The 138466-nt window shown below is 45.1% G+C and overlaps 2 protein-coding genes across 3 annotated transcripts in view; both read left to right on the top strand.

Annotated features, from left to right (window-relative positions):
* The first annotated feature begins 16891 nt into the window (after window positions 1–16891).
* Window positions 16892–112702, top strand: SRGAP3 (SLIT-ROBO Rho GTPase activating protein 3). Of its 2 annotated transcripts, none has more exons than XM_011961282.1 (19): window positions 16892–16963; window positions 32413–32598; window positions 36956–37084; window positions 38838–39059; window positions 40974–41075; window positions 44063–44260; window positions 49822–49906; window positions 55676–55703; window positions 65609–65639; window positions 66742–66802; window positions 67600–67677; window positions 77581–77715; window positions 79465–79570; window positions 79772–79999; window positions 82884–82963; window positions 98777–98957; window positions 100237–100386; window positions 102450–102777; window positions 107358–112702. In XM_011961282.1, exons 1-19 carry the CDS (start codon window positions 16922–16924, stop codon window positions 107769–107771), a joined length of 2784 nt encoding a protein of 927 aa, XP_011816672.1. In that variant the 5' UTR covers window positions 16892–16921; the 3' UTR covers window positions 107772–112702. The 2 variants fall into 2 exon arrangements, with proteins under 2 accessions (XP_011816672.1, XP_011816671.1); XM_011961281.1 differs by lacking the exon at window positions 65609–65639 and adding an exon at window positions 60966–61068.
* A 19220-nt stretch (window positions 112703–131922) lies between these two features.
* RAD18 (RAD18 E3 ubiquitin protein ligase) overlaps window positions 131923–138466 on the top strand; it is an 84995-nt gene continuing 78451 nt past the window's right edge. Inside the window, exons 1-2 of the mRNA XM_011961280.1 lie at window positions 131923–132063; window positions 136322–136403. Of these exons, the coding sequence (XP_011816670.1) occupies window positions 132013–132063; window positions 136322–136403 (133 nt within the window). The 5' untranslated portion in view covers window positions 131923–132012. The remainder of the gene's footprint in view (window positions 132064–136321; window positions 136404–138466) is intronic.

Raw genomic sequence — 138466 nt, 5'->3', positions numbered from 1 at the left:
TATAAAATAATGTAAAAAATATATACTAATCTATTATATATAATTGATTATAATATATATTAGCTATTATTGGGATGATTATTTGGACTTTGAGAAGAAATTTAATGAGAATGAGATTGGAGATGGGATGAAGGAAGATTTTTTCAGGGCTTACAGGTTAAACAAAGGGTCAGAAATAAGAAAATATGCTCAGGAACCACTCACTGATTAATTCTAAATGATGGTAGTCTTGTCTCTTCTTTTATAACCTCTAATTTCTTTTTCTTGCCTTATTGTCTTGGCTAGGACCTTCATCCAGTACAGTGTGGAGGGAAGTGACACCCTTGATTCTTAAAAGGCATGCTTCTGATTTTTTATCATTTAAGACAAAAACTTTTAGCAAATTAGGAATAAATAGGAACTCCACCTGATAAAAGGTATTATCAAAGCCAACAGCAAGTCACACTTGCTGCTGAAGATAATTCAGCAAGATGGCTGCTTAAAGATTAATATACAAAAGTTAATAATGCTTCTGTGTGCCAGCCACATGCAATTAGAAAATGTCATTTAAATGTATACATTAGAAAACAAGAATAATTGAAAACTGATGCCATTGTGGCTACAAATTAGCTGTATCACAGAAGTTTTGATAAGTGATGCTGTCTTTGTCATTCATATATAAATATTTCATAATTTTCATTATAATTTCTTTGACTACAAATTATTCAGAATTAGGTTTGGGTTTAAAAAACAATTCAAAGGTTTTGTTTTTAAAGGCTTCTTATTTTTAGTTTCTAAATTTATTGGATCATAAGAAAATTAAGACAATAGAGATTTATTTTTGTTTTTTGTGTTTTGTTTTGTTTGTTTATTTTTTGAGATGGGTTTCACTCTGTTGCCCAGGCTGGAGTGCAGTGGTATGATCATAACTCACTGCAGCCTTGAACTCCTGGGCTCAAGAAATCCTCTTGCCTTACCCTCCTGAGTAGCTGGGACTACAGGGGTATGCCACCACATCCTGCAATTTTTTTTTCAGTTTTTGTAGAGACAGACTCTCACTTTGTTGCCCAGGCTGTTTTTGAACTCCTGGCCTCAAGCAATCCTCCCATCTCAGCCTCCCAAAGTGCTGGGATTACAGGCATGAGCCACCACACCTCACAAGGTTATGTGTTTTTTGGTATTTGTTGGAGCATTGGCCTTATCAGCTATCAAGGCTTCCTCTGGAGTAATAGTCAGACATTACTAGAGCAGGGCTAGACCAACTGATCAATTGGACTGAAAAGAGCCCAGAAACAGAGCCCGCCATAAATGGAAACTCAGTCAACGACAGTGGTGCATTACAGATCAGAGGGAAAAGGATGACTACGTAGTACATGGGGCTGATTCAACTGATTGTTTGTCCTTTTCTTATTATTTGTAAGAGCTGATTGTATACATACATATACATATACTTTCCTCATGTGGAAAAATATAAGGCTTTTACCTTAGTTTACAGAAATATATTCTGGAAAGCTTAAGGTGCTAAAGGTAAAAAGCAACACTTCAAGACTTTTGAAAGACAATGTAGATTACATTTAATATTTAAAACCTTGGAATGGGAAACGGCTGCTTAAAGAAAGCATTAAAAAGCACAAACCATAAAAGAAAATATTGATTAATTTCATTATATAAAAAAATCTTCCATACAACAATAAATAAATAGAAAATGTGGCCAAGACAAGGAGAAGATATTTGGCATGCACAGAATCAATAAAAAGTTAATACTAAAATCAGCTCTTACAAATTAATAAGAAAGGGAAAAACAACCCAGTAGATACATAGGTAAGTGGTTCACACCTGTAATCTCAGCACTTCAGGAGGCTGAGGTGGGAGGATTACTTGAGGCCAGGAATTAAACACAAGCCTGGGCAATATAGGGAGACCCCAACTCTACAAACAATAATTTTTTTAAAATTAGCCAAGTGTGGTGGTGTGTACTTGTGGTCTCAGCTACTCAGGAGGCTGAGGTGGGAGGATCTCCTGATCCCAGGAGGTCGAGGCTGCAGTGAGCTATGATTACACTACTGCACTCCAGCCTGCGCAACTGAGCAAGACCCTGCCTAAAAAAAAATTAAAAAGTGAAACTTAAATGGTCAGTGATATAAGAAAAGATGCTCATAATTACTAGTAATCAGGAAAAGGTAAAAGAAAACAAAATGAGATGCAGTCTGACTCCCAGTTGGTAGGTAAAACAATCCTAAGTGCTGGCAAGAATGTGGAGCCTCAGGACCCTCATACATTCCCAGTAAACATGTAAATAAGTCCAGCTCCTTGAGAGAATAATCAGGCAGTATCTAGTAACAGTGCAGGAAGGGGTACAGACCTTTTGACCCGACAATTTTACTTCTAAATATAACCCAAAGATATTCTAGCATATCTGCACACACACAAGACTGTATGAGAATGTTTGCAGCAGTGGTGTTTCCAGTAGAGAAACAGAAATAACCTAAATGTCCATCATTAGGGAAATGGTTAAATAGGCTGTGGGTCGTTGCATCGTGGAATCTTATACAATAGTGAAGATGAGCTAGATCTACAAGTATCAATGTGAATAAAACTTGAAAACTTAATGTTGGGTGTAAAAAGTAAGGTACAGTATGATGTTTTTATAAAATTTGGAACACAGATGAATACTTTATATGGTTCATATGGTTAGACACCTGGCTGAAATAAAGCTATGCAAATGTAGAATGTGTAAGAATACACAGCAGTCTCAGAATTGTAATTGAGGAAGGAGGGAGGAAGGAAGGAGACCAAGAACATTTCCAGTGTATCTATAACATTTTGCTTCCTAAAAATAATTTTGAAGCAGAAATAGCAAAATGTTGTTATCTAATTTGAGTGGTGTGTTCCTGGGTGTTTGTTGTTGTTCTCTCTCCTTTTCTGCATATTTTAGATGTTGGAAGACTGAAATTAAAGATAAAAATAAGGAAAGTGAAGTTGGAGACAGGTCGAGGAAGCCTTTGGGTGTCAGAGTGAGAAGCTGGGGTTTATTTTCTAGACATTAGAGATCCACCAAAGGTTCTTGAATAGAGGGGTGAAATGATCAGAGACAAGTTGAAGGATGATTAATTTGATATGGTATGTTTAATGGCTTTGAAAAGAGATTTTGGATGGACGGTGCATGTTATTATACATATACACTTGTATATATATTAGTGGTGAAAGATAAAGGGGCCTGGATCAGGGAGATTGATACAGGAATGGGAAAGAAGGAAGGAAAGGAAAAATGGATGAATGGATGAGTGGGTTGATGGATGGATGGATGAGTGGATGAGTGGGTTGATGGGTAGATGGATGGATAAAAGGAAGGATGGATGAATGCATGGGTAGGTTGATAGATGGGTGGATGGATAAATGGATCAGTGGGTGAGTATATGGGTGATATGGGTGAATAGGCAAATGGGTGGAGAGGTGGATAGATGGGTGAATACATAGGTAGGGACATTTTTGAAATGCCAGTGCAATCCTCATTTACATCCTGTCCACAAATAATTCAAGTGAAACAGAAGATCAGGTTATAAAATGACAAGGAGGTTAAAGTGATGTCTCAAGTCAGTGATTCAGCAGTAATAAGTGATCGATAATGCTTTGAAACCAACAAATAAGCCTAACAACATCCATAGTCATCTTAAAGATAATGTAGAGTGGGAGAAAGCAGCTCAAAACTGAGCAGCTTCAGGTTTTCATAGATACTGGCTTTTCAGGAAGACAGCCCTGTCACTTCCCAAGACATGCATGCAGGCTCTCATCTTACCCTCAACCATAGCTCCTGATCTGTGAGTGACTCTTAGAGAGAGAGAGAGAAATATATATATATATATATAATGAAACATCGACATCAGGGACACAATCAAGAAAGATTACTCCTGAGTATGTGAGTATGTTCTGGGCCCACGGAGATTCAGCCCAACTTTCCACACCATCCCCAGCTACCTCGGCTTGGAAGCCAGGGTGGGGCAGGATTGAGTAACAGATAACAGGAGATTCTGCAAGATGGCACGGGGCACTGTATGTTATCTGACATTTATGATGATCTAAAGCAGAGCCTTGTAAATATCAATATGCTTTCTATACTAAGGCAGAAGAGTATTCATGTTTTATAATTATTTTTAGAAGTTTAGGGAAAGAAGACCTTAAAGGTGCTTAGAGTGCTAACTTTCCCAATGGAGGCAACTCGGTTGAGAATATCACATTCACTAGCTCTAAGGCCTTGGGCAAATTAGTCACCCTTCCTGAGCCTCTGTGTTCTAATCTTCAAAATAGATTCAACAATCGTGCCTCGCATAAAGGGCTGATCTTAGGCTTACATGAGGTATCGTCTCATAAAGCAGTTAGCATTGTGCCTGGCACATGCCAAGAGATCAAGAAACAATAACTATTATTGTTATTATCCACAATGGTATGTATTATAAGTACATTAGTAGTAATCATACTAAGAATTATTATTAAGTATTACCATTATTAATAATATTTAGTATTATCAGTAGAGATCCAGAAACTCCTACCATGACCATGTCAAGTCACTTTTCATAACCATTCCAAGGTATCCTTGGACTTCCTCAGGCCTGTTATGTAAAGCAGTTCTGAAAGTGAAGCTTTCAGCATAAACAGGGTCCCAAAGCAAGGCTGGGAGTAATTGCAGGGAAAGGAAATGCTGGCCACGGTGCTAGACTCACTGCCTCCGTGCATGCCTGGGCTCCTGGGTGTGCATGAGTGGGGCTCCCCACTGCCAAGAATGTCCAAGTGGTTCCAGGGCCTTCCTGCTTCTTTGCAGTCTGATATCCCAGCCCTGGCAACAGTAGGAAGAGCTAAGGACTCGAACCTGCATTCTTAAAAAATGAGTAGATGACAACATTTGGAGTTCAGCAACAGGAGGCATAAATTAGTGTGGGAAGGGAAGGAGAATAGGGAGGAGTCCAGGAGCAGGGAAAGGAAGAAAATGGGAGGCAGAGGGGAAGAATAAAAGGATTAGGATAGAGGGTGGGCAGGAACCCGGCTAAGGAGGATGTTTGAAAGCAGAGGTTGGCACCTGGATGGAGAGCTGATAGCCCGGTTATTGGCAACCAAAGCCCTGGCTAGGAATGGGAGTGAGCCGTTAGCTGTTGGAGCTGCTGTGTTCGGGGGCTAACCTTCCAGCACAGGCTGGAGAAGGCTGATCCTCTGAGACACGCCTTTTAAACCTTTGCTTTGGAAATAAAAACACAATCGCTTTGGGAGATGGCCTGTGCTTACATACATCATGTATTTAAATAGGGAACATCTGTGGGTCTCAAGTTTTGTGATTTGATGAGAAAACAAGCCAGAGTGTGGAGAAGCAGTGGGTAGGATCTGTCGGCATTTAGGACTGAAAGAGACAAAGGATTTTGTTGTTGTTGTTGTTGAGTTGTGTTTGTTTCCTGTTGTTGGTTTTGAATCCCAGAATTAGGAAAATCATGAAATGTCCCTAAGAGTAACCCAACATGAGAACATCTACTCAAGCAAAGAGTGAGAAAACAGAGACAGGGGCTGTCTGAAGTAGAGTTTGACGAGACAGGAGAAGAGCAGCCCAACACAGATAACTGAGAGTTAACAAAGGCCACCTGTCTTACTCCTGCACTACAATTTTCTAAAAGATTGTTTAGGATGGTCTCATTGGGAGAAATGAAAGGGGTATGTGTGTGTGTATGTGTGTGTGTGAGGTCTTGTTCTTAAAACCCAACATTTTAAGATGGTATTATATTTTAGACATAGAGAGTGACATTAGCTCTGGAAATGACCCATCTTTGAGTTAGTTTGAGGGAGATAGACACATGCCCTTTAAAAACAGAGTTTTTTAGGCCAGGTGTGGTGGCTGATGCCTGTAATCCCAGCACTTCGGGACGCTGAGGCGGGTGGATCACCTGACGTCAGGAGTTCAAGACCAGCCTGGCCAACATGGTGAAAACCCATCTCTACTAAAAAGACAAAAATTAGCTGGGCCTGGTGGTGCATGCCGGTAATCCCAGCTACTTGGGAGGCTGAGGCAGGAGAATCCCTTGAACCCGAGAGATGGAGGTTGCAGTGAGTTGAGATTGCACCGCTGCATTCCAGCCTGGGTCTCAAAGCAAGACTCCATCTCAAAACAACAACAACAAAAGAAATAGAGCTTTTTGAATGTAACTCATAAAGTCCTAGGACCTACTATGAGGTTTTTGAGAGTTTTTCCTAAAAAGCGTGATGATCCCTGCATTGAAAACAAAATCAAATCATACAGGGCAAGATTTTCATGGCAAAGGAATTGATTTAATTCAGAGCTGTGTATGTCAAGAACTTTGTCAGCTGATTTCATCTTGACATGAATTAATGTTTGCTTGATTTTTTTTTTTCAAAGAAATAAGGGTCAGAGGTGACCATCCTTTACTCCTCTCTAGTTTCCTACTGCTCCTGCACAATGATGAGCTCATCCGCAGGCATTTACAGAGTGCCTTTTGTATGCAGGTGTTCGTAATCGGCATTGTGGGAAACTCTCCGAAGCCAGGGTTCTGGTCTTTAGGGAGCGTGTGCTCTAATTGTTGGGAAATTAGTCCTTTTGCAGGAACTCTTTGAAAACTGATGCTTGGAGAAGGGTTTTCAGAAGGCCGTCTCATTCAGTGGTCATTTTGGTATCTACAGACTGACATAAGCATGGATTACGTTAGTATTCTTTCAAATAAGCAAAAATGAAAATGTATGGGATCCTGTAAACTGATGAAGTACAGAGGTGAATCTTGTTTAGGCACCACTAGATCTAGGGACTGAAAGGCTCTGGCTGTCTGCCCTAGTGGGCCTGGTACTGCAGGCAGTGCAAGACTCCTGATGACCCCTTAAGCAACCCCAGGGGAGAGATGATCTGAGAGTGTGGTTATGAGAAAGCTCCCAGGGAAGATTCTTCATTGGCTTAGCCTGGAACACGTGTTTGTCTCTGATCTGATCACTGAAGGCAAGGAGCTGGAGCCTGGTCAGACCCTACCCCTGCCTGATGATCTAGTGTGGCCAGGCAAACAGGAGCCTGTTCCACCTACGTCTCATCTTCTGTTAGCAGAAGAAGGAGGAAGGGAGAAGCAAGACATGGCCCATGGTGGTTTATTCCTAGCAGAGAAGGTGAGCTAAAGAGGATGAGATTTGCTTGTAAGTTGGGGCAAGGCCCAGAGATGCAGATTTCTGCACAGGTGATGAGAAAGTGCATTGGGCAGGTAGGTGATGTCTGGAGGGCAGGGCCTCCTTTGTATTTTCCTTGTGGTGTGGACTCATCTCCATTACAGCCTTGTGATGACTTTTTTTCACTGTGGGTCTGCATCTTGAACTAGGTCCTAAGGAAGCAGATCATAGTAAGTTGCTATAAGTACCAACTTTGGAGTCAGACCAATCAAAAAGCTGAATCTTGTCTCTGCTGCTTTCTAGCTGTGCAACCTTGGGGAAGTTGCTCAGCCCTTCTGAGCCTCCAGCCCCCACCACCCTGCTTATCTGTCAAGTGGGAATAATTATAGCAGTTCCTGTAAATATTTAAATTAGATAATGCATGGGAGTGACTTTGGATAGTATTCAACAATGGAGTCAGGCGCTGTGGCTTATACCTGTAATCCCAGCACTTTGGGAGGCTGAAGCGGGCCAATCACTTGAGCCCAGCCAGGAGTTCGAGACCAGCCTGGGCAACATGGTGAGACCCCATCTCTACAAAATTAAAAATGTTAGCCAGGCATGGTGGCATGTGCCTGTGGTTCTAGCTACAAGCAAAGGCTGAGGTGGGAGGATCACTTGAGCCCAGGAGGTCGAGGCTGCAATGAGCTATGTTTGCACCACTCCACTCCAGCCTGGGTGACAGTAAGACCCTGTCTTAAAAAAAAAAAAAAAAATGCATTTTTTAAAAAACAAAACAAAACAAATGGGAAGTGCTCCATAAATGGTAACTGCTGTTGATAAAACAGTGCTTAAGAGGAGGGATGGTGTCTTATTCAGCTTTTTGTCGTTAGTGCCTAGTTTAGGCTGGTATATACTGGGTAGTCAATAAACACCATGTAAATGGAATCAAAGCTAGTGAAACATGGACCACAGAGGGACAAGAGGCCACCCCTTTCCTGAGAGGCCCCACTAGTGTCTGGTCATAAACTCAAATACCTCTGTGGGCTTACAGAGGACATGGCTGGGTGGAGGGAGAAGCTGGGCACTGTGGTCACCTGGACCAGCAGTAGCACAAACTCAGACCGAAGGGGCCACCATACTTGAAACAGGGGCTTGGCATTGCTGAATCTTCTAGCATTACCAGAGACACTGAAAATCAGGACTCGTGCAGGAAATTTCCTGAGTTTTCAACACTGGGAAAGCGTCCAGATGTTCTGAAAGCACTGAATGGCCAAACAAAACATGTCTGCAGCCAGAGAAGCTGCCACTTGGAAGCCTTGGTCTAAGGCACTATTTCTCAATCGGCTAGGAGAGGGGGAGTTTTATCCCCCAGGGAACATTTGGCAATGTCTGGAGGTAATTTTGGTTGTCACACTGGGGGTTGGGGGTAGGGAATGCTACTGGCATCTCACGGGTGGAGGCCAGGGATGCTCCTAAACATCCTCCTATACACAGGACAGAGAATGCCTGGCCCTAAGGGAGCTGAACTGGCTTTAGCTACGGGCAAAGAGGCAAAGGAACTAGGCAGGGCTGGGGTTCCCTGCACTCATGGTGACTGGCTCCTGAGGTTGGTCAGCCTCATTTTACTGGCTTATTTGAGCATGAAAGACAGGGCTGTGCTCCGTCAACCTGGGGGAGCCACAGCTACCATGGCTGAGCCCTCCTTGGCCCCATGTCACTGTTTTCCACTGTCCACACACTCCCTGTGCATGAAGGAAGCAGCCTGCCACCCCGACCCCTGCAAGCATGAAAGTAATGTGGAAAATGTGGGCAGTGAGAGCGAATACATTATCACTTGGGTTCCTAAGGGCTGGGTGTGGTGTCTGCTGGAGATCACAGGGTTTGGGCTTCCTGTTATGGTGAAAAGTTTCGTTTGAGTTCCTCATTCAGTAGTTTCTGGAACCATAGTTGAGAATATTTCCCTTCCCAATCAACCCCAGCCAAAAATAGAAAGAATGCCTTTGAGTCCTGTGCAATTGAGTATTTACTCTGTGGCCAGCCCAGGGCTTGATGCTGGGGAGTTGGTGAGCAGAGAGGCCTGGGCAGGTTCCGTCTGGTGGCTTACAGTCCTGAGGAAGAGACACAAGAACCCGATCTCCAGCTCCTCCCATTCAACCCACCCTCCAATCACTGGTGTCTTCACCTTCCTGAAGCATAGCCCTGGTCATCTTAAACTTCTGCTCAACAACTCCCAGTGGCTCCCAATCCTGCTCTGAAGGAAGCCTGCACTCTCTCCACCTCTGTGATCTGACCCAACCTCTGTCTCAGGCTTATCTCCTGCTCACCTGTTGCCGATCTTCTCTCTTCATGAACCAGTCTTTTCACCATCCCCAATCTCCATGCCCCCTGCCTAGAAGGCTGTCTCTGGCCATTCATGCAAGCTAAGAAGGCTCTGGAAGTATCCCCTCAATCCTCTTCATCACTTTATCTCACATCACATCATCATTAACTCTTGTATGGCCCTTTCCACTTCCTGCCAAGAATTCCGCTTCCTGCCAAGAATTGTGTTCTTGACTCTACCCCAGCAAACTGGGAGATTCTTAAGGGAAGAGTTGCTAAAAAATTCGATTTTATATTCCCTTCTCTGGGCAACTTCCTAGCCTTGTCCTTGGCATCTCGTGGGTGTTGATTCAGCCTGTACTGCTATTTCCCTGGGACTTCATCTGTACCCCATATGGTGCTAGGTGCTGCCATATGTGTTATCTCTTTTCATGCTCATAGGGACTCCATGAGACCCATGACATCATCTCACTTTTACAGATAAGGAAACTAAGTCTTAGAGGAACTGTCACTTCATTCGTTCATAGATTCATTCAGCAAACACATATATATACACACACATATATATGCATATACATATAATATGTATTTTATATGTATATGTATAGTACGTATGTATATATGTATTGCATATGTAATATACATATATGTATATGTGTATATATGTATACATATATAATATACACATACATATAATATGTATTCATATATGTATATGTATATATATGGGTATATATGTATATATATATGTACACACATATATACATAAATATACACACATATACACACACATATATACACACACATATGTATGGGTTTTTTTTTTTTGAAACAGAATCTCATTCTGTCACCCAGGCTGGAGTGCAGTGGTATGACCTCAGCTCACTGCAACCTCTACCTACCAGGCTTAAATGATCCTCCCACCTCAGCCTCCCTAGTAGCTGGGACCACACGTGTGTGCCACCACACCTGGCTAATTTTTTGTATGGTAGAGACGGGGTTTCACCATGTTACCCAGGCTGGTCTCGAATCCTGGGCTCAGGTCATCTGCCTGCCTCATTCTCTCAAAGTGCTGGGATTACAGGTGTGAGCCACCATGCCCTTCCAAGCAAACATATTTAATGAGCATGTACCATGTGGCAGGCTCTGTTGCATTGCAGAAATGCAGGAATAGAGGAATAAGATATTGCAGATTGGGTCCCCCAGGAAGCAGACCCTAGGACATCTGAATTTAGCTTCTAGGAGGATGATGAAGGAGTGTTCTCAGGATGAGCCACTTGGGAAGGCAGGTGAGGCAGCAGGGTGAGGTTGAGCTGTGATGCAGGCTGCCTTACTAGAAATCCTAGCTAGCCCAGTGGGGAGCTTTTTTAAAACTTTTATTTTCAGTTCAGGAGTACATGTACAGGATGTACAGGTTTGTTACATAGGTAAACGTGTGTCATGGGGGTTTGTTATACCAATTATTTTATCACCTAGGTATTTAGCCTTGTATCCACTAATTATATTTCCTAATCCTCTCCCTCCTCCCACCATCCATCCTCTGATAGGCCCCAGTGTGTGTTGTTCCCTTCTATGTGTCAATGTGTTCTCATTATTTAGCTCCCACTTATAAGTAAGAACATGTGGTATTTGGTTTTCTTTTACTGTGTTAGTTTGCTAAGGATAATGGCTTCCAGCTTCATCCATATTGTGAAGGACATTATCTCATTCTTTTTTATGGCTGCATAGTATTCCATGGTGTATATTGTACCATATTTTCTTTTTCTAATCTATCATTGATGGGTATTTGGGTTGATTCCATGTCTTTGCTATTGTGAGTAGTGCTGCAATGAACATACACATGCATGTGTCTTTATAAAAGAATGATTTATATTCCTTTGGGTAATACCCAGTAATGGGATTGCTGGGTTGAATGGTACTTCTCACTTTAGGTCTTTGAGGAATCGCCACACTGTCTTCCACAATGGTTGAACTAATTTACACTCCCACCAACAGTGTAGAAGCAGGGAGTTCTGAAGATGGAATGACTCCTCAGAGCTGTCTGAGTTGAGACAGCAAGAGGCTGACCTCGATGCCCCACAATGGTCAATCTTTGGGTAAGGGCCACACTCAGAAGGAGGTGTATACTGGTGCCATTTTGTCCTCTGAGGCCATCCCTGTAGGGTGCTCTCAGCTGAGGGCTGTCTACCTGCAGCACTCCCAGCAGATGGAAGATCTGAGCTTTCATTGCCAGAGAGAAAGTCGCTTTGCCCTTATGGGGCTGACATAGAAGCAGGGGAAACAAATGATAAATGAAATGAATGAACAAGTAAACAAACAAGATCATTTACAAGTGCAGAGAAGATGTAACAAGGTGCTCATTTTACAGTCAGGAAAGCTAAGATGCCAAGAAGTTGAACGACTAAAAGCCCTGCCTCCAAAACAGGTCTCTGTGGCACCCAAAGTCATCCCCTCTGCTGCCCAACAGACCTGTGCTAGTCATGTAGAGTTAGCTTGACTCAGAAGTCAAGCTAAGGAGCTGGGGCTTGATTCTACAGACGATGAGGAGGCTTTGGAGGAATAGGATAAGTCCATTTCCAGGAAATTTCACTGGCACAGGCCTGCAGAACAAGAGCTCCAAGAGACAAGAGCTAAGGATTTTGCTAAGAGGTGCCTCTTAACAAAGTGATCTGGATCTACAGTGATGATGTGCTTGCTATGGGAACTGGTGGTGGAAAATAGGACTGAATCCCTTAGGATGCTTTTGGCTGCAAGTAACAGAAAACCCCAGCTGAAAGTGACTTGATCAATAAAGCTACAGAAGTGGAAATTCACTGGGAGGCAGGCTCTGGGTTTTCAGTCCAATCAATTGTCCAGAAGGTCATTAATCCTAAGTCTGCTTCCTCTTTTGGTTCTAAGATGCCTGCTGGTAGCAACTGGGCTGCATGCATTTCTCCGTCCTTCCTTCCTCCCTTGCTTCCCTTCCCTTCCTTCCCTTCCTTCCCTTCCTTCCCTTCCTTCCTTCCTTCCTTCCTTCCTTCCTTCCTTCCCTTCCCTTCCCTTCCCTTCCTTCTTTCCTTCCTTCCTTCTTTCGCCAGCACTCAGTAGAAAAGCTAAAACTTTTCATTTGACCATAGAAGTCTTTCTCTTCCATCCAGTTAAGTCACATACTCACCTCTGGACTAATAACACATACCAGAATCTGCCATGTTGAGTTGAGATAGCCTCCAGCTTCCCTTGAAGAACTCCCCTGGAGGAATGAATTCCTGGGCAAATTCATGGCTCTCTTAGGAAGTAGGAAGGGCAAGAATGGATACTGGGAGGTGGGGGAGGCCAGCTTGCCTGCTATTCCGACAAATAATTGGGCAGTTTGCAGGTAGGACCCAGTAACAGATTGGATTGAGAAGGAGGAATTAAAGTATCAAATAGAATTCCTAGGTATCCAGTGACAAGACCAGGAAGATACTATCCCATTGACCAAAATCGAAGGGATGGGGGAACAGTTCACCTTTGGATAATTTGAGTTTGAGGGGATGAGGGGACATCTAGACCATACTGTTTTGCAGCAGCTAAGGATACAGGTCTTTGAGCTTGGGCTAAAGGTCTCCTGGGCAGGACAGAGCCCAGGAGAAAGGCCTGGGAGATTATGACATGGCTTCTGGTAACCAAGAAGTGGAAGCTGAAGTCAGGAGCATGTGAGGGAGCCAGCTGCAGCAGGGACCAGGAAGGGAAGGCTGGAGGGAATTCTGAAGACAGGACTCTTCCCAGCAGAACTGCCTCTAGGATGGGGTCCTGCCCATATGCACAGTGACAGCACACAAGGATGTTCACTGCGTCAGTGTTTGAGATAATAAGATACTAGAGGCAATGTAAATATCCATCCCTAAGGAGCTGGCTAAATTAATTATGATGTTTCTGGTATATGTAATCCCAAGCAGCTGTGCAAAAAAGGGGATATAAGAGTTACATGATGGAAAAATCTGTCAGAGGTATCGTTCGGTGAGAAAAGCAAGATGCAAAGGGTGTATGATATGCTCCCATTTGTGTTAAGAGAGAACATATGATATGCAAATGTATGCTTGTTTATTCATAGATTATTTCTGCAAAGTATCAGAAGAAATTTTTCATAGCAGTTGCCTCTGGACAAGGAGGAGCTTGGGAGACTTATTCTTTCCATTTTACCTGCTGGCTGTTAGAATTTCTTTAACCATGTGCCTTTATTACCTATGCAAAAAGTTAGATCATAAAAATAAACACATAAGAAATAGGGTCTTGGGTATCGAAGGTGTTGGGGAGTTTGAGGACCATGAGGAGGCCACTGGAGAGTGTCAGAGAATCTGGAGTCAGCAGTGATGGGGAAACATCAGGGGGAGGGGCCACAGGGGAAACTGAGGCACTGATTGTTCACTTGAGAGAATCATGGAGAATAGGAAATGGGGATAGCTAATTGGGTTCATAGAGCACCAGTACAGAAATCACAGGACACTGTTGAAGGTCCCCAGTGAGCTCTGCACAGAAGGTTCTGCATACCCTCTACTGCAGTTTTGCACTGGGTCACCTTTCTTTACCTCTTGAAGCTGGAGGGAGGTCTAAACAGGTCTCTGGAATTGCCTCCAAGGTTTCTGCTGTCTGTTAAGGGGTCTGGCACAAGCAGAGACCACATTCAGAAGGGTGATTCTTGGCAAGCCAGGCCTGGAAGCTGAGAGAAAGGGCTGTGGAGGGTGAGGAGAAGGAGCCTGAGAAGGCATCATTCTGATACTAAGCCTTCATGAGCTACCACTGGGTTCAGAGGCTTCTCACCTCTGCAAGGGTGGGAGGAAGACTGGTCTTTGCTCATCAGCAGCTGGTCCAGCTATGAGGCTGAAGGAGCTGGGAGGGAGAGCAGGAGGCTGCAGCTACTTAGGGAGCCGAGATCATGGCTCCCATTTTCAATACAGAAACTTAACATGATGGTCTGGGGGGCAAGCAGGGAGAGTATCTTGGTACTTTTAGGTGGCTATAATGAAATGCCATATACTGGGTGACTTATAAACAACAGAAATGTATTTCTGACAGTGCTAGAGGCTGGGAAATCTAAGAGCAAGGCACTGACAGATTTGATATCTGGTGAGAGATTGCTTCCTGGTTCATAGAGGGCAACCTCTTGCTGTGTCTTCACATGGTGGAAGGGGCAAGGTAGCTCTCTTGGGTCTCTTTAAGGGCATTGTATTAGTCTGTTCTTACATTGCTGTAAAGGAATACCTGAGGCTGGGTAATTTGTAAAGAAAAGAAGTTTAATTGGCTCACAGTTCTGCAGGCTGTACAGGAAGCATAGCGCAGGCATCTGTTCCTGGTGAGATCTCAGGAAACTCCAATCACGGTAGAAGGTGAAGGTGGAGCACGCATTTCACGTGGCAGGAGTGGGAGCAACAGCGAGAGAGTGGGAGGTGCAGGTGCCACACACTTCAGAATATACCAAGGGGATGGCACTAAGCCATTCATGAGGGATCCACCCCCATGATCCAAACATCTCCCACCAGGCTCTGCCTCCAATGCTGGGAATTCCATTTCAACATAAGATTTGGCAGGGACAGAGGTTCAAACCATATCAGGCACTAATCCCATTCCTGAGGGTTCCACTCTTATGACCTAATCACCTCCCGAAGACATCACCTCCTAATACCATCACATTGGGGGTCAGGATTTCAAAATAGGAATTTTGAGGGGGACACAAACATTCAGATTATAGCAGAGAATATTTACCAAAATCATAATCACAATCATAAATAAAATAACAAAGAATTCTAGACTCTTCAAGTTGCATGGAACCTAGAGATAATTTTCTCATTGTTTTCTGAATTGTGTCCTTAAATATGAAAGCCAATTCTGAATTGTGTCCTTAAATATCATGAAATCCACAGGACTGTGGTCAATGAAACTGCATACTACACCTCCTTCTTAGAAAATCTCCATGCAAGGAAGGACATTAAAGGCACTGAGAAGTCCTGCATTAAGAAAACTTGTCTACCTTTGTTCAACTAGCATTTTTCCCAAATGCATGTAGTCTTAGAAGCTCCTGCCCCACTTTTTTAGCATAGCATATAGCAGTGATCTTCAGACCATGCTTTGGAGAGTATTGTTTTAGTTTAAGCTTTTTATTTGATAGGTGAGGTAGCTAAGGCTCAAAGGGGGAAGTGATTCTCCAAGGCTACACAGCCAGCTGGTAAAACAGTGGAAATGAGAAGCTAGATCTTTTGCCTTGTGCCCCCAAGGCGTTTCTGCCAACCTGTACTGCTCCTGTCCCTCATTGGAACAGACACCTTGACAGTGTGGACCTGCCACTGTGTCAGGATCCAGGCAGTAGTAAGACGAGATTAGGCAGACCAGGGGACCAGCATGGGGAAGGGTCGAGCTGAAATTTGAAGTCAAACTAAGGTTAGGGCATCTGTTGTAACCAGTCCTGGAAAGCTAGGAAGGCTGTGTCCAAGTGGGTGCCAGCTGCTGATTCTCAGTCAAAGAAGACAATCCTTCAGGAAATGTCTTCTGGAGAGTGGTCCCCAACCTTTTTGGCACCAGGGACCAGTTTTGTGGAAGACAATTTTTCCTTGGATCAGGGTGGGGCGATGGTTTGGCATGATTGAAGCACATTACATTTATTGTGTATTTTATTTCCATATTATTGCATTGTAATATATAATGAAATAATTATGCAACTCACTATGTAATGTAGAATCAGTTTGAGCCCTGAGCTTGTTTTCCTGCAACTACATGGTTTCATCTGGGGGTGATAGGAGACAGAGACAGATCATCCTGCATTAGATTTTCATAAGGAGTGTGCAACCTAGATCCCTCACACGCGCGGTTCACAACCGGATTCAAGGACCTATGAGAATCTAACGCCACCACTGATCTGACGAGGTGGAGCTCAGGTGGAAATGCTCTCTTGTCCTCTACTCACCTCCTGCTGTGCAGCCTGGTTCTTAATGGGCCACCGACTGATCTGTGGCCTGAAGGCTGGAGACTCATGTTCTGGAGTACCTGAGATGTTTCCTGGAGGACTTGAGAATTATCGTTTACTCTCAAGAGGAATTGGGATGCCACATCATTGTTTCTCAAAGTGTGTTCTGTGGAACCCCACTCTCTAGCCATTCATGAGGATTGTGCAAGAAGCTCAGACCCCGGTTATACCAGCTTAGGACACATAGAATTAAAGAAAAATTCTGTGGGGCTTCCTCACATCTTTAGTATGCTACTGTCACTGGGAGTCACTGTGATAGGGAAGTGATGTGTAGGGTTCCCCAACTCATATGACCAGGGAATCCCATCTGCAAGGAACCTCTCTCTGTGGGTTTGTTTCGTGGACATAAGTTGAGGAATTTACATGTAGATCAATGATGTTTATGCTGATTTCTGTATCCCTTCCAACCCCACCCGAAACATTCCTGACCTTTCCCTTTTGAAAAGAGATTGGTAAATGTAGCCATCAAACTTCTCCCCTGCTGACATTTGTTCTTCCATATTCCAGAGCAAGGAGATTGGCCTGCAGATGCACGAGGAGCTCCTGAAGGTGACCAATGAGCTCTACACAGTAAGTTCTGCCCAGGCTCACTGCTGTTTGGGGATTGGGTCTTCTGTCTTCATCACCAGAGCTGGAGGGAGGCAAAACAGAGGTCTGGAATGACCCCAGGCCTTTTTTGCTGTGTTTTATGCTGAGTGACAGTGGATCATCATGTCAGGATATAATGACTCACAGCCTCAGCTTCTGATTCTGTACATCTGGGGTAGGGCCTGGGCTTGTCTAGTCTGTCAAAGTTCACGAGAGATTCAAGTGACCTGCAGCTGTGGATGTGTTACCTGCAAGAAGAGAGGGCACAAAGTCAAGGCCATGGGAGTGTGAGTGTGAAGGCTCCTGAAGGCGGGGATGTAGGTTTTGGAGTCAGGCAGCACAGGCTCCAGTGGAGGCCCTTCCTTACCGGCTGCGGGACCATAGGCAGGTGGGCAGTTTGTCTGGGTCTCAGTATTTGCATCTGCAAAATGGAGCACAGCTCCGAGGATCACATGAGGCTATGGGGTGAGCCTGCCTTGCCATCTCCAAGGCATAATTTCAGAACATCACAGTGTGGTCCACGGCTGACCTTGTTACCTGCTTGGAGTCAGTATCTAACTGTGCTTGAGATGAGTTTTAGAATCCAAGAAGGTGAGTGAATAGGGACACAAACACATGAAGCGATGATGCAAGGACTTTCAGACTGTGCTTTGGGGAGCCTACAGCTTCCTCGATAGGAGTGTGGGGACCCCATGGAGAGGTGTGGGGAGTGGGGTGGGTAGACCCAGCAGGTAGAGCTCCAGGCTCCTCAACCCTACCCCAATCAGAACAGTGGAGAATGGTTATGTTTTAAATAGATAGGTGCCTGATACAGCGTTTCATGAAAAGTGTGTTTGTGTGTTGGGGAGAATCTGCTGCTAAAACTGAATTTGAAAATCTCTGGTATGAGGAGAAAGAACAGCAGGCTGTGAGAAGCCCTTTCTGTTCAGTTTTATTATCTTTCTATGTTTATATCCTGTGTGGCCAGCAGGTGGTAAATTCTTCAGAGGCACTGAGAGTCTCTGTGGGAGGGCCTGGACCTCAGGTCAGAAAGCCTGCCTCAGATCCCAGCAAGCTACGGAACTCTAGGCAAGGCATTATTTTTCCTGGACCTCAGTCTCCCAATCAGTAAAATGGGGGTGCGAGTTCTTAGATAAAAGTTGAAACTTTTAATTCTGTGATTCCAAATTAAGGAGCAAAACTTGAGCTGTGGATAGTTTTTACTTGGGTCATTCTTAGGGTAAAGGAAGAATTGCTGCTTGAGAATACATATTGCTTTGCATCAGCTGGTCACTGGGGGGCAGAACAGCCTATTGGGTTAAGGCACAGATTCTGAAGCCAGAGATCTGGGTTCAAATCCAGGTGTTAAGTAGAAATCTAGTACCTGCTTAGTACACATCCTTGTGGGAATTAGAGGAGATCCTATATGTGATGCACGCTCAGAACAAAGAGAAAAGAAGAGCATTCTGTATCAGAAGTTCTGAGCATCACTATCATCATCATCACCATCGCTGGCTCCTTGATGGCTGTGAAGTAGGCTGTTGTACATACTCATGGTGGGGGGAAGGGTGGTGATAGATACTGCAAGCCTGATAACTGAATGGGATTGTCCTGCTTAGAATTCTGCAGCGGATTTGGCTAGACCAGGTGCTCCCCAGTCTAGGTCCTTTTTATGTTCCTCAGGCTCCACTTTGGGTCACTTTCCTCTACAATGTCAAAACAACTTAGCCCCAATGTCCTGCGACACCCCCAGTCATCCCCACCTAGATCTCTAACTTTTGCTGTGACCTCCAGCAGGGCTCCTCTTCTTGGTGCCCTCTATTTACACCAAATACCTTCCCCCTCTGCTACTTTTCCCCTGCAATCCCTGCTGTCTATACCTACCTGTTAGTGTCACGCTCATTTTTCAAACTCAGACCAAACCCTACCACCTTCAGAATGTTGTTACCTCTCGGCTTCAAGTTTCTATGGCAGATGTACCAAAATCTCTTGTATCTTTATTGTCTATATCCCGTCTTCCAACATGTTGGAGTGTGAACTCCCTGGGAGTCAGGTCTTGGCTGAGAAACACTGCATGAAAGGCCCAAAGGCTCCATTTGAACCCAACTGTGTGGCCTTGAGCAAGTCCCTTCACTTGTCAGTTTCACCTGTGACAAACGAGACTGGTCATCTTTCTGTGGTTTGTAGACTGGACAAGGCCAGGTGGTGGTCAGAGATCAGGAGGACAGTGTCATCTCTCTGTGTCCTTCAAGGTCCCAGTGCCCAGCACAGTGGCCTGAATCCAGCAGGTGCTCCATGCACACCTCCCTGTGCTGGCTGCAGGGCAGGATGGCTGGACGGAAATGCCGCTGGTATTGGAGACACAGGCCAGGCAGGATGGCTGAGGCCCCAGCAGCATGAGCCATGCCTTGCCATTTCCACAGCAGCCTGGTGAGGGTCACCAGGAGCTAGTGGAGGAGGAAGGGTCCCCAGCATTCTCCTTTGGCTGCACGTGGAAGAGTGGGATCCTCATGGTGCCAGCACACCCCCCAGGAAGATCATTTGTTGACTACACACAGAGTCTTCAGTAGTTACTGAGAAACTCAGTTAAATTCAAGCATTTGGGGCCACAGGCTGTGGGCCCAGAGCTGCAGTAGGGCACAGTGGGGGATCATGAACATTTCAGAGTCTGCCTCTGTCACAGTCTTGTACATCCTTGGTGCTTCCAGGGTGCTCGTTGAAGCAAAGGAGGGAGGAGGGAGGGATGAAAAACATGAAAGAAACTGGTCTTATTCCTAAGGAGTTTGGAATCTGGGCAGAGAAATTAGAGTAGTGTGTGATCCACCGGGGCCTGTCAGGGGGTGAGGGACTGGGAGAAGGATAGCATTAGGAGAAATACCTAATGTAAATGATGAGTTGATGGGTGTAGCAAACCAACATGGCACATGTATACCTATGTAACAAACCTGAACGTTATGCACATGTGCCCTAGAAATTAAAGTATAATAATAATAATTTTAAAAAAGAGTAGTGTGTGAACTGTTGGTACAACACAAGTCAGAGCCTAGTATGTGCTGGACACATGGGCTCGCAGGGGAAGTACCTCTGGGCTTGGCTGTGTAACTTGCCCATGAGCTCTGTGGGGCTGGACCTTGTTCCCCACAGTGTGCCCAGAGCCCCTGGCCAGCCATGCACACACATAGGAGGAGATGGGTGTGTATTAGTTGAGGGAGATGCACATGTGTGAGAGATGGGTTGAGAGGAGGAGGGAGGGAGGGAGGGAGAACAAGAAGAAAAAAGATTCAGAAAAGTGGGCTACTGTGTTCCAGGGTGAGCTTTGAGCTTGGTGCCTTTGGATGGGTAGGAATTAAAGAAGCAGAGGGAATGAGAGGAAGAGAAAGGGAGTTCTCAACAGGAAAGGCAACATAGGATCACAGCAGTGCACACTGATCACAGACAGACCTGGGTTTGAATTCCTGCTGTACCACTTACCAACTCGGCCAAGTCAATTAACCTCGTTGACTCTCTTTCTCTTTGTTGCCAAACAGGGATGATCCTAACATCTGTAGCCACTTCATGAGTGCTTAGGATGCATCTCACTCTGTATTAGGTATTGTATATATATTATTTAATTAACACTCTTACATTTTTACAGATAAAGAAATGGAGGCACAGAGAAGTGACTTACTTAAAGCCTTTGTATCAGTTATCAGTTGCTGCATAACAAACTACCTCAAAACTCAGTGACTTAGAACAACCACCATTTTCTGTGCTCGTGATTCTGTGGGTCAGTAATTTGGGCAGGGTTCAATTGGGGCCACTCATGTGGTTGCAGTTTTCTGGTCAATTAAAAAAAGAAAAAGAGTCCAAAGTGAGCAAACCCCAATGTGTAAGCACCATCAAACTTCTACTTGTGTCATATTTGCTAATATCCCAATGGCCAAAGCAAGTTACACAGCCAAGCCCAGAGTTCTGGGTTAGAAAAGCAAGCCCCCCTCCCCTTGCAGAGTCACAATGCAAAGGGCCATGCCTGCAGCCATGCCAGTAATGATCACAGTCCTCTTTGCAAACAGTTCACTCCAGCCACCCAGCTGCTGGCGGCACTATGTGTCCCAAATTCATGCTTCATTGCTAGGAATTTCTTTTGAGCACTTTCTAGTTACCATGCCTGGTTATACAAGTCTACAGTCCCCCTCCTCCCTCAGCCCCAGGGTCATTACCACAGTCACTGAGGAATAAATAATGCAGAGAAAGGATTTTCCAGTAAGCTCCACTTTTTCTCTTCTTGAAGTTCTGTAAGGGAGGTGGTGGTGGTCTGTTCAGGGGGTCCTACGGGTGTAATGATGGTGGAGATAAATGCTAAAGGCCACCCATCACTTGCTTTAGAGAAAAGGCTTGTCTCTCTCTGGCGCTAGGAAGGATGCAGAGGAGACTGCAAGGCCGGATATTTTGTTCATTCATTCATTCATTCACTCAACAAGCCTAGTCCTTATCACCCAGTCCTTATCTGCTCAGTCCTTAGCACCTTGAGGCTCCCTCCTCTCTAAAGCATGCTAGCATGGGTGTTTGTGCACACACGTGCACACACACACATTTGCATACATGCACATGCAGTTTGGCATGGACCACACAGTAGCACATATGCACATTCACATGCATGCATGTACATACACATGCATGCAAGCATGCACACACATATATCCCACTCCACTTCTTTTCCCTCGAACTCCTATCAGCCCGACACAATATAGCTTTTGTTCATGTATTGGCCTGGGAGAGAAAAAGGGCAGAGGTGAAGAATGTGGACCAGTATGGCAATCCTTCTAGAAGAGGCAAATCAAAACAAAACAACTCACAAACTATAAACCCTACTATGTTTTCACTATTTGGCTAAAAATGTGTTCATATTTTCAGTATATCTCTAGTTCATGAAATACATGTGTGTCAGTAACTAGTGAACATCCAGCATCCCCCCACCTATCTCTTCCTCTGTGTTCAGTAGCTCTGCTCCAAGCTATGGGGCGGTCTTCCAAGTCCAGGGCTGCAGGAGGGGGCCCAGTGACTTTGTTCTTTGCCATGTGGGGAGGGCCTGAGGAGTGTCCATTCGTACCTAGCAGCAGCTGGTCACAGGTAGACCCTAACTGGAGCCATGAATCACTTTACCTTTTACTTGTTCAAGCCTTGATTGATTGTGTGTGGGCTCAGGGATATGACATCAACTCTGGGCCAACAGGCAAGTTTTGGCAAAGGTGTCTCCCTCCTCATGATTGCCCTGAGACATGGGGGTGGTAGAGAGAGCTCAGACTGGGCGCCCAGGAGCCCAAGTTCTGGTCCCAGCTCCACCCTGGGCTCACTGCTTGTCTTTCTAGGGTGGACATTCAGGTACAGCCCCACAGCTTCATCCTGTGATGGGCCCTCTGTCATTTACTGAATGTATTTCTTTAAGCTGACCTCCCCTCCCTTTTGAAGCTCCCCCAGTGTTAGGTAATTAGTGGAAAGCAGCCCTGTGTGCTGGAAGAGCACAGGTTTTAGAGTCAGCTGGGCCTGACTTGAAGGCCCTGCCACACAAACCCTCTGAGCCCAGTCCCTCCCTGGAACATGGGGTTGCTGCCAGTTCATTTGTCTGGATTATTCTGGGGAGAGTGATTGGCATGGAGTATAGCCCAGTGCCTAGCAAACCTGAGTCCTGAGTCATTGTGTCTTTTATGAAAAAATGAGGCATAAATATTTTTCCTGCATAGTTCGGAATCTTTCTTCTCCATTCCCCATCTCCACTGGGCCAGCCAGAGCCCTAAGAATGTTTTGCTGGAAAACGTGAAACCATCTCCTCCTTCGTTTCCCATCCTCCAGGCCTGCTGTCTGTGGTGCTGGCTCCGTACTTGAACTGGATGACTTTCCTTTTTAAAAAAATTGTTTAATATTTAAATTTAGAAGTAGAAGGTACATACTCTTGTTTAAAAAATAAATAAGACAGTAATTAAACAATAAAAGAAGGTACACAGGAAGAAGCATGTCTCCTGACTCTTCCTGCATCTCCATATAACCTCAGTTACTAGGTTACTAGTGTCCAGTTTCGCCATGTCTTCTTCCAGAGATCCTTTATCCGTCAGTCAGCACACACATTTGGGCATATCCCACACATTCCTGTTTTATGCAAGTGGTGACAACTGTACTTATTATTCTGCATCTTGCTTTGCTTTTGTAGGTATATTTTGGAGATTGTTTCATCTCATGAATAACTAGAGCCTCCAATCATGTACAGTGCTTATTGAAGGCCAGGGGCTGGTCTAAATGCTTTATATGTACTGATCCATTTCATCCTCATCATAACCCTTGGAGGTAGGTGGCATTATGACCTCTTCCGTTCTGCTTAGGACCAGTTCCATCCCTGGATGACACTGTGCACGTACCCAAAAAGTTAGCGAGGCATGTTAGCAGGTACCTATAGTCCCAGCTACCTGGGAGGCTGAGGTGGGAGGATTACCTGAGCCTGGGAGGTAAAGGCTGCAGTGAGCTGTGATTCCACCACTGCACTCCAGCCTGGGGGACAGAGCGAGACCCCATCTTAAAAAAATTAAAATTTATAGTTAAAAAATAAACTATGAACCTGCATTTATTGTGGAAGGAAATGATACTTCACATTAGCAGATGAAACACAGTTTGTTATAAATAGAAGCGTTCTGTTAGTTAAGTGAAAATCAAGCAGTGTTGTGCATTCAAGCTTGTGCCTGCCAGAGTGGCAGGCGAGAAGCTCTGAAGATGTGTGGGGACCGACTGGTTTTTCCTCCTGATGTAATCAGAAGGATCCTCAGAGAGCTGAAAGGGGTTAATAAAAGTAAAGTAAACAGTGCGAGACGGTACACAGAGAGGAGCATGTCTCCTGACTCTTCCTCCATCCCCATATCACCTCGGTTGCTATGTTACTAGTGTCCAGTTTGGCAGTGTTTCCTTCCCATGACACCGAAAGTCACCTTGCTAACACAAGTGGAAACACTGACCCAGTGCCAGATAGTGGGGCTCTGGCACTCGGTTTACGCCGTCTGTGGAATGAAGGTGTGGAGTTTGAGGAATACTGAGGTTCCTGCCAGGCTTTGATCTTCATGCCACTGTGCCCTGGAAGGGAGACCAGGATCCTGGCTCAGACTCAGGGCAAGGCAGCTCTTCGGGGCTGTTACAGCCTGCCAGCCGGGCTGTGTGCACAGAGTCATCCAGGAATGGAACTGGTCCTAAGCAGAACGGAAGAGGTTTCCCTCTAGGAAACCTTACCCTCTCTTTCTGCTGTCCTGCCCAGACACCCATTCACTAAGAATACATATATTGATCATCAGCGTATCCAGACCATGAGATGTGGCTGTACACTATGATGGGTGTCTTAGTGGGGATACGACAATGTGAGGGAACTTGGAAGAGGGGGTGATGAAATCTACTGAGCACCAGGAAGGCTCCAGAGAAGAGATGGTATCTGATCAACAGTCGACAGTTCCTGGGTGCAGAGAGGGGCAGAAGGAGCAGCACTTAGAGTGGTGAGAAGCAGCACCTGGGATGTGGGAGGGAGCCTCTGCCCAGTCAGCACTGCTCCTGTGTCACTGCACTGAGCCTGGCCGGTTGGGATCAGGACTGATATGGGTAGTTGGGGAGGCTCAAAGGGAAGGAAGTCTGCCTTTTAGGATTCATTTAGTGGCAAGGGACTGGAATCTGGTGCAAACTGGCTTAGATAAAAATGACACTCTATTGAATCACATGAACATGTCGCTCAAGTCTAGCTGGATCCAGGGGCTCACACACTGATTTGTCTGTCTCACCAATACAGCATGTACTCTGTGAGACCAGAGACCATCTGTCTTCTATACTGTATTTTGACTGTAGTACATTTGGTATAGTACCTGACACATAAATAAATATTTAATAATTGAAGGTATAGCTGTTCTCCCCACCAATATACTCACTAGATCAAAGGCAGTAGAACTATGCCTCCCCCATCTTACCCCTTTCCCTCCTTCCCTCTCTTCCTACCTTCCTTCCCCACTCTTTCCAATCCATCCATCCATCCATCCATCCATCCATCCATCCATCCATCCATCCTCCATCCATCATCCATCAATCCATCCATCCATCCATTTATCCACCTTTGGGAATCAGTCCCTCTCCCATTTCTGGTTTGTTTTCCTCTACGTGGACTTCATGATCTGGCAGGCTTCTCCCATGTGGTGACAAAGATGGTCCCTAGTACTACAAATTCTCCTCCCATTAGCCTCTCCCCATCCTCCAGTGGAAAGAGAATACTCCCTTCCCAGTGTTTCCAGCGAAGCTCCAGGGTAGCATCTAATGGCCTAGCTGAGCTTCCTATAGTCAGATGAACATAAGTTTATGGATTGGCCAGGCCAGGGTCTCATGGCCACCCCAGGATTGCAGGGTGATGTCAGCTTCCCATGAACCACATGTACTGAGAATAGTGGAGGGGAATTTGGGGGATTTCCTCAAAATAAAATTGGGGGGCTGTTCCCAAAGAAGGAAGACTGGATGAGTCTGGGCAGAGAAAAACAACAGATGTCCACTGAGGGGGAGTCCCTGGGGGAGGATGAGGAAGTGGTTCCATTGGCTGGTGCTGAGACATACCTGGTGTTCCTCCAGCTATCAGCTGCTCCTCAGTCCTGTTTGCCTCCTGCTCCCCTGGGCTAATGCTCACTCTGCTCCCTTTGCCTGGGACACTCCACCCCCACCCCAAGCCCTGCTCACCCATCTAACAGCTACTCTTCCTGCAGTGTTCAGTTTAGATGTCACTTCCTCCAGGAAACCTTCCTATAGTGCCTAGGACTCCCTTCATCATTGCACTTATCACACCGTGTGATCATCACTTGTACAATTGCCTGTATCTCTACTACAGTGTGGATCCTATGAGGGTGGCGACCTGCATGTCTTCCACACTGTAGTTTTGCCTAGCGTAGTACCTGGCACATAATGAACTGCTCAATAAATATTTAATGATTGATGGTACAGCTATCTCCCTACTTCCAGCTATGCTCAGCAGAACAAAGGCAATAGAACTCTACCTCCCTCACTTTACCCTCCCTCCCTGCCTTCTTCTCTTCTTTTCTCCCTTTCATCCACTCTCCCTTCTATCTACCCATCCCTGCATTTATTCACCCACCCACCCATCTGTTCATCTGTCCATCCATCCATCTACCCATCCATTCAGCCATATTCATTGATCCATTGATCTTTTGATCTGTTGATTCAGCCAGTCCAGCCAAAGAGTCTTTCATTCATGCAAATATATATTGATACTTGCTGGGTAACAGGCTCTGCTCTGGTACAGAGAATACTATCATGAACAAGCTCCTGGCCTCAGGACTTTGCTTCTCTTTTCCTTCAAGGACGTCTTGGTCATGCACTGGCCTAGGGTTTCACCCATACACAAATGCTGGAAGCAGAGAGCCACTGTGCCCAGGGACAGCCCTGTCTGCAGGGTGGAAGAAGCACACAGGGACTGCAACATTGAGAAGCTGTTTTCTAACAACTGATCCTTATCCTGCCCCAGGTGTCCCTTTATGGATGCTGTTAACTTCCAGATTCTGTTTGCCTTCTTTTGCATTTAGATGAGGGGCTGAAAGATGGTGCAGATAAAACTTTGCTGTTTTCAGAATCTGAGGATCAGGGAAGAGGCAAAAGGCAATGTGTGCAAAGCAAAAAGCAGTGTGATTACCAGAAGAGACAATGCTTAGCGGGCAGCAGACCCGGCCTGCAGTTCCAGCTCTGCCTGGCTTTTTGTGTGACTTTGGACAGCACTCTTGCTCTTTTCTTTTCTTTTCTTTTCTTTTCTTTTCTTTTCTTTTCTTTTCTTTTCTTTGTTTTCTTTTTGTGATGGAGTCTCGCTGTGTCGCTCAGGCTGGAGTTCAGTGGCACAATCTCGGTTCACTGTAACCTCTGCCTCCCAGGTTCAAGCGATTCTCCTGCCTCAGCCTCCTGAGTAGCTAGGAGTACAGGCGCCCGCCACCACGCCCAGCTAATTTTTGTATTTTTTTAGTAGAGACGGGGTTTCACTATGTTGGCCAGGCTGGTCCCAAACTCCTAACCTCGTGGTCCACCCGTCTTGGTCTCCCAAAGTGCTGGGATTACAAGTGTGAGCCACCGCGCTCAGCTCACTCTTGCTATTTCTGAGCCTCCATTTCCTTAAGTGAGGGGCTAGGACACCAAGAGTTATGGAGGACCTTTTGGCCCTTACATTCTGAGAACACATGCAACTGAACTGGGTCCAAGAATAGTGGTCTTAAGTGACACGTCCCTACGAGGTCCTTCCCTAGACTCCCTGAATAGGGTCTGGAGGGCTGGAAAGTGAACCCATTACCTGGCATCAAGCGGATGGGTACCTCTGAGGGTCCCTTCAGACATCCCCAGTTTGGTGATTTGGCCTCAGCTGAGCTCCTGCATCTGCCTCTGTCCCTTCCCAGCCCCAGACACACTGCTGCTGGCAGTTGGTCACTTGATAATTTGCAGTTGACAGAGCACTTTCCCCATCTACCCCTTTCTGATCTTCACCAGGTGGGCACGGAAAGGACACGCCTCTCCACAGCCACCCAGCAAGTAGTGGGAAGGCTGAGTCTCAAAACCAAGTCTCCCTAATTCCAGTGGGCTGGAGGAGCCTTTCACCCCTGTTTTACAGTTGAGAAAGGGGTACAGGGGAAGCAAAACAACCATGTGTTCAGTCGGCCTAGGCTGTGGGGTCAGCCACCTTGGCTTTGAACCCTGACTCCACTTACCAGCTTTTCACCTAGAGAAACTTACTGACCTATTCTGGGCCATGGTTTTCCTATCTGTAAAGCAGGGATCATAGGTTGCCTATCTCATAGGGGTTTTGTGAGAAGTAAATGAGTTAATATAGGTAAAGTGCATAAAGCAAGGCCTGTCATGTAGTAAGTGCTCAATAGATGCTAGCTGCTATCGTTGTTGTTACTGTCATCACACTGCCTCCCAGGATTGAGGAAAGGACTCATTGAAATGCTCCTTCACTAAAAGGGCTCCTAGAAAGAGGTTTGCAAACTTTGAAGTAATAGATAAGGTTAAATATTATTTAATGCATCCTGGACTGGCAATATTGAGCTAACTGTTCTAATCTATTGAGCTAAGGACCATTCATGCTGCAGCCCATGTATCAGGTAATTAAATAAAAACATCTAGAGGATTCTGGATACAAATAGAATCCTTTCAGAGAAACCTCCAGGTGAACTCTTTGCTGGCAGCTGTCTGTCATAAGTGACCCTGGGCGGTGGAGTTCACTGTTACTCTTGGAATCAGGAATCAAGTAGATCACAGGGAGTTTGGCCCCAGGGTACTTGGGTTATCTTCTCCAAGCATGAGATTTTTGGAATGAAGTTTAGAGGCTATCCTGGGAAGTTTGGCTTTTGGGAGCACAGGAAGAGTACTCTGTGGCTCAAGAAGAGTAGAAAATGATGTAAAGGGAGAGAAAATAAAAAAAAGAAAACTAGGCAAAGGATATGTGCGAATTGAGAACACCCAGCTGGGCTGCTGACCTTGAGTGAGTGGATGGATGCATGGTGATTGGACAGGAAGATCTAGCTGTAAATAGAAAGGCTGTCTTTTCCCCTGAACTACCCAGCGCAGATGACAGATTCGTGGCGAGGCAGGCAGACTCAGAAGCCAAAATAGAAAAAGGAGATGTAGCAGGAATCATTGAACGCAGACAGGGATGGGATCCAGACATGAAAAACACCAGCAATATGGTGCTGAGGCAAAGAAACCAGGGTTGTCTGTGGATGTGGAGGGACATGTCGAAGGGGGAAGGTGGGGTCCTGGAGACAGCTGCAACATGTGTTCCCACCCTTTAGCCACACCTGTTTTATATTATTTTATTTCTTCTTTGCATTCCATCCATTTTTGCTCATTTGTAATCTCCCTAAAACTCCTAGAAACCCCCTTCCTGCTGATTTCATCCTCTCTGTATGCCAGTTCCACCAAGACCGTATCCAAATGACTCAATGGACTCATTTAATTAATTTTTATTTTAAGTTCCAGGATACATGTGCAGGACACGCAGGTTTGTCACACAGGTAAATGTGTGCCATGGTGGTTTGCTGCACCTATCGGCCCATCACCTACATGCATTAGCTATTTATCCTGATGCTCTTCCTGCTGCCGCCGCCCCTGACAGGCCCCAGTGTCCTTTTAACCAAGGCATGAAGATCATCAAAATAGGCACTTGCTTTGATTATCTGCAAGTCTGCAGTCACCCCTTTTGGCCACTAGATGTCGAGAATGCATCAATATGGCACATTTTCTGGTCTGTTGAGTTATTTGGATGTGATCTTGGTGGAACTGGCATACAGAGAGGATGAAATCAGCAAGAAGGGGGTTTTTAGGAGTCTTAGAGAGATTGCAAGTGAGCAAAAATGGATGGAATGCAGAGAAGCAATCTATCCACCAAGACCCACGAAGAAAAATTGACTGCATTTTAAATCCATGTATTGTTTTACAAATTTGGGAGATTTTTAGGATAAAGGAAGAAGGGAGAAACATGGCATAAATATATATATATATATATATATTTTTACATTAGTTAATGTTCTCCAGAGCTTGTAAGCATTTCCAAGTGAGCATGTTTACGGTTCTTAAACCCTGAGCCCAAATCAGGGATGATAATGATGATGATGTTGGTGGTGGTAGCACCTGATAGATACCTCCATGGCTCTTACTATGTGGAAGGTATTGTTCTCAGCACTTTACAGAAACTGACTCATTTAGTGCTCACAAGCAGCCTAGGAAGTAAGTGCGATTATTATCTGTGTTTTACATATGAGGAAGCAGAGGTCAGAGAGGTTGTGTGACTTGTCCAACGTCACACAGCTGGCGAGTGGGAGCATCAGGATTCAACCCAGACACTTGTCCATATTCTTACCTTCTATGATCTGCAATAGATGTTGCCACATTGACTCCTGGGCTGTGGCAAAGGGAACTTTCTGAGCAGTGAATCAGTGCTGTGATTTAGTGATAAAAGTCACAGAGGCTGGGTACAGTGGCTCACACCTGTATTCCTAGCACTTTGGGAGGCCGAGGCAGGTGGATCACCTGAGATCAGGAGCTCAAGACCAGCCTGACAAACATGGTGAAACCCCATCTCTACTAAAATATAAAAATTAGCCAAGTGTGGTGGCGGGCACCTGTAATCTCAGCTACTTGGGAGACTGAGGCAGGAGAATCGCTTGAACCCAGAAGGTGGAGGTTGCAGTGAGCCGAGATCGTGCCACAGTACTCCAACCTGGGCAACAAGAGTGAAACTCTGTCTTTTAAAAAAAAAAAAAAAAAGGCATAGAATTCCTCATTCTAATAAACTCACTTCACAGCACTTCAAATGACAAGGAATAAGATTTTAGGGTTGGCCAGGAATTCATTCTGAGTTCTCCGACTTACAGAGCTTGGTTAGATAGGAATACATTTCATTCCCGGGGGGAAGCCTTTATTCTATTAGCTGTTATAGTAATCCAAACCACAGAAGAGAATGAACAAAGCCCAGGAGCCATGGATTCCAGAAGTTTCTTAGCATAGAAAGATGGTCATACACGTGGCATTGCAAAAGAAAAGTACATTTCTAGTTGAGGGCCAGCAGAAATGCTATTGGTATGGAGCAGCCCAGTCAGTGTTCAAGCTACTAAAAGTATTGATGCCTGCTCAGAAAGTGGTAATGAATTAAAGAAATTCATTAAGGGCTGGGTGTTGTGGTTCACACCTGTAATACCAGCACTTTGGGAGGCTGAGGCAGGAGGATCACGTGAGCCCAGGAGTTCGAGATGAGCTTGGACAACATGGCAAAACTCCATTTCTATTTATGAAAAAATGATACAGACAATCTAGGATGATCTGGTAGAAAAAGTGGTGGATTAAAAGTGAGAGTCCAGATTTCCAGTATGGTTAAATATATGTTTACCATATGACCCTCCATCCCACCCCTGGGTATTTACCTAAGAAAAATGAAAATACATGTCCACACAAAGAAATGTACATAAGCATTCATAGCAGCTTTATTCAAAATAGCTAAAAACTATAAACACCTTGAGTAGCTATGGACATATGACTAAGTAAACAGATTGTGGCATAACCATGCAATGGAATACTTAGCCATAAAAAAGAAGTTCTGATATGTACAGCATCATCAGTGAATATCAGAAAAATTATGCTGAGTAAAAAGAGGGCTGACCCAAAGGAGTTTATATTGTATGATTCCATGGAACTGAATTCTGGAACACACGACAGAAGGTAAACCTATGATTGGGGCTGGGGTGGGGTAAGGTATTGGCTGCAAAGGGGCATGAGGGATCTTTCTGGTGTAGTGGAAGTTCTATATTTTGCTTGTGATCCTGGATATATGGATGTAAAGTTTGGTGTCTCTGCACTGATACTTGGTGATACTTGGCACCTCTGAGCCTCAGTTTCCCTGTTTGTCAAACTGAAAGGTTGTTTAATTAGATGATGTCTAGAATTTCTTCTGGCTCAGAAATTTCCCCTGTAATAACAATATTCATTTTCTATTATGAAAGTAGAGTAGCAAAGTGCCATTTGCTTTATAGGAATTGTTTCCTTTTATTTTTTTTGAGACGGAGTCTTGCTGTGTCGCCCAGGCTGGAGTGCAGTGGCATGATCTCGGCTCATTGCAAGCTCCACCTCCCTGGTTCGCGCCATTCTCCTGCCTCAGCCTCCCGAATAGCCGGAACTACAGGAGCCTGCCACCACGCCTGGCTAATTTTTTGTATTTTGTTTAGTAGAGATGGGGTTTCTTCACGTTAGCCAGGATGGTCTCGATCTCCTGACCTCGTGATCCTCCCGCCTCAGCCTCCCAAAGTGCTGGGATTACAGGAGGAATTGTTTTTATAGGCAAGGATGAATTTATTCCAGAGAGCATTGAATATCTATTGGGTTACTTAATATTACTCATTTTGGGTACAGAGCCATTTACAGCCCATTGTACTTCAGGAAACAGCTGAGAAAATGATTTGTGTGTAAGATGGATGTTCCCCATTCAATTCCTATGGGTATGTGAGGAGGGGCTATCCCTGCGGCACTGGGAGGAGAGGGAGGGATGCCACAGTCACTGCTGGCAGGGCTAGAGAGGATAGCCGAGCAAGGGCTGGGCTTGCCTTGTCACCTCTGACAGTCCCCAGATGCTTGGAGCTATGGTTACCCTTTTAAATTTCCTCTGTATTTGTTTATTTATTTATTTATTATTTTTAAATTTCCTCTTTACTAGCCCATGCCTGGCTCTTAGTTAGGGTTTAATGATGTTGTTGATGATATCCAGTCCTCAGAGAGTCTGTGCAAAAGTAAAGGAAGGCAGGTGCCCAGAGCGTGTTGTGGGACCAGGGCAGCGGCCAACTAGAGTGTAGAACTTGGTGTGGAGCCAGGAGCAACAGGGAGGGCCATGCTGGGTCATAGCTGGGTGCTGATTTCCCCTACTTGTGCGCCTCCAGGTCATGAAAACCTACCACATGTACCATGCAGAGAGCATCAGTGCAGAAAGCAAGCTGAAGGAGGCTGAGAAGCAGGAGGAGAAGCAGTTCAATAAGTCAGGAGACCTCAGCATGAACCTGCTCAGGCATGAGGACCGGCCCCAGCGCCGCAGCTCTGTGAAGAAGATTGAGAAGATGAAGGAGAAGGCGAGTGGGGGCCCTGGGCTGGGAGCGATTGGGGACAGGGCACAAAGGGGAGGGCCATGCTCTTGGCGGATAGCCTTAGCCTTCCCCCTTTTTTCCCCACATCCCAGTGGGGTGGTGGTGGGTACGGGGGATGGGACAATGTAGCCAGTATCTCTTCTTTTGGAGATTGGTATTCTAGTGGAAGCAGGGCCGGACAAGCCCCTGCTAGCACTGGTTAGGCCTGACTTAATGCTCAAGTCAGCAGGCAGATGAGGTGCTCAACTCACAAGTAAGCTGAACTGTGATGAGATTCACACCCAGCAAGCACCTTCTCAGATGACCTGGAATCACCAGGCATTAGCGGGAGTAGGGGCTTGTTCCAGAGGCCAATTTAATGGCCAAGGGTAGGGGCTGGGGGTGAGGTGGGAACTGATTACTAAATGTGTCTCAACAAGAGGAATCAGCACCTGGAAACCTGGTGAAGGGCTCATTCCAAAATTGCCATTGCCAACTCAAAGATGAGAGAGTTAAAATCCTTGTGTATTGATTCTGGAAAAGTCCTTTAGTAGGGTGTGGTGGAAGGAATTCTAGCTTTGGAGTCAGATGGGCTGGGTTTTGAAAATGCCACTTTTATAACACCTCTCTGAGCTGCAGTTTTGAAATCTGACAGGAGTGGCAAATTCGTCTCATCTCTCATGTCAATTCTGATCAATTGCCCAGAGCGCTGGACTGAGAATCGTGAAACCCTATCCAGATTTAGTTAAAAACAGTGCTGTAGGTCTGGCCATGGTGGCTCATGCCTGTAATATCAGCACTTTGGGAGTCCAAGGCGGGAGGATTGTTTGAGCCCAGGAGTTCGAGACCAGCCTGGGTAAAATGGCAAAACTCCATCTCTATGGGAAAAAAAAAAAAAAGGCAAAGAATTTGAATAGACGTTGCTCTTAAAACAACATGTACGAGTGGCCAACAAGTACATGAAAAGACTGTCTGGGCCAGGCATGGTGCTTCACTCCTCTAATCCTAACACTTTGGGAGGCCAAGGTGGGCAGATTGTTTGAGCTCAGGAGTTCGAGACGAGGTTGGGCAATATGGCAGAACCCCATCGCTACAAAAAGTAGAAAAATTAGGCAGGTGTGGTGTCATGTGCCTGTAGTCCCAGCTACTTGGGAGGCTGAAGTAGGAGGATTACCTGAGGGAGGTCGAGGCGGCAGTGAGCCGTGATCACATCACTGCACTCCAGCCTGGGCAACAGAGTGAGACCTTGTCTCAAAAAAAAAAAAAAAAAGGATTGTCTCTATCATTAGTGGTTAAGGAAATGCAAATCAAACTCAATGAAATATCACTTCACACCCACAAGGATAGCTAGAATTAAAAAGGCAGACTAGGGCCGGGCATGGTGGCTCATGCCTGTAGTCCCAGCACTTTGGGAGGCCAAGGCGGGTGGATCACAAGGTCAGGAGATTGAGACCATCCTGGCTAACAAGGTGAAACCCCGTCTCTACTAAAAATACAAAAAATTACCCAGGCGCAGTGGTGGGTGCCTGTAGTCCGAGCTACTCAGGAGGCTGAGGCAGGAGAATGGCGTGAACCCAGAAGGCAGAGCTTGCAGTGAGCCGAGATTGCGCCACCGTACTCCAGCCTGGGTGATAGAGCAAGACTCTGTCAAAAAAAGAAAAAAAAAGGCAGACTATAGGAAGTATTGGTAAGAATGTGGAGAAATTGGAATCTTCACACACTACTAGAGGCAATGTACAATGATTCTATCACTTTGGAAAGCAATCTAAATGTTAAACATAGACTAAGTTACCATGTGACTCAACAATTTTATTCCTAGGTATCCACCCAAGAAAAATAAAAACATATGTCCATTCAAAGACTTGTACATGAATAGCAGTATTATTCATAATAGCCAAAAGATGGAAATGACTCAGATGTTCATCTGCTGATGAATGGTTGAATAAAATAAAATGTGGTATATCCATGTGATGGAATATTATTCAGCCATGAAAAGGAATGAAGTGCTGACACACACTGCAACATGGATGAACCTTGAAAACAGTGTGCTAAATGAAAGAAGTCAGTCATGAAAGGCCACATATTGTACAATTACATTTATGAAATGTCCAGCATAGACAAATCTATAGAAATAGAAAATAGATGATTGGTTTCCAGGGGCTAAGGAAGAGGAAAATGGGGAGTAACTGTGAATAGGTGCAGGGTTTCTTTCTGGGATGATGAAAATATTCTAAAGTTAGATAATGATAATGGTTGTATGACTCTGTGAATATAGTAAAAATAAATAAAAATAAAATAAAATAACCAAGCAGGGAATGATAGGACTACAACATAGGGAGAAACAGAGAGGTAGAGTGAGTGCTGACTGGAAGTCCAGAGGCTGATTTTTAGTTCAGAGTTTTATTTTTAGTTCGATTAGCTACTTGGCTCTTGGGCAAGTCACTTCTCTCCAGTTCTCATTTCCTCATCTATAAAATAGATGAGTTTAACGAAAATACCTTTAACATCCTTCCTAGGTATAACATTTTATGAGTCTATGAAGGGCTAAACATGGTCTCAGGGTCATGGGCATAGTGGGCCACTGGAAATAGGCCAAGAATATCAAAACTCTCTGTGGGGGTCGGGTGCATGGCTGGTGTAGGATGTAACTGCCAGGACCCTGGAGAAAAGTTAGAGATCTCTGAAGATAATTAAAAGGTTGAGAACTCACTGTGGAATAGGAGGGTGTAAGAATGTCGAGGCGAAGGAGGAAAACCATTTATTTACAGAGACCTGACTTTTACGCAGCAATGGGACTCATCAGTCTGAAAGGAGCAGGGGACAGCTCTGCAGCCCGCTTACTCTTTCCTGCTCCATTCCCAGGCTGGCCCAGACAGGAGCAGCTCCCTGGGAGGCATTTGGGTCCCGGCTGAGATGGGCCGCTCTGGCTACCTCACCCCGCCTCTCCCCACCACTCCCATCCAGTCAGCCTCCTCCCTCCTGTCCTCTAGTCACTGAAAATGACTGAATACTTACCTTGTGCAGGGACAGTTCTGGGTGCTCCAGACCTAGCAATGAACAAGGCAGATCAAGTCCCTAACCCCACTTATTTTCTAATGGGAGGTCACTGACAATCAACAAATAAATAAAAGGGTAGGAAAAAGAAAAAAACAATTTCAGGTGGTGGAAGTGCTCATAAAGAAAAGAGTCGGGCAGGGGTGGGCAGAGGGAGTGGGAGAGGTAGATGAGCTTGTTATCGAAGGCCAATCTGGCCTCGAGACCTTGGGCCAAGGCGGAGGGAACCACGAGTCTGAGGGCCTTGAGATAGGAATGAACTTGGCCTCTTAAAGGATGGATCAAGGAGGCTGAGCAAGTGAGGGGGAGCATGGGGGAAGGTGGAGCTTGAGAAGTGGACGGGACCAGGCCATGGAGGGCTTCTCAGGCGTGAGCAGCAGTTTGGTTCGTCACTGGAGGTTGCTGGGTAGGGGTCTTATTGATTGATTGATTGATTGAGACGGAGTCTCCTTCTGTCACTTAGACCTGGAGTGCAGTGGTGCAATCTCCGCTTACTGCAACCTCTGCCTCCTGGGTTCAAGTGATTCTCCTACCCCAGCCTCCCAAGTAGCTGGGACTACAGCTGCAGGCCACCACACCCAGCTAATTTTTGTATTTTTAGTAGAGATAGGGTTTTGCCCTGTTGGCCCGGCTGGTCTTGATCTCCTGACCTCAGGTGATATGCCTGCTTTGGCCTCCCAAAGTGTTGGGATTACAGGCCAGTGCTCCCAGCCAGGGATCTGATTTACACCCTACCCTAGCAAGGACAGTCGGAGGCTGCTACTTATCTAGTGTCCTCATCGGCTGTGCGGGTGCAATGTAAAGGGGGCTGCCTGAGTCCAGGTCCAACCCTTACTCATCTAGCAGTTGGAGGTCTTCCATAGGTATGTCTGTGCAGGGCTTGGGTGGCAGGAAGTTACTATAAAGAAAAAAAAATCACTGGGCCGGGCATGATGGCTCACGCCTGTAATCCCAACCCTTGGGAACCTGAGGTGAGAGGATGGCTTGAGGCCGGGAGTTCCAGACCAGCCTGGGCAACATAGTGAGACCCCACACTCTCTAAAAAACTTTAAAAACAAAAACTAGCCAGGTGTCATGGCATACATCTATAGTCCCAGCTACTCAGGAGGCTGAAGTGGGAGGATTGTTTGAGTCCAGGAGTCAAGGCTCAAGTGAGCTATGATCACACCACTGCACTCCAGCCTGGGTGACACAGCAACACCCTGTCTCTAAAAAAAAATAAAAATTAAAAAAAATAAAAAATAAAAAAAAATCACAAATCCTGTCCTCTTAAACAGCTTTTCTTACGTCTGCTCTTTTCTTCTTCCAGAGGCAGGCCAAGTACTCTGAAAACAAGCTGAAATGCACAAAGGCCCGGAATGACTACTTGCTCAATCTGGCAGCCACCAACGCAGCTATAAGCAAATACTACATCCATGACGTCTCCGATCTGATCGATGTGAGCTCCCTGGGGAGTCTGGGACTGAGCAGGGCCCACATCTGGGCTGGTGCACGTCACTGGCTGAAGGAGGGGCTGGTCTTTGTCTTTAGCTGACATTCTGGGGTAGCCAGGGGTCTTTTGAGCCCTGCTGGAGGGGAGGGGCAGTAAATGTTTGGAAGCAGGAAAATGAGTGTTACCTCATGGTGTCTATTTTCATGAGTGGGACATGGGCCTCTGGTGGCTCCAGTGCAGTGGACTTGGGCAGTCATATATCCAGTGCCAACTTCCCAAGTGCCCTCCTGGACACCAGGTCCTTTGCTGGGTTTGAGGGATTCAGGGGCGAACCATACACAGTTCATGCCTTGGGGGATTTCCCAGTGTGGTAAAGGAGATGTTATTGGTAATATGTTTAGCGCCCCTAGGGCCACTCAGCCAGACACACATACATGCCAAAGAAAGTAGCGAATGAGACAGACTTAATTATGCAGATCAGCTTTGTGTGGGGAGGTTATCTCGGGAGAAATCGGGCAGCTTAAGCAAGTGGAGAATGGAACACTGACTCCCAAGTACCAGCTGTGCAGGACACGCCACAGGGACAAGCAGACTGGGAGAAGGAACACTGTGAGCGGAGGCGCTGGGAAGGGCTTCTTTGTCATCTAAATAGGAGCCAGGACTGTTTCTCTCGTGTCCCCCTTCCTGCACAGATGGGGGAGCTGGCCCTGTCCATGCTTAATAAAGGCTTGGTATTGGTTGATGGGCTCTTTTCCTGGTGTATCCTGTCGGGAAGTCAGAGGGCTCCTGCTTTTCCCATGGCTCCAGAGGGGGACCCATTGTCAGCATTGCAAGGAGAGGGAGCTCCCAAATGGCCCAAGGACAGACCTTCCTCTTTCCTACTTTTCAACTTTCCTTTTTGCCCTTTCAGCCCTTTTATTGATTCGTTTACCATATATTAATGGAGCACCTGCTGTTGTCTGGCACTTGAGGTGCAGGAGCCAGTGGGTTGGCCCTCGGGGAGTGCACCTTACCAAGGATATGTTGATAGATGATTTTAATACCAAGTGGCAGGGGTCACAGTGAGGGAGGTAGAGGGAAATGTGGACCCCTGGAGAAGGGACACCTGACCAACTCTGAGTGGGGAGAACATCAAGGAAGCCTTCCTGGAGGAAGTGACCTCTAAACTGAATTCTGAAAGAAGAGTATTCCAGGCAGAGGGGATGCATGCACACCACCCTAAAGAAGAGAAAGATGGGCTGGGAGCAGTGGCTCATGCTTGTAATCCCAGAACTTTGGGAGGCCAAGGCGGGTGGATCATGAGGTCAGGAGTTCGAGACCAGCCAGGCCAACACAGTGAAACCCCATTTCTTAAAAATACAAACATTAGCTGGGAGTGGTGGTGGGCACCTGTAATCCCAGCTACTAGGGAGGCTGAGGCAGGAGAATTGCTTGAGCTGAGATCACGCCACTGCACTCCAGCCTGGGTGACAGAGCGAGACTCCATCTCAAAAAAAAAAAAAAAAAAAGAAAGAAAGAAAAAAGAGAAAGATGGTGAATATAGGGAGCCTAGTTCTGCTGTTGTGCAAATCTCAACCGCAACTCCCACTGAGGGCCACGGTGCGGTTTGTGCAGTAGGATTCCAAAGTGCCTTGGGGCCTCTGGGATGGAAGATTCAGCTGTGGGAAGGGAGGTAATTGTAAGTCATTGTGGTGGCCGGTGACCACCCCTCCACATCCTGGCTCTCACCTGTAACCTTCTGTTGTTGCCTCTCCCCAAGTGCTGTGATTTGGGCTTTCATGCCAGCCTGGCCCGCACCTTCCGGACCTATCTCTCAGCTGAATACAATCTGGAGACTTCTCGCCACGAGGGACTGGATGTCATCGAGAATGCAGTGGACAACCTGGATTCCCGAAGTGACAAGCACACAGTCATGGACATGTGCAATCAAGTCTTCTGCCCTCCACTCAAGTTCGAGTTCCAGCCCCACATGGGGGATGAGGTAGGCTTCCCCCTGGGGCCCAGACCTGGGGCTGCCTCCCTCTGTTCCCCCATGTGCTCCAGAACATCAGCCCGGGTTGCACATACGGGAAGTTTCTATCCGAGGCCTGGGGTCAAACTCCTGGTTCATGGGCTTCCCCAGCCGAGGAGTTTACCACTAATACCCTAATCTTACTGTCTCAAGTGCCCCCCATGCAGAATTGCAGGACCCTGGCTTCCTTTACAACCCCTCCCAGCTATGTCTAGAAGACTCCAAGGGAGCCCCAGTCTGCACACAGGCTCATGTTCTTCCCCCAGATGCCCAGGTGAGGTCCCTGGGAAGCCTGGGCCTCACTGCAGCCTCACCACAGCCATTCAGGCCAGTGCATTCCACCAGGGCACTCCCTTCCTCCAACACTACAAGCCTTTGATATGCCAGACAATCGAGTTTCCTTCAGTGCTTGTACTGCTCAGATCCTTGTTACATTCTGAAAAAACAAACAAACAAACAAACAAATGAAAAACAAATGGGAAGAAGGCCGTTGTGACTGGCCCCACCACAGCCCTACTAGTTACCCAAGGCTTACAAAATCCCTTATGCAAATAGTTGCCTGAGCTTATCTGTGTCACGGCTTCCTCTGGGCATTGGGGGAACCCACTCCAACAGTGTCCCTGACCCAGCCAGCCCCTGGGTCCCAGCGAGGCTCAGCTGGGCTGTCCGGGGCACCTGCTAGGAGGGGAGGGGCAAGGAGGCATCTGAGAAGGTGGCATTTGCTAGACCCTCTGCATGGCTCTGCCCACTTGCTTCTGCAGGGCTGCACTGCTGTGCCTGCCCCATCCCTCTGCTGTCAGCTCCAACTCTTTCAATCCATCACCTGGACCTGAAAATGCGGGCCTCATGGTGACCACTGGTGACCATAAACTTTGGGTTGCCCAGTCAGTGGCAAATAACTAATACTGTCCAGAGAGCCCTACTGTCCCTTGTGATCCTAGCTGTGTTCCTGGAAGGGGTGAGGTGCACATGCCTGCCAGCAGCCTAACCCACAGGTAATACTAGAGTCCCACATGAGAGGTGGAGGGCGGTGGCTCACGTCTGTAATCTCAGCACTTTGGGAGGCCGAGGCAGGTGGATCACTTGAAGTCAGCAGTTCAAGACCAGCCTGGCCAACATGGTGAAACCCTGTCTCTGTTAAAAAAAAAAAAAAAAAAATTAGCTGGGCATGGTGGCAGGTGCCTGTAGTCTCAGCTACTTGGGGGGCTGAGGCAGGAGAATCGCTTGAACCTGGGAGGTGGAGGTTGCAGTGAGCTGCGATAGCGCCGCTGCATTCCAGCCTGGGTGACAGAGTGAGATCCTGTCTCAAACAAACAAAAAAAAAGGCGGAGGGAGAACAGCATTTCTCAGGTGCTTCCCCTCCTCCAGCCCTCACCCAGTCAAGTGCTGGGGGATGAAGAGCTATGAGCTGTGAGAGTGCATTGTCTCACAGCTGCCCTGCTGCAGCATCATTCTGTGGCACAGTGGGAGTGTGCCCTGATTGTTTCCCATTCAGGTTTTTTCCCATTGGCTTCTCTTAGGTGGTTGCTTTCTTGCCACAACTTCTTGCCTTGAAATTCACCAATTAATTTTGCTTAGTAAGATTATGTTAAGGCTCTTTGTAAACCTTCACTTGCTTCCCAAATGTAGATCATGACTGAAAGGCCACACCTGGCAATGGCAAGAGGGCAGACTTTGAGTAGGAAGGCCCTGGTTCTCATCTGGCATTGGTTGCCACGGCCACGTATGAGCTCTGTGACCTTGGGTAGGCCACTCAACCTTTCGGAGCCTGTTTCCTGGACTGTGATTGGGATGTTAATGGTAGCACCCCCACTCCTCCGCCCTAGCTCCACACAGGTGAGGAGGGCACAGGGCAACCACAGATGGTGGCTGTTATTCCTGCAGGTGTGCCAGGTCAGCGCTCAGCAGCCCGTCCAGACAGAACTGCTCATGCGGTATCACCAGCTGCAGTCCAGACTGGCCACCCTCAAGATAGAGAATGAGGAGGTGAGTGAGCCCCTCTGCCCTATAAGGGATTTCCTTTGGGAGGCCTGGCTTGTCCCAAGGAGTCCACTTGTGCCACGGAATGCATAAGAAATGATAGTTCCACTTATAAGATGGAATAGTACACAATCATTAAAACCACACACACTAAGAATCATTAATAGCCTGGGGGAACGCTTATAAGATGTTAAATTGAAGAAAAACAAAAGGCAGGAGGCTGAGGCAAAAGAATTGCTTGAACCTGGGAGGCAGAGGTTACAGTGAGCTGAGATCATGCCACTGCACTCCAGCCTGGAAGACAGAGTGAGGCTCCATCTCAAAACAAACAAACAAACAAAACACAAAAGGAAATAGGACTGTATGTTCAGTATTGCCATAACTGCAGTAAACTAAAGCACGTGTATATTTCTAGGCATAGAAAAAAGACTGGAGGGAAATGCTTAAATGTTATTAGTTGCTATGTTTGCGTTGTGGGGTCATAGGTGCTTTCTGTTTACTTCTTTGTGCTTTCTTCTATTTTCTGCAATGAATTTCTGTTTTATCATTAGAAATAACAGTAGGTATTTTAAATTACACAATGAAATAAACAACCCAGGGCACACTAAATGTGACATGGATTCTGAGCTCCAGGGAGCGGATCAGTCTTACCAGGCCCAACCTCCCTCCCCTGCAGCTGTGGGGCATAGGATTCTCAGCAAGTGGGTACAGATTGAAATACCAGTGCAGTGGCTCTATTCTGTGGACTGAAGAGGCCAGATGGGAAACATCCTTTTCCAACCTGGACTCTTCCTCCAAGGAGGATGTCAACAAACTGGAGGCCCCTGGAGAAAGGACACCAGGATGGAGGGAGTGACACTCGAGGTCATGGGCAGGTTTATTTTTGAAAGTGCAGTCACGGTGGGGAGGTGGGAAGACACAGTCCTGATCTTCAAATCTCAAGAGTGCTATCCTGGGCAGAGAGGGCAACTTTGCTTTTCAGCTCCACAAAGGACATATCTAGGACAAATGTGAGACAGATTGGAGCTCAGGATGATAGCAAATCAGTGCAGTCCCCGGGGGGAGGTTGTATGGAGACAAATTATATATTTGTTTGTCAAACCTGGAAAGAGACAGGAGATGAACAGAGTGTTTTCTTTATTTATTTATGCCCTATATCTTCCCTCAAAGGATTTTAAATTGTTTACACGAAATAGCATATGGATCATAATGTTAATGGAATTTAAATTGGAAATCAGGGCCAAAGAAAGGAGAATGAAGCCAGTGTTCCTCTGTATGAGCTGCTAACGGGCTTGAATAGACTTAATTTTGAACCTGAGCTTCCTGTCATGCTGCATTAGAAAGAAGAATTGATTCATGTATTCATTCAACAATATTTATTCAAATATTTATAGAGCACATATTGTGTACCAAACATTGTTCTAGATAGAGAATAAAGCGAGTGAACACAACACAACATAGCACCTCCTCTCCGGGAGGGAATATTCTAGTGAGAAAAGACAGATAAAACTGTTGACAAAGAGAGTCAAACTCTGTAAAATACTTGAAGAGATTTATTCTGAGCTTAATATGAGTGACCAGTGGCCTGTAACATAGCCCTCAGGAGATACTGAAAACATGTACCCAAGGTGGTTGGGCCACAACTTGATTGTATACATTTTAGGGAGATGTAAGGCATCAATCAATACCTGTAAGATGTCCTTGGTTTGATCTGGAAAGGTGGGACAACTGGAAGCAGGGGCTTTCAGGTCATAGGCAGATTCAAAGATTTTCTGATTGGCGATTGGTTGAAATAGTTAAGTTATTGTCTAAAGAAAGGAATGTCAGGGTTAAGGTAAGGGGTTATGCAGACCAAGGTTTTATCATAGAGATGAAGCCTCCAGGTAGTAGGCTTCAGAGGATAGACTGTAAACGTTTCTATCAGACTTAAAGAGTCTGTTTTAACAGTAATTCCAAAAAGGAGGAGGGTATAATGAGGTAGGTTTGCTGCCCCCTTCCCATCATGGCCTGAACTAGTTTTTCAGGTTAACATTGGAATGCCCTTGACCGAGAGGAGAGGTCCATTCAGATGGTTGGGGGCTTAGAATTTTATTTTTCATTTACAAAACACAAAAACAAGCCAAGAAATGAATGAGCTTGGAAAATATTAGACAGTAATAGGCACTGAGTGAAGATATCGGGGGGGCCTGATGTCACCAGGAGGTGACGTTTAAGCTGAGGTCTGAGTGACAAGAAATAGACTTTGAGTGACAATAATTTTATAACAAACATTGGAGGCAGTTTTTCCAGGTACTATTTTTGGAACCAGCCTCCAAAGCAAAGAATCTGCCCTTCAGGCACAGTTCAGCAAAGGGGTGCTGTAGGGTCAGGGCCCGTGGACCCTGCTCATGCAGGCTTCTGGTGGTCCCATGAAATTCCAGAAGAAAAACTGGAGTCCTAACTGAACAATGTGTGCCTCAGCAGCTGTCTTCCTGGAGTTTTCCTTTTCTCAGCTGGGCTTTTGATAGGAGTCCAATAGCAGATACCTGGAGAGTTTGTTCACGAAGAATGGCTGCCCACCATTGTCAGCTTTGTCTCTACCCTTCTCTGAATGAAGAGAACTAAAGCATGTCTAATGTTGTCTTTACTCAACTGACCACCTTGCATTGGAGGAGCTGGTTTGGAGTTATATAATTAGGCCAAGAGAAGCAAACCTAGAAACCTGGGTTCCTCATTTGTTGCAACATTCCTCAAGGTTCTCTCTGGCAGGAGCCATACAATAAAATGTCTTTAAATTGGGCAACCTGGCTTCTCATCCCAGCCAGCTGTGTGATTTTGGGCTGGCGACTAATTTGTGTTTTCCACATTAATACAGTGAGAAGGATTATTTTTGTTCTGCCTATATCCTAGGGATTTTATATGGAAGAAGTAAAGCGACAGTTGGGAAAGGGACTTTAAGGGTCAACAGCAGTATGAAAATACAAGATTTTTGTCAATCTGCTATGTTTCTCCAGGTTAGGAAAACCCTGGATGCCACCATGCAGACATTACAGGACATGCTGACTGTGGAGGACTTTGATGTCTCCGATGCCTTCCAACACAGTCGATCAACAGAGTCTGTCAAGTCGGCTGCCTCTGAGACCTACATGAGCAAGATCAACATTGCCAAGAGGAGAGCCAACCAGCAGGAAACAGAAATGTTTTATTTTACAGTAAGTGGCATCCTGGGCCCGGAACCACAGTGTCTGCCAACCCACTGGCAGTGACTTTTCAGGAGCAACCCAAGCTACTGAGAACCAGAGAAACCACATAGGTCAACTGGACCTGAGACTCCACCACCATGCTTTTAAAATTAAGTTGCCTGGCTTGGTTTTCTGAAATGCAGAAAGTGAATTCCCAATGGGTAGCACTGGCATTGATCTTGGGTGATGATTATTGACATTTTCTTGCTCTAGAAAAAAACCGAGACAGTTTTATTCAGTGGGGTGATAAGAAAATGGCTAACAGAGTCAGGTGCAAGTCCCAAGGAACAACCCTAAAATTATGTATATAGATTATCATGTTGAATTGTCTTAAATTTAGGTGTGAGCTTTGGGAAAAAATGCCCTAAAGAATCCAAGCAAATTGCTCTTTAGTTGCTTGTGCTTCATGTAAAATCCCATGTTAATTATCTTCCATTTGGACAGGGACTGGGAGGAGCAAGGAGACAGGGACTGGGGCTTTAGTTCAACATGTGTTTACTGAGCATAGAATGTTAGGTTTGTAAGGGACCTTAAATCTTCCATGGGATGCTTGAGTCTGTTCAGCCACATCCCTGCCCAGGAGCCATCCTAACTCTGCCTGATAGCTCCCAAGATTAAAAGCTCCCTTTTCCCCCAAACAGCCCTTTTGTTTGCATTGTGCCTGGCTTTTAGTATTATCATGTTTTCCTTTATCTTTGCTATCTTCAAAAATCTACCTCACTGGGATTTCTTGGTTCTCTTCTCTGGGACCACCCAGAGTGGAGGCTAATTCTACATGACAGTATTTCACATGGTTGCAGGGAACTGGGATTTCATTTCTCCAGGCTAAATGTATCTGATTCTTTCAGTCCTGCCTTGTAAACTTTTGTTTTGAGTAGCCTCAGTATCCTAGTGACTCTCTCCTGAACATGTTCCATGTGCTGATGCCTCTTCTAAGGCGAGACTCCAAGCAGTGGTCTGCCCAACACAGAATTGAGCAAAATTGGCTGGGCGTGGTGGCTCACGCCTGTAATCCCAGCTCTTTGGGAAGGCCAAGACGGGCAGATTGCCTGAGCTCAGGAGTTCGAGACCAGCCTGGGCAACATGGTGAAAAGCCGTCTCTACTAAAATACAAAAAATTAGCTGGATGTGGTAGTGTGCGCCTGTAGTCCCAGCTACTCGGGAGGCTGAAGCAGGAGAATTGCTTGAACCTGGGAAGCGGAGTTTGCAGTGAGCCGAGATTGTGCCACTGCCTCCAGCCTGGGAAACAGAGTGAGACTCTGTCTCAAAAAAAAAAAAAAAAAAAAAAAGAGCAAAATGTTCACCCCTTCTATACCAGGTACTATGCTCCTATTCATACGTTCTAAGATCATATTCTTTTATTATTATTTTAAGGCTAAGTTAATATCAGTTATAGCTCTCTTCCCTGCATGCTGCCATTAACAAGGCCTCACTCTTCCTAAGGCTTTGTAGGGGATGTCTTGGGCAGGTCTTCTGTTTATCACCAGTTAGTTTTCCTCTTGATGAATTCAATTCATGGTTTTAGTCAACATCCTGATCCAGTTACTCAGCATACATGCTCTCTCCTCAAACCTGTGTTACCTGCAGATTCAGTGAGCGTGGCTTCCAAAGTTTAATCAATTTAAAGACTAATGGATATACCAAAGCCAAGGCCAAAGACAGAGGTGTTAAAAATATGCAACTAGGGCCAGGCACCATGGCTCATGCCTATAATCCTAGCACTTTGGGAGGCCAAGGTAGGAGGATCCCTTTAGCTCAGGAGTTTGAGACCAGCTTGGGCAACATGGACGACTCCATTTCTACAAAGAAAAAAAAAAAAAAAGGCTAGACATGGTCCATATCTGTGGTCCCAGCTACTCAGGAGGGTGAGGTGGAAGGATTGCTTGAGGCTGGGAGGTTGAGACTGCGGTGAACTGTGATTGCACCACTGCACTCCAGGCTGGGTGACAGAGGGAGGCTGTGTCAAAAAAAAAAAAAAAAGAAAAGAAAAGAAAAGAAAAAAGAAAAGCAATAAGGCTAATATCGATTGAACTGTAGTCATTTAACCCATCACAAACCCACCCACTTCTAACCAAGCTCCATCTTTGTCAAATCCCTGGTCGAAAACCAGTAGTCGACACACACTGCATTTTCTCCAACACCCTTTGACCCTGTCAAGGAAGAAAACAAAGCAGAGCTTAGCGAAGCAGCCCACGCTGATTGCTGGCATTCGCCACTTCCATAGGGCCTACTGTGTTCACAAAGAGAATTTATGGTTACAACATGCACATGAATATTAATTCACTTTCGCAGTAGAAGCAAAGAAATCTGGGGAACAGAATTCAAGAAGCGGGTTCAGCCTACTCGAAGTTAGGAGGATTCTCCAGTATCTATGACTAAGGGTCATAAGATGTTATAGTTTATTCTTAATATTTAGTTTGTTAGCGTGGTTTCCTAGTATACCTTCTCATGACTCATTATTTTAGGTCTTTTTAAGGACATCATAATCCTTTAAATACAAACATCAATACAATTTGATGGCATTCTTTATTTTGTGGACATTCGTTATTCTTCAGATGGTTGAAGCTTAAATGAGGCGGACAGAGATGGGTTACAAAGCCCCAGGCTGTAATTTGCACTAACCAGTGGATGACCTGCCAAGGCATGTGTTATGTGTTTGGGACTAGATGTTCAACTTCTTGGGGCAGTGAGACACAGTGAACAGAATATCAGCTTACCCCTCAGCTCTGCTTTTTTGGGGAATTCTTGGATAGGAGATAAAATGAGAGGACATTATTGCTGAAAGCATCTATAGAGAGCCTCTCAGACAGTAGTTACCAAACTGAAGTATGCATTTGAACCATCTGGGAAGCTTGTTAAAAATGTAGGTTCTCAGCCAGGCATGGTGGCTCATGCCTGTAATCCCAACACTTTGGGAACCGAGGTGGGTAGATCACTTGAGCTTGTGAGCTCGCGACCAGCCTGGACAACATGGCAAAACCCCATCTCTACAAGAAATACAAAAATTAGCTGGCCATGGTGGTGTGTGGCTGTAGTCTCAGCTACTTGGGAGGCTGAGGTCCCAGCTACTTAGACTGCTGTGTGCCTGTAGTCCCAGCTACTTGGGAAGATGGCTTGAGCCTGCGAGGCAGAGGTTGCGATGAGCCAAGATTGTGCCACTGCACTGCAGCCTGGGCAATAGAGCCAGACCTTATCTTAAAAAAAAAAAAAAAAAGTAGGTTCTCAGACCACCACTCTCCCAAGATGGGCACTTGGAATTGTGAACACTTCTGGGCCTCACTGGTTCCTCCTTCAGTGTCAAATGAGGGGTTAGACTCAAGGTATTCTTGAACAGGAATCTGCGCGTTGACAGTCTCCTCAGCTGGTTACGAGCCCCTGGCCCTCTGCCCCACACTTGGAGAAACACTGAGTCTACTCTGAGTTCACACTGGGGAGGACATGGAGGCCCAGAAATGATCAATAATCTGCCGAGGTCACCCAGTGAGTGACCACAGCTCTGAGCTTCTGTTTCCTTCTGGGTAGAACAGACCTGATGATGCTTTTCCCATTTACCGTCCAAGATTGTGATGAGGCTTAAACATACGTATGTGAAAACTGTCAGGTGCTCTGCGGATACAAAGGGGAGTGACTCTTAATGGCCACTAGGCCAGGTCCTGGGAGCCTAGGACCATGGAAAAGGAGAGAGGACACCACAACCTCCCACCAGCCCGTTCATTCCAGAGCATCAAGGTGGTCCAGCATGAGGTGACCCCAGTCTTATTTGTGTATATGTCAGCCCTCACCCCAATGGGTCTTTCTCCCATGGCTGTCAATGGGAAGGTGGTGATGTTAGAGGCCCTCCTCTACAGTTGACTTGGGGGTGTCTGAGCCTCTGCAACTCACTTTTCTCTGCCCCTTTTTTTAGTGTGCTGGCTGGGACAATAGAGTGGGTTTCTCTTTGAGAAACTAGCAGGTAGATTTGGGGCAGTCACATCTACTTCCTTGACTTTGTTCTCAGAGCTCTTGCAATTATCGTGCCCCTTGCTTACAAAACTCCTTCCTGCAGGTCCCCATGTGGCCCCCTTTCCACCTCCTTCAGACCTTGGCTCAAATGTCCACTTTGCAGTGAGGTCTTCCTGGACTTCCAATCCACTGTTCACACTTTATTTTATTTATTTATTTATTTATTTTTTATATTTTGTGGAGATGGGGTCTTACTCTGTTGCTCAGAATGGAGTGCAATGACATGAACATAGCTCACTGCAGCCTCAACCTCCTGGGCTCAAGTGATTCTCTCACCTTGGCCTCCTGAGTAGCTGGCACTACAGTACACGCCCCTAGGCCTAGCTAGTTTTTTAAACTTATTTTTTTAGAGACTGGGTCTTGCTATGTTGCCCAGGCTGGTCTTGAACTTCTGGCCTCCAGCAATCCTCTCACCTCAGCCTCCTGAGGAGCTGGAATTACAGGTGTGAGTCACCATGCTCAGCTCTGATTTCTTTTTATCCATAGCATTCACCACCACCTGACCGAGTGGTATTTTACTTATCTTTTTTGTTCATTTATTGTCTCCCTCCCCACTCCACCACATAAGCTTCAAGAGGGCAGGGATCTAGTGAAATTTCTCAGCACCTACTCTAAGCCAGTCACAGCTTTAGGCACTGGGGAGCCGGAGATGAGCTGGGTGTGGAGCCCACCCTCCAGCAGCTGGCCATGCAGCAGAGGCATGCCCAGTGGGGCTCTGGGACTGTACAGGTAGGGGAAGCTGGTACCCGTGTAGAGGTGGCTGAGGCCCAAGCTGAGTTCAGGCAGGTAGGTGTGTTTCTGTCCTGGCCTGTTCTCTGTCCTTCAGTACTGCTGTAAGGTGCACTGCACTGGGGCCAGGGCCCTGAACTAGGAAGCAGGTTGGGGCTGGGTGTGGCCCACAGCTGACTTTCCATGGGACCTTGGACAAATCACTTCCTGGTGCAAGCTTCATTTTTCTCATCTGTAAAAGAAGAAAATCCTATCACCTACTGCACTTTGGGTTATTTTAATGGGAAAGCCTCTCAGGGGCCTGCAAGCCCTTCCTCCTTCAAAGCAGGGCCAGATGAAAGGAAGACTTGATCCCAGGCTCCTCTGACAGATCCGATAAAGCTCTCTGGCCTCAGCTGCGCGTGGCCCCTGGGATGGTTCCCATTTTTATTGCTCTTGACACATAAGCACAGTGGAGCTTTGATGACGAAAGAGGCCCTTTGCTTTGTCTCCTTGTGGCCTTTACCTGACAAAGGCAGCTTTCACTGCTCCCATTCTCCCCCGGCTTGCTTTGTGTTCCTAACCCCTGACCTGAAAGGCCTGGAGCCCTCCAAGGCCTGGCCACGGCATGGCAGCGCTGAGGATCTAGATGGAGGAAAGCAAAGACGCAGATGCAGAGGCCTCTCTGTTCCCTGCACTGGGGTCCCTGTGGGTGACATGATCTCTCTTCGGCTTCCCTGTCCCAGAGGTCAGTTGCAGAGGCATATATCCCATTACTCGGCCTTGCAATCTATAACTTCTTTGTGCCTTGTGTCTTACAGAAATTTAAAGAATATGTGAACGGCAGTAACCTCATCACCAAGCTGCAGGCCAAGCACGATTTACTCAAGCAGACCCTGGGCGAAGGTGAGTGAGGTGGCGGAGGCCCTCTGGGAGGTGCTCTGTTCCCCACTGGGTTTCGCTGTGTCCCCCGGACGTGTTGAGCTGCTTAAGCTTTAGACAGCAGGCATCTGGCAGAATGAACCTGGACTGACCAGGACTGGGCAGGCTGGGAAAATCACCTTGGTACAGATGCCTTGGGGATCCAATCTGGCTATAGAAAATAAAGGGCATGACTTGCTTTTTGATTAATAGAAAGAAAAAATAAATAAAAAAAAGAAAAAGAAAATAGAGGGCAACCACAAGTCTTAGTTTAGGTTGGCAGGGACAGTCCAAGGCAATCTGATAGAGGGGCACCCATCAGGTAGGGAATGGGAATCCAGGGCCTCAGAGGCCGGCACTGACATTTTTCAGCAGACGCTGTTTGCAAGGGATACTACTGGAGTGTCTGGCCAGGATTCTAGGTCCAGAGAAGGAAAATCCATACATGTAAGTCACGGTTTGGCCCTTGAGGGACCTGATGACCAGGCTTAAAGCCACTCAATGCCTTCCAGTGGCAGTTGGAATAAAATCCCAGCTGCTGTCATGGCACGTGAGGCCTTATAGCACTTAGCTTCTGCCTGCTTCCCTGACCTCATTGGTCATTCTCCCTTTCCTTACTGTGCTGTAGCCACACTGAGCAAATTTCTGCCCTTCAGGACTCACCAAGCTTGTTCCTGCCCCAGGGCCTTTGCATCTGCATGGGTAACCACCACTGAAATCAGGGGACAGAGCTTTTCAGTTACACTAAAAAATTCCCTTGTGCTCCTTTGCAGTCAGCCCCCAATGCTCTACTCTGATCTGATTTCTGTCCCTGCAGATTAGTTTTGTGTGTTCTAGGTAGTAAGAGCGGGGAAACTTTGGGTGCTGATGGAAATAAATGTTCCAATCCATATCCTGATTTGAGTTACATGGGGGTAGACATTTGTTAAAAACTCATTGACTAGGGGATAGGAGTGGGGAAGACTTAGTTGCAGTGAGCTTTTTCTTCATTCTTTCCCTCTAAATTTTACCCATCCTGACATTTCAGTATCCGGCCAGGGATAAAGGGGGTGTGGAGGAGTGTGGATACCAAAAAGGGAAGAAAAACAGTGAGAATGGAGGAGAAAGGGAGAAAGTCCAAGAGTGGAGCTCAAGGTGTGGGTGCCATGGGGTCAGCTTCTAAGACTAGCATTAAAGAGGAGGGCTGGTATTTATAGGCACAGGTCAGGGGGCTGTTCCTCATGAGCCAGGTAACAAAAAGGAGAACCATATGAGTTGGTGGCTACTTGCAGTTTTGAAATTAGATGCTGAATTTGGAAAACTAATCTTCTTTTAAAAAATAAGATCCTGGGTCTGGTGCAGTGGACTGCCCACGCCTTCTTGGCGCAGAAGCACGGTGGAGCTTTAACGAATAAAGAGGCCCTTTGCTTTGTCTTCCCGTGGGCCTTACCTGACAAAGGCAGCTTTCATTGCTGCCATTCTCCTGGGGCTTGCTTTATGTTCCCAACTCAAATGATGATGATGATGATGATGATGGTGATAATTACGGTCATCATCATCATCATCATCATCATTATCACCATACTTAGTTTTGGTTGGCATAACTCCTGGTCCATTTGGTCCTCCAAGTTTATTTAGCCTTCAACTACACCTTGCTCTAAGATTGCTCTACCAGTACCTCTTCTGAGTTTTGAGCTGATTAGCAATAAAAAAAAAAAAACTCCCAGAAAATGTGTTTCAAAAGTAGAGGGGCAGCTAAGAAAAAGCCATCTGGAAGAATCTCTGTAATCCTGTGTTTCAGTAAGCTGGCTATGGAAAGGCTCACTGTGCTTCCTTTGACAGCTGGATGGTTCTTGATAGACTGGTCAGTTCTAGAGATTTTTTTTTTTTTTGAAGTAAATGTTCTATTTTAAAACAGTTTTAGAGCTACAGAAAAGTTGGGAAGATAGTATAAAGTTTTCATATACTCCATATCTAGTTTCATATACTCCACATCTAGTTAATATTTATTAACATTTTACATTAGTATACTATATTTGTCAGCATTAATGAATACTGACACATGTTATTAACTGAAGTTAATAAATTACTGCATTACTGAAAAAGATGGAACCTGAATAAATTGAGACCAAATCTCCAGTCATTTTTATATAGCCACTACACGATAAAGATACATATAGATTCTCAGGGCACTGGGTGAAAGGGGAGAATTTGCACTGACCTAAATGATAAATTGGAAATTGCCCACTGGGTGAAGGAAGAAGGGAAAAAATTCAGCAGGCCAAAGAGAGCTCAGAATCTTAGCGAATTCATCGTTCTGAGTGTCAACTGGTGATTCACCTTTTCCTGAGCGTTTTGGTTCTTCTATTTAGTAGAATTCTCTTCTAAGAGTAGGGTAGTGTTACAGCTGCCTCAGTGGCCTTTTTATGCCATATGAAGGCTATTTCGTAGTATCATGTCTAGTGCCTCAGTTTCTCTAAAGTACAGTAGCCCTCTTTTATGTGTGGTTTTGCTTTCCATGGTTTCAGTTGCTTGTGGTTAACTGTAGCCTGAAAATATGAAATGGAAAATTCCCGAAACAAACAATTCATAAGTTTTAAATTTCTCGCTGTTCTGAGTAGCGTGATGAAATCTTATGCCATCGTGCTCCATCTTTGCCAGGATGTGACTCCTCCCTTTGTCCTGCACATCCACTCTGGATACAGTACCCACCCACTGGCCACTTAGTAGCTGCCTTGGTTATCAGATTGAAAAAACAGAGGGCATGTGGGATTTGGTACTATCCACAGTTTCAGGCAACCACTGGGGGTCTTGGAACATATTCCCCACAGATAAGTGGGGACTGCTGTACTCTTTTGATAGGATAGCTCAAGAAAACTACACATTAGATGAAACCCAAGGTCTTTGGGGTCAGCTTTACTTAGAAGCAGATTTGAGAACATGATTGACCCTAGACATACAAGTCAAAAAGCTTCCAGGTGCTTGGCAAATGGCATTCCCTGTTACAAAGGATGTCACTGGCACTTCTTGGGAGCAAGAGCACACACCTTGGGAGCAAGAGCACACGCTATGCCATTTTATTGGCCAGAGAATTCTCAGTTTATCATCATCTCTGAGTCTTAGACTTACAACCTTTTTATTGCTCTAGGGTGTGAGTATTCTGTAAGCTCCAGGGTTTACACTCAAGATGCAGTTGGTTTTTCAATTTCTGAAAGCCCCTCAAGCATGAGTGAACAGTGTGCTGCCCATAAAAGGGAAGGAGCATAACCTTTTCAGGCCAAGATTTAATCGCCCATCACAGAGCAAAATGGCCACCAGGCCCAGGCCATCTGACTTTCTAGAAAATGACTGAACCACCAACTATAAAATATATTTTTAAAATCCCAACAGGTCTCAGAAGGTAAAGGATGGGCATTTTTTGATTCCCCATATTTATGAGATATTGAGTCACCCTATTTCTAAAGATGTTGATTGTGGGATTCTTGAGAGCAGGAATGTGAGTCTGAAGCTGATCGACAACATATGAGATTCTGTGCCAGAGAAAAGTCTGTCTTGAGTGTGTTCTGACATTCCACTCCACATCCTAAAACCTTTGATTTCTACCTGCCCCCATCTGTTCATTCATCTATCCAAGAGCACAGGCATTTTGTTTGGCCAGGCCTGGGGAGATAGTGGTACACAAGAAAGATAAGGTTCCTGCCCTCATGGAAAAGAGAGACCTCGAATGGTAAACAAACTACTAAGAAAGTGTGATAGTTGAGCTGGGTGTGGTGATGGCACTGTAGTCCCAGCTACTTAGGAGGCTGAGGCAGGAGAATCACTTGAGGCTAGGCAGTGGAGGCTGTAGTGAGCCAAGATCACGCCACTGCATTCCAGCCTGGGTGACAGAGTAAGTCTCTGTCTCTTAAAAAAAAGAGAGGGTGGGGATTATAATTGTGTTAAGTGCCATGAATGAAAACTTTGGGCTGAGATACAGAACAATCATATATGTGTCAGGGAGAGATGGGGGGACCTGATTTAGATAGGGTGATCAGAGAGGGTTCCTAGGGGAGTTGCTGTTTCGGCTGAAACTAAAGGATGAGAAGGTGTCAGCCAAGTGAAAAACCAGGGTAAGAGTTTCTGGGGAAGAGGGGACAACACTTGCAAATGCGGGAAATGTGGTGAGTTAGAAGAATTGAGAGAAGGGTATTGTAACTAGACCATGTGGAGTACATAGAAGAGTGGACAGTTTGGGAACCCAGAGAAGGAGGGATCTTTTCCTGGGGATGGAAATGTTTTCAAATTGAATTCTGGTGAGGGTTGCATAACTTTGAATAGTCACTAAAAATCGCTGAATGATACACTCCAAATGGGTGAATTTTATGATATATAAATTATACCTCAATTATGCTATTTTTATAAAAGATGGCAGTGCATCTGAGTTTGGAATTCTAGGGGAGGGTAAGATCTAGACATAGAGTAGGGAGTCCTCGGTAAGCACGTGCGGTCACTTAGAAAGGATGTGTAGAAGAGGAAAGCAGCCCTGGGTCTGTGTCCTGATGGTACTCTAACATTTCGAGGTTTGAGGTTGGGCAGAATGAGGAGGAGACAGAAAGAGAAACTGAGGAACCTGTAGAGCAGGAAGAACACCTGGAAAGTGTGGAGTCATGAAAGTGAAGAGGAGAGAGCTTTGTAAGAAGGGAGTGGTGAACTGAGTAGAATGGTGCAGAGGTCAGGTACAATAAGGGCAGAGAAGACCATTGGATTCAGCCTGAAGGAGATCCTTTTTGACCTTAAGTGTTGACCTTGACAAGAGCAGTCTCAGCCCAGGGATGAGGACAGAAGCCTAGCTGCAAAAGGGTGAGGAGAGAATAGGAGGGGAGGAAGCAGTAGTGCCTCCAGACAGCTCCTTCAGGGAATTTTGCTAAAAACAAGAGCAGAGAAATGAGGATGTAGCTGGAAAGAGAAATGGGGTCAACAGAAGGGTTAAAAGCTAGGTCGTGCGTATCCAGAACACATAGATATGCTGCTGGAAATGGTCCAGAAGAGAGGAGATTGGTGATGCTAGGGAGAGGGGAGATACCTGCAGAAACTGAGGCCCCCAGAAGGGCAGAGGGGATGGAACCAGGGCATAAGGAGAAGGTCTGGGCTTTGTCTGGCAAGTAGGTGGGAGGGCCTAATGGAGGCACACAGATGGAGAACCCATATTACTTGATTTTCTTTTCCAATGAAGGAAATGAGAAGATCTTCAGCTGGGAATGAAGGTGGAGGCAGGGTAGCAGGGTGGAGGAGCACCAGCCTTATGGCTGGTATCCTTCAGTGCCAGGCATATGACAGGGGCTCAGTCAGTCTTTGTTGCCATTAAACATTGCAGGAGTTTTCGAACTTTGGGAGGCATAGAAGTGATCACCAGGGGTGGTTGTTAACCTGCAGATTTCTGGGTTTTTATCTCAGAGATTCTGATTCAGAAGACCCATGAGAGAGCCAAGAAATCTGCATCTTTAACCAGACCCCCAGATGTTTCTGATGCAAGTAGCCAGAGGGCTGTAGTTTGAGAATCACTGAACATGTCTGTGAATAATAACGTGTGTGTGAACACAGCCCTACAAATAGGAGGCTTTTAATAAAGAATTAATAAGACGCAGTTCTTTTCAACAGACCATATCTTAGGCATAATTAGATTTCATATTTCATAAATAATTAAGACTCATTGTGTTTTGTTTTTAGAAAAAGACGAAAGTTCTTTGGTTTAAAAAGAAAAGGCAATTAAACATTAATGTATACTTTTCTTTGCAGGGGAAAGAGCAGAATGCGGCACCACCAGGTGAGAGTGGGAGAGTCGTGTTTTCTTTCATCTGCTGCCCGAGGTGGGAGTGGGATGGGGCTGGGGAGGCACTGCTGGGAGCTGGAGAAGCAGGGATGGCTTCTTCACCAATGTCCCCATGGGCTGCTGTGGGTGTGCCTAGGTGAGGCACAGTTGCTGCTTTGCTTCTTCTAGCATTAGACTGACAAAGCCATGCCCCTCCAGGCTGGCGATGGAAGGGGCGCTTTGGGGGCTGCTGTGTGGCAGCAGGGCACCCTCCCTTTGCACTGGCCATCGGGTGAGACAGTATTGTCTACTCAGAGTGGCTGAGGGCAGCCTGTAGGAGCCAGAGGCTGTGGGGTGGCTGTTGACCTCTCTTCCCACCTGCTATACCATGCTGAGCAAACTGCCCAGCCTTACTGCGAGGACCAGCCTGGGGTCCCCATGTACTAAGGCTTTGGGTCAGGCTCAGATTGCGTGCAGCTGGGCACGCGCATGCGCATAGATGTGCACAGACTCTCCCGCTGTCCACACCCTGGCTTGGACCTCACGGGCACTTGGATGGGCTGACGGAAAGTAACACACGAGCAACTTCTGCTTTCTCTTCAGCTCGTTCAACATTCCCTTTTGCGCTTTTCCCTGAGCAGACCAGAGCCAGTGAACACTTTCCACTCAGCAGCTGATAGCTGAGGGGCTGACTTGACTTCCCTTTCAGAAAGCTTAGATTCATAAGTGGCTCTGTCACTGGCCAGGTTGTTTGCTTAGAGCCTATTTCATTTCTGCGTTCCCAGTAAGAGATATTCCACTGCCTACCTGGAATTCAGCCAGTGGCCCAGAGGCCAGCACTTTTCCATCACCTGGCAGTAGAGCGCTACTTTTTGCCTCACTTTCTGGGCCCGAGGACCTGAGGGCATTCTTTTCTTTCCCACAAATGCTTCCCAGTGGCCCCAAATCCCGAGAAACCATCATGTTTGGCAAGAGCAAAGATGAACTCCCAACTCTCTCCTGCGCCTTGGGAAGGGAGTGGGGCAAAGTCTTGGAAAACTCTAGGATTTTCAGTTTCCTGGGCTCAGGATAGGGAGACCGAGGGCTCGACAGAAGTTCAGCGCGTACAGCTGTTCCTCTGGGCTCCGGCAATTTGGAAGCATCAGGACGATTCACACCAGGCGAGGCCCTTCCAGCACATGGGGCGGCAGATGTGCAGGGTCACTTTCGAAGAATCTTTTACAAACCTATAATAATATTTTTTTTTTTTCCTGGCAAGAGAATGTTGTCATAGTCTCAAAACAACAGAAGCTGAATTTTACACCAAATTCTGCAAATAGTGAAACAGATGGGGGATGAATTGAGCTGTCCCTCACTTCCTCCTAATTCCTAGAACTCATGCAGAGAAGTTTGTTCCAGCAGAGTGTGGGAGAGGAGATCTGTAATCAAACCCTTGGCCAGGTCTCAGGGTCGTCCCTCAGCGGAAAGTTGAGGGTTTGTTTTTTTTCGTTTTGTGTTTTAAATAGAGCCCTCTGAAGTCTTCCACACCCTCCTTGACCTAGGGCCTGGGAAATCCAAGCTGAGTTGATCAGACCTCCCACTTAGACACCCTGCATTCAGCTGCAGACATAGCCCTGTGTACTCTGGTTCCTGGTCAAGGTCAAAGTGAACTAAAGTCTTTGTTAGTAAACTAAAAGTCTTCCCTTACCTCCAAAATCATTATCTAACTTGTGGAAATTGTTGCTAACAACGTCTCTGTCCTGTGACTCTCTCTGTATCTTCCATGAACTCCCACATGAGGTGGATATCATTTTTGGATGGTTATTTGAGCAGGATCTCCTCAGCCAAGTTGCTGTTGACCTTGTATAGAGGAACTGGTTTTGCATATGGGCTAGAGTATGTTATATTTTTCTCACACTTCAGAACCTTATCTTAGAATAGACCAAATTCGTAAAAACCCTGTAATTCAGGATGGCCAGATGTGATAATGCACTTAAATTTAAAAGTGTATTGTAAATGTCGAAGCAAGATGCAAATATAAGATTTGATTATTGTGATTCAAATGATGTCTGGCTCCCCTTACCCACGTTGACATACCCTCCTGGTCTGGATTAGAGATGAAATCACTCGAGATCTTGTTCAAGCAGATGCAACACAGTACACAGCCCATGCATAGCCTCCAAGGGCCCGACTGGCATTGCACTACAGCATTGCCACCATTTGGGATGTTGACCTCCAAGTCTATTAGGTTATCTAGGGGAATTTTTCATCACATCCCTTTAGTTGCAGGATAATTTTGAGGCAATTTCCTGTGTTGCCAACGTGTGTTAATTTTCATCTTGATTAAAAGGCAGAAAGGGGACATTGGTCTCTGGTTTCTCTTTCTTCCTCTCTGTGGCTTTCTCTGTTCCTGTTTTCCCTGCCTCTCTTTCTTTCTTTCTTTCCTTTTTGCCCTGCATCTGAGCAGCAGAAGAGATGGAAGGCTTAGGCTGCCCCACTTTCCTTGGCCGGGCTGCCCCCCTGCTCCCCACTTTGTGCCCCACCCAGCACTTCAGTAAGTCAATATAGATTTGATATTGTGCAAAGTTGGGATAGCTACGTTTCCTTGTCAGAGATTCCAGACAGTGCACAGAACACCACACAAAGAAAGAAATCCCCATGTGATTCACGCAGTCCTTTGCTTTCTGGATTGGGCAGGAAAAATGGAAAAACGTATCTTATTTTCCCTTTATTCCACTTTGTAAAATTTAAGAAAAAACAAAAAACACTTAGGACTTTCTTTTAAGGAAACCTTGCAGTTGGGCACCATAGGTTTTTTGATATTGAGTGTCCAACACTGCTTTAAGAGTCTCTGCTCTTCCTGGCCATGAGAATTTAACAGATAATTTAATGTTACTTCTGGATGTTCTATGATATGTTCTATGATAAAATCACTTTCATACTCACACTAGAGCCTTGAGAGTAGGAAGAGCTGAATTTTACCACCAGCCTCAATCACATTTTGTTTGTGTGATCTTAGGCAATTTTCTTCATCTTTTGTGGGCTCATTGACTTTGTATGTAAAGTGAATTGAATATGTTTTCCCAACCTCACAGGGTTGTTGTGAGGTTATCATGCAATGTGATAAGGAAATGATCTGGGAATGTTCAAAAACAAACCAAACACTATGAAAACAGGGTGACAATGTTGCTATCATCAAGTTATTTCTAATCCCCAAACTTAAAACCTTTGGCCTTGTGTCGCATTTTTGACACTCTCTTTTGCCTTTGGTATTTGAAAATTTAAGAGCAGATCTTGTAAGAAATCCCACCCCCGCATACATACATCCTCAAAAAAATAAGTAATTTTTGAAAAAGAAATGACATGGACTTAGCTAACCAAATTGACATAGATCCAAGATGGGCTGGAAATAATCTTGCCTGTTGTTTCTTTTCAAAATTTTGATCTGTGCTGTTATTTTGTTTCCGTTGTTTGGATGGCATGATATTTGGATTCACCTGGTTTTTGCCTATGCATGTACTGGAGCTAGCAGCATTTGCTCAATACTCAAACACCTAGGAGAAGTTGGTTAGAGGTCCCTGGGGATGGCTGGCCTACTGAAGGAGACAGGTACAACAAGCCCAGTCAGCAGAGGCAGCATGAATCTCATTTATCCTGATTGGCTGCATAGTCCAGAGGATTTCTTGCCCACTCACAGAAATCAATGAAGACTTGGGGGACCAGGTCTTTGCTTGTCCTGTGTGGACATTATCTGTGCCTGGCTGAGTCCCCACTTGTTGCTACCCAAATTTTGAACCAAGCCATTTGAAAATGAACTGCCTCTCTTGGTTAGGCGCCCTCTTCCTAACCTTAAAAAGCCCTTTGCCCCAGAAGGCTGGCACCATTGAGTCAGGCCAACTTGTGTGGTGAAATGAGCAAATAAGCCAACACAGGTATATGCATGGTGAGCAATTCTGGAAACAGGTCCAGTGTTTGTGGCCGTTTCACTGGTGAACTGTGGTATGGTTACCCCTCCCTGTGGCCAAGAGTGGAGCATACTTTAGGAATGGAAATCCTAAAGTAAAGCAAGACACTTTCAACCTGATCCCATAGCAAAGGTGACTGGGGTAGATGAGTCCTTGGTTGGAAATAAAAAAGTGCCCTAAGGCTCCATGATGGTGGTCTGGTAGGAAAAACCCTGAACTTGGAGCCAAAGAGTCCTGGGTTTGGGGTCCAGCTCTGTCAGTTCTCCTTCACAGGAGGCTTCAGTTTCTGCCTCCGTAAAATGGGGCCACATATACAGGGTTGAGGTGGCATTAAGTATAATAATGGATTTGAAAGTGGTTTAATTGAAAATGTTCTTGAGGCTGGGTACAGAGGCTCACGCCTGTAATCCTAGCACTTTGGGAGGCCAAGGCGGGCAGATCATGAGGTCAGGAGTTCAAGACCAGCCTGGCCAACATGGTGAAACCCTGTCTCTACTAAAGATACAAAAAATTAGCTGGGCGTGGTGGTGCATGCCTGTAATCCCAGCTACTTGGGAGACTGAGGCAGGAGAATCGCTTGAACCTGGGAGGCAGAGGTTGCAGTGAGCTGAGATCATGCCATTGCACCCCAGCCTGGGTGACAAGGCAAGACTCCGTCTCAAAGGAAAAGAAAAAAAAGAAAGTGTACTTGACTAAAGAACAGGATATTACCATCATCCTGGGGTCACCCAGGGACCCCAAAGAAGTTGCAGCCTCCCTCATGGTATCAGTTTCTTCATCTCTGAAATGAGAATAGTAATTGCCCAGCTCTTAGATCAATGAAATAAAGATTAGTCAAGTGCATTTGAAATGCCAAGAGGCATTAGGAAGATCAGTGCCCTGGTACATTGGGAGTTGAGACTTGGTGATAAATTTAAGCCAAAATAATGAAAATTAACCCTCACAATCATTTTTGAAAGTCTCTTGCTTTCTCAGGCTACAGATTACATCTCTCTCCCCTGATTCCCCCTCCATCTGGTCAGCTTTGCAGGATGGCAGCCTCTGATTGGAGTTTCAATGGTTTCTTGCACATGTCCTATTTTCCCCCTAAGATTTAGAATGCATTTGCGTCATGTAAGAGTTGCTCCTGCTTGGCATCGTGGGTAAATTAAGATCTCCTAAAACATCCAAAGGCCTTCAGATGGAACATTGGAAACCAATGTCTTGGCGGGGGGTCAGGGGCTTCCATTTACATTTTGTGTTCCCCTTTAGTCGTGGGTTGTAAGAGCATCTTTCCCAGTTGTATGTTTATGTTGGTTGCTTTCTTGATTTCTTTTGTTCCGTTTTCCCCTAGGCCCCCCTGTCTTCCCCCTAAACCACAGAAAATGAGGAGACCTAGGCCTCTCTCAGTGTATAGCCATAAACTCTTTAACGGCAGTATGGAAGCATTCATTAAGGTACTTGCTGGGGAGCCATAGAGTCCGCGAATGCACCCAATGTAATGGCAGCCTCTGTCCTCCCGCCTCCCTGCCAGCAGACAGCCCTGTCTTTGGCCAGGCCCTGTGGAGCTAGTTCCTCGCTGCAGCCTACTCTTAGCTTCAGCAAGGACTTTTCACGGGAGCTGCTGTAGCCTCTAACTGGTTGCTCCTAAGTGCCCTGCGCAATTCTCAGCCCTGTGGGGTAGGGATCAGATCATGATAGAACCCAGGGAAGTCCAAGAGGGGTGAAATACCAGCACAGCGGGCCCAGCCAGCCACGCTTCATTGCTTCAGCAACTGCAGTCCTAACACCTGAGGGACAGTCAGAGAAACCCCATTTCCTCACTTCACACCCACGTCTCCCAGGAGAAGCTGGATTGAAAGCAACACAGAGGAAATCCCTGTGGGTATCAGTGTGTTTTTATACACGTGAATTTTTTTTAGTTGCATATATACCAGCAAAGGAAACACATACGATTTTTATGAGAGAAAATCCTCCCACCTGATTTGCTTCCCATTAGGTGGTTTGGGAGAAGGGAGAAAAGTTGAGGTTGCCCCTTTTGAATTCTAGGTTAACCCTTTGTATCTTAAACTAAGTAGTTCAGCTAGGAGAGTTTCTCTTTTCTTTTCTCTTTGGTGTAAAGGATATGAGATTAAGTCATATCAGATATAATGACTCAAGGGAAATTAAGATGATGGAGAAGCGAAGAGCAGCAGCTGGGGAGATACTTGAGGAAGGGGAGAAGCACTCTTAACATTACTTAGAGGAAGCGGGGAAGTCCCTGCAACTGATTTGAGAGCCCACTACCTTCTAATGAAGACACTGTCTGCAGAGAAGATGATAGATATCAATCAGGAGAAAAAGCAAAGGCCCTTGGCCTTTGCCAATGATTTGGGATTTATGGAGGCTGCCCGTGCTCCGGCTCTCTACTCATGATCCTCAGACAGGGTCCAGCACAAGACTTGCAGGACAGCAAGAGACTGGATATGGGTTTGGCCTTAGGCAGGGGAGGGGGTAAGCAGGACCAGCCTGGGTCTCAGGACTGTCTCTCCCTGTGGGCTGAGTTCTGGGGAAGGGAGAGTAGGGAAAAGGGAAAGTGGGAGACCAGGGCCCAAGTTGGGACTGCCCAGGGGTGAGGAATGTCAAGGGCTGCTGTAGGATGCCTAAGAAGACCAAAGCGTAGAGGATTCCCAAAAGGAGGGGCCCATGGGTGTATCAGGAAGGAAGATCAGGAGGTGACCCAGAGGGAGTGGTTTACTGGGTCATGGGAGGGTGGGGCTGTGCCAAAGGAATCTTCTGTCTCCATCCTTCCTCCTCTCTCCCCCAAGACTTTCTTCTTTCACCCTTGCCCATAAAAGAGCCATGGTCCATGGCCGAGAGGGCACTAGTTACTCTCCCTTCCCTCAAGGAGCCAGTAGTGGAGCTTGGGAAATTTTAAACACAAAAGGCAGAAAGTGGAAGGTGATCTAGGATAAGCAACTTGTGAGTTATCCCCACATAAACAAGTTTAGGATAGGTGCAGTGGCTCACACTTGTAATCCTAGAACTTTGGGAGGCTGAGGTAGGACGGCTTGAGCCTGGGAGGTCAAGGCTGCAGTGAGCTACAGTTGTGCCACTACACTCCAGCCTCAGTGACAGAGCAAGACCCTGTCTCGAAAATAAACAACAACAAAAAAAGAATTCAGAGCAAAAAGAGCTATGAGCTCAAGCACAGTAGGCTTCTGGAGGGGCTTTGAAGGAAAGGTGGGAATGCAGAGGAGAATAAAAGGACAAAAGGAATTATTGAAAGGAAGAACAGAAGAAATGAAGGCTCAGAGACAGGGACATCCTCAGTTTGCTTAGGTCTTTGGAAATGGGTGATCAGTCAGGATACTTGGAAGTATCTTATCTGACAGTATTTGACAAGCAGTTGTTCTGTTAAGTATTTTTGTAATAGAGAGGTCCTATATGTAAGATGTGACTATAAAGTAATCTGATTTTATTCCTTCTGACCAACACATCATAACCTAGTCAACCACATGAGCGTTTGCCCCTTTGAGGTAGTCATCTTGGGAAGCCACCTTCTTATCTGAATGTGTCGGCATTGCTGCAGCTGCTTTGGTCAATCTTCTTTAGAGCCTGGAGCATGGCCTTTACCAGTGGGGCCAAGACTATGTATTCAAATGGACACCTTGTCTTTGGAATAGAAAGCTCCGTTTGAAGCTGAGCTTTGCAATGCCATTGGAGGTGCAAAATGGCAAGAGGAATATGCTACAGTGGGGCTGTTCCACTGGCTCTGAAAAGAACACCCCAGCAGCGACAGCCCAGAGCACTTGAGCAGTGGCAGCACTGTTGGAATAAGTGCATCACCTCCTAAGCAGAAAAGTTGGAGGAATAATACTCATTTGACTGGGAAAAAAGGTGTGTTTGCTAAATACTATTTCATTCATTCATTCATTCATTCATTCATTCATTCATTCATTCATTCATTCATTCATTTATTTATTGAGGCAGTCTCGTTGTGTCGCCCAGGCTGGAGTACAGTGGCACAATCATGGCTCACTGCAGCCTTGACTTCTTGGGCTCAAGTGATCCTCCCACCTCAGCCTCCCGAGTAGCTGCGGCTACATGCATGCACCACCATGCTTGGCTAATTAAAACATTTTTTTTTTTTTTTTGTAGTGACAGGATCTTACTATGTTGCCCAGGCTTGTCTTGAACTCCTGGGCCCAAGGGATCCTTCTGGCTTGGCCTCCCAAAGTTCTGGGATTATAGGCATGCGCCACTGCGCCTGGCCTTACTATTGCATTGCTTTATAGTCGCACTGTACTCATCACATACCATCAGCGCAGTTCCACAAACTCATACTGTGCACCTACTACGAGCTAGGTGGTCGATGTTTTACAGCACAGTTCTGCTGTGAAAGGTTATTAACTTTCAGAGAATGAAAAGGCAGTATAATGTATTCAATCCTTCAACTATTGAGAATGGATTTTAATTTTCTGTTATAATTCACATGCCATCTGAAAGAACATTGAACTAAGAGTCCCCAGCTTTGAAAAACCACACCTGTGAAAAGGTTTTTAATAAAATAACATCACTGGGACTTCACAATTATAATGGCTTAGAGGGACAAGGAAGCATCCCTGGGGTTAATAATCATAAGTAAATGTTGCTGCAGTTTGATTTCTACATTTCTCGGACCCTACCTGAATAAACAAAAGCCTTTCAAAATCCTTGATGTTTTTTCCTCCTCCTCTCAGACAAAAGGAGAACTCATTTTTGTAAGAGCCAGTTTTGAAGCCCAGGAGGTTCACCTCTGGGACAAGGGGAGAATCCTTATCTTGTTTCTGTAAAATAAGCATGATAATTACCTACTTTATGATCCTTTGTGAGGAGGATTAAATGAGCCAATATATGTTATGTTTCTAGAGCACTGGATGGCACATAGTAAGCACTATGTATTACCTATGATTATTAGCATTAATTTTAGCATATTGCTCATAGAGCCTGTTTGACCAGGCTGTTCACTCAGTTCTGGGATTCTGGTAGATTTAGTCAGCATGTCAAGTAGCAGACAGTTCCAGTTGTTGAGATACTGAGAACTGGACAGATGACACTAACTAGAAAGCACACATCCTCCAGGAGCCTGGATGGGACAAGTGCTCACCCCAGAGACAGACCTGCTGCACAGTGGAAAGAGCTGACGGCACTCCCCTGAAAATGGGCATTATCAGTGGCTTTTAGTGAAAGTAAAGGCTCCCATTCTCCCCCAAGCTCATGAAGGCATTCTGACTCAACTTCCCTTCCTCCTCCAAGCCTTTCTCAGCTTTTGTATTCCTTAGTGCCAGTGTAAGGGTCAAGAGGGGAGGAAGGAGAGCAAAGTCAAGTGGATACCCAAGAAAAGCAACTGAGGGTGTATGGCAGGGAAACATGGGAAGCTGTTGGGCCTTTATCTCTAGGATTCTATCAGGTGGAATCCTATGGGCCTCTATCCAAAGGGTACCTTGTAGACATGATCTTGTTAGAACTGAACTTTTTACCAACAGTGAGGGTTCTTGAGCTGAATTCCAGGACATTGTTCCAGTAGACATAAAGGTGTATTTCTCTCCTTTTTGTGGGCAGCTAGACATACCTTATGGGGTCATAGGTAGGCTTTTGTCCATGGGTGCATAAACAGTCCCTTTTGTTGAAGAGAAGCTAGGTACAGGGACGGGAATGGGTCCAGTCCACACAGTTGCTGCTGTTTCACAAGGACTGAAAGAGGCCCCCATGTCAACTGGTGTCTGGGAGGGCAGCTAAGGCAGCCACATGGGAAGGCTGGCTGGGCGGCTTCCAGAAGTCCCATGAGGCTCCCAGGCTCAGGGGTGACCCTCCCCACAGGCCGGCTATTTGACAGGCTCCCCAGGACCTTGGCTGGCTGCCATTGCATTTCGGCGTTCACGAACTCTGAAGGATCTGCTTACTCTAACTGATCTTATTCCTGCATAATCTTTTCTTTTTCTCCTGCTCTGCTGCCTGTTTATTTTTTGTTATCAGAGGAAGAAGAAATGCTCGAACCAGGAACCAGGTATTTACTAGAAAGGCCCGTTAGCCCCATTCACCGCGATGGAAACTGTCTTTAGTGCTGACTTCCAGAACAGAGCCCACCTTGCCTGTTGCTGATGGGTCCATATTCTTGTCCTGTCCCTGGGCACAGTCAATCAAGGAAAGAATTCACAGGTGGGGTGTGGAGGAGCCAAGAACGTATCCAAATCCATACTGTCTTCACAAGAGCATATTACATGTGCCTCATTGTTTACTTACCTTGTGAGAAGGCTAGGCCTTTGATTTGGCCCCTTTTAAAGAAAGTTTAAAAGAATTTGATGCTCTTTAAGTGGCCTGGAATAACAGAGAGGCCAACCAATAATGGAATCCAAAAGAAAATGTCTCCCCTCGCCATAATCGTTTGTGGCTGTAGACCAGTCTAGGAAGATGTCATTGAAAATACATTCACATCCCAGGTGCCTGTGTTGAGAATTGCATCTTTTTCAGCCTTTTAGAGTAAGGTTGGCCCCTAGATCGCCAATGGCTGACATCAGCTGCCTCTAGAACTTTTCCCTGTGACATGTTTATTGTTAAATGCAGTATGCATCTGGGTGTTTAGTTGTGATTTCATGAGTAGAACTGGTCTTCCCTTCTTAGAGCTCAAAATTTCCACTGGGGGCCAGCCTTGCTTCTCCCGTGGTGTGCCCTTAATTCTGACATCAGGTAAATAGGATGAGGACTTGATTCTTGAGCACTGAGAAAATAGTGTTGAGTTGGGACAAAGTGGAGGGGGAGGCAGAGAACTCTTCAAGGCCAGACTCCAGCAGCCTCAATGAGGTGATTGATTCCCTCTCCATTGCCCAAGTGGGCCTGCCAGGCCTCCTGAGCCCAGGTTCCTTTCCAGTTGGATAAGAAGACAGAGCATTTCTTTAAAATGATCATAGCTATGCCTTTTTGTGCACACAGCTGAAGACTCTCTATTGTGACTGTCTGTGGAGACTTTAGGATTAGCAGTTCCTTGCTTGTTTTCCTACTAATCTGATGGTACTAATATTCTGGCTTGAGTCTGTAATCTGTGTTTGCAGTGTCTTTTTCCTGTGATGGTTGTCAGGTCCCATAAAACTCACGATTTTTCTTTTCTCAAGGATTCAGGACAAGCTATACCACTTGTAGTTGAGAGCTGCATCCGTTACATCAATTTATATGGTAAGCTGGATCTTGGGCCAGTGTTTTCAGCAATATGCAGAACAGGTGCTAGGCTGTTCTGATAGGAAATGAGATTCTAATTTGTCCTGGAAGACTTCCCATCACAGCTCTGCTTTTGAGGGGGAAAGTACTGCACACAGCAGCTGCTCCTCTGAGTGCTGCTTTTGAGTGTGTTGGGGGATGGAGATCATGGTGAGAGGATCCAAGAACTAGGAAAACCGGAGAGTAGAAAGGGCATGGACAAGAGAACTCAAACCTACAGCTCTGTGCTTTGAGCACTGAATGGAGTTTGCCAATAAATCAGCTAATACTACTAGATTATAAGCTCCATGAAGGTATTAGGTTGATGCCAACGTAATTGTGGCTTTTGCCATTACTTTTGAATGGGCAAAACTGCAATTACTTTTGCGCCAACCTAATAATGGTGTCTGGGATTTGTTAATTTAACCTCTCCCAAGTCCCGGCCAGAATGTACTCTAGAGTCTAGCTCTTCTTGAAGGCAGAACATGTCTGTGTACAGGGAAGGAAAGGTATTGATACAGAACTTCTTGTGGCCTTTTCCTTTAAGCTCAAACAGAAGATCACAGATTATGAAGCAGATGTGTCCAAGGATTGTGGCCAGCTGTACTTCACCGTGAAAGCCATTTTTGGAGACATTCATAGGGAATGACTCTGTTATAAAGAATCGGGGGAAGAAAGGGACAAGCAATGGGCAGAGTCACTGGTATTCCCAGTGATCTAATGAACTCAAGGTCTCATGGATTTACTACTTCTTTTTCTGTATGTTTCTTTTTTAGGACTCCAGCAGCAGGGGATCTTCAGAGTGCCAGGATCTCAGGTGGAAGTCAATGACATCAAAAATTCCTTTGAGAGAGGTGGGTGCAGAGTGACCATCTTAAGCTTGTGTGTTAAGCTTGTGGCCAGGGGAAGCCAGGGTGATGTTCACATGTGTCTCAGAGCCAGTGGTGTGCAGAAGCTGGCCTGCAGTGGTTTGCAGGAGCTGATTGTGCATATCTCTTTCCAACTTCACATTCGGTGACTTTGTCCTGGTATGGACAAGCATACCAAAGGACAAGCTTGTTCCTTTGGAACAAGCATGGCTGGAATGTTTACACCACAGAAATTGGCAAACACTAAGTTCTAATTGTTTCCTGCCAAAGAGCTAACTGTTTAACATTCACCTACCACCAGCACCAGCACCAGCACCGCTACCAGTACTACAATTACTGCTACTACTGCTATTACTACTATTACTGCTTATGGGTGACTCTTCAGTGGGCTGCACAGTGGTTGCTGGGAAGGGGTGCCTTGTAAAGAGCTCTGGAATATTTACGTGAATCTGTAAAGGATGCTACATTTTAGAATTGGAAGAACATAGAAAACACTGAGTGACTTTTAGAATATCCTAATTTTTAATTTTTTATGCAGTGTTTTTGGCAAGCCACACATTGGGAGGAAGAGATTATATACGCCTTCCACCCCTGGAGAGATGACCTAGTTCCCATTTTGATTTGAGCAAGGATATGAAACTTATTAGAAGTGAGGTGGACCACTAGACCAGGACACATGTGATATATTTGGTGTAGCCTCTCTGGTCTTCAGAATCCCTGATAGGAACAGATGGCCAGTGACAGTGTCCAAGCCAAGTAAGGACTCACTGGGTCAGGAAATGCTCAATTCTTCTTACACCTCTGCCTTTGAATATTTAGTGCTTATCTCACTGCTACACTGAAATGGAAAATCCATGCATTTTCATTTGAGGAAATATTTTCAATCCTGCTCCCTGATTCTAGAACAAAACCTAGCATTAGCAAGTCCATAACCTCATCCCAGGGGAGGAAAGAAGAGTTGGAATATCGGTATCCCACGTAATATATCTGCCTGCAGTTTTCCAGTATTTGAAAAGGTCATGTCTCCACAGTCCACCCCTTCTCAACTCTGATTTACTGCCTTCTCTGAGTGGTTCTGGCACTGAGGACCCCAATCCCATACCCCTTTACTAGCAGTACATCACATCCCGAAAGGTATGGTTTACCCCTGTTGGCTGTGCTCTGAGCAGGCCTCTCTGTGTGCTTCCACCCATAGAATTCTTCCTACTTATTACCTAGCTCCCCTCCCACCCCAAAGGAGCTGCCTGTTGGGCAAATTATCTGCCTCCCAGTCATCTCCATTCCATCCTGCCATGGAGGAAGCATTCTGCAGCCCCAAGCAGTACTGCTATGGCCCCCAGGCACAGACCCTCTGTGGATGTAGGCACTCTGGCTTGGAACCATCTGGAGACAATGAGATTTGTCTGCATGTCATGCTCAGTGGCCTTCTAGGGTCTAGGGGAGCTTCATTTCTGGAGCTTACTCGAGAATCTTGGGTGCTTAGAACCAGGGAGCCCCAGGACCCCCTTGCTCCAAGCTCCTACTCAGCCATGTATTCATTCACTCAACAAGCATGCACTGAGCCCTATACCATATAAGGTAATGGACTAGGACCTGGAAATGCAATATGAACAAAACACAGTCACTACTAGTAGGGGAGCCAGTTTAGTCAACAGCCAGTATAATCAGTGCAATGATGGAGTAGGCACTGGGGAGCGTAGGAGCCCCTAGCCCAGCCTGGATGGAGTGGAGAGGAATAGCGAAGCCAGGGAAGGCTTCCTTGGGAAAAATGCCTAAACTGAGGCTTGAAGAGTAAGAGCCAGGGGAAGCAGGGGCAAAGAAAGGGCATTCCAAACCAAGGGAACAGCATGTGCAAAAGCCAGGAAGCAAGAGGCCTCTCCCATCCGCGTCCATGTTGCAAGTATCATTTGTCATTGCTCTGAGCCTCTCTTGGCAGCACTGGACAGTCCAATCCATAATGTTGCTTCTTAGTTTTCCCCAACTTCTTACACTCCTGCTGGCCCTGTGTTCATTTATAATGAACAGAACCATAGTCTGGAATCTTTGCTGGTTCCCTCCTCCTGGGCTCATCCCATTATACAGAATGCCTTGTCACCCTGCCTTGAATCTCATGGGCAAACTCACTGCATGGTGCCTCCAGCCTGGCAACCACTTTGCCTGGCATTTCCCTGCCTCTCCATATTCTGTAGATAACCTTGTTGCCACAGGCAACCCTACCCTTTCCCTATCCCAGTAGCACTGCTTTTTTCCTTCTTGAATGTGATTTTCTAAGGTCAGCACCTCCTGTCACTTGCTTTGGTGCTTTGCAGGGTTGATGTGCAATTTAAAAGAATTCTCTGCTCCTAACAAGCCTTGGATTGCCTCGGGCAGAGCCCAGCTGGGCAGAGAACACCTAAACTAAATCTCAGCTGCAAAAAATATTTTCTCCTTTTTCTTTCCCTCACGAATGCAGTTGGCCTTACTCCCTCTCCCCATCGTTCCAAAACGAATCTCATTCTCTCGCCAGCCTGGTCCTTCTGGTCCACCTGAGTCGACAATGAAGCATGCTTTCTTCTAAAAGAATCGTTCTAGTATGTCTTTTTTATAAAAATCCTTTCCTGGATTTTCTGGGCTGGCCAGTGCCAGATTTCTCACTTATTCTTTTCTGTTCCTTGACATTCACCAAGCATATGCCCTGGGTTTGGCTCCTCACCTGGCTGACGCTCAGGGCCGCCTCCTCCCACCCCTCCCCAGACTAGGGTCTTCCCTCTTCCTGGCCCTCAGCCTGCTTATCTCCATGTTTCCCTGGCGACAGGGTGGCCCAAACCTGGGCCCAGCTCAATGTTTCTCTTCTCGCCCACTCTTCACATCCCACATGGTTTAACTCGTGACTAAATTTCCTCTCCAAACCAGTATGCCATGTTTTTCCTTTCTTCCTGTATTTTATTTATTTATTTGAGATGGAGTCTCCCTCTGTCACCAGGCTCGGCTCACTGCAACCTCCGCTTCCCAGGTTCAAGTGATTCTCTTGCCTCAGCCTCCTGAGTAGCTGGGACTACAGGCGTGTGCCCCCTCGCCTGGCTAATTTTTTATATTTTTAGTAGAGACACGGTTTCACCATGTTGGCCAGGATGGTCTCCATCTCCTGACCTCGTGATCTACCAGTCTCAGCCTCCCAAAGTGCTGAGATTACAGGCATGAGCCATTGCGCCCGGCCAATTTATTTATTTTTTGAGACAGGGTCTCTGCCTCCCCCAGTTCAGGTGATCCTCCCACCTCAGCACCCTTCCACCCCACCAAGTAGCTGGGATTACAGGTGTGTGCCACCATGCCTGGCACATTTTTGTATTTTTTGTAGAGATGGGCTTTCGCCATTGAACGCCTGGGCTCAAAGCGATGCACCGAACTGAACTCAACCTCCAGAATTGCTGAGCCACTGCCCCCAGCCTTTTCATTTTATTTTTAAAATTTAAATCCTCTAATCCCTGCAGGGTGCCCATTCTTCACCAGTTGTTAAATGGGTCTTGTTCTTCCTTGGCTCTGTTTTTCCCTTCCCGGGGCAGAGGTCTTCCCAAAGTTTCTTGCTTAAGGCTGTTGAAAGGAGAATGGTTTTCTTTTCCTTAAGCTCCTGAAAAGTGATAACATGTTGGAAATCCATTCCTGGCTTATTATTCCTAAATCTACTTTTTTTTTTCCTTCTCATATGAGTCAACCAGAGTTTTAGTTGAAATTCTTTTTGTTGTTGTCGTCAGTAAATCTTAAATTCCCTGCTCAAGTTTTGAGCTCTCCCTATAAATCTTCTGGCAAAATGAAGGAGAGAAAAAAAAACACACATCATGAAAAGGCAAGAATTAGCTGCTGAGCTGTGGAGTGAGCTGTGGTTTGCTCTTGTCTCCCAGAGGGTCCCCCACAAACCTCTCTGGGTGCCCTCTTTGTATGCACAGATGGGAGTGCTGAGGTCTCTCCTTATGTGGAGGGGTGCCTTGCCAAGGAGGCAGTGGCTCTCTCCTCTGTGCAGATCTACGCAGGGTTTGGATGTGGGACTAAAGCCATGCCGTATAGGCTCTGGCACACTCTTGACTCTGGATCTGCCCCTTCTGAGATCTGGGTCCTGCCTCGAGAAGAGGGATGGAACCAGGAGATGCTGGGCGGGGTTGTCATGTCGAGGGCCTTGAGGACCTGTGGCCAGAGAAAACTGCCCTCGTGAGAGAGACTGACTCCAGGCTTCCAGCAGCAGGTCTGACAGAGCCTTTAAGCACACACTGTGTGCTCAGTCTCTGCCCTGGGCGCAGCCCTGTCTTAAAGCCTTTGGCAACGCCCAGGTGATCTGAATAAAAGTAAGCTCCAGGCAGAGCAATTCAGTAACAATGCCACCTCCCCAGGACATTAGCTAGCCAAGTGTGAACATGTCTTTCCTTCAGATTTGCCTGGAATGTTAGCTCTAATTCTCCTCTTGGAGAAAGCCGTCATTCACAGGAACCATCCAGCTCATCTCCAGCTCTGGAATTCCATTCTCAGAGCCAAAACTGACTAGCTTGTAGAGAGCCAAAGTCCTGGGCTAGTTGCAAAGAATGTTTGGGCAGCTCAATTTATGGACTGAGGGCCTTGCAGGAGGAATGACAAGAACTAATGGCGTATGTATGTGTATGTATGCATATGCAAAGTCAATATGCCAATCATGCTTAACAACAGGAGCTAGTAGTACTAGGCAATATTGAGGAAAATATCCATGTGTTTTTGAATTATGAGACCACAGAAATGATGTGTGGAGCTAATAGGGAAACAGTTTAATATGGTACGGTTTTTGAATTCCTTAGGCTGCCACAGGGATAGAGAGGGAGGCTAAGGAGGTGAGACTTGGACATCCCCCACCCCAGTTCAACTAAGACAGCTTTGTTCTGTAAGTTGGGGTTTCATAGGAACTTCTTTACTGAGAAAAAAAAGGTTGAGATTTTACTGTAAAGGATGAAAGGAAGGAAAGTAGGTAAATATATACCTACCTACATAAGCAGGCATACATACAGATAGATCCAAAAATCACAGGTTGAAGAAAGTATATCAGGGATTATGAGACCTTGGAGCTGCCAGTATCTGTTGTTGACTTTGTGATTGTGGGCACATTGCTTCATCTGCCAGGGCCTCAGCTCTCCCAGAGGAGAGAACGGTGGTATTGGAACCATGTCTCCCTTAGTGACATGCAATGCTGTTGTAAGGGTTAGGAGAGTTCGTATGTACAAATGTTCTTCTCACTTGAGAAGTGCTGTGTGAATACAGGCAATTTTTTGGTGTGTTTATTTTCTCTCTTCCTTCCCTACAAGGAAGTCTTATGGAGGCAGCATTCTCACCTCCTCCAGTGGGAACATTTGAGAGACTGACCTATCCAACACCAGTATCTGGGCCACCATGCATGGTTGTTCACCCTGGACACTGCACAAGGCTGCCCAGCCAAGAGAACAGATGAGAACTGAACTCTGGCTCATGCTCTGTACACTGCAAGCCCTGGTGCAGGAAGGCAGGGGGACCATTCTCTAATTCATACTGAAGCATGTTGGGGCTAGGGAGGCTCTGGCAGTGACATGTATTCACTTCCCACGGAAGCAGAGTAAAGAGATCCAAGGACGAGTTTCCAGTTCTGCTTTTCATTGCTTGCCAGCCCTGGAAGTGCTCTTAGCTGTTCAGGAGGAGGAGCATCCATTGTGCGGATGTCTCTGAACATCTCAGGAAAGCAGCAGAAGGCTCCCTGCTGCCTTTCACCACCCCTATGGAAATTCACAGTGGTGAACCTGCCTAGCAGCTCTGATTAAATTGAAAAGTGCTCCCTGAAATACCATTTGCCCTTGTCCAATTGGCAAAAATTCCAAACACTGACAATATGCCAGGGGCAGGGTTGTGGAAAACAACATTCTTGAGATGGTGTTGTTGGTAGGAATATAAAATGGCGTAGCCCCATTGAAGAATTTGACCCTGTCTGATAAAACTGTGTATATGTCTACCCTATGACGCAGCCATTCCACTTCTGGGAACTGATCCCAGAGATCTGCCTCCATGCATACAAAAACACAAGAATATTCACTGTGGCAATATTTATAATAACCAAATAGTGGAAAGAAGTGAAATGTTGACCCGTAAGAGATTGATTGCATAAATTATGGTCTATCCATGAAGTAAGAGTACTTTGCAGCCTTTAAAAAAAATAAATAGGCCGGGCGCGGTGGCTCACGCCTGTAATCCCAGCACTTTGGGAAGCCGAGACGGGCGGATCACGAGGTCAGGAGATCGAGACCATCCTGACTAACACGGTGAAACCCTGTCTCTACTAAAAATACAAAAATTAGCCGGGCGCGGTGGCGGGCACCTGTAGTCCCAGCTACACGGGAGGCTGAGGCAGGAGAATGGCGTAAACCCGGGAGGTGGAGCTTGCAGTGAGTGGAGATCGTGCCACTGCACTCCAGCCTGGGCAACAGAGCGTCATTCATAAATAAATAAATAAATAAATAAATAAATAAATAAATAAATAAATAAATGAATGAATGAATGAATGAATGAATGAATGAATGAATGAATGAATGAATGAATGAATGAATAAATATCTCCGCGAACTAATGTGGAGGGATTTCCAGGATTTCTTGTTAGGTGAAGAAAGAAGTTTATTTAGAAGTATACTACATTCTTCTATGTAAGAAATAAGAGGATATTAAAAATAGGCCTATGTATTTGCTTACACAGCAGGACAAACCAGAAACTAATGAAAATGGTTAAATATAAGGTGTGGAGGACAGAAGGATAAGGATAGGGCTTCTCTGAGTGCAACTTTTGACTTTTGGACCCTATAAATGCTTTGTGCATTCAAAACTGTAAATTTAAAAAAAGGATTTCTAAAAGAAATTTAATACCTAAAATAGAAAACCAAGTATGCCACCTATCAAATTGGTAACTACAGAGAATAACTTTTGAACATGTACTCCGATCATACATTTTTAAGAGCTTTATTGAATTACATACCATAAGGCTCACCCATTTTTTAAAGTACACATTTCATGCAAATCAAAACCATAAACATCATCTCACCCCAATTAAAATGGCTGTTATGAAAAAGGCAAACAATAACAGATGCTGACAAGGATGCAGGCAAAAGGGAACTCTTATATACTGTGGGTGGGAATGTAAATTAATACAGCCACTATGGAAAGCAGCATGGAAATTTCTCAAAAAACTAAAAATAGAACTACCATACCATTCAGCAATCCCACTACTGGGTATTTATCTAAAGGAGAATAAATCAATGTATCAAAAGGATACCTGCACTCCCATGTTTACTGCAGCACTATTCACAACAGCAAAGATACAGAAGCAACCTACGGGTCCACCAATACACAAATGGAAAAGGAAAATGTGGTGTATAATATATAGTGGAATACCATCCAGCCACAAAGAAGAATGAAATCATGTCATTTGCAGCAACATGTATGGAACTGGAGGACATTATGTCAAGTGAAATAAGCCAGGCTCAGAAAGAAGATTACTGCATGTTCTCACTCTTGTGTGGGAGCTAGAACACTTTATCTCATAGACACAGAGGATAGAATGATAGGTGCCAGATACCTGGAAGGGTGGGTGAGTGGGAGTGGAGAATGAAGAGAGGTTGGTTAGTGGGTACAGACATACAATTAGATAGAAGAAATAAGTTCTCAGGTTTGATAGTAGAATAGGGTGATGATACTTAGCAACACTATTTTGTGTATTTCAAAGTAACTAGAAGAGAGGACTTGAAATGATACCAACATATAGAAATGACAGATATTCAAGATGATGGATACCTCAAATACCCTGACTTGATCATTACACATTATGCATCTAACAGTTGCATGTACCCCAGAAATATTTAAAATGTTATATATCAATAAAATAAAAAAATACATTTCAGTGGTTTCTGTTATATTTACAGAGTTATGCAATCATCATTATAATGTTACTTCAGAACTTTTTCATCCTCCCCAAAAGGAACCTTGTACCCATTTGCAAGTCCCTCCCAATATCCTCCATACCCTGGCCACCAGCCCTAGGCAACCACTGATCTACTTTCTGTCTTCTGACCATATATCTCTTTAGTGGAATACACTTTGAAGATAAAAATACTAACCAATAACATAAACAAAAGCCCTGGAAAGAAATCTCAAGTTGTGTGTAGCAGGTTTATTGTTAGTAGTAATATTGCTATTAAAACTGTTACACCGTTGATTGTGTATTATAGGATAAGGCAGATGAATATATTTATTACTAATATTATTCAGAACCAAGATTTTTATGGTAAGAAAAAAGAGGTACAAATACAAAATAAGTGAAGGTAATGAAAACCTTATTTTATGAATAAGAAACATCAGTGTGAACTCATGAAAAAAAAATTCTAATTCTATCCACTGAAAGGATCTGGAAGCTCTTTATGACTCTTCTGTAGCAATGAGCACACCTAATACCTAGATCTTGGTATCTCGATATAAGACACCATATTTGTTTGCTACAAAAAGCAAACAGAGCCTGCAGGAGAAATGTTTGATTCAACATCTGGATCAAGGAAAGTAAAAAGTAATTGGGGATTTTTTTTTTTTTTTTTTTGGTCCAGAAAGCAAGGAAGTGCTCAATGGAGGTCATATTAAAAGGACACAAGAAAGTGTACTCTATGGCCAAATTTGGGACAATTTAAGTATTCTAAAAAATAGTGATGGTAATGGATAACCACAATTCAGTTAAAAGTTACAAAAACAAGTTCGTAGAAATGTTAATAAAGGGGTGAGGGTAGGGGACATGAAGACAGCTCTTCTTTACAAAAGAATGCCTGCTGATACATGGAGAAGAAATGACAGAATTAGAAAATCACCATTTTGCAATCCCCAGTGGAACAATTGATTTGGGCAAAAGTCATCACTGGATGCTAAAACCACTGGGTGAAACATATTGGGCACTACATGCACACGGTCGTCTCAAAGCATCATCATGACACTCTGAGTACCATTTCACAGATCATACTTATTACAAAGTGGGAGACGATACCTTCATAATGTAGAGATCTGGAAGCCAACACCTTGACCCAGTGATCAAGGTTGCCATCACCAGCAGCAGGACAGCCTGACGTATGTGCCTTCTAATGGGATGCATTAAGGTGTCCATAACATCACCCATGTAGTGTTCTTGCCAAAAATATTTAATTGGAATCTAATAATGAGAAAACAGACAAATCCAGAGTGTGAGGCATTCTACAAGACAACTGGCCAGGGCTCTTCAGAAAGAGCCGATATTATAAAAAACAAACTAGCAAACAAAAATATCAGGGCGTATTCTACATTTAAAGGACTCAAGAAAAATAACCACCAAATGAATTGTGTGAATGTTGATTAGATCTTGGCTTTTGAAAAAAATTCTGTAAAAGACACCATGGCACAACTGGGGATGTCTGAATGTGGGCTGTATACGAGATGTTCTTTTTGAATGGTTAATTTTCTTAGGTGTAATAACGTGGTTATGTAGGAGAATATCCTTATTCTTAGGAGAAGTTTGTTGAAGTAGTTAGCAGTGGTGTGTTTTGATGTCTACAAAATAATCTCAAATAGTGGAGCAACAATAAATATAAATACAGAAAGAACAAGAAATCAAATATGGCAAGACGAGTGTAAGAAAAGGTGATGGGTGTTCATTATTTTATTTTTACAACTCTTCTATAGATTTAAACATTTTCAAATAAGTTGCAGGGAGAACTTTAAACTTGCTGAAGTGGGGGGCCTCATATGTGGGGGAGACTTTTCCCATCTGCCTTTCCTGTGGTTCAGCCTGGGCCAGGTCATCTCTTCTGCCATCTGCACGTTCTCTGAGTCCTTCCCAAGCTGAAACATCATCTCGTCTCTTGTTTCCACTCAGGTGAAGACCCCCTTGTGGACGATCAAAATGAACGAGATATCAATTCAGTCGCTGGTGTTTTAAAACTGTATTTCCGAGGACTGGAAAACCCACTCTTTCCTAAGGAAAGGTTTCAAGATTTGATATCTACTATTAGTAAGTATTTCCCAGGTGAAATGATCAGTTCTTTGCCAAATCATTGTTGGAGTAGAGCTACAGGCTCATTGCTGTGCTAGGCATAGAGGAGGGATGTTATGAAAGAAGAAGTGTGACCTGCATCCTCTTAGAACTGAAAGCAGAAATAAGAAGAGGGTTTATAATGAAAGGGCTAATGGGCATGTCATACCCCCTGGATAGAGAAGGAGCTCAGGGGAGAACCAGAGGAAGACTTGGTTTCGCAGATCAGAGCCAAGAGAGAGAGTGCTGGGAGCAGAGTGTTCCAGGAGGAATGGGCACAGGGGATCCTGAGAAGGGCTAGGGACATAGACCCAGTGGGACCAGCAGGAGGGTGTCCCAGCCTGCGCCTGGCGCAAGAGGTTGGAAGGGGAAAATGGAGCAAGAGGGGGAAGACCTTGAATGCCTTGCAAACATTCCAGAGCTTTGGGTGATGGGGAGCCGTGGAAGGTCTAGAGGTCAGGTCAGCAGCATGACCAGCAAGGGAAATGGTGAAAGTAAGTTGACTGGGGATTTTCTCTGACATTGCTAGTTAGTTGAGAGAAACTGTTATGTTTCTGTGGATAAAATCAGGAGGAACCCAGTCTAGGGGGCTGATGTCATGGTACCTTGACTCTGAAATACCCAAATCCAAAGAAACCTTTTGGAAATTTTTTTAAAAAATAAGCTTTCAACTTTAGAATATTAGAATTTTAGTCATTGAGAATAAACTTTTAAATTTGATTCACAGAAATGTTGCCCCACACCCAGTTTCATTTGGGGTATTTCTCACAGTACTCTGAGAGATATTTGCAGTCAGTAAAGTGTCCCAGGAGATGATAAGAGAAGAGGGAGGTTTGAGCTCTCTTTTATGGTGTGTGTAAAAGACCCTTCTGTTCCCCATTCCCTCCACACTATTTCCTGCTCATCCTTCCAGACCTTCATACTGCAAGCTCTATTCTAGACTGCAGAGGTCTGACCCTGTCTGAGCCCTGTATCAGTTGCTCAGCCAGTGTTTCCAGAACCCCCAAAAATCCTGTTCCTGTGCAGGGCCCTGAGCAAATTTCAGGTCCAGGATGTCCTGGAAACAGGGGTCAGAGATGAGATCCCAAGCATCTGCCAGACTTTGGCTGATAGGTAGTTTGAGAAGTGGTGATTTATTCAATGTTCATTTCCTGAGCAGCTACTATGTGTCAGGCCTGTGCTGCAGCTGGTGTTTGTAAAGAGTTTAATAAAACATGGTCCCTGCCTGTGTCTGTCAAGACTCACAGGTAGCAGAAACCCAGCTTGAACCTGCTTACTTCATAAAAGGGAATGCACTGTTCCGGTACCTGGAAAGCTTGGGTCCAGCTGGACTCAGACCTTCACACGGCATCAGCAGATATATGCCCCCTCCATTTCTATGCCAGCTTCACTCTTAGGTGGGATCCTCCTCTCAGGGGCCCCCACTGTGCTCCAGGCTTCCCTCTATCCAGGTCCAAGAGGGCACCTCCCTGTGGGATTCTCACAACCGAAGTCCCAAGAGTTGACTCTGATTGGTTCTTGATTAGGCCACACCTCCAGCCCCTCCCTGTAGCCAGGGAGATGGATGCTCTGATTGGCCAGGCCAGGATCACCTATGATCCTCGGAATCAAGAGTAGAGCTGTCTTCCCCCATCCACGTGGACTGATATACGAGATGTGGCAAGCGAACGTTTGCTGCTTTGCTCTCTGAGGATGAAAGGCATGCTGAAAGGCCCCTTTATGTTACAGAACTGGAGAACCCAGCTGAGAGGGTGCACCAGATCCAACAAATCCTCGTCACCCTTCCCCGCGTGGTCATCGTGGTCATGAGATACCTCTTCGCTTTCCTTAACCAGTGAGTGTCTGGCCAAGGGGCCCCTTTTTGACTCAGGCCTGGCCTCCTTTGGGAGGGGGTATCTTGAGGCTTTTGCAGATGCTATTTTTAAAGGAGAACATGGAACCCTCCTGGATTTGTATAGAGTCCCCCAAAAGAAAAAAAACATAGGGGAAGGACTTGCCTTTCCCAGATGACTTGTGGGTAACTCCTCTCTCCTAGCCTCTCCCAGTATAGCGACGAGAACATGATGGATCCCTACAACCTGGCCATCTGCTTCGGGCCTACCCTCATGCATATCCCTGATGGGCAGGACCCTGTGTCCTGCCAGGCACACATCAATGAAGTCATCAAAACCATCATCATCCATCATGAAGCCATCTTCCCCAGCCCCCGGGAGCTAGAGGGACCTGTGTATGAAAAATGCATGGCTGGAGGGGAAGAATATTGGTAAGATGCCATTCCTCTTAATATTATTATTATTATCATCATCATTGTTATTTCCATTGAACAGGAACAATAAGAAACGCTTCAGTTTTCTTACTGCTTGATAGTCAGTGCTTCCATATACATTTTCTCATCTGAGCTTCACAGCAGTCTTACATGAGAGATAGGTACATCAGTTAGGATTCTCTTGGTTACAAGGGACAGACATAGAACTCAAATTGCCTTAAGCCAAATGGAACTTTATTGGTTTACGTAAGTAAAACGTCTGGGGGTATATCTTCAGGTATAGCTTGATCCAGGGGCTCAACTACTCTTAGCCCTGCTTTATTCTGTGTTGGCTTCATTCCTGGACGGCCATTTCCTTGGTGGTTGCAAGCAGGCAACCAGCAACTCAAGATCTGTAACTCACTCTCTTAGTATCTTCAGTAGAAAATACCCTTTCCTTCCCAAATGTTCCAACACACACTCAATAACTGTTTCATTGCTGAGGTTTGGGCCTGGTGAAGTGATCACCTTTGTAAGGAGATACAATGCTTTAACTGGCCATGTGAGTCACAAGCCCAACTCAGGAAGCAGGGGAGTGAATAGTCCCCACCTCAACTTCATGAACTGAGTATGACACTTACCACCCTTGTTTCCTCTCACTAGGAGTTCTCTTTTCCAGACAAAGTGAGCTCAGTTTCTTTGCGTGTTCAACACCATGTCAACAATCACTAATTGGGGACCTCTGTGTGCCTGGTGTACCTGGTACTACACTAGGTCTTAGGAGAAATATTTTAGAAGCTTTTCAAAGTCAGGGCTTTAAAAGCTTCCCCAGGCTAAGACCTTAAAATGTCAAGACAGGAAAAATGTTTAAATGTGGTAAAGACAGGAAATTCAGGACACTAAATGACAGAGACCAAAACGTTTTTACTATTTCTTTATTTCCAATTCAGGAGAGCACACAGCTATATATTTAGGTATTACCCACACTGCCTTCAGCCAGGTGCCTACAGGGGAGTTTGTTTTTTGATTGTCAAACATTCCTGGACTTTTGAATTGCCTTAGTACTGTGAGCATATTTGGGCAGCTGCTTCAAAGAAGGAAGGTGTTCCAGCTTTTGTGTTTCCTTCCCACATGCCTCCCTGCATAGAAATACTGGGTCATAGTCATGTCTAATCACAGCTCTCGAATCTCGTTTGAGGCACTAGGGAGCAAATCCATCCCTGTTCTGTAACAGAAACATTAAACAGCTGGCAAGCATAATTTCTGGACAAAGAGACTTGTCACACAGTTTTTGCAACCATTACCAGTTCTCTTTTCTTGCTGCAATATATATAATTAGTGTTCTGGGAAGGGACCCACAGATCTTCATGTACTTATCAAAGAACAATATACAATAACCACACTTTTCTTAATCCTATTTGTTTCCCACAAGACTGTAAAACTATTAATTACATGGTAATTTTGGAGTTTTCACAACCAAAAAGGAGACTTGGCTGAGGGTCTCAGCACAGTAGACAACATTCATTCATTCAACAAATGGTTACCAAGCATCTGTTGTGGGCTGGATTCTGTGCTGGGAGTCAGAGATGTAACCAAACAAGATTGACCCCTGGTGCAGGAGCTCTGATGGAATACGAAACAAACGGCTCCAGAAGTGGGGCTCCCTGAGCCAGTCTAGGAAAATCAGGAAGGACTTCCTCAGGGAAGTACAGACTGAGCTGAGACTGCAGAGTGAACTGGAGCCAGCCCAGTGAGGAGTGGACAAAGACCTGGAGCATTCAGTAGAATGAAAAGTAGTTCAGTGTGACCACAGCATAGCATGTGTGACAGGGGAATGGTGAAGGATGAGGCTCCTCAGGTTGGATAGAGTCAGGCTATGAAAAATCTTGGAAGCCACTGAGTTTGGTCTTGATTCAGGTGGCAGTGGAGAATTTTTCTTAATAAAGTACATATTCCTTCAAATGGCATTGCAAATGTCGCCTTTGAGAAGCCTTCCCTGTCTACTCTTTATAGGTTCTCTCTGCTGTTCTTGTCTCTGCCCATTTATTTCCTACCTAACACTACATAACATAACTTGCAACTGTCTTATTTAATGGCATATTGACTTCAGTGTTTTTCTTGCCCCTCTCCCTACAGTGTAAGCAACATGAGGCCAGGGACCTTGTCCGCCTTATCTATCATTGCATCCCTTCCACCAGCACACTGTCTGGCATATTATAACTCACTCAATGGCTCTATAAAAAAAAAAACTGGCTGATTATGTGAATTAACCCTTGCCTCAAGAAGCTTATAATCTAGTAGGGGGGTAGTAGCTGGTGAAATTATACCAGCACATTAACAACTAAATCTGATGGACTGAATTACTCAGCCACCATGCCCATCATGGTTGCCAGTCTACTCTCACTGCCTGCATCAACTGGGGCTTTTGCATGCAGAAAGGCAGGGCAGCCCTCTTTGGCTTCATCTTACCTCCCGGGATATGTCACCTCAGCTATAAGACAGGAGAGTCAGGCCAGATGAAATAACTCATAGTACTTCAAAGGGTTCTTTTTGTTCTGGCCTGTGGTCCTTCCAATGATAAATGCTGGGGTTTTACCACTGCCCTCTGGATCTTACAGAACATGTAAGCATTGACAGTCTTCACCAAGAAGACAGCTCAGCAAATTCCAGGGCTAGGAGGGCACTGGGGGAGATATTTGGGAAGCTTCACAAGGAGGAGGCTAGGAGTAGTTTTCTGATTAAGAATCTCCCAGGAGTGGTCAGATGGAAAAGACAGGATGGTATAGTCCTGCATCTGAGCTGCAGGAGGGACCAGAGGCCAACTGGACTGGCATGAGAGGCTGAAGATGCTGTGAGGGTAGATAACCCCCACAGTGAGTCCCCTTCCCATGTTTCCTTGCAGTGACAGCCCACACAGCGAGCCAGGGACCATCGATGAAGTTGACCATGACAATGGCACTGAACCTCATACCAGCGATGAAGGTGAGTGAGGGGGATCCTGGGCACAAGGGATTCTTCCTGGGGCCTCTCACACTGACTTATGTCAGCCCAGCCACAGGGCTGGCCCACATAGACCTCTTCAGCTTTCCAAGTCAGCCATCTGTCCTTCAGAATAGATGAAGACCCAGAAAAACCTTCATGGCGTGCCCCAAGTCCTGGCATGGGCCTGACACAGAGAGATCCTCATAGGCTCACGCTGTGTGCACCACACCCCACACCTAGCCCACCTCATTCCTTAATGTGTCCTGCCTGGTCCAGGGACAAATCCTAAGTGACACGAGTTTCCTAAGTAGAAAGCAAGCTCTGTTCCTCCATCCTTCCCCTGTCAGGGTCTACTCTGTGCCAAGCCTGTGCTGGGACTTGGGCACAGGAATGAACAAGATGTCGGTCCTCAAAGAACTCCCAGTCTGTCACCAGATCTTGACAGGTTGGAAGTAGCTTCTCATGGTGCAAAGCGATAATGCCAGATTACAGGCGTGTCTGGTGCATTGGGCACCCTGGAGATGAAATCAAAGGGTGATGATCCTGGGAAGTGTGTGGTGAGAGAGAGAGAGAAAAAAGGCCAGTCAAGACCTTTCTCCAGATTCCTCCACCCTTTCCAGATAAGGAGAAGAGAGTCGGACTAGTCTCTAGGGAAACTGGACTGCATAGACAAGCAATCTGAACCACACGCCAACTTATCCATCAGGCAGAGTAGGCACAGTGCCAAGGGACCATGGTACTTGTAGAGGTCCACTAAAATGTTTTAATTTATTTTAAAATCAGAAAAAAATGAACACAATATCCAGTCTGGATTATATTTGTCTTTATACTAATGCAGTTGTAAAATATGATTGTTAACTATTTTTTTGAATGGAGGAAGGAACCCATGCAGACAAAAGTGCCTAGGACCCTTGAAAGTTAGAATACGGCCCAGGATGCACCAAGCACCTGGGATAGTTTTCCTTTTTAAACGTCATGGCTTAGCAGTTCTCTTACTTGTCCTTTGTGTTTCTCTTGTGGGACTGGGTCATGTTGGCTACCACATTTGTCAGGAGAGCGGGGCAGGCACTCAGGTGACAGTTCTGGGAACTGACAAAAGAGAGAAGACTGATAGATGGGTTTTCACATTCTAGTAGGACTATTTCAGTTGCTATTGACAGAACCCCCAACTCAAATCAACTTAAGCTTAAAAGGGAATAAGTTCCTATACCTGAAAAGTCCCAGAGTTGACATGGCTTCAGGCACAGCTGGATCCAGGAGCAAGGGTGATTTTTGTCAGCACTTTGTCTGTCTTCTTGTTCTGCTTCCCTCTGTGCTGGTTTCATTCTCATGCAGGATCTTCCTGTGCAGTGGTCTCTGGCAATTCCGACTTTCACCATCATCTTACTCAGAGTCTCAATGGAAAAGAGCTTCTTTTCTATAATGGTTCCAAGAGAGGTCCTGGGGTGGAGTCTCATTGGACTGCCTTGAGTCATGCACCCAGGCATGATCCAGTCCCCGTGGCCTGAGAGGGAGCTAATGAGTCAGACCCGGGTCACAGGTACAGAAAAGCAAATCCAGATATCACGTTCAGCTTGATCAGACTCCTGAGAGGCTAAAGTCATCCTAGACTGAGGAACGTGTCCTGCAGAGGCTTTGTTTGGAGATGTGAAGGCTGCCACCTTCTGCTTATTCCTGGTGATTTGCTTTTCTCTTTCCTCCTTTTTTTCTTCTGCCGACCACCTCCAGTTCTCGCCCTCCCTCTATCCCTTTTAACAGCCCCCACCCCATCCTCTCCATCTGTTGCTCTTTTTATTTCTGGATCTCTTTCTGTCCGTCTCTTTATCTCTCCCTCTAGCTTGCTCTGTTTCTATCTCTCTCCTACTCCTGACATTTCCTCTCCTTTGTCTTGACCAAAGCACCTGCCTTCCTGGGGGCTGAGGTCCCTGTCAGTCCCTTTGCTGGTTTTTCCACAGTTCCTTGGGCTGATGGGCAGAAGGCTGCTCTGGACACCAGGACTGAAGATGAGGAGGGACAGAGAGAATAGGTCTTGCTGGGTCCGCAAAGAAGCAGTCATGGGACTCACCCAGTGGGGCTTCAGCCCCATAAGAACCACCCCCCAGAAAGTGCTATCTCCCCCTTCTCAGGGTAAAGGTTCACAGTGGCTCCCAGAATGCATGAGTCAGAGCTTTGGGTCCCCCTCCCAGAAGATCCTTCTTCCCTTTTTTCTTTGTGAGGCTGCTGGTTTCTGGGAATGACAAAGGCAGAAAAAATCATCCTGGAAGGGAAGAAGCCACAGGCTGGGAGAGCCAGTTTCATGTTCCCTGAAGGCTCTCGAAGTATCCTGTGTGTATTAGTGGGGGGTGTTGAATCAGGGCACTCTTTGGTGGAAAATCAATTGCATTTTCTAAATGTTACATTCATGCTGTCCCTGGCCAAACAGTGGCAGAATAGTGAGCTGCAGAGACAGTCAAGGGGTCACCGTGCTCAGAAAAGAGAGACCTGGAATTGAAGCACAGAGGGAGTCCTTATGGTCATGTAATCTGAGGCAAGCCACATCACCTCTGGCCTCTATTTCCTTATGTATAAGATGGGAATGACAGCACCAAGCAAATTATGGCATGGGTTGAAATGTGGGTTAATATGTGAAGGAGCCTAGCAAAGTGCCTGGGACAGGGAGGTAGATGAGAAACATCAATGGACTCTGTGTCAAACAGATATCCTTCCTAATCCTGATAGAGAAACTGAGTCCTGGAGAATTCTCTTGACATAACTGGCATTGGCAGTTATCGGTCATCGGCAACCTAAACCTCCTGATTTGTCTACCTATTTCCTCTTAGACATTTCATTTAGGGGATCATCAATATCTGTCTTCTTTTCTCTTGACAGCACCCTGTATGAATGGAACCCAGCAGGCCTCAAAGGTCAAATCAGGCAGAGAACCATGAGTCCAGGTCTTTATCGTACATGAATCAGCCAATGAATGCCAAATTGGAGGAACAATTTAGTTGTTTGGGTATCTGTTGCCTTTCTTATCTCAAAGATTCTGTACCAGCTGGGCGTGGTGGCTCACACCTATAACCCCAACACTTTGGGAGGTTGAGGTGGTCAGATGGCTTGAGCCCAGGAATTCTAGACCAGCCTGGGCAACATGGTGAAACTCCGTCTCTGAAAAAAAAAAAAAAAAAACCAAAAAACAAAAATTAGCCAGGCGTAGTGGCATATGCCTGTGGTCCCAGCAACTCAGAAGGCTGAAGTGGAAGAATTGCTTGAGCAATTGAGGTTGAGGATGCAGTGAGCCATGATCATGCCACTGCACTCCAGCCTGCGTGACAGAATGAGGCCCCGCCTCAAAAAAAAAAAAAAAAAAAAGATTCTATACCTAACTGACACCTGTTCTCCTGTCTTGAGTCTGATAAGTCTGGAAATTCCACAGTGCTTTCTCTTTGGTCTCCAAGATTTATATAAAGAAACTATGGTTAGGCCAAGAATCCTTGACTAAATGAAAAAATGAAGGCAGCCTGTCACTAACAACTTTATTAATTGGAAGCTAAATGAGAAACAAGATTGTTAGATTATAAAATCACTAAAATCAGTGACAGAGGCATGTTTTATGGGTAATATGTCCATATTCAATTATAATTGTGCCACCATTCTCTTACTGATATTTTCCTGACATTTTTGAGGTTACCTTTGACTCCTCCCGCTGTTGGTCTGTTTACAATTTCGTATAAATGGTGTTGTACAGAATAGAGTTGTTTGACTCTGTCCTCTTTCACTCTGCATAATATTCTGAGATTCATCCATGTCGTGAGTATTCAGGTGAGGTTTTTGATGGTATTAAAATGGGATTAGTCCATTTATGTACAAGCACCCCAGTTCTCCTGGAACCTGGAATCATAGCCACTCCTTTTCCTTTCCTTTTCTTTTCTTCTTTTTCTTTTTCTTTTTTTTTTTTTTTTTTGAGACAGAGTCTTGCTCTGTCGCCAGACTGTAGTAAAGTGGTGCAATCTTGGCTCACTGCAGCCTCCGACTCCCTGGTTCAAATGATTCTCCTGCCTCAGCCTCCTGAGTAGCTGGGATTAGAGGCATGCACCACCATGCCCAGCTAATTTTTGTATTTTTTAGTAGAGACGGGGTTTCACCATGTTGGCCAGGCTGGTCTCAATCTCCTGACCTCGTGATCTGCTTGCCTCAGCCTCCCAAAGTGCTGGGATTACAGGCATAAGCCACCGTGCCCAGCCCACTCCTTTTCATAAGAAATTAAGAACAATAGAAAAAAAGAACAGCGGCCAATGTCTTATACTTGGTGTATGTTCCTACTCACTAGTAATAAACATGGTAAACTGGCTCAAGGCATTTGGCTCAGGCCTTATACCTAAGAAGGACCCTGCCTTCTTTTTAAAACCACTTTATTGAGTTATAGATCACACACCACACAATTTACCCTTTTAAAGTGTACAACTGAGTGATTTTTTTGTATATTCACAGATATGTGCAACCATCACCATGGTCAATTTGAGAACATTTTCATCATCTTGAAAAGAAGCTTTGTACCCTTTAGCTATCACTCCTTACACCCTCCCATCCCTGCCCCCACATTTCTCCCAGCCCTCGTCAATGCACCTGTAAATCTACCCACTGTCTCTATGGATTTGTCTATTCTGGACATTTTATATAAATGGAATTATATAATATGTGGCTTTTCTCTTAGCACACAGTTTTCTAGGTTCAGCCATGCTGTAGCATGAATCAGTACTTAATTTTTGATGGCTGAATAATATTCCATCATATGAAAATGCCAGACTTTGTTTATCCATTTGTCAATTGATGGACATTTGGGTTATTTCTACTTTCAGCTATTATGAATGATACTGCTGTAAACATGTGTGTGCAAGTTTTTGTACAGACAGAAGTTTTCATTTCTCTTGAGTATATACCCAAGAGTGGAATTGCTGGGTCATATACTAACTCTATGTCAGTCATTTAAGGAAATGCCAGACTGTTTTCCAAAATGACCACATCGTTTTGCAATATCATCAGCAGTGTATGAGAGTCCCAATTTATCCATATCCTTGTCAGCACTTGTTATTATCTGACTTTTTGATTCTTGCCATCCTAGTGGATGTGAAGTGGTATCTTACTGAGGTTTGGATTTGAATTTCTCTGATGACTGATAATGTTCATCATCTTTTCATGTGCTTTTTGGTCACTTGTATATTTTTCTTCAGATCCTTTGCCCATTTTAAAATTTGGTTATTTGCCTTTTTATTATTGAGTTATAACAGTTCTTTGTATATTCTAGATCTAAGTCCCTTATCAGATATACAATTTCCAAATATTTTCTCCCATTCTGTGGCTTGCCTTTTTATTGGTGATACCCTTTGAAGCACAAAAGTATTTAATTTTGATTGAGTTCCATTCATCTATTTTTTCTTTTGTTGCGCATGCTTTTGGTGTTATATCTAAGAGGCCTTTGCCAAATCCAAGTTCATGAAGATGTATTCCTGTATTTTCTTTTAAGAGTTTTAGAGTTTTAGGTCTTACATTTAGGTCTTTGATCTATTTTGAGTTAATTTTGGTATAAGGTAATGGTCAAACTTTATTCTTTTGTATGTGGCTCTCCAGTTGTCCCAGTACTATTAGTTAAAAAAAATTATTCTTTTCCACATTGAATGGTCTTAGCACCCTTGTAAAAAAAAGTCCTTTGACTATAGGTGTATGGGTTTATTTTTGGACTTGCAATGCTGTTCCACTGACCTGTATGTCTATCTCTGTGTCGGTACTATACTGTCTTCATTGCTGTTGCTTTGTAGTAAGCTTTGAAATTGGGATGTTTAAGTCCTCCAACTTTGTCCTTCGTTTTCAGGATTGTTTTGGCTATTATGGGTTTCTTGTGATTACATATGAAATTTAGAATCAGCTTGTCAATTTCTACAGAGAAGTTAGCCAGGATTCTGATAGGGATTGTGTTAAATCTGTTGGTCAGTTGGGAATATCACCCTCTTAGTAGTGTTAAGTCTTCTGATCCATAAACACAGGATGTTTTGCCAGTTATTTAGATGTTTAATTTTTTTTAACAATGATTTGTAGTCGCCAGAGTGGCAACTACAGAGTGCCTTTTATCCTTTTATCTTGAAAGGATATTAGATTTTGTCAGTGCTTTATTTCTCTGTATTTTATTCTTTTTTATGCTAATGTAAGTGAAATTGTTTTCTCAATTTCACTTTTGAATTGTTCACTATGAGTGTATGGAAATGTAATTGATTTTAATATATTGCTCTTGTATCCTGCAACCTTGCTGAACTTATTCATCAAGTCAAATAGTTTTTAGTGATTTCCTTATGATTTCTTAATATATAAGATGATATTGTCTGTGAATAGATATATTTTTACTTCTTTTCCAATTTGAATACCTTTTATTTCTTTTTCTTGCCCAATTGGCCCAGCTAGAATCTCTAGTACAACATTGAAGTGATGAGAGTGGACATCCTTCTCTAACTCCTGATCTTATGGAGAAAGCATCCAGTATTTCACCATTAAGTATGATGTTAGCTGTGGGTTTTTCTTAGATGCCATTTGTCAGGTTGAGGAAGTTCCCTTCTATTCCTAATTTGTTGAGTGTTTTATCTTGAAAGAATATTAGATTTTGTCAGTGCTTTTTCTTCATCTGTTAAGATGATTGTGTGATTTTTGTTTTTTTATTTTACCGATAAGATGCATTACATTAATTAATGATTTTTAGATGTTAAACCAATTGGGCAGTCCTGGGATAAATTCCACTTGTGCATGGAGCATAGTTCTTTTTATGCTACTGCATTTAGCTTGCTAGTGATTTTTTTTTCTTTTTTTTTTTTTTTTGAGATGGAATCTTACTGTGTCAACCAGGCTGAAGTGCAGTGGCACAATCTTGGCTCACTGCAACCTCTGCCTCCTGGGTTCAAGTAATTCTCCTGCCTCAACCTCCCTAGTAACTGGGATTACAGTGCCCGATACCACACCAGGCTAATTTTTTGTATTTTTGGTAGAGACAGGATTTTGCCATATTGCAGGCTGATCTCAAACTACTGACCTCAAGTTATCTGCCCAGGTCTGCCTCCCAAAGTGCTGAGATTACAGGCATGAGCCACCATGCCTGGCCAGGTTTGCTAGCATTTTGTGGAGGAAATTTGCATCCATATTCATAAGAAATACTGGTCTGTAGTTTTCTTGTGATATCTTTGTCTGGTTTTGGTATCAGGGTAATACTTGCCTGGTGAAATTAGTTGAGCAGTATTCCTTTCTCTTCTAGTTTTTGGAAGACTTTATAAGGAATTATTATTAATTCTTTTTCAAATGTTTGGTAGAATTCAATAATGTAGCCATCTGGGCCTGGGCATTTATTTGTGGGTAGTTTTTGGATGATTGATTCAATCTCTTGTTATAAGTATATTCATATTTTTATTTCTTCTTAAGTCAGTTTCAATAGTTTGTTTCTTTCTATGAACTGATTAATTTCATCTAAGGTATCCAACTTGTTGGCATGTAATTGTTCATAGTATTTCTTTATGATCCTTTTTTTCCTGTAAAATAATGGTAGTAATGTCCCCTCTTTCATGTCTGATTTAATAATTTGAGTCCTCTTTCTTGTTTTCTTGGTTTATTTAACTAATGGCTTGTCAATTTCATTGATCTTGTCAAAGAACCAGCTTTTGGTTTTATGATTTTCTCTATTGTTCTTCTTCTGTTCTCTATTTTATTAATTTCTACTCTAATCTTTATTATTTCCTCCGTTCTGCTAGCTTTGGGTTTAGTTTGCACTTTTTTTCTGCAGTGTTTTAAGGTGGAAGTTTAGGTTATTGATTTGAGGTTCATTTGTTTGTTTTTCCTAATATAGGCATTTACAGTCATACATTTCCTTCTAAGCACTGCTTTAGCTGCATCCCATAAGTTTTGGTATGTTGTATCTTCATTTTCATTCATCTCAAAGATTTCTCTTTTGATATTTTTTTCTTCAACCATTAGTTATTTAGGAGTATGCTGTACAATTTTTGCCTATTTGTCAGCTTCCCACTTTTTTTCCTGCTATTGATTCCTACTTTAGAAGAAACTTCTTCTGTAGAAGAAATCAATAATTTTATCCTACTGTGGTAGAAGAACACATTTTGTATTATTTGTATCATTTTCAATTATTGATGTTTGTTTTATGGACTAGCATAGGGCATACCCAAGAGAATGTTCCATGTGCAATTAAAAAGAATGTATAGTCTCTTGCTGAGTGGTGTGTTCTGTAGATGCCTGTTAGGTCTATTTGGTTTATAGTGTTGTTTAAGTCTTCTGTTTCCTCTTTTTTCTTCTGTCTAGTTATTCTTTCCATTATTGAGAGTGGAGTATTGAAATCTCTAACAATTATTTTCGGTTGTCTATTTCTTTCTTTGTTTTTGTCCATTTTTGCTTCATGTATTTTGCTGCTCTTTTATTAGGTACATTTTGTTTATAATTCTTTATATCTTGATAGACCAAAATTTTTATCATTATGAAATGCTGCTGTTTATCTCTAGCAATATTTTTAGTTTTAAAGTCTATTTTATCAATATTAGTATAGTCATTCTAGCTTTCCTGTGGTTCCAGTCTGCATAATATATTTTTCCATCCTTTCACTTTCACTCTAATTGTATCTTTGAATCTAAAGTGTGTCTTTTGTAGACAGCATACAGTTAAATTATGTTATTTTATCCAGTCTGATAATCTCTGCATTTTAATTGGATTATTTAATCCATTCACATTTAATATTATCACTTATATAGTTGGATTTATATCTGCCATTTTACTTTTTGTTTTCTATGTGTCTCATATCTTTTTTGTTCCTCTGTTCCTTCTTTACTGATTTCTTTTGCATATTTTCTAATATAGCATTTAGTGAATATTTTCTAAGATAGCATTTAAACTTCTTTAATGATGTTTTCACTATATTTTAGAGTTATTTTTAACAGTTTTATTTAATTTTTGATGGACAGATAATTGGACATATTTATTGGATGCAATGTGATATTGCAATACATGCATACATTGTGTAATGATTAAATTCAAGTAAGCAGTATATTCATCATGTTATAAATATATTGTTTCTTTGTGGTGTGAACATTCAAAAATCTTCTCTATTCCAGCTATTTTGAAACATACAATACATTATTGTTAACTATAGTCAACCTACTGTAAAATAGAACACCAGAACTTATTTATCCTAACTAACTCTAACATTGGACCTGTTGAGCAATCGCTCCCCATATACCCTCCCCTTCTTTCCTAGCCTCTGACAACCAGTATTCTGCTCTTACTATTTTTGAGTTAGTTTTTAGTAGCTTCTCTAAGGTTTACCATATACATCTTATTTGAATGAGCTTCTATTTATACTAGCTTAATTTCAGTGATATATGGAAATGTTACTCTGTGGGATGACAGTGGTTTTGATAGGGTTCTCCTTCCCTGAGATGGCAGTGGTTTTGGTAGAAGTCTCTTTCCCTGATCCTTTCTGGCTGTTAATCTCCACTAATTGCTGGATGGTTGCTATTCTTTCAACAGTAAGTACCCTTGGTCCTAAATTGCTCTACAAATTAATGCAGTCAAATTCTGTACCCATTATAGGGATAGTTTCTGAAGTCAGTGTTTGATATTTGTTCTGATCCCAGGAATACTTCTCCTGGCTGTCTTATTCCCTGGTTCTCCTCTGCTAACTATCTGGCTTATAGTCTAGCTTCTATATTCATTAAATTCATGAACCATCACTGGATTGCCCTTCAACACAGCCTCCACTGTTCTTGAGAGTGCTCTTCGGCTTGAACTTCTCCAAGCTCTGTTGCAACTGAAGGCAATTCCTTTGGGACAAGATTAGGAGCTTTCTGTTTTATGGGATACTTCTCCCCCATGGGAAAATCTGAGCCAGGACTCTGAGACTGGGGATGGAGACAATGGCATCTTCTGAGTGATGTCCCCACTGAGTGCTTTGTGGAAGGGCAGCCAGAGATCCTCTTAACTTACTTCTCCTGCCGTGCAACCACCACCTCACAAGCTGGGGCAAGATTGATAGAACACCCACATTTTCAGTGGTGCCATGCCCAAAGTACAGCCACCATTCCATGAGTAGGGGTTGTGTGGAAGAATGAAGTCCTGGTCTCTCCACTCCACTCACCTGGGACTTAGCCTCAGCAACAGGTAGTGGGAGCAGGATGAGAATCACTGAGCTCCTGCTCCTTCCAGGAAGAAAGCCCTGTGACTGGAAGGTGGTAAAGGGAGAGGAAGCCCTGTGTTCTTGACTGCAGTCATCTGGATTGGAGCCTCCGTCTCCCCAAGCTTGGAGCAGGAGTAGAGGGAGGGAGCAGTCTTGGTTCAAATACCAGAGATTTTCACCTTTCTCACTAAGTTTTTATAGATTTTCCTGAATAGATGTTTCTTCATTTGCTTTTTGCCCTTAGGACCATTTCCAGGGGCTTGAAATGTTTTTTTTTCCTTTTACATTTTATATTTCTTCTTGAGTTTCCCTGGGGAGCTCTTCATGCCATCATCCCAGAGGTCGGTCTCACTCCTTTCCTTTTAAATTAAATCTAAACCTCAGTATCAGCTGGTGCCACCGCCAAATGCAAAGAAAGAACCCAAGGTCATGAGTGAGAAGGGGAGAAAAGAGGGACCCTGTAAACAGGCCCTGGCTTCTGTCATTACTCTCATCACAAGGAGGATGAGGGAGAAGAGAAGGTACACCCACATTCTCTGCCTTTTATACAGTGACTTGGCCTCTAGTAAACTGGTTGCATGAGATTAGTGTTCTCACTTCTGGGGATGAAGTAAGGGGTGGGGTGGGCAGAGGGACATGAAGTTGTATTGAGAGGAATGGAGCCATCCCCTCTTTCATGCAGGCAGGACTCATGACCTGTAACAGAGTTCTCTGGAATGGCATGGCTAGAGAGAGGAATTTGAGCTTCCTATTGAGTGATGGGTAGAGAAGGATAAATGTCTAACCTTCAGATTCTGAAATGAAAGCAAAGTTTCAACATGTCTTTTCATCTCCAGAAAAGCCCATGTCTAGCCCATGCTAGTCCAGAGGCTGGACCAGTGTAGCAGCCTCTGAAGCACTGCTGCCTCCAGCTTCTCCCCTCCACTCCTTCCACTGCTCTGCTTTGCCACTGGAGTGATTTTCTAAAGTGTGATTCCAGCCAGGCCCCTACTGAGACATCTCAACCTCTCCTCTAGCTCAGGGGCTGGGCTGTTCATCTCTTCCCTCACTGTAGAGCCCACAGGCATTTTACCTGGTACAATTAGCCTCTCAATACACAAGAGTTGAATTGCATCAAACATAGAGCATTGCATATCTATATAGTCACATTTACACTATACAGAAGCAAAGACCTTGTGGCAGGAATAAGCTTAGCACAGTTCAGAAACATCTAGAAGCCTCTATTAATGATGTCTGGGACTTGAGCTCAGATGTTAGCTCATCACTGTATCTACTGGTGTGACCCAATCCTAGGCCCATCATTCAACCCAGCTCCAGTTCCCTCATCTATGAAATGAGGGTAGTGCCTCAAATGTTGTTATGGGATTAAATGTGATAATGTAAGTAGAACACCTGGTACCAGTAAAAGCTGAATTTGTTCATGTAAGCAATAAATACATATTTGGTGCCTGTTTGTCCCAGGGTCTGTTCTAGAAGTCAGAATATAGTAGGTAAGAAAAGAAAATCTGTCCTAATGGTACCCACACTTTAGTAGGAAAGATTGATAGTAAAGTTTCAAAATTATATGTGTGTACACATATGTATATGTGTATATATACATACTATATATATACACACACACACCCACACCACAAACATAAATACACACATCATACACACACACATAAATTTCAGGTTGTGATAAGTGCCATGAAGAGAAATAAAGCAAGAGAAGGTGTTAAAAAGTGATTTGGCAGTTGGGACTCCTGTAGTTGGGAGTGGCTGGGAAAGGCCTTGGTAAGGCAATGACATTTGAGTACAGACCTGAATGAAATAAGCAAGTGGCACATAGCATTAATAAATATTTGTTGAGTGTGAATGAATGCAAAGATCGGGGAGAAAGACATCCCAGGGAGAAGCAATAGGAAGTACAAAGGTCCTGTAACAGGAAGACACTTGTCATGTTTTAAAAGCATCAAGAAGGCTCTGTAGCTGGGGGTGGTGGCTCAGGCCTGTAATCCCAGCACTTTGGGAGGCCACGGCAGGAGGATCACTCGAGTCCAGAAGTTCGAGACCAGCCTGGGCAACATAGTGAGACCCCCAATTGCTACAGAAACTTAAAAAATTAGCTGGGCATGATGGCATGTGCCTGCGGTCCCAGCTACTCAGGGGGCTGAGGTGGAAGAATTGCTTGATATCAGGAGGTTCAGGCTGCACTGAGTCGTGATTGCACCACTGCACTCCAGGTGACAGAGTGAGAACCTGTCTCAAACAAACAAACAAACAAACAAACAACTCTATGAATATTTATGCTGAAGTGTTTAGAGATAAAGTATACTGATGTTTATAACTTAATTTAAAAATCATTAAAAAATAAGATGGATAGATAGAGGGGTGGATAGATATATGATAAATCTAGCATTGTGGAATTTCACTGTGTTCCATGCATGTTCACTGTGAAATGCTTTCAATTGTACTTTGTGTTTGAAAAATGTCATACTGGGATGTTGGAGGAAAACTATCAAGAAGGTTAGTGAGGCAAGAGCAGATTGAGCTAGTGAAGGAGAGAGAGACAGAGAAGATGAGGTCTCAGAGGTCTCTGTGACCGAGAGATCCTGGAGGGCCTTATGAGCAGTGGGAAGACACTGGGGTTTTGTTCCAGGATCCATGAGAAGCCTTCTGAGGATTTTGAACCAGGGGAGTTTTATATCTGATTGTATGATTGTAAAGGACCCTCTGGGCTGCTGTGGGGAGAAGTGGCTCTACCTAAGCAAATATGGAAGTGAAGAGGGTGTCATGGGAGGTGGAGAGCCATGGTCAGATCCAGGGGACAGTCTGAAGGAGTCGCTAATGGATGAGGTGTGCAGAGCCATGCCAGGGCATTGACCTGGGTGAGCAGGTAGACAGTGGTTCTGTTTCCTGAGATGGGGAAGATGAGGGAATGAAGTAAGTTTGGGTAACAGAGTGTGGGAGAGTGATGAGGGGGAGAAACATACTCTGTTTCAGGCATGAGAAGCCCAAATAACAGACTTAGTAATAATCAATGGTAGCTGTTATTACTGTTTCCACCACACACACTTTTGTAACGATGTCTGCAAACACACGTGCTTTCTCTGAGGTGGAAGTTCAGCCCTGTTCCTCCTGTTTTCTTTCCCTCACATTTTCTGTTCCCCTTGCTGCCTCACTCTTTCAACTTCAGGCTGCTGTCCAGTGACTGCTGGAGGCTCTGGTGATGGTAAAGGCAGAAACAAGGAACCGGAGGCAGCCCATCTATGTCCCTCTGAGTATCAGAAAACCTCTGCTTAGGTCAGCACCTTTCTTAGTTTGGGGAATCTGGGTCAGAGGAAGTCCCTGGGTGAACCCAGGAGCACACAGCTGTCTGGGCTCAGCTCCTGCCCTTTTAAATCCTGCGGCCTTTCTGACTCTTGTAACGAGGCAGGCAGACAGGCTAGCAGGCAGTTCCAGCACATGACTGGATGTGAGATTCAAAGATGCTGCAGAGAGAAGGACCAAGATCTCTGTCTGTTTTACTGAGAATGTGACTCTGAGTCAAGATCTGAGTTAATTTGACCCATTTAGTGGTGCTGTCATTTCCCCACCTCCTTCCCTCCTTCCTTCTCTCCCATCACCTTGGTTAGAATAGCATTTAAAGACATTTGTCAAGTAGCCAGCTGGGGAAGCTGACTTGACTGTTTGAGGCCTGCTCCCTGTAGAAGGCTGCCTCAGTCACTAAGAGCTAAATACATCCCAAAGCCACTGCATCTCATGGGGCCACAAGCATGGTCTTCTCGAGCCAGTTGCTTTCAGAGGGGAGCCCTGGTGCATGTGTGTGGTGGGGAGTGATGCAGAGTGAATAAGGGAGTTTCCTCCTGCTGCCCTTTGATTTTCCATGCTATCCGTGGCCCTTAGAAGTGCACCAGCCTCTGGTAACAACATGTGCATAACTCTTATAGAGTACTATGTGCCAGACACTGTTGCAAGCACTTCATATATATTAACTCACTTAATCCTTCTAATAACTCTGTAAGATAGGTTCTATTTATTACCATTTCCATTTAACAGATGAGGAAACTGAGGCATAGAAAGAAAAACTAGGTATCCCAAGGTCACACAACTAAAAAGTGATAAAGCCAAATATTCTGAGCTTAACTATGTGATGGACAGGTGGATGAACAGATCAATGAACACAAGATTGTCCGCAGTGAATGGAGCAGATAGAGAGCCCCAAGAAAGCTCAGCATGGGGAAGCTATCTGCAGGCTAGAGAGAGAGGGGGGTTGCTTTTGTTACTCTTTTGCTCTATTAAAATAAAAAAAGTAAGAATTATAATGTTAAACATCTTTGTGCTTACTTTAAAATATTAAAACATTAATACCTATACAAAATCAGTTTTCTACCACGTATGGACACTTCTTAGGGTAGAAACTATAAAACAGGTGGAATGAACTGTAGGCACAATCCCCTGCTCCCCAAAAAGTCTCTTCCCCAAATATCACTAGCTGTATGGTCCTTAAACCATACAGTTTAAACCACTTAAACTCTCTGCAGTTTAACATCTTCTTCTCTGGACCCATCCCATAGGCCAAATCCATTAATAATTATAATCACAGTCATGACAGCTGCTGTCAACTGAATACCTGATGAATATCTGTACTAAGCTATGTGCTTTTATACAAGAACTTTTGTGTGTTTGTTTTGAGACAGGGTCTCACTCTGTTACCCAAGCTGGAGTTCAGCGGCCTGATCATGGCTCACTGCATCCTCAACCTACCAGGCTCAAGTGATCTTCCTGCCTCGGGCCCTAGGGTAGCTGGCATCACAGGCACATGCTACCATGCCCAGCTAATTAAAACAAATTTTTTTTTGGAGATGAGGTCTCACTATATTGCCCAGGCTGGTCTCAAACTCCTGGACTCAAGCAATCCTTGTGCCCCAGCCTCCCAAAGTGTTGGGCTTATAAGCATGAGCCACCATGCCCAGCCTCTCTTCCTCTTATAAAGACACCAGCCCTAGGATTATGACCCCACCATTATAACCTCATTAACTTTAATCACCTCATTTACATTAATTAAAACCTCTATCTTAAATACAGTCACATTGAGGGTGAGGTCTTCAACATACAGATTTGAGAGAGACACAATTCAGTCCTTAACAATGAACTTTGAAGAGTCTGGGTACCCTTAAAAATCCAGTATCGGATTTTGCACAGATGATAGTCTGCATACATGATGTGGCCTCTCAAAAGATTAAAAAATACTAAAAGTATTATAAATGACAAAGAGGAAAAGGGCTCATGGAAAAGTAGAAATATTAATAGAACTTGTGTTAAAGGGTAGAAAAAAAGAAAATTCTACAATATTAATGAGCATTAAAAAGTAGAGAACAAGAAGGGCAGTGGAAAAGGAGGATGTATCAGCATCCTCTTTACATTTTGAGAGGTTTGATGGTTTGCCTGAGGTCACAGGATGGAGGGTGGATCTGAGTCTAGGACCCCAGGACCCTGAGCCCCAGCCCACCAGGCGTTCTGTCCATGTTCTCACCAGCTGTGTGGTCTGTCCTTCCCCAGAGAAGCCAGGGCCATCTGAGTGAGGCTCCTGAGCTGCCGCTTTGCTGACCTCAGATACGCTCTTTCCCTTGCTTTCCTTCCAGAAGTGGAGCAGATCGAGGCTATTGCCAAGTTTGACTACATGGGGCGGTCCCCGCGTGAGCTATCTTTCAAGAAGGGGGCCTCGCTGCTCCTGTACCACCGTGCCTCGGAGGACTGGTGGGAGGGCCGGCACAACGGCGTGGATGGACTCATCCCCCATCAGTACATAGTTGTACAGGACATGTGAGTGGAGTCGAGACTTCTGTGAAGAATGCTGAAATAGATTAGTGATGTCTGGAATGGGCACCGTAAGGGAGTGCTAGCTTGTATGCCAGCGATTTGCTCTCCTTGGTATCATGCGCTTGGTCTTCTGTAAGAATGGGTAATATCTAACTTCTCTTTAAATGGTGGTCCACTTATCAGACATCCAAATTCCTCCTTCTGAGCACACAGAAACAGTGTTGGGTACCCCTGGCCTACATCCTGATGCAGCTGACAGCCCCCAAGGGGGTCCCATCACCCTGAATCAGTATCCAGGGGATCCTGCCTTGTGCCTCTACCTCCTAGGCCTCCCCTGCCTACCGTTCTACGCTCCAGAGGTAGCTCTCTTAGGGGATGGGCAGAAACATGCCCTTGTTTCTGATTAATAGGGTACTGTTTTTTAAGTAATTTCAGGGGTTAATAAAAAAGAGCCCTGAATCCCAAATGCCTAGTCCTACCACAAAAAGTCTGCACTTTCCATTCCTTTGAAAGCCATGGAAGCTTCCAGTGCACACATTCCTTGGGAGCTCTGGTCAGGCTCGGCAGAACAGATTTACCATACATGCAGCCACCAAGCTGAGCCTCAAGGGAAGAGGATCAAAAGCCCACATTGTGATGGGAGAGAGGAGGTCTCAGCCAGAGAAAAGGCCAGGGCCAAGCAGACTGCCAGAGGAATGCCATAGTGGAAGGCCCTTGGCAGCCTTCCAATGCCCCCAGACCTCTGAGATCAGGGACAAGTCACCACGGCAGAGGGCCATGGAAGGAGGCCAGCAGGGCACCCCTACAAGCTTCTGAGCCACCTCACAGTGGCCCAAGCCCTGGGTGGGGAGGTGAGGGGCAGAGGCAGCTTCTTCCTTCCTTGCTTAGCCAGAAACTATTTCTCATGGAGTCACACAGAGACTCAGCACTCAGCCCTCGGTGCTCAGCCTGCAGACTCCATCCCCCCATTTCTCCAACACACGCTGCAACATTTAGCTTGTCCTAGCCTGGAGTTGCCCGGGAATGAACAAGCTAGAAGAGAAAAAAGGAGGAGGTAGGTGTGGGACAGAAGAGGGTCCCAGCTGCGGAAACTGACCAGGAGTGTTGCAATGGGCATGCATGGTGGGAAGGCACCCAGTGGGCAGTGGCCTAGCAAACACTGTGGGCACAATGTAACCATAAGTTGTGTTAATTCAGCCCCTCAGACACGTATCAGGGAGCCCTGTATATGCTGGGTTCTCTGGGGGAAGGCGCCTCCAATTCATGTCTGTCTTCTCCCCAGGGATGATGCCTTCTCCGACAGCCTGAGCCAGAAGGCTGACAGCGAGGCCAGCAGTGGGCCACTGCTGGATGACAAGGCCTCCTCCAAAAATGACCTCCAGTCCCCCACGGAGCACATCTCGGATTACGGCTTTGGGGGGGTGATGGGCCGGTAGGATATGCGGATTCATTTTTTCCCTGCTAGTGTCAAGCCTGTTCATGTCTGATTTGGGAGATGCACAAGAGCAAAGAGGAGAGAAGGAGCCTACTGCAGCCCCCTGTTCCCCACAAGATACGATGGGCACACTGGACAGGCTGGCTGGCATTGGCCCAAGGCGGCCAGGTATAAAACAGTCCAGCCTGTATTGCAGGGAGGAGGAGGAAAGACATGTGTTGGGAACTCAGTGCTTTTTCGTTTAAAATAATAATAATGTGTGAGAGAGATACAAATTGGCAAGTATTTTTCCTACCTCTCTCTAGTTCCTGCACCTCCTTCCAGCTTTCTGTTGTAGAACTGAGTTGTTATATTTAAAAATGTAAAGCTCATATATTCCCTGAAATGCACTACATAAACAGAAAACTCACACCTACTCATGTGTTGAAGGAAATTGACACTCAACTCCACCCACTTATTTGGAGGGAGCAGTATTACCAATTTCTTCGCTCCCTATGTGTGGGCCAGGCTGTGTCATGTGACCTTTCTACCAGGCAAGGAGCTGTGCATGTCATTCTGAAGAACAGGTATAATCCAAAGTATATGGTTATTTTTAAAAAATTAATGAGGAAATAAGAAGAAAGGAAAAGCAAAACTGACAGTTTCTCACTGCCTTTTTAGTCGCCGTCTCAAAATGTCATATTCTGCGTTTTTTCCAGTGGAGGGGTCATGTGATCAACCCACACACGTGGGTATTTGCAAATAGGCCCCCCAAAAAATCAGTCACAGTGGGAACACACAATTTATGAACTTATTTCAGTAAAAATCCTGATGCCTCTTTTCTGCAAATTCCGTTCAGTTCAGCAGATAGCTCAGGGCACTATGGTAGAATTGGGAAGGGCAGGGAAGTGGAAGGCTGGGGTAGGTAGACAAAGAAGTTATGGTCCCCTGACTTCTAGGAGGACCATATCTTCTGCCTCTCTTTTCCTTTCCCTCGTCCCTCCCTCACCTCCTTCATTCTTGTTCTTTCTTTCTAAATACTGCTTCCTCTCCAATACCTGTGCTTTGGTTCTGCTGGGGCACCCACAAGCACTGCTTAGCTCAGCTGGTGGCACTAGGATCTGAATCACTGCTGGTCCCTAGTCATAATCCATTCCCAACACACGGTCCCTCTCCCTCTCCCCTCACCACTTCTAGCCGTTCAGACTCTTGGTGACCTCTGTAGGATGTAGCAACATCTCCTGTGTAGAGAACCTCTTATCTTCAAGGTGCTTTCAAACCCACTTGAAGCAAAGGTAAAGGGTAGGCAAAAGATCTTACTCAGACCCACTTAACAGATTAATAAAGTGGGCTAGAGAGAGGACACAGGAAAGCGTGCGGCAGACACAGGGCAATAACTCACCCTCCTGAAACACACCCTAATCCCCTTTTCACTGCATCAGAGCCTCCCTGAAGTGGGAAAGATAGCCAAATGCACAAAAGGGCTGTCCAGCCATGCAGTGTTTACTTTTGAATGACTAGTTTTCAAAGATACACAAAAGCCTCATAGAAGGAGCCCTCTTCTGGAGAGATTGGGGGTTGGGTGGCAACGTTAGAGCGTCTTCAGTTCCCACGGGACCCCTCCTGTGCTTGCAGGGTGCTGGTAACTTTGGTACAGTCAAGCCTCAAAGCTTCAGACCAATTAGAAGCCCCTCAGAATCATGGAAATGTCTGAAGTTTTTCAGAGGGTATCATGAGCCCAACTAACCATCACTAAAGCGTTTCCAGGGTTGGAATCCTGTAGGCCTTGACTTAGCATGTAGACCAGATGCATTTTGCGGTTGGCAGCACAGCTGTCTGTGGCCTGGAAGCACCGTGCTCCAGATGCTTTTGTGTTTGCACATTAGACCTCCCCCTGTTGCTGAGCTGTGTGCTGAGCCAGGTCTTTCATTGTGGAATTATGGGGTCTAGCTGAATGAGGCTTTACTGTACCCTCTCCTTAGACTAGCGTGTAGTGTGTGGCATGGGGTTGACTCACCCATTCTGAGACTTGCCAGGCTTGACCTCTACCCCATGCCCCTCGTCCCCTGGCTCCTTTGCAGAGTGCGGTTGCGATCTGACGGAGCGGCCATCCCCAGACGCCGAAGCGGGGGCGACACACACAGCCCGCCCCGGGGCCTGGGCCCCAGCATAGACACGCCACCCCGGGCCGCTGCCTGCCCCAGCAGCCCCCACAAAATCCCCCTCACCCGGGGGAGGATCGAGAGCCCTGAGAAGCGGAGGATGGCGACGTTCGGGAGCGCTGGCAGCATCAACTACCCTGACAAGAAGGCGCTCTCCGAAGGGCACTCGATGAGGTCGACCTGCGGTTCCACCAGGCACAGCAGCCTAGGGGACCACAAGTCCCTGGAGGCCGAGGCCCTGGCAGAAGTAAGGGCCAGCGGGAAGGCAGGCTGGGCAGCCAAATGCCCCAGAGGGCAGCGGGTGGGAATCCGTGGAGCAGAGAGCCACCTTGGCCTTTATGCCAGGCTCATGGCTAAGCCAGAGAACAGGAGAGTGAGTGGCTTCCCTGTCCCTTGCTGGGCTTCCCACGGGAATGGAGACTGGTTGGGAGCAGCCACTGCTGGGTTTCCTATAGAGGCTGAACACCCCCGGTGTCCAGGGCTGGAGAGGGCATTGGCCAGATTATGGGGCCGGGGTAATGGAAGGTCACTACACAAAGTGATATGATTCAGTTTTTCACTCATTCATTCACTCATTCATTCATTTCTCTCTTCATTCATCTATTCATTGACAAATATTGATTGAGCATCTCTCATGTGGCCGTCACCATGCTAGCCACCAACAGTACAGTGAAGACCTAAAATGGACTCAGGTGCTACCCACATGGAGCTTACAGTTTAAAGAAGAAAGAGACATCAGCAAATACACACACATAGTTGTGAAATAGTTTTTTGATTGGGTGCCTTTAAGGAGTGGTCCAAAGTATTTTGAGAGCCTAAAATGTGAGGATTGCACCTAGGCAGAGAGAGACTTCTCTGGGGAGGACTTGACCTGAGACCCAAAGGGTGGGCAGAACTAAATAGCTGAAGCTGCAAGAGAAGAATGTTCCAGGTTCTTCTCCAGTACTTAGAGGGTTGACTTTTGTTTGTTTGTTTTGTATTTGGATGAAACAATCTATATGATTTTTACATTTGCCAAATGAATAGAACTGTGATTTGTTTAACAATTTGCATAGCTGGTTTCATGTGTTTTTTGACAGTTCTATCATATTTTGAGAAGTTTCCACTTTTTTGTCTCTGGAATTTGGTGTGGGGGCCCATTTATGTACCCTCTCCCTAGTGTTCTCTCCCACGTAAGGTAACAGAGACAATCAGAACCTTCTGGTCTGTGAGAATTTTACTATGGAGAGTGGCCTTTGAATCCCTGTTCAAAAGGAGAAGGAGGAAGGGCGGGGAGCCATGAGCTGTGTTCTAGAGGAGGCCAGGCAGGGTTCCCAGGGAATACCCAACACAGAAACAGCACACCTAGCAATGAGTACTCCTGTTCACACCAGCAGGCTCTAGTTTGGCCCCACGCCCATTCCCAGGGGTCCCTGAAGATCAGTGCCTTCCAAGGAGGCATGCCAGCTGCTGGTCCCCCCATACTTTAGAAAACATGACCCTAGCACCCACCATCATCTGGAAACTGTACCAGTCTAGTTCTACCAGTCTAGAAAGTTCTACCAGTTATGATAGAGGATGGCCTGAGGCCTGCCCCAGGGCCCTTTACATTTATAAAGAATCAAATGCAGTCTAGAAAACTGTTTCTAAAAATAGCTGTCACAGCAGAGTAGTTCCACAGGATGCTAGGGAGTGGGTAGGGAATACATGTTCTGTGGTCAGCAAGGTTTGGGGAACGCTGCACTGACAAAGTTGAGTGGCTTCTCTCTGAGACTTCTTATAAAACCTTTCAAGCCGGAGCCCCCAGCCCCCGGGCCATGGATGGATCTGTGGCCTGTTAGGAACCAGGCTGCACAGCAGGAAGTGAGCAGCGGGAGCCATTATTGCGTGAGCTCTACCTCCTGTCAGATCAGTGGGGGCATTAAATCCTCATAGGCTGTGAACTGTATTATGAACTGCGCATGTGAGGGATTTAGGTAGTGCTCTCCTTAGGAGAATCTAATGCCTGATCTGACATGGAACAGTTTCATCCTGAAACCATCCTCCTGACCCCCGTCCGTGGAAAAATTGTCTTCCACATAAACGGTGCCTGGTGCCATAAAGATTGGGGACTGCTGCCTTAAAAGATATGCGTTGTGAATCTCCAATAAAGAAAACAGGGCATGCCCCATATCCCAGACTTCTTTGACCTTCATTCATGGAGCATTTTGCAAGACCTGCCCGTAAAATGTACTTGGGGATTGCTGCATGTGTTCTCAGTTTGCAGATGGATCTGCAGCCGCTCTAGTTTGACAGCTGCCATCCAAGACCCCTTTTCACTAATAGAGGTCAAATAGGGAATTGTGGTAAACGGTATGTAAATAGCCCACTGACACTGGAGAGCTTCCAGCCTCAGCACTGGCTCTGATGAGCCCTTGGCTTTGCAGGCTGCAAAAGGGAGTGGCAGCTGAAGAACCCCAAGTAGTAGGTCGAGTGACCCAAATTTCTCTGGTCTCAAAATATCCCTTATGATTTAGATGTGAACCCACTTAAAAAGACTCTTTGTGGAACTTGCAACATGACCATCCAAAGTGGGAAGATCGAATTGGGGAGGAGATGAAAAGCAATCGTGGTCCCCACTCTGTCCCCCAGGGCCTCTCTGCCGCTCACCTCTGGAGACTCACAGCATCACCTCTCAGACTAATGCAAGGCTGCAGCCTAAACAACTCGGCTGATCTTTCTCTGAGCTTTCTGTCTTTCCGCTCACTCTGCTGGGGTAGAGTGGTGGTGGGGGTAGTGGTGATGGTGGTAGAGGGGCAAAAATTACATTTTATTTATTAAAGTTTCACCTTGCAGCTCATGCTGGACTAGAGCAAATAGAGAGTAGTGAGGTCAACAGGGGGTTTCCTTCAAGCAGAGTGGTTGATGATTGGGCAACTCGGCTCCAGGAAAGCGGGCTGTGTCACTGCAGGGCTGGCACATAGCAGAGAGGGGGAGGGGTCTGCCTTCCCTCCCTTCCTGCAGAAAATTGCCCCCAAAGCGCCTCCTTTCGAATAAGGCACAAACGACCCTTTCTTAAAGTTGCCGGTGTTCTGGGGCAAGTGATGAAATATCCTGGAGAAACATACAAGCTAATATTAGCCATTAGCCGGACATCCATAGTCCCTAACAAAAAGGATAGGCTGTGACAATGAGGGGAGTAAGAGCTCGGGACCCTGACCCCAGCCAGATTGAAGCCTGCCATGAGGCCTAGGGCAGGCAGGAAGCCACCTGCAGACAGGGGAAAGAGAATGTAAAAGACCAGGGTAGAGAAAGGGGCCCGCCCCAGCATCTCCAGGCTCCATCCCCACCATCTGTTTCACCAGACTCATACTTTTTATTTTTTTTTAGGATGTGCAATAAAGCAAGCCTGTCTTAATAGTCATCATTCCTCCATGAGGTTATGCACAGCACCTACCAGTGGTGGCTTAGGCAGTATCCCTCACGGTGCCCTCGATCGCTAAGCCAGTTGGGATCTGGCCCAGCTGAGCCCGAGCAGCTCCTCTCACGTCTGTGGGATGCGGAGGCATCCCTGTCAACAGTCATGGGAACCCGTGGGGCTCTTGGGCTAGAAGGGTTTTGAAAACCACCGTCTGGCAGTTTACAAAGCTTCATCACATCCATTATCTCACCCCATCTTCACAGTAAATGTGTGGGATTGTAATAGATGAACAAAATATGGTGCAGAGTGATCGATATTTGCTCAGGGTCACACGGTCAGCAACTGGCCACAGAGTCTTTTTACTCAAAAGTCCGGGGCCCTGTGGCCTGTCCAAGGGCTCTTGGGTTAAATGCTGCCTACCAGCTACAGCACCACCTTGGGCAAGAGGGGACGGGAGCTGAGGGAAGCTGCCCTGGGGCATGGCGAGCCCAGGCTGCCCTGGGTGGTGGGGAGCTCTCTCTCTTTGAGTACTTCAGAGTGCTGTCCTCCTGATGAGCTTTCAGATATTATAACATCCTCGGGAATTATGTAGGCAGAAGATTTTTCTTGCCTGTTAAAATTTCCACTTTTTAAAAAACAAAATTTTCTGATTATAATACAGAGAAGAGAGTAGCAGTCCCTCTATTCTGGGATGGGCACTGTGAACATTCTGATACATAATCTCCAAGAAATTTTTCTGTGACCAAGGATTTTTTTAAAAAAATACTAAAAGTACTGAACTGCCTGGGTTCAGACTTGGGCTATACTGCTAATGAGCTGTGTGACCTTGGGCAAGTTACTTAACCAGTCTGAGCTTCCGTTTCCTCACGTGTGACATGAGCATAAAGGTAGTTCCTACCTTAGAAGTGTGAAGATTAAATGAATTATTAGGGGACAGGGTTTGGATTGGTGCTTAGTGTTAGCTATTATTGCTACTGTTATTGTCATTAGTATTTTTGAGTGCTTACTCTGTGCCAGGGGTCACACCAGGCTCTTCACAGGGACTGCATCATTTAATGCACTCATCAACTCCCTGAGGTCCATATTATAATGATGTGCCATTTACAAATGAGGATTCTGGAGGCTCAGAGGGTGAGGGAACTTGCATAAGGTCACATAGCAAGGAAGTGGTAGAGCCAGGATTTGAATCCGTGTCTGACTCCAGAGCCTGCCCTCTTTGTCAGTAGTCTGACCTGCCCTTACTAAATCTATTTCGTGTGAAAGGCAGCATGCAGGGGATATCCACATTGGTTCTCCCATGTGGTTATAAGACATCCTGAGGACTTAATCTCCATCCCTGCCACGAGGCTTCTGGGGAACCTCCCTAAGAAGGGAAGCTGCTTAGCAGACAGGAAGGACGTGACTCCAGGTCTCCAGACTCTGCTGACCCCAGCTCTCTCTGTCCCCAGGACATCGAGAAGACCATGAGCACGGCTCTGCACGAGTTGCGGGAACTCGAGAGGCAGAACACGGTCAAGCAGGCGCCAGATGTGGTGCTGGACACCCTGGAGCCCCTGAAGAACCCGCCAGGCCCCATCAGCTCGGAGCCCGCCAGTCCCCTTCACACCATCGTCATCCGCGACCCCGATGCCGCCATGCGCCGCAGCAGCAGCTCCTCCACCGAGATGATGACCACCTTCAAGCCAGCCCTGTCCGCCCGCCTGGCTGGCGCCCAGCTCCGCCCGCCCCCCATGCGGCCCGTGCGGCCAGTGGTCCAGCACCGGTCCAGCAGCAGCAGCAGCTCGGGCGTGGGCAGCCCGGCCGTGACGCCCACCGAGAAGATGTTCCCCAACAGCTCAGCGGACAAGTCGGGCACCATGTGACCTGTAGGATGGGCCGCACCGCCATGGCCCACTGTGGCTCGCCACGGCCCAGGGTGGCCTTGGTGGCTTCCATGTGCTTCCCAGTGACCCTGGCCTTGGAGGGCAGAGGTCAGTCTGGGAGGGCGTGTCTGTGCAGAGCTGAGGCCCAGGCGCTGGCTGCACCTCACGTCCAGCCATGGGAATCCCACAGACCTCTCGCGTGTCAGCAGACGCCCAGAGGAGTGCTGGAGCTGGAGCAGCCCCAGCCACAGCATTTCCTAACATCGAGGCAAAATACCACATGGCTTCTCCCGCATATCGTCACTGGAAACTTCCTCTCTCGACATTCTCTCTACATACGTGTATGTGTGTGTATATCGACGTGTGCATATATACACATGTATATGTATGTATGTGTCTGTAGGTGTGTGTGTATATATTTATGCATCTATATACATATGCTAGATCTGGACACACACATACTAAGTGTATATAGTATCTCCTTTTTCTTTTTATGAAACTTAGATTTACCTCAGACCCATGCCACCAAACATCTCCCGCCGAGTTATTTGGTGGGATTTGCAGGGACTTTTCTGGGAGAACTTAGAGGCCCATAGTAACTGCGAATGAAGCAATATACCACTAACCTGCAGAAAAACACAAACAAAAACAGACTCCCACTGTCTCCAGAAGTCGTGGCCTTCCAGAACAGTCTGCCCCTCAAGGAAGGGTGAGGCAGGCAGTACCCCCAAGCAGGCTGCTCCCAGAGGTGGGGAACCCTTCATAGGAAACCCCCACCCCCGTCCACCCCAGAGACCCTGCCCTTCCACCCGGAGGCCAAAGGCCAACGGTACTCCCGAAGGCATGGGAGAGAGTTGGCGAGAAGACCCCTGACTACCACATCCTTGTGTTTGTGTGTAGAGGCAGGGGATGGTGAGAACCTAGCCCCGTCATAGCACAGTATTACATGTGGTTGGGAAAAAGGGAAAAATAAAAATACAGTGGTGTGGAATACTTCAAAACCTAGAAACGCTGTAGGAATAAATCTGTGGTAACTATAGAGGTTTAACTTATATCATTTTCAAACTATTTAATTTTTTCTTTTCCTGGTTCTACTAATTATACTGTGTCAGATTTGGAACTAAACAGGCAAGGAGACTTTGAGTCACATCGTTTTCATTTTAAATCAGGCTGTGCCGCACTGTGGCTGGTGCCGTCTTGCATGAAACGCATGAGCCGTGAGCGCCCAGTTCAGACTGGGGCCAGGGAGGGGCAGTCCTTGACACTTTCTGTCCTAGAGGACACTGTCGGTTAAGTTAATACAAGTGACATAGCTTCCCTTCCCTCCCTCTTCACTCACTCCCTCCAGAACATTTAGTGTAGATGAAAATGTGGTGATAGAAATGGGTGCATGATCTTCGTGTGTAACAGCAAGGCCTTTGCCTTTTGGCCAAGTAAAGCCCTTCCGGGTCACTCTCCTTTGATTTCATTTTACCTCCTCTTCTGATCACTTGCAGAGATGAGCTGTTTCTGGATAATGGCACACAGGCAAATCTGTGTGCCCTGTGGGCCACTGTTACTTACCCTCTCCTGCCAGACCCAGGGGCTTTTCCCTACTCTTCCCAAGCTTCCTCTCTCTCGAGGCCAATGAAGTTTGAAGTCAAACGGCCCAGAGTCTGAGTCCCAGCCCCGAGCACTTAGGAGCCTTGTAACTTAGGGTTTGTTACTCCACCTCATTGAGCCTGGCTTTTCTGCTCCATAAAATAGGGTAATAAAGGTCAAACAGCAGTGAGCAAGCTGTGTACACTGGAAAACATTGAATCAATACAATGCTTTTGTGATTGTCATTAGTAAGGTAAGTCTTAGATCAGAACTCTTCAGCCCTTCTGTTTGAAACCTCCAAATGGTATTTCAGAAGTGAGCAGTGGAATTTTCCTGCCATCTTAATAAAAGCCCTGGATTCCATCATTAACATTTCAGCCCATTGGATTAAGTGGTGCCTTCTCCTCTGGTCCCCCACAAAAAGGTAAATTTACACACCCAAAGGGAGGGACCTAGTTAAGTCACTGGCACCTAGATGTGTTAGGAGGGTAAAGCCACTCTACCTTGTCTGAAGGACTGGACTTGACACCCCACAATGGAAGGGAGCATCAGGAAAGGAACAGAAAAAGGATCTCAGGGAGAGGCCGGTGTCAAACTTGACCTCCCTTGTTTGGCCTAGAATGAACCCTTCTCTTTAGCTCCTGGATATGAGAGGCCATCTGCCTTGGAGCACAGAAAGATGTTGTCATTTTATAGCTTAAGAGAGTAAGGCCTTGGGCTATGCTGTGACCTGCCCAAAATTTGACACTGGTTAAGAGCAGAGGCTGCGTCAGGCTCTTAAAGTCATGTGTTTGCATGCTGGATGCTATACTGTCCAGCCAGGACACAAGACTTCTGATTTCTACCCTCAAGATACTCCCAGATCCTAAATCCAGTAGCCTCCTGGGCAAAATACAGCAATCTCTGCCACAACTACCAGATTAAAAGCAACAATCAGAGTAGAAAAATCTGTTGCCTGATATACATAACACCAATCAGACCACGTGGATTTTTCTCTGAATTGACTGATTTTGTTTTTCTCTTACTGAAAATGGACCTGCCTTTCACTGAATTTTCTGAGGGCAGAGTCTTAGCTGTTTTAAGCACCTATTTTTTTTTCCATTGGGAAATGGCCGATGAGTTCACATTTAGGGATGTACACACGCAGATGGCAGACGTCTCCTCACTCATCCAGCCCCAAATCTGAGCCTTGACGCAGGCCAAGTGGAAAAATACTTCCCCGCCCCCCTCCCCTGTTCCCGCTTCCTCATCTGGCACTATGCATGTCTCACTCACCCTCCACAGCACTCAGTGCCATCAACGTTCCCTGAACATTGGCTTTCTCTTTCTGACTCCTGCCTGTTTTAGTCCACTATATATTGCTGTATTTGCTTAAATGCTGGAAAGTAACTGTTAAAATGTGAAATTGTAATTTTTAAAAAGGCTACAATTAAATTTTAGCCAATGCCACTCACCAAATCTTTGCACCTAGTAGATAGATCAATGTAAAAACAAATACCTAACTGTACAGTGAGTGTGGGGGAAATGTAGTAACCTAGTTAGTAGTCTTCAATATAACCAACTGTACAAGGGGAAGTGGTGTTTACCTACTTGTTCATCACCATTATTGAAAGCCGTACTGATCAGTTAGTTGACAACGGGCATTTTTTGTTTCTTTGCTTCATGGAATGATTTCTTTTCTTAACCTTTGACTTATCCTGAGGTCAAGCCTTTTGTCTTTATGTATAACCGATGTTCAATCTATTTTAGGAATGAACCAGCAAGTTGTTCATTTAAAACTGACCAAAGACAATTAATTCCTGGTCTAGTTTCCTGGGCCTTGTGGCTCAGTTGCCGCTAAAGAGTTTTCTGGATAAAATTGAGAACAAGCTGTGCTTCCTACCCCACTCTCCCCCTCCCCTTTTATTCCCTTTTCCTCTTAAAGAGCTGCTCTGAGCTGTGGGATTCTATGAAAAATTCTTGCCTTTCCTTGTTTCAGTGCTAACGATTTCTCACCTTGAAGCGCCTTTTGAACCCCGGACAGAGTGCACAATTGGAGGGAATTGCGAGCTTGGGAATTAGACTTTGGAGTCTTTTCTCTGAAGTTACCAGGCCAGGGGTCAGGAGAGAGATGGATTCCCAAGGGATGAAAGGTTTCCATTCAATGAAGAAATCGGAGTGGGAAGAGACACAGGGAAATTGAGCCATATTTTGGCTATCGGCTGGAACCAGCAGTTCAGAGATCTGCCTTATAAACACTTAAAACTGGTTTGTGGTACACAAAGAGGAGCCAGTGTGGGAAGGGGCCTTTATGTGGGGCTTTCTTCTCTGTTGGAGTCCCTTGGAGTGCCTTGTTGGGTATATTTCTTTGTCATTCAGGAGGCACGAATGTGGAGGACTTCTCGTGACCTGGTCGTGATATGGCACTCAGTGCATGTACACAGCTAATGGAAAAACATGAGGACTCGGGTAATGATTCTTCCTCTCAGTCTTTCTATTCCTAACTTTTCACACATCCAGATGGTTCCACACTAGAGCAAATGCCTCATTCTCCTAAGACACCCAGAAAGAAGAGTGGCTGGCTCACAACCATGGGGTTGGCCCCTGCTGGGCTGGGAGTGGGGGTGGTGGCTGGGAGGAAAGGCAGAAAGGGGTGAGCCGAGATGTTGCCTAGCTGATTTTCTGCTGTGCAGAGCTAACGCTGACATTTCATGTCAACTTCCCCGGTTCTCTGGGGTCTCCTCTCCTCTGAGCAGCCACATAGAGCATTCCCCACATATCCAAAGCTGCCCAGGGGAGCTGAGAGAAGGGACTTTGCTGTCAGGTCCAAGCCCTTCTGACCTCCCTGAGATTGATCTGCCAGTGTCCCACTGTCCCTCTGGGACTGGCCACATGGCCATTGCTGCCCCTTGTTGACACCTCCTTTCTGTGTGAACTGTTCCCGGCAAATAACAAAGCTGTTCCTTGAACCAGAACAACCAGAGTGCACTTTTCCTTCCTTAGACGGAAGTCGATCCTGGCTAGGGTTTCTGCCCAGGCCCTTGTTCCCGGCAGTGTGACTGTTTACACGGTTTGGCAATAGGTTTGATTCTGATTGCTTCAGAGTGGCTGGTCTATTTCGTTTCCTTTGGTTTCCTTCCTCCCCAAATTGTGACAGGAAAAACAAACCAAAAGCCCCCTAGGAAATTGCTGGTTGCCTGTCCCCACGTGACGATAAATGTTGCCCTCTTCTGGATATCGTTTCTCTACCTTACGACCAAACGCCCGTCCTATAGAGTGTCTGATTGGATCCTCTGTCACGTATTCTGATGGTGCCTGCTGGTTTGACGTGGAGCTATCCTGTGAAATAAAACAGCTTAACTTTTCTCAAACATGCTCCAGTGGTTTTTGAAAGGGCGAGGTGGCACATCAGGGGTGGAGAGGTCCTGGGGGGACTCCCCATCCTCCAGTCCACGCTGTCTGCCTGCTTCCCCTAGGAACCACCTTTGAAATGTCCATTAGCTCAGATCCAACAAGGTAAAGGTAAGGTTATAAGGAGGACCACTTCCACTGTAGAGCTAACTGAAGAAGGTAACTAACTGTAGGATGATTCCTGGGAAAAGAGGGTTTGGAAATGTCAAAGCAAAGGCAAGTTGGGAGTAGTAGCTGTCATCTGCAGAAAGTGTCTTCAAAAGTTTAAGATAAATTATCAGAGGCCACTGGGTACTGATGCATCAAGGCACATGCAACATTTTGATGTTCATTGTCTACAAATGTCATACAACCTCTTGGACTTTTGTTTTTTACCTGTGTGTGTTTGTGAACTGTTGACCACTTATTTCTGTCCCAGCCACTATATTAAACCCTTTACCCATATTTTCTCATTTAATTCTCAATACACCATTGAAGGTAAGTATCATTATTATACTCTGTCCTGCAGATGAGGAAACTGAGGCTCTGAGAGGCTAAACAGCTTGCCCAAGGTTAGGCTGGAAAATGGAGAAGCCAGAATTTGAATTCAGTCTGCCTAACTCCAAAGCCATGCTCCTTATAAGTTTGTCATACTGCCTCTGATTTGAGCATTGTACTCATTACAGCAGGATTAGGGGCAGGATTTCATGATGAAGGTACCTTGCTGCTTGTTGCAGTCAAGGAATACTTCAGGGCCTTTGCATCCTGCCAAGACTTTGCATCAGGAAAGAATACAAGTTGCCCAAAGGAGATTGTGGGGCTGCCCATGAAAAATGATAAACGGTGATGGCTTTCAGTCTCTCTTTGTGATGAAACCTCTGCTGGGTCTTCATGGAAGGGTCTCTTTGCAGCCTCAGTGACTCATTCCCACCAAAAACATTCATCACTCAGTGATGGTCTCTTGCTAATTCCAGACTCCTCTGCTATGAAAATGTCTTAGTCTATTTTCTGTTGCTGTAACAGAATAGAACAGACTGGGTAATTCATAAAGAGAAACAGCTTATTTGGCTCACGGTTCTGGAGGCTGGGAAGTCCAAGAACATGACACTAGCATCTGGCTAGGGTCATCTCATGATGGAAGGCAGAAGGGCAAAAGAGACAGTGTAAGGGGCAGACTCTTTTATAACCTTCTCTCATGATAACAATCCTACTCCCATGGCAATGACATTAATTGATTCATGAAGGTGGAACCCTCATGAACCAGTCACCTCGTATTAGGTGCCCTCTCCCAAGACTATTGCATTGGGTATTAAGTTTCCAACACATAAATTCGGGGGACACATTCAAACCACTAACCTTCTAAGAGGCTAAACTTTGTATGTGTTCCATAATCTGTGTACTTGCTCATAGCAACAGTACACATTTGAAAGCTTCAAATCAGGAACCTTTCATTCATTCAACAAGCATGTATGAAGCACCTTTTCATGCAACTTGCCTCCAAGTTAGCTGCTGGGGACACAGAATGATGAGCCCCAGTTCCTTTCCTCAAGTTGCATACAGTCTAATTGCACAAAATGATCACTCTAGAATTCTAAGATTGACTTTGACTCATTGATTAATAGAACAGTGTCTCTAACCCACAGAAGCACAAAGGGCAGATTTTAGCTGCTTGACTATTTTGTCAGCCACAAAGCATAGACCATTGCTGGATCATCCATTTTCTGGGCACATCTGTTTAGGAATTTTTTGTTTGCAAATGACAAACTATTCAACCCAAACAGCCCTAAGTAAAAGAGAATTTATTGGCTCACATGGATGGAAACTCCAGGCTAGAAATGGCTTCAAACCCAGGATGATGTGAGGATGTGAGTGTTGTCTCCAGGGTGCAGTTCTCTTCTTTCGGGTTGGCTCTACTTAGCTCTCTGGGTTGACTTTATGCTCAGACAGCTTGTCTGTTATTTTGTGGTTGCCCAGTGGCTGCTGAAGCTTCTGCTATCTGCACCTCCTCAGCTTCAGTAGTCTTGGGTCTGATTTTCACTGATCAGAATTAAGCCACAGGTTTATCCCAAAAGCAGACCAAGGGGATGGAATAGACAAATGGCCTAAGCAACCTGTGTTTTCAAGGGTGGTGTCAGTCCCACCAAGAGTTTGCATCAGGGAAGAATACAAGTTGCCCAAAGGAGATTGTGGGGCTTCCCATGAAAAATAACAAGTGGCGATGGTTTTCAGTCTCTCAGTTTTAGAGTGGTTAGCTATGCAGCAAGAGCTAACTGATACACTAGAAAAATGCTCATGCAAATATGCTAGAATTTTGTCCTTGTCCATGGACTCTACGTTAACTTCACAATAATAAAGTTAATATCCATCAAATGCATTCTGTATGTTGGCACATTGCCAAGCACTTCACATGCCTTGCCTCATTGAATTCTTACAAACAACTTGTGGGGGTAGATTCTGCTAGCACCCCTGTTAATAAATGAGAAGACTGACCCTCAGGAAGTTTAAAATGCAGGGACTTCAAGTGCTTTCAGGCCAGCAAGGATTCCGTGACCCCCAAATGCCTAGCTGCAGGGAGGTCTGGTTGCCTTGACAACCACCTTAGAAGTAAGGTCTATCCCAGCTTCTCTCAGGAACCTATGATAACTCTGTTACTCATCTGTTTCTTTTAAACCCTAACATTGAGAATACTTATTATCGATTCCTTGCATTAGTGCCACATGTGTCTTTACTGTTGTTGAGAACACTTTCTATTTTCCCATTTTTCTACTCCAACTCCCCCAAGAACATAGAGATTTATATTAGGTGGGATGTTCATTTTACGGATGGGGAAACTGAGGAACAGAGGAGATCCAGGGCTTGCCCCAAGTCCCAGGATCACAATGAGGGATATAAAGGGTCTCTGGCTTTCCTGGACCCTGACCCATGCTCCCTAGACCCCAGCCACTCTCCCTCCACCCACCCCAAGCATCTCCCACTCCCGTGCTTCATGCTTGCTGGGTGATTTGGATGAGCTTCAATCATGGGTATAAGTGCAAAGGCTCTGGATTCAGACAGATCTGAGTGTGGATCCCAACACTGACTTCTATCAGCTGGTTGACCTTAGCAAGTGACAAAACCTCCTGGAGCCTCCATTTCCTCAGGAACACAGCGCTAAGAAGGCTCTGCTCCACAGAGTTGTTTGCGGTCTGGAGTGGATGATCTACATAACATCCCTGGACCATCCAGGCACTCAGCAAAGGCTGCTGTGTTCATCCATGATTGCTTCTGCTCCTTAAGGAGTTTCTGCTTCTGCTCCTTAAGGAGTTTCTGCTTCATCTCCGTGCTCTGCAGTCAGGAAGAGCAGGTTGTTGGGCATCTGATGAGTGACTGAACCAAAGGCGTTCCAAGGAAAAAGCTTGAGTGGGATTCTGCCATTCATTGGCTACCAGATTTGGGGAATGTCTCTTCCCCTGTCTGGGCCTCAGTATCCTCATCTGTAAAACAAGGGGGTTGGGGAAGCTGATCTTGATTATTTCCTCCAGCTCTGAGGGCTCACTTAGTGCCTTGGCAGAAGCACACAAGGGGGAGGGCAGCCAGCCCCATCACACCCCCTCTGCTTTCTAAAGGGAGCTCCCTTGATGGCCATGTTTGATATTGTGCTACCCCACCCCCCGACTCCACTGGATTGAGCCAAGAATGGCAGCTGATGCAACAGCAGTTGATGGTAGATTGGTTAGTCACCATGGCCCTTGGCAAAGCTGGACCTGCAGATGACCTTTCTTGGGAAGCTTGACCCAGAAGTAACAAATGACAGGCCCTGTAAGCAGGAGGAGCAGAAGATGAGAGGCCACAATGACGAGGAGGTCAGAGGCAGAGAGGTGGCCCTTCTGCACCACAGGGAGGCTGAAGTCACTAGGGATGAGACTCTGTGAGCACAATGACAAAGCCAATGGGCGAAGCCAGTGGCGGAGATCACAGGCTCTGAGAACAAAGCCACCCAGTTCCCAGAGAGAGCTGGAAGCCACAGCTGAGTACCTGCCCCAGTGCCTGTTTCTCACTGCGAGACCTTACATTCAACTCTCCTTACTTGATGTGACTTGAGTGGGATTTCTGCTTCTTGCAATTAAAAGGAAAAAGGGGCTCACTCCTGTAATCCCAGCAGTTTGGGAGGTTGAGGCAGGGGGATTGTTTGAGGTCAGGAGTTCGAGACCAGCCTGGCCAACATGGAGAAACCCCAACTCTACAAAAAATAGAAAACTTGGCCAGGTGTGGTGGTGCATGCCTGTAGTCCCAGCTACTTAGGAGACTGAGGCCGGAGAATCACTTGAACCCAGTGGGTGGAGGTTGCAATGAGCTGAGATTGTGCCACCTCATTCCAGTCTGGGCAACAGAGTGAGACTCTGTCTAAAAAAAAAAAAAAAGGAAAAAGTAGACAGAACGATAATAGCCAACCTATTTGAGCACTTACTCTGTTCTAAGCCCTTTCACATATAAAGGCCAACTCATTAGTCCTCTCAACCACCCTTTAAAGCAGGTACTAATGTTATTCCAGCTTAACCTACGAGGAAATAGTACAGAGAGGTTAAGTAACTTGCCATAGGAGACACTACCTAGGCATCATGGAGCTGGGATTCAGAACTAGGCAGTCTCACTCTGGAGCTGGGTTTTCATTCTCTCTCTTAGGCCTGAGGGTGAGGCAGGGCACTGGGTGTGATCTGAAACAGAGAGCTCCACCGAACTGGGAGTGTTTGACCCAAGATACCTCACCCAGAGGGAGTTTGTGCGCCCTTGGCATGGGGGGTGTTGTGGTGGGGTAGGTGGTCATCGGCTGCACACACAGCCCCCAAAGAAGGAGCAAGGATGGATGCAGCGTTTCACCAGGCCATCCTGCCCCAGGTTGCAGCCAAGGGTCAGGTCCTGCCTCTAACACAAGGGAGCATTTTATGTTGGGAAATTCCCTAGAGAGAGAGGTGTGTGGGGTTTGGGGAAAGGCCTCCTAGGGACAGCCTGCCAGACAATTGCCTCCACCCCTAAGCAGGGAAGTCTAGAAAGGACCCCTCAGTGCAAGTAGCAAGTCATGGCCTTGGAGTAGCCTGAAGAGGAGCTTTAGCAGTGGAGGGTTGTGGAGAAGGATGGGGGTGAGGTGGGAGTAAGAGACCCCCCCAGGACTCCCCAACCCCCCCACACCTCACATCCTCCTCAACACGCCCCCACCACTGCCCCCCTGGAAGCAGCAGAAGTGGCAGTTTTCTTGTGGACAGTGAGCAGAGGTTTGTGTTTAAATAAAGGGATGCTAAGGAGAGGCAGAGAGAGGACAAGAACTTTCCAGGGCTTTTCAGCCACCCCAGAAAGCAGGTCAGCCTCACACTGGAGGCCTGGGGCCGGCTCCATACTGGACCCCAGGCTGGGATTTGTGGGGTGGCTAAAAAGGCCTGGGACCTTCCTCTGACACCCAGAGAACCTAGTATCAGGTCTCGCAAGCACTCCTCACTGCCTCAGAGACATCTCCCCTGACCTCCTTGCTTAAAGCAGTCACCATCAGGTTAATATGTTTTATTTTCTTCGTTGTCCTTATCATCACTGGAATTGATTCATTTCCTTATGTGTAGTCTGTCTCCCCCAACCCAGAATGTAAGCTCCAGAAAATCTGGGGTTTTGTCTATCTTGTCTATACCATCTCGAGATGGTAGTAGGGTGTCTAGCACATAGTAGGTATTCAATAATTATTTATGGATGAAATGAATATTCAACCACACCTAGGGTGCAAGTGCCATTTCTGAGTGAGGTGGGCTTGGTAGCTAAACAAAGTCACATCTTTGGAGGCCATTCCCACATTTAACAAACAGTTCTTGAAACCTACTGTGTACCAAGTGTTGTTCTGGGTACTGGGGATGCAGTCTTGAACCAAGCAGACCAAGATCCCAGTGGAGTTTAGGCCAAATGCTGGAGACAGACAATGACAACCACAAAGCCAGAAATACTCAGGGCATGGGGAGGAAGAATACTGGAATCTGCTTTAGACCGAGAGGTTGGGATGGCCTCTCTGAGGAGGGGAGTTTAAACTGGCAAAAGCCTGAGAAGGAACCCACCATGCCAAGGGGTGACCAAGCAGGCACCTGATGAGAAAGAGATTGGCACAGGAGAAGAATGGAGAAGGCCATGTGGCTGGAGCTGAGTGGGTAAGAGATGTGAGAACGGCTGTCTAGAAGAACACAGACAGGGCCTTTTGAGTCATGGTGACCATTTTGAAGTTATCCTAAGAACACTGAGAAGCCCTTGGAAGCTTGCAGTAGGGGCATTACTTGATTCTACTTATTATTGTTAAAAAATTAATGGCTGGGTGTGGTGGCTCATGCTTATAAATCCCAGCACTTTGAGAGACCAAGTCAGGAAGATCTCTTGAGGCCAGGAGTTTGAGACCAGCCTGGTCAACAGAATGAGAAATTATCCCTACTAAAAAAATAAAAACAAAAAATTAGCTAGGTGTGGCAGTGCGTGCCTGTAGTCCCAGCTACTTAGGAGGCAGAGGCAGGAAGATCACTTGAGCCCTGGAATTTAAGGCTACAGCGAGCCAGTATTGTGCCACTGCTGTCCAGTCTGGGTGACAGAGTGAGACCTTGTCTAAAAATAATAATAATACTAGTAATTCATCATCTCTGGTTCTGGACCACAGCCACTTTTTAACAATGGAGGACTTGGCTGATAATTGAGGATTAAAGTGCTGCAGGGGGCCACAATGCTATGTCATGAATCCCAGATTACAGTGAACCTGCTTCTCTTTATCTGAGGACTGATGCAAGAGGAAGAATATTAATATTATTATTATTATTTATTTATTTTTTTATTTTTTTGAGATGAAATCTAACTTTGTCACCCAGGCTAGAGTGCAGTGGCGCAGTCTCGGCTCACTGCAACCTCTGCCTCCTGGGCCCAAGCAAGTCTCCTGTCCCAGCCTCCCAAGTAGCTGGGATTACAGACCATCATCCCCACGCCCAGCTAATTGTTTGTGTTTTTAGTAGAGACAAGTTTTCACCATGTTGGCCAGGCTGGTCTCGAACTCCTGACCTCAAGTGATCCGCCCGCCTTGGCCTCCCAAAGTGCTGGGATTACAGGCGTGAGTCAACGGGCCCAGCCAGGAGGAAGTATTATTATTAGTGTTTCTGAGCCTTGAGTACCCCCATTCAGTGTTGTTTCCAGCTCTGCTTCCATTCTCCATCCAGACATCCACACATAGTCCATCTGACCCTCTGAGAGATTGATTCAAATTCTTCCCAATATGGAGATCAATGGCCCCTGCATGCCACAGAGCTGCAGACCTCCCTTCACAGGCAACTCACAGAGTCCTGTGATCCGTGGAACAAGATTTTCCTTCTTCATTTGTCAGTTATTGTAACTGAACATAGACTGGTGCTTAGAGGAGTTTAATCTTCTGATAAACAGCATGGCTGTTTTTGCTTTATACCATGCTGTCGAGAAATGTATTAAGGATTTGCTTGGTTACCAGTGACAACAACCCAACTTAGCCTGGTTTGTATCACAAGGCATGCTTTTTGCCCCATCTGTACGAAAAGTACAGAGATAAAAATGGATTCAGGCAGGCTGGGCCCAAGTATTCCAAGGATGTCAACAGGATTGGGTCTCTCCACTTCTCAGCCCTGCATTCCTCCACACTGCACTCTCAGGCTGACTCTTTTCAAGTGATGGCAAAGACGGCAAACAGCAGTTCTAGGCTTGCGTCCTAGCATTTAGCTACACCTGTAGAAAAAATTCTCTCTCTTTCCCAGTGAATGAGTCAGAGTCCCAGGATTGCCTCTGATTGGCCTAGCTTGAGTCACATGCTTATCATGAACCAATCACTGAGTGGAGGGTGGGTCTTACTGTCATTGACCAGATCTGGTTACTTGCCCAGTCTTGAGCCAGATTTGGGATCAGCCTTGCCTGACCGCATGGTTGAGAGTAGGGTAAGGGCTGTTTCCCAAAAGGAATAGATGAGTTCTATTATTGGAAGAATGATGCTAGGGCCAGGTGTGGTGGCTCACTCCTGTAATCCCAGCACTTTGGGAGGTCAGGGAGAGAGGTTCACTTGAGGGTAGGAGTTTGAGACCAGCCTGGGTAACATACTGAGATTCTGTCACTACACACACACACACACACACACACACACACACACACACAATGAGGCAGGCATGGTGGCGTGAGCCTATAATTCCTGCTACTTGGGAGACTGAGGTAGGAGGATCTCACTTGAGCCCAGGAGTTTGAGGCTGCACTGAGCCGTGATCACACCACCGCCCTCTAGTCTGGGCAGCACAGTGAGATCCTGCCTCGAAAGAAAGAAAGAAAGAAAGAAAGAAAGAAAGAAAGAGAAAGAAAGAAAGAAGATGCTGGGCAGGCAAAGCCCAGAGAGCTTATCAAGAGCTCCAGTCTCCAGAGGACATTCTTGAGAAACACATTCATAGCACAGTGTTGGACATTCTCACATCCCTTCCCCAGGTCCACAGGGCCCTGTTGACTGCAGGATGACACCCCTGTCTCCAGGTAAATGCTTCGTCTTTCCACAGCACCCATCCCCAAAAAGGAGTACAGCCACCCTGGTGGATATGAAGGAGAACTCCAAGGCCAGGCTGCCTGGGTTTAAATCCCGGCTTCCTTCCTTTTCAGCTGAAAGACCTTAGGAAAGTTAGCACTTCAGTTGTCTCGTTTCTAAAGTAAGGACACTAACAGTCCTGCCTTTAGGCTTGCTGTTGGGCAAGAGAAATCTGCATCTGACACAGAGAAACCCTCAATAAATGTAGCTGCTATAGTTGTGATCTTGCCTTTTGGAAAGTCTTGATTCCAGTGCCCCAGTCCCAAAGCTGCATTCACCATTTTCTCCATATAGACAGGTAAATGTGTTCATTTTGAGCACTTACTGTCTGCTAGGCACTGTTTTAAGCAATTTTTCGTAGACGGTCTCATTCTCTTGCAACAGACAGCTATAAGATAAAAACTATTATTAGTCCTGTGAGGTTCAGAGAGGTAAAGTAACTTGCCCAAGATCACAGTAGGTAAGTGGTAAACCCCAATGCATGCAGAGCAGCTCACACGAGTGGTCAGCTCCCTCCATTCCCCACATTAATTTCTTTGTGTCCAACATGCCTGGCCTAGGTCTCCATTCCAGTGATGCCAAACATAGAGACACCTGTGTTTCTTGTAGACCCAGCAGGACGGAGGTTCCTGGTCACCATCCCTTCCTTGGCCTCCAGATACAGACATAATATATGTGGCTGCAGGAGCCCAGATCGGGTGAATTCGACATTTTGACTCCTATAGGCCCAGCACAGGACCCTGCACATAGTGCTTACTAAATGATGGGTTAGAAGAAAAGATGAGAAGTAAATAAATTATGCATGAGTGGGGTGATGGCCTATCTGCATTTCCCTCTCAAAGCGTGAGCCCGCATCCAGCCTGATACTCTGCTGCCCTCATGTGGTCATTTGTAAGATGGCAGGCAGGGTAAGCAACCTCTGATTTTTGTAATGAAAAATTTCAAATTTACAGAATACAGAGAATAGCACAGTTAAACCATTATGTCTATCATCCAGTTTTTAAAATTATTCACATTTTTACGAGTTTGCCTTACCTCTTTTTCTGAATTTCAAAAAAATCACTAACACCATGACCTTTTACCCTGAAACTTGTATGTCTCTAAAAATGACATTTTCCTGCATAATGACAATCCCATGACCACACCGAATAAAACTAATGACAATTTCTCAATAAAATATGTTACTTAATCCATATTCAATTTTCTTTGATTGTTCCAAAAATGTCTTTTAAACGTTGCTTTGTTCAAATCATCATCCCGTCTAATGAGTATTGTCTCTTCATTTTTCTAGAGTGTGCCCCGTCACGAACGACTGAGCTTGTTTTCTGGTGAAATGCTCCACAATCAGCATTTGCCTGACTGCTTCCTTGAGTTGTCAATTCACAGGTTGCTGTCCTCCCCTGGATGTTTTCTATTTTATTCTTTTTTTTTTTTTCAGACGGAGTGATGGAGTCTCACTCCCTCGCCCAGGCTGGAGTGCAGTGGACCAATCTTGGCGCACTGCAAGCTTCGCCTCCTGGGTTCATGCCATTCTCCTGCCTCAGCCTCCTGAGTAGCTGGGACTACAGGCGTCCGCCACTAGGCCTGGCTAATTTTTTGTGTTTTTAGTAGAGATGGGGTTTCACTGTGTTAGCCAGGATGGTCTCGATCTCCTGATCCAGTGATCCATCCGCCTCAGCCTCCCAAAGTGCTGGGATTATAGGCGTGAGTTACCGTGCCCGGACGATTTTATTCTATTTATTTTTTTGAGATAGGGTGTCATTCCATCGCCCAGGCTGGAGTGCGGTGGTGCAATCACGGCTCACTGCAACCTTGCCTTTCCGGACTTAGGTGATTTTCCCACCTCAGCCTCCTGAGTAGCCAGGACTACAGGTGTGCACCACCATGACTGATTAATTTTTTTGTGTGTGTATATATATATGTGTGTGTGCATATATATATATATATATATTTTTTTTTTTTTTTTTTTGTAGAGACTGAGGTGGGGCTGAGTCTCACGATGTTGCCCAGGCTGGTCTCAAACTCCTGGGATCAAATTTGGCCTCCCAAAGTGCTGGGAATACAGGTGTGAGCCACCACGCCTGATCCTACTCTGTGTGTCTTTTAAACGGTAAGTTGGATCTAAACCTTTGATTAGATTAAGTTTCACTAGTTTTGGAGAGTACACTTCCTAGGTGACGTGCACTTCATGTCACATCACATCAGGAGGTGCCCACTGCTTGGTGCCCACTTTTAGGAACAAAAATCTTGATGAATAAGTTCAGTTGGGTTCATCCTCATCTTTCTCTGTGAGTAACAAGTGAATTTGTTGGCCTGATAATTTGGGGACCTGATACATATCCAGTTCCCCAAGAACCACTCTCATAATTGTTTTATCACCCATTGGTGATCATTACCTGAAACAATAATATTTCATTAGAATCTGCAAAATGGTGAGTTTCTAATTTTATCATTCCTTCTATATGTTTTGCTATTAATAGAATACTTATCCACAAGAGCTAGTATTTCTCTAAACATAGCTCATTCTGTAAAGGAGGAATAAATACTTAATTCTTTTGTATTATTTATCCACTTTCAGAGTAAGAAGCTGATACAATGACAATCCCCAATGGCAGTAAATGAAGGCTTTCCTTTGTTTTGCTGAGATTAATTATAACTTTCTGGATGTAGAAATATCCAGTGCATTTCAATCCATTGCAATTGAGGTTCTTTTTATTGCTTAAGTACATAGTAGCAAGTTCAAGCTGCCTCTTACATCCACTGGTTTTCAACTCCTTTACTGGGGCACAATAAGATATTCTAGGCTCATCTTGTACCTGCCCTGCCCCAGACCTAAAATGAAACATTTCTCCAAGAAACACTAATTCCTTTTAGTGGGGATGGTATTTAGAGACCACACTCCACACACAGCAAGTGGGAGAGCTGAGATTTGGACCCAGGCAGTCTGACTTCAGAGTTGGTGCTCTTAACCTTTGTACCCTCTGGTTAACATATTTATTAGTGATGATAACAGTAATAATTACAACTATAATTCCCACTGCTATACGCAGCCATTCTCCATGTGACAGGTACTCTGCTAGGTGCTTTCCAGCCTTTTTAAAAGACCTCATCCTTATAACAGCCCTCTAAGTTAGTCATTATTATTTCAGTCTTACAGAAGAAGAAAATAAGGCTCAGAGAAATGAGTGTCTTATCCGAGACCAGATGGTAAGTGACAGAGCATGGACTCAGATTTCTGTCTGTGTGACTCTAAATCATGTTCCCTTCGTTGCTGTAAACTGTATCAATTGGTGACAATTCTGTCTCCTTTCAATGGTTCTTTGCTTGGCTCCCTGAGCCCTGGCACTCCTATGTCCCAGGGCTCCAGGCTCAGGCATGTGTTTGGTGTCTTTCTGGGTAACTCACCCAGAGAACATTTTCTTTGGGTCCTCACTACATTCATGATGTCTTTCCAGGTCACTCATGGCTGTGCTAGGGCACAGAGGAGCTGGGATGAGAAAGGCTGGTTCTGTCTCCTCCAGGAGCCCATGGTTTAGTGAGGGAGACTAGACAGGTGCAATTAGTGTGTTTGTGCTGTAATATAAGAGGTGTAACCTGCTTTCATTCCCCCAGAGGAGCAGTCAGCTCTCCTATGGGGCTCTAGGAAACCAAATAAACTTTAACAACTGAAAAACTGGGGCTGTCCAGACACCATGACGGATGGTGGGAGAGATTTTCTGGCACAAGACCCAGCTACACACCTTTCAAATAGTTGCAGGTTGGTGACTGCCTTTTTGTAAGGAAGAGTGGCTAGGAGCCTATGGAGGCAGGAGGAGTTGCATGGGCCAGCCCCTGGCACTCGTAATCAGAATTATGCACCAGAATGGAAGCAGAGCAGAGACAGGCACAGGGGTCTAACAGAGCAGGAGAGGATGCTGGGAGTTGGCTATGGGGAAGATGAAAGACCAGCAGGATGGGGCTCCAGCCACTCTGTATCGGGGGTTCCTGAGCCAGGCTCCAGCAAGTGGAAGACTCCTGTATAGGGTCTCTGTGGTTTTTAATCACTACATCAGTAAGCCATTGCTACGGAACAACCCAAGCCCAGACTTAGAGGCTTAAAAGAATAAACATCTATTATTTACCGTGATCCCGTGGGTATGTTGAGCAGTTTTCTGGTGAGCGTTGGCTGAGCTGTTCTCTGCAGTAAGCAGATGCTTTGGCTGGGGCTGGATAGTCTAGGATGAGCTCACTCCTATATTGTAGGTGGCTTGATGTTGGCTGGGGTGACAAGGATGACTTGGCCCTCTCTCTCTGATCACCCAGGAGGATCACAAGCTGGGGCTTATTCCCATGGTGGCTATTAGTGCACAAGCCTCTGTTTGGGTCACCTTTGTTAACGTCCTGTTGGCCAAAGCAAATCACAAGATCAACCCCAGATTCGAAGAGTGGAGCCACAGACCCACCTGTTGCTGGAAGGAGTCCTGCGCAAACAAAGTGTGGATAGGCAGGGGAAGAATTTACAAGCATTTTTGCAATCTGCTTACTTGCAGGCACCCATTTCCTCTTTTTCTGTATGTCATACCCTGTTGTTCGTTTAGGGCATCACTCCCACTCCCAAACTCATACTTAGATAATCTGAGGCACAGCAATTGGTTCAAGGATGGGCATGTGACCCAATTCTGGCCAATGAGACTTGGTCCTGGTACTTTCGCTGAGAACTGTTGGGAATGAGGTCCGTCCTTTCTACCAAGGCAGCTGTGCTAATAGAATATAGGCCTGGAGCTTCTGGAGCCATGTTGGCCTCTCATGGGGTGAGCCTGCATGAACATTAAGCCGACAATGAGAGAAGAAGATATAAGGCATTAAGAAAGAGTGATTGTGACCGGGCACGGTGGCTCACACCTGTAATCCCAGCACTTTGGAAGGCTGAGGCGGGGAGATCACGAGGTCAGAAGTTCAAGACCAGCCTGACCAATATGGTGAAACCCTGTCTCTACTAAAAATACAAAAATTAGCTGGGGGCACACCTGTAGTCCCAGTTACTAGGGAGACTGAGGCGGGAGAATTGCTTGAACCCTGGGGTGGGTGGAGGTTGTAGTGAGCTGAGATCGCACCACTGCACTCCAGCATGGGCAACATAGTGGGACTCTGTCTCAAATAAAAAAAAAAAAAAAGAGTGATTGAGAGGGAAGAAGAGAGATCACCAGGATTAAGCCTCAGGACTTTCCAGTTACATGAGCTAACACACTGCCTTTCTTGCTTACGCCGTTTTGAGTTGGCTTTCTAATTCAGCACTTTGAACTAAAAAGCTCTAATACAGTTCCCTCCCTTAAAAGTTCTTCCTCTCTGATCTCAAAGCTCTTCTCATCTGCAGACCTGGACTTGGACTGGGCATTCCGCTGTCTAATATACTTGTCACCTCTGCCTGGGCATATAGTAGGTGCTCAGTGAACACTTGTTTGAAGGATCAATAGGAAGGGTTGGGACTCCTACTAAGAAGAGGCTTTGGTGACAGACAGGTAGCTGGCCTCAGTGAGAAGCTCCCAGAGGTGATGGTGGTCTAACAGGCAGGTGGAGGGGGTAATGGGCACAGTCTGTAAGTGTAAACAAGACCTAGCTGTCCCAGGGCTGGGAGGGAGAGAATAAGGCAGGATCCATGTCTGGGAGGAATCAAGTAGGGGCCTGGTCACAGGGACACAGCAAAGCCTGCTTCTTAGAACTGGGGTCCACAGTAAGCGTGAGGTCCATAGCACTTTTACCTCCTCCGGACTGTGCCACCCAGGTTCAGCCCCTGTTACCTTCTTCTACTGTACACTTTCCACTCCGATCCTTTCTTCACCCAGCAGCTAGAATGACCTTTGGAAAATGTAAATTACACCTCTGCCTAAAGCCTCTCAGGGCTTCCCCCCTGTGCTTATAGCATCGTAATATTAATGACAGCTGACACACAGGGCTTAGTAGTTGCCAGGCACCGTTCTAGGCATTATACTTACAATAACTCCTTTAATTATCACAACATCCCTACAAGGCAAATACTAATATTATCCTCACTCTACAGATGAGAAAATTGAGGCACAGAGAGGTCAACAACTTGCCCAAGTTAACACAGATTAAAATGTGAACTTTTTACTAAGGCATGGAACTCTCCACTTCTGGGGTCTTTGGGTCTTTGCATGGCTGCCTCTCTCTTATCAGTTAGGTCTCTGCACATACGTCACTTCCTCAGAGGGAGCCTCCCGGATCATCCAATTTATAGGTGTCCCCTCCTCTGTCTATTTCATCATCCTCTTTTATTGTTTTTACATCAGTTACTGTTTTATGCAATTATCTTACTCATTTTCTTACAAACTCTCTTTTTTTGTCCTGGTTCCATGCTCGCCCCCAGGCTGCCAGCTCCTGGAGAGCAGAGACCATATCTGTCTTATTCACCTCTGTATTCTAGCACCTGGCACAAGTGGGGAATGGCTCAATAAACATTTGTTAAAATGAATGGAGGAAGGGAGAGATGGAGGCAGGGAGGAAGGAAGAAAAAAATAAGGAAGGAAGGAAGGACAGAAGGAAGGAAGGAAGGAAGGAAGGGGAGAGAAGGAGCTCCTTTAATATCCCCTTTCTCATAACTAGAATGAGGAAGATGGGGCCTAGAGGAAGAGAGAGTGCTGGGCAGAGAGGAATAGGATGAAGAGAACCTGGAAAGGAGCTCAGGGGCCACAAGACATCCCCAGGTTAATCCAGGGCAGGTCCCACACTCAGTTGGGAGAATGCTTCCCTAATTAGGGTTGCCAGATTTGGCAAATAAAAATACAGGATGCCCAGTTAAATATTTGAATTTCAGCTAAACAAGAAATAATTGGTTAATATGTTGTGTGCAGTATTTGGGACAGATTTACACTAAAATGTTGTGTGCTGTTCATCTGCAATTCAAATTTACTGGGCAACTTGCATTTTATCGGGCCATCCTATTCTGGCTCCTCACTGTGTGCTGTGTGCCACTGAAGATTCCACTAAACACTAGCCTGCTTTTACTCTACATGGAACATTTTGTTTTTAGTCCTGAATAAGGAAGTACAATCTCTTTATTGATCTAACAGAAGGAGAAAGTCCGTACAAACAGCAGCTTGTTAAGAGGAGAATGGCTCCCAGGGTTAGATAAACACCCAAGACAAATATCTTTTCCTGAGCTCAAAGTGAGCTTGTGTTCTTGAACTTTCCTTCCTGGGCTCAGAGGTGGGCTTGATGAGATCTATCTCCCTGGGTGCTGCTGAAGATGGCAGGAAGAGAAATGCTCAGCCTGGGAGGAAAGGATTTATGGGAACGTGGGCTTAATGGCTGATTCATCCATTCATTCAGCCTCACCCAGCAGCTATTGGCAGACACTCAGAGATGAATGGCACCGGGTTCTGTCCTGGAGGCTCTCCATAAATAGAGAAATGAATTTTGGCCCCAGGACCAACAAGTACTGCCTTCTTCCAAATCTGTCTCCATGGTTGAATGCAAAGAGTACATTTTTTTCCCTGTCTTTTCTCTCTCTCCCTTTCTCCTTCCCCATTCTTTCTCTTTTTTCTCATCTCCTCTCTCTTCCTCTCTCACTTTCCCAGCCATTTGTCACCTTAAACCTAATTACCTTGTCCAACTAGTACTGTGAAAAAAAAAATTACTGGGGCCACCGACCTGGTCTTAGATGCTTTTCCCTTGTCTCTCCAAGACCCCACTTCCCCAGCATCCAGAACTATCCAACATTTTCCAGTTCAGCCTGGCATTTATTTGCATGCCGTTCTATGATTGGCTGATACAAAGCGGGGGGCGGGGGTGGGCACCGTAAACCTCCATTCCTCATCTTCCTGTTGGGAGTCCCACTAGGTCCAACAACCTTAGATTCTTAGACCTGGCTCTGCCCCTTGACTTGGTTTGCTTAACTGTTTCTCAAAAAAAAAAAAAAAAAAAAAAAAAAAAAATCAATGGGTGATTTTTTCTGGCTTGAGGTTAAAAGACCTAGGTTCAGTCCTGGACAATGCCACACACAAACTGTGGTTTATATGAGTCCCCTTGCCTCTCTGAGACTCAGTTCTCATGATGAAGGCCTTATGAAAATATTCTGTAGTGGTTAATATGGACTCTCGAGCCGGACTGCCTGAGTTCAAATATTTCATCTTCCACTACCAACAGGGTGCCCTGTGAATAAGTCAAATAAGTACATACGTGTAAAAAACTTAGAACGGCGCTTTGCATAACAAGGTCCTAATAAATGTCAGCTATTATTGTAGTGGCTATTAAAGTCCTTTCTCTAAATGCTATTAGTATTAATATGATTGCTCAGCAAGTATTTGGGCGCAAGCTGGGAAAAGTCAATTTACTACAGCTTTGGCTCAGAGGCCAGAGGGTTCGTATGAAGAGAGCTCAGAGGAGTGAAGTCTTAAGCTCTCTGAACCTCAGTGTCCTCATCTGTAAGATGGCAATAACAATCTAATCTCTGCCTGTTTCCCAGGAAAGCTCAAGTGCCTGGCCCATTGTAAGCATTCAGAAAATATTTGTGAAATGAAGTAGTGCATGGACCACGAGGGGCGACAATGACATGGCAAGCTGCAGGGTTCTGCCCTGAGCCACATCTGTGCTACTTGCTGCCTGTAAGACTTGATGCAACAGGGCCCTACAGAAGGCAGTTGGTGAATGCTCAGTTGAACAGACAGGCTGAGTGGCGTGCTAATTAATGCTTCACATTTGGAAATAGGCACTCTTATAATCTCTTGGTGAAAGTGCAAATGTATCAGTGTAGCCTTACTGGAGGACCATTTAGTGCTACCTATCACAGAGAGCACACAAATTGACCTATCAGTTCCATTTGTAGAAAATAATCCCTAGATATCTTGACTCAAGCGTGCCAAGACTTATAGACATAGCATGTTCACTGCAGCTCTTTGCAATAGCAAAAACAACTGGAAACAACCTAAATGCCCCTTAATACAGAACTACACAAATAAATTGTAGTACATCCATATTATGGTCTATGTAGCATTAGAAGGAATGAGATAAATTTATATATACAAACATGTAGAGGTCTCAAGAGGTATGGTGGTATGGTTAAGTAAACAAACAAAACCCTCAAGTTGGCAGAGCTGTGCATTTAATATAACATGTATGAAAAAAAGTATCTATGTTTGTATCTTGTTTAAGAAAAAAATTGTCCAATGATACTTGTTAAAGCACAATAAGGAAGACTTAATCAGGACAATTCAAGTAGGTATACAGATCACTGCAACTGGGTCTTGTAATTGGTGAAGACTGGGCTCAACTCTGAATACAACGTGAGCAAATGGAAATTTATAGACAGGAAGCAGGGTGGGGAGCAGTGTACGAAAAATTACTAAGAGGAAACATCAGGGGTAACAGTAGATTCTTGCTGAAGAGGCCAGGGTGATCAGACATCAACTGGGGGAAGGTGGAGGATGAGGAACCCATCAGATATCAAGGGTGATCACATATCAAAGGTGGGGATTCTTGGTAACTTGATTTAGCAGGGTGTTTTTGCTAAAACTGGATTTTTTAAGGAAGTACACAGATTGGCCTAGGAGAAGGTTCAGGAGCCTGATTAAAGTTTGCTCAAGCAAAGAATATTTGTCAGTCTGCCTAGGAAGTATCTGGAGGGCTATATGCCAAAGTTAACAGTGCTTCTCTCTGAAGAAAACCTGTACATTAAAATTTTAATATTGTAGCAGGACGAGCCGCAGACAAAACTTCTCAGACACTGGTTAAAGAAGGAAGAGGTTTTTTATTCAGCCGGGAGCATTGGCAGACGCATGTCTTAAGAGCCAAGCTCCCGGAGAAAGAAATTCTTGGCCTTTTTAAAGGCTTAGAACTTTAAGGGGTCCACATGAAAAGGTCGTTATAAATCGAGCAAGCGTGGAAACATGCCTGGTAGCTACGTGCATCAGCTAACAGAACAAAAAGTTTTACAATGCTTTTTTCATATAGTGTCTGGAATTTACAGATAACACAAGTAGTTTAGGTCAGGGGTTGATGTTATTATTATTACTTTTTTTTTTTTTTTTTTAACTCTTAGGGCCGGATGGTGGTGCCAAGGTTGTATGGCTATTTATCTTACTTTTGTTTCTAACTGTTTGCTTTCTCTCTTTTCTTCTGCCTTGTGAACCAGGCAAGGTGTGGGGAGGAGGGCAGCAGGAGTAATAGTGGTCTCCTTCCTTAATATGAATAAAAGCAAGAGCTCCCATTTAAAGCCCAGATGTCTTATTTGGAATCTGACTCCAAACTCTATCCTCTTTTTCGGGCTCAGCCTTCCTCTTGTGTAAACTGATAATGATAACATCTACCTCCCAGTGTTGTAAAATGGGAGAGATAAAGTAATGGATATAAAAACTTCTGTTCAGAGCAGGGACGGATCGTCATTGCGATCAGGGTGGGCGACCCGAAGCGGGTCATGAGCCTAGACCTTGACAGATCTTGGTCTGAATTTGGTTTGACTCCTGGCTATCTTTTCTTAACATTCAACTGGCTCTAGGTTTTCTAACCACTCACTTTCTTCAAGGTAAGTGTGGCCGAAGCCTGGCGCATGCGCAGTACAAGCACCGTGAGCGGCGCCCCGCCCACATATTACTACAACTTCCGGCAGGCTCCGCGCCCGCCTCAGGCGCGTCGCGGGTTGCTGACGTAATGCAGTAGCGCGGGGAATTTCGAGTAGTATTGGAGCGCCAGAGGCTAGTGGGTGGCGGACCCCTAGCATCTTCGGGAGCGACCATGGACTCCCTGACCGAGCCTCAGTGGCCTCCGGGCCTGGCAGTCATGAAGGTGAGTGCTTCGGAGAGGTTGGGAGCTCCCGGGTGTCTGCGAGGGGAGGTCCCTCCCTTTGAGGAGGATGTCCTCGCCTTAAGGAGAAAGGATGAGGCGCGAGCGTAGCCCTGGGCCAGGGTACCCGGCTCTGCTCTGCCACTAGCCGACCGCGTGGCTCTGGGTCTCAGTTTACTCCTCTGATAAGTGCCAAGGATAAGCCTGGTGAGCTGAGGTTGGCAGTCTTATGGAACCAGATATTCTGCGATCCAATCCCAACAATAACATGGAGAAGAGCAGTTATTCTAAACAGTGACATCGACAGCTGATCTTTACTGAAAGCTTACTTTGTGTCAAGCACTAAACAGTGACACCGGACATGTTTTGGGTGGAAAGTTTATCAGATAACACGTATGTAATCACGTAGCCGAGCAGGTAGTCTCCTTTACAGGCTCTTTCATTTCTTCTGATTATTCTCAATAAACCTAGTGCTAGTTTGTTGTGACATACTGCCCCAACTCCTCTCTAACACACCTTCTCTCTTCTCTAACAATTGCTCATCTCTCTGTCTTTTAGACAGAAATCAGGACCCAGGCCCAGCGCTGATCTTGCATTGCATCTAATGATTTCACTTAAATAACATTTATTTTTGTGGCCACTTTCGGTTTTAGCAAGGCATACCAGTTTCCATTTACAGTAGCGGTGGGCCCTGGATTTGCTCAGGAGCAGATGCACTTTGCTGTGCTGGCTAAAAATCAGTTGCTTGGTGTTTCTTCTTGCTCTGTGATTATTTCCGTTTCTGACAGTGGCTAAGGTAGCCTTCTTCTCTTCCTCAGTTTTGTAGACTTGGGGATTATAGTATCTGTCCCACGGACTCATAAATTTGACTTTAGAATTAAGTGAAGGCTAAACCTTGTTCTTCCTGCTGTTATCAGTGACGTCTAGAGTGCTTGCGGGCTTGAGATACCTGCGTGACGAGAAGCTGACATTGTGAAATGATCCAGGAAAACTGTAGTTTTGAAGTTGTGGTGGGCTTGGCACCAGGATGCAGTGGAGAAGAGCACAGATATGAGTTCCAGTGGTCCTGGGTGAAATCTCCTCTCTGCCTCTTAACTGTGTGACCTTCAGTTAGTAACTTAACCTCTCTGAGCCTGAATTTCTTCAACTATAAATTAGAGACAAAAATAAACAGTTCATAGGATTGATTAAATAAATTAGTTGATGTATGTGGGCACAGATTCTGCTGTGTATTCGCGTGCTTAATGCAGTGCCCGATACAAAGTGGGTGCTCAAATATTTGCTACTTGATTAAAAGTATCTGGAATGTAGTAAGCATTCAATGAATATATTTTATTATTATTAGCACTGTGTTAAGTGCTTCTCTCCCCTTTTAATTTGTTGTTATGAAGCTTGACTTGGATAAGGAAAGTAAAAGAGCTCTGTAACCTGTAAAGCTCCTGCTTTGTAGATTTAAGCATACTTTACATATTCCCACAATTTCAGTGTTCTTTAGAGGCGGGTTCCATGTCTTCTCTGACTTTGGTATCTCACCACAGCACTAAATATATAGAGTTTGGCACCACAGAGTGTTCAGTCAGTGTTCAACCAGAGAGTTGATTGAGCCCATATTTTTTGCTCACATTAGAAGCATGGCATCTTAAGGTTAGAAAACCAGCCCTTTTCAGTATTTTAACCTCTTGTATAACACATCTGCCAATTTCTTACTTAATTTTTGCTTGAACTCTTCCAGGAACAAAGAACTATCAGATCCCAGAAGCAGATCTGACTGAAGTTACTTCTTTTATTGATTAGAAGTCGGACGCAGAATGCATGGTTGCTAACTTAGGATCCACAGAAAGACTTTGGAGTCTCAAGTTATTTATAAAATTTTTGTATGTATATTTTTCTGAGAAGAGAGTCCATAGTTTTCATCCAATTTTCAAAGGAATCTGTAACCCCAAAAACTTAAAAGAATATTTTTGTAATTATTACATTTTTCCACCCATTTTCTACTTCTCTCTTTCACTTTCTCTCACTCTAAAGTAAAGAAATTTTGGGGGATCTGCTGGCCACTCTCGGGCATCATTTTTTGTTTGGTTGGTTGAGGCACATGTGATACGCATGTTACTGTCTTGGAGTGACATGACCAGAAATTTGAACAGAAATAGCTCATCTGGTATAGTGTCAACTTCCACAAATTGTGCTCTACAGATCTTTCAGAATCATTCCTCCACCAGAAGAGGATGGCATAGATAAGAAAGTGTGATATGATAGACTGGTTCTGGCTTCTGGGCCTGCCTCTGCTCTTGATTTTTGTGTCTGTGACAGCTTACCATCCACAATAATGGAAGATTTTGGCAGGTTTTACTTTAACAAAAATTTACTGTTTTTGGCAGATCGTAAATGTAATATGTGTACACAGTAGAAAAAAATTAAAATTTAGGATAAGATAAAGGAGAAAAATAAAACCATCCATGATTCTACCACCCAGAGAACCAGTGTTTAACATTTTACCTTATTTTCCTTTGGTTTTTATGCATTTAAAATTTGGGACCACTGTGGAGTCAACTTCTTGGGTTTAATCCAGCCAACTTAGAACTCTGTGGGCTTTATTTTTAAAATTGGGATACTGATGCTGTGGACTTCATAAGATTGCTCTGAAGATTAAACTGCAGAGTTGTTACGTATTATTGGCATAGATTTATTTTCTGATTTTTATTTTCCTATGGCATTAATTATCCTTTGAAAGCATGTTTTTTAATGACTGCCTAATATTTCATCATATGAACCATTAGTGACATTAGTCTTTTTTTGTTTAAATTTTTAAAATTCAGGTAATAGGTATGGTTCAAAATACACATAAAATAAAAAGTAAAAGTCTCCTTTTTACCATGTTCCTGGCTCTGATCATTATTTATGACTTCTTGTTTATATTCTCATAATTTATTTATATTTACAATGAAAACAGAATGCATTTTTTTTTCCTTTTTTTCTTTTTTGAGATAGAGTCTCATTGTCGCCCATACTGGAGTGCAGTGACAATCACGGCTCACTGCAGCCTTGAACTCCTGGGCTAAAGCAATCCTTACGCCTCAGCCTCCTGAGTAGCTAGGACTATAGGCATGTGCCACTACGCCCAGCGAATTTTTAAGTTTTTTATAGACGTGGATTTTTGCTGTTTTGCCCAGGCTGGTCTCGAACTCCTGGACTCAAGCAATTCTCGTGCCTTGGCCTCCCAAAGTGCTAGGATTACAGGCAAAAGCCACCATGCTAGGCCTATTAGAATACATTCTTATTCACCTCTTCCTTTAAAAAAAATGGTAGCATAGAATATGTACTGTCTGTACCTTATTTCCTTTTTTCACTTATCTTGGCAATCTTTTCATACCAGTATGAAGGAGAGCATCCTCAGTTTCGTTCTGTCATGCAAGCTGGAGTACAGTGGTGTGATGTGGGCTCACTGTAGCCTACACCTCCTGGACTCAAGTGATCCTCCCGCCGAGAGCTTCCTCCTTTTAAAAAATATTTCTGTTGAATGGAATAGTATTTTAAACGTTTAATTTGAAAGATTTTAAGTTGCAAAAGTAGTTCCTTTCCTTTTGGATTGCATTCCAGGTTGGCACACATCTCTCTTTCCAAGTTGTCCACTTTCCCTTCCTCTGCTTTCACTGCCCCAGCTCTTTCCCGGCTTCCTCATTTGGCTCCATCGTGTAGTACCATGCAGAAAGCACTAGACCGCCAGAAGGAAGACAGGAATTTTGGTCTTGACTTGACTAATGCCTACTATTCTGTGCCTGCTCTTGATACCAGTTTCTTCTTTTGACTAGACAGTTTCCAGTGTTTGGCTTTAACATTCTTTGATTTGATTCTTAACCTGTGTGGTGGCAATGGCCACCTTTCACCCAATAGTGACTATAGGCTAAGTATTGGAGTTTGAAGAGGAGGAGGCTTGGAGTAAGAGCTGGAAGTGCATTAGAAGTGGAACAGAAGTACAGTAGCCTTTATGTGAAGGGATGACAATATGGCACAAGAATCGGTGCACCATCATCTTTAGTTGTCTAAAGCGATTTGGGCAACCTGAGACTGAATGTATAAGAGTCATATGAGAGAAGTTTTTATTTATTTGTCAAGATTCCTTGCAGTTTATCTGGAGTTAGATTTTGAATTTGTGTATTTGACAAAGAATTTGAATTTTTTTTAGGGGATAGAGAAAAAGTTGTGACAAGACTTCCAATTTTGATGTCTTTCTGATACGTATATATGCATATTTGCATTACAGACAATAGATGATTTGCTGCGGTGTGGAATTTGCTTCGAGTATTTCAACATTGCAATGATAATACCTCAGTGTTCACATAACTGTAAGTATGTTTTGTTCCTGTGAGTTAGTAAATTGTGATTTTTACGGGAGGTAGTGTTAATTTAACACCAAAGATACGTGCACATATTTATGTTTCACCTTTAGCTTTTCTATCTTGTAGTTTTTCAGAAGGTCTTTTTCACTGCCTTCCTCTTGAATATTGAAGGTTTTTACAAGGCTTCTGTATTTTCTAGCTCGTTCCTCTTTGATATTTTTATGCCTTTTATAGCATTTATGGCAGTAAAATTTTTGGTCACAATAAGTGGTTCTTTATTTGCCGAAGTGCTTTTTGATGTTAAGATTCAGAATTTTTGTTTTTAATAGAGTAACAGATAGGTGGTTCTATCAAGTAGTACTTGATATAGAATTTCAAAGTTTAAAAATTCTGTAGCAATATTTCCCCAGTGGGAGAATTCTATCACTGGCTTTATTACAGACAGTTTTATAACTTAACTGCTATGTGATGCTGGAAAGACTCATGTTGGAATTTGTTTGTACTTCTCTTTATGAGTCTAGTATATAAGCATTTAAAAATATTGTACCTTGAGATATTTAGTGCATAGGGGTTACCCTGTCATTGTTGAGGAGCTAGACACACAGTTTATGGGTTATTTAGGATATTTAGGTTCATGATCTTTCTTGTCCTCTATTTTTGATTTATCTTGGAAAGTTAAAAAAACAGTCAGCTTAGGCCTAAGAAATTGGTTTTAGTTGGTAGTAGCTTTGGTGAAAAAGTTTCTGTAGAGAAGACATAATAAGAGGATAACAGTGATAGAAACACAGGCTTTAGAGACATCCTTGGGCTTGACTCTTGAAAATCTGGTGAGTAATTACTACCTCAGAAAATGTTTGTGAGAATTAAATGTGCAGAACTCACTGTCTGGCACATTATGAGTCCTTAATAATGTTAGTTTTCTTCCAGACAAGATTCACATTAAAAACCAAGTTAAGTTTTGGAGATTGTTTTAAAATATATTTTAGCATCATCGTTATTTGGGTATAATTTACATGCAATAAAATACATCCATTTGAAGTGCGCATTAAAGTATAAAAGTGTTAGTGAATTTTGACAAATGTGTATGCTGTGTAACTACTGCAATTAAGATACTGAACATTTTCATTATCTGATAAATTTCTCCGCATCTCAGTCAGTATGACCTCAGCTAGCCATCTGTAGTCTATTTCTGGACTTTTTTGCTCCATTGATCTTAGAAACTTTTTCACCAAAACTACTGCCCACTAAAACTATTTTTTAGACCTAAGTTTACTGTTTTTTAGTTTTTCAAGATAAATCAACTTGAAAATAGAGGACAAGAAAGAGCATGAACCTAAATAATCTATAAACTGTTTGTCTAGCTCCTGAACAATGATAGGATAACCCCTATTGCAGTAAATACCTCAAGGTACAATATTTTTAAATGCTTATATGCTAGACTCATATATGTCTATCCTTGTGCCAGTACCACACTATCTTGATTACTGTGGCTTTGTAGTAAGTCTTGAAGTCAGGCGTTGTAAGTCCTCCAACTTTTTTTTCTTTGGTTCTTTTAGGATCTTTGCATTTTAAATGCATTTCCATATATAACTTAAAATCAGGTTGTCAGTTTCTACCAAAAGCCTGCTGGGATGTTCACTAGAATTGTATTGAATCTAGAGATCAATTTGGGAGAACTGACATCTTAACAATGTCAAGTCTTCAATGTGTGAATATGATATGCTTCTTTATCTTTATTTCTCTCAACAGTGTTGTTTGATTTTCATTGCACAGACCTTGCACAAAGAAATATAACTTATATTGACCTTTCGTCTTCTGACTGCACTAAATTCACTTAATTCCAGCATATTTTTTGTTAATTCCTTAGAAATTTTTGCATACACAATCATGTCATTTGTGGGTAAAGACAGTTTACTTCTTCCTTTCTGATCTATATACGCCTTTGTATTTCTTTTTGTTACACAGGCTAGTACCTCAAGTACAGTGTTGGAAGTGGTGTGGATGGACATCCTGTCCTTACTCTTAATTTTATGGGGAAAGCATTCAGTCTTTTATCATTAAGTATGATG

The sequence above is a fragment of the Colobus angolensis genome, unplaced genomic scaffold, assembly GCF_000951035.1.
Source record: "Colobus angolensis palliatus isolate OR3802 unplaced genomic scaffold, Cang.pa_1.0 Scaffold544, whole genome shotgun sequence".
Lineage (NCBI taxonomy): Eukaryota > Metazoa > Chordata > Mammalia > Primates > Cercopithecidae > Colobus > Colobus angolensis.
Note: the sequence above shows the minus strand (reverse complement) of the source record. Positions and strands in the feature narration are given on the sequence as shown.

Bases quoted from the DNA above. Each gene is read 5' to 3' on its own strand.
- SRGAP3 (XM_011961281.1), top strand. From the start codon at position 16,922: ATGCACGAGGAGCTCCTGAAGGTGACCAATGAGCTCTACACA. The intron at 98,958-100,236 runs GTGAGTGGAGTC...TCTTCTCCCCAG, and splicing joins TACATAGTTGTACAGGACAT to GGATGATGCCTTCTCCGACA. The intron at 100,387-102,449 runs GTAGGATATGCG...GCTCCTTTGCAG, and splicing joins TTTGGGGGGGTGATGGGCCG to AGTGCGGTTGCGATCTGACG.